This window comes from Heterodontus francisci, chromosome 5, assembly GCF_036365525.1.
Source record: "Heterodontus francisci isolate sHetFra1 chromosome 5, sHetFra1.hap1, whole genome shotgun sequence".
Lineage (NCBI taxonomy): Eukaryota > Metazoa > Chordata > Chondrichthyes > Heterodontiformes > Heterodontidae > Heterodontus > Heterodontus francisci.
The window spans coordinates 165,697,973-165,842,151 of NC_090375.1; the positions used below are offsets into that span (position 1 = coordinate 165,697,973).

Genomic DNA, 144,179 nt, shown 5'->3' on the forward strand with positions numbered 1-144,179 from the left:
GCTTCCTCTTAAGCCGCAACTGCCTCTTGGGGCTGCCTCTGGTGGAGTCACCTCTGGTGGAGTCACCTCAGCACAGCAAGGGGATCCAGGTAAACAGGGTGTATCATACCTATCTCTATCCTCCTTGGACCTTTAGCTTCTTTCAAAAGGTAAAGTACACCTATCTGGACAAAGATTTGTGTTAATTTTGGTTCTGCAGGTTTCCTGCATTAGTTCTATGTAATGGATTGTTGTTGGTATGACAACTTTTCAAAAAGTGCAAGCCATCATGACCATACCAACACCATTTAAGTAACCTATACTGGCCTCCTCACAAAAAATACCTACACACTTGCAAAGTTGCCCATCCGCTGTAAAGCCCACTTCCCCTAGATAACACCAGTAAAGTTACCTACCCTCTCAAGACACCTCAGTGGTGCCAGCTTTTCAAAGACGCGAAACTGAAGGCACATGAGTGCTGCACGTCAAGTACAAAATTGTGAATGCCTGGTAGAGTCGGATCATGTTGTTAGATCAGGGCGGAAGTGCTGCCATGGCACTTTGCTGCCTCCGACAAAATCAGAAACTAGCATTACAGCATCGGGTTCCATGGCAGATGGCTCTGCATGGATTCTCCGCCCACCCTGGCCAAAAATCCTGCCTTCCACAGGACCATAAAATTCAGCCTGTTGAGCTGGAGTCTGAAATTCGGACACTGCGATGCATCAGGAGGCAGTCACACCCCTTCGGCTAAGAACTTCAGATTTGGTCCGCACTTAGGGGCAGGAGGGTGTGACTATGAGTGGGGCAGGTATGGGGATCCAGCAGGTAGCAATGGAGGAACCTCTGTCCTTGCACTTGTCCAACAGGTTCGAGGTTCTTACAGCTTCTGTGGATGACAGCAGGGACTGCAGGGAGGATGAGCAAACTGACCACAACACCATGGTGTTGGGGGCCATTCAAGTGGGAGAAGTTAAAAGGACTGTAGAAGTAATAGGGGAGAGTGTAGTTAAGGGGATAGATACTGTTCTCTGCAGCCAAGAATGTGAGTCCCAAAGGCATAGTTGCCTGCCTGGTGCCAGGGGTAAGGACATTGCCTTGAGGCTTGGAGGGGAAGGATTTATTTGGCATGGTCCACATAGTCCTACCTATGTCATTGGTACCTAAGAAAGAGATTCTGCTGAGGGAGTATGAGCAGCTAGGGGTTAAATTAAAAACCAGAACCACAAAGGTAATAATCTCTGGATTACTACCTGAGCTACGAGCAAAATGGCATAGAGTAAATAAAAGATCAGAGAGTTGAATGTTTAGCTCAAAGTTTGGTGTGGGAGAAATGGGTTTTGATACATGGGGCACTGGCAGCAGTAAGGGGGAAAGAGGAAGCTGTACCACTGGGACGGCCTTCACCTGAACTGCGCTGGGACCAGTGTCCTGGCGAATCGAGTAACGAGGGCTGTAAAGAGGGCTTTAAACTAACTAGTTGGGGGGTTCAGGCGAAGGGAAATTTAGAAAATTAATAAAAAAAGGACAAATCAATAGTGCAGGGCACCCAATGAAAGGGTGTAGCAGGAAGGGACAGAGTGCACAAACGTAACAGTGCACCAGCAAATAAAGTCAGAGTAGGGGAAAAATGATAAAAAGGCAGAATTTAAGTCTCTTTATCTGAATGCACGCAGCATTCCTAACAAGATGATGAGTAGGTAGCACAAATAGAAATAAATGAGTATCTGATAGCCATTATAGAGACGTGGTTGTAAGGTGACCAAGGCTGGGAATTGAATATTCAAGGTATTCGACATTTTGGAAGGACAGGAAGAAAGGAAAAGAAGTGGGTCTTCTTCTTTGGCCTCCTTGTCTTGAGAGACAATGGAGGTGGTCAGTGATTTGTGAAGCAGCGCCTGGAGTGACTATAAAGGCCAATTCTAGAGTGACAGCCTCTTACACAGGTGCTGCAGATAAAATTGGTTGTCGGGGCTGTTACACAGTTGGCTCTCTCCATGCACTTCTGTCTTTTTTCCTGCCAACAGCTAAGTCTCTTCGACTCGCCCCTCTTTAGCCCTGCCTTTATGGCTGTCCACCAGCTCTGGCGATCACCGGCAACTGACACCCATGACTTGTGATTAATGTCACAAGACTTCATGTCGCATTTGCAGACATCTTTAAAGCGGAGACATGGACGGCTGGTGGGTCTGATACCAGTGAGGAGCTCACTGTACAATGTGTCCTCGGGGATCCTGCCATCTTCCATGCGGCTCACATGGCCAAGCCATCTCAAGTGCTGCTGGCTCAGTAGGGTGTATATGCTGGGGATGTTGGCCTCCTCGAGGACTTCTGCATTGGAGATACGGTCCTGCCACCTGATGCCAAGGATTCTCCAGAGGCAGCGAAGATGGAATGAATTGAGACGTCGCTCTTGGCTGACATACGTTGTCCAGGCCTCGCTGCCATAGAGTAAGGTACTGAGGACACAGGCTTGATACACACAGACTGTTGTGTTCCATGTCAGTGTGCCATTTTCCCACACCCTCTTGGCCAGTCTGGACATAGCAGCGGACGCCTTTCCCATGCGCTTGTTGATTTCTGCATCGAGAGACAGGTTGCTGGTAATAGTTGAGCCTAGGTAGGTGAACTCTTGAACCACTTCCAGAGCATGGTCGCCGATATTGATGGATGGAGCATTTCTGATGTCCTGTCCTATGATGTTCGTTTTCTTGAGGCTGATGGTTAGAACAAATTTGTTGCAGGTAGCCGCAATCCTGTCGATGAGTCTCTGCAGACACTCTTCAGTGTGGGATGTTAATGCAGCATCATCAGCAAAGAGGAGTTCCCTGATGAGGACCTTCTGTACTTTGGTCTTCGCTCTATGATGGGCAAGGTTGAACAACCTGCCATCTGATCTTGTGTGGAGGAAAATTCCTTCTTCTGAAGACTTGAACGCATGTGAGAGCAGCAGGGAGAAGATCCCAAACAGTGTAGGTGCGAGAACACAGCCCTGTTTCACGCCACTCAGGATAGGAAAGGGGTCTGATGAGGCACCGCTATGCTGAATTGTGCCTTTCATATTGTCATGGAATGAGGTGATGATACTTAGTAGCTTTGGCGGACATCTGATCTTTGCTAGTAGTCTGAAGAGACCACGTCTGCTGACGAGGTCAAAGGCTTTGGTGAGATCAATGAAAGCAACGTAGAGGGGCATCTGTTGTTCGCGGCATTTCTCCTGTAGCTGCGAAGGGAGAACAGCATGTCAATGGTGGATCTCTCTGTTTGAAAGCCACACTGTGCCTCAGGGTAGACGCGCTCAGCCAGCTTCTGGAGCCTGTTTAAAACAACTCGAGCAGACTTTCCCCACTATGCTGAGCAGGGAGATTCCATGGTAGTTGTTGCAGTCACCGCGGTCACCTTTGTTCTTATAGAGGGTGATGATATTGGCATCACGCATGTCCTGTGGTACTGCTCCTCATCCCAACACAGGCAAAGCAGTTCGTAGAGTGCTGAAAGTATAGCAGGCTTGGCACTCTTGATTATTTCAGGCGTAATGCTGTCCTTCCCAGGGGCTTTTCCACTGGCTAGAGAATCAATGGCACCACTGAGTTCCGATTTTGTTGGCTGTTCGTCCAGCTGATCCATGACTGGCAGAGACTCGGCTGCATTGAGGGCGGTCTCAGTGACAGCATTTTCCCTGGAGTACAGTTCGAGGTAGTGCTCCACCCAGTGGTCCATTTGCTTGCGTTGGTCACTGATCGTGTCCCCTGATTTAGATTTGAGGAGGGCGATCTTCTTGATGGTTGGCCATCATGCATTCCTCTGATGTTTCCGGTTTCGGAGGCCAGCTGAATACAACTGCATAGGTGTTGCCAGTAGTCATTTGCACAGCACCTGGCTGTTCTTTGTGCAGCGCTTCTGCTACTTTAAGTGCTACGGATGTTAACTCGCTGGGGGCTTTCTTGTAGTTCGACAGTGCAGTGCGCTTAGCGGCTATGACAGGTTCCAGCTCTTCAAAGTGAGATTGAAACCAGTCTGTATTCTGCTTCTCATGTTTGCCATAGATGGTCATTGCTGAGTCATAGATGGTGTCTCTGATGTGGGCCCACTTGGTATCTGCATCCCCTGTAGGAGTGTTTTGAAGGGCTTTTTCAAGTGAATTTAGAAACTTATGTAACAGCTGTGGATAAGAAATTCTGTTAGTGTGTAAGGTCTTCCGACAGGCCAGGACACATAGTTCTGAGGTTCCAGCTTGCAAAACGAAGGGCTGGTACCTTTTTCCTTTTTTTGTCGTGCTGTTTGGTGCGGTATTACAGTCCACTTGTCGGGCAATGACCCTGAGCTCCAAGCACCCATTGAAGCTGGTGGACTGTGGCGGGACAGAACTTTACTGACCAGGGGCTGTCCAGTTTGACGCGGGCGGTAGCTGTCCAGTGAGATGTGATGACCTCTCCCCCCGACAAAGGCAACGCGTGACACCCAATCTCTACGCCAAGTGAGCTGGACTTATAACCCGTAACTGCTGCCTTCCAAGTTGTTTTGGTTACTGTGAGGTGACTATGGAGTGACCTCTCCATGGCGCATGCCTGGGCGGACGTATGGAGGTTGTGAGTTGCCCAAGTGTCATAACCCCCCTCTCGGCCTTCCTAGTGGGGTCCAAAGGAGAGCAGAGCACTACACTTGGCACTGGTATGGCTGCAGGAACTGCCGGAAACATGCCAAAGCTGACACATGACCACCTTCGGGGTTCCGCTCCGGATATTTTGTTAGGGATTACTCCCTTAGCCTTGGTCTCTACTGAGACACCCACAAGGCAGTGGGGTTGTTAGCTCCTACCCCTGAGCAGGGGCCCTAACAAGTAAGCTGTGTGATTTCATGGAGGGAGAGGGAAGGGGGGGACGGGGTGCGGGGGGGGGGGCGGGGGAAGAGGCGCGAGGGGGAGCTGGGAAGGGGGGTGCAGTGGCGGAGGGGAGGGGGTGCAGGTGAAGGGGGGAAAGGAAGTGGGGTAGCTCTATTAATAAAGAATGAGATCAATACAGTAGTGAGAAATAATCTTGGCTCAGAAGATCAATATGTAGAATTAGTTTGGGTGGAAACAAGAAATAGCAAAGGAAAGAAGACACTGGTGGGAGTAGTTTATAGGCCCCCTAACAGTAGCTACACTGTAGGACAGAGTATAAATCAAGAAATAATGGGGGGGGTGTAGGAAAAGTATTGCAATAATCATGGGTGATTTTAATCTTCATATAGTTTGGACTAATCAAATTGGCAAAAGTAGCCTAGAGGATGAGTTCATAGAGTGTGTTAGGGATAGTTTCTTAAAATAATCTGATCAGGAACCAACCAGGGAGTAGGCTATTTTAGTCCTGGTAATGTGTAATGAGACAGGATTAATTAATGACCTCATAGTAAAGGATCCTCTAGATAAGAGTGAGCATAACATGACAGAATTTCACATTCAGTTTGAAGGTGAAAAATTTGGGTCTGAAACTAGTGTCTTAAATATAAATAAAGGCAATTACAAGGGTATGAAGACAGAGTTGGCTAAAGTGGACTGGGAAAATAACGTAAAAGATATGATAGAAAAGCAGTGACAGACATTTAAGGATATATTTCATAACTCTCAACAAAGATATATTCCATTGAGAATGAAAGACCCTATGAGAAGGCTGCACATCTCTGGTTAACTAAGGAAGTTAAGGATGGTATAAAATTGAAAGAAAAGGTGTGCAATGCTGCAAAGATTAGTGGTAAGCCAGAAGATTGGAAAATTTTAGAAACCAGCAGAGGATGGCTAAAAATAAATATGAGGGAGAAATTAGAGTATGAGAGTAAACTAGCACGAAATATAAAAACCGAAAATAAAAGCTTCTACAAGTATATAAAAAGGAAGAGAATAGCTAAGAAAGCGTTGGTCCCTTGGAGGATGAGACTGGAGAAGTAATAATGGAAAATAAGGAAATGGCAGAGACTTTGAACAAGTATTTTGTATCTGCCTTCACAGTAGAAGACACAAAAAGCATCCCAAGAATAGTAGAAAATCAAGAGGCAGAAGGGAGGGAGGAACTTAAAATAATCATAATCACTGGAGAAAAAATATTAGGAAAACTAATGGAACTAAAGGCTGACAAGTCCCCTGGACCTGATGGCCTGCATCCTAGGGTCTTAAAAGAAGTGGCTGCAGAGATAGTTGATGCATTGGTTGTAATCTTCCAAAATTCCCTAGATTCTGGAAAAGTCCCAGTGGATTGGAAAACAGCAAATGTTCATGAAAGGAGGAAGAGAGAAAGCAGGAAAAAATACGGCGGTTCGTCACCATCTGTCATTGGGAAAATGCTGGAATCCATTATTAAGGAAGTAGTAAAAGGATGTTTAGAAAATCATAATGCCATAAGGCAGAGTCAATATTGTTTTTTGAAAGGGAAATCATGTTTTACAAATTTATTGGAGTTCTTTGGGGATGTAACAAGCAGGGTGGATAAAGGGCAACCAGTAGATGTAGTGCATTTGGATATCCAAAAGACATTTGACAAGGTGCCACAGAAAAGGCTACTACACAAGAGCTCATGGTGTTAAGGGTAATATATTAGCATGGATAGAGGATTGACTAACTAACAAGAAACAGAGAGTCGGGATAAATGGAACATTTTCAGGTTGGCAAACTGTAACTAGTGGAGTGCCACAGGGATCAGTACCGGGGCCTCAATTATTTCCAATCTATATTAATGACTTGGATGAAGGGACCGAGTGTATTGTAGCCTAATTTGCAGATGATACAAAGATAGATAGGAAAGCAAGTTGTGAGGAGGATACAAAGTGTCTGTAAAGCGATATAGATAGTTTAAGTCAGTGGGCAAAAAATTGGCAGATGGAGTACAAAGTGGGAAAATGTGAACTTATCCATTTTGGCGGGAAGAATAAAAAGCAGATTATTATTTAAATGGAGAGAGACTGCAGAATGTTATGGTACAGAGGGATCTGGGTGTCCTTGTGCAAAAACAGTTAGCATGCAGGTAAAGCCATGAATTAGGAAGGCAAATGGAATGTTGGCATTTATTGCAAGGGGGATGGAGTATAAAAGTAGGGAAGTCTTGGTACAACTGTACAGGGCATTGGTGAGACCACACCTAGAGTAATGCGTACAGTTTTGGTCCCCTTACTTAAGGAGCGATATACTTACATTGGAAGCAGTTCAGAGAATGTCCGCTAGGCTGATTTCTGGGATGAAGGGGTTGTCTGATGAGGAAAGGTTGAGCAGGTTGGGTCTATACTCATTGGAGTTTATAAGAATGAGAGGTGATCTTATTGAAACATATAAGATTCTGAGGGGGCTCAACAGGGTAGATGCTGAGAGGATGTTTCCCCTCTTGTGGGAATCTAGAACAAGCGGGCACAGTTTCAAAATAAAGGGTCTCCCTTTTAAGACAGAAATGAGGAGGAATTTCTTCCCTCAGAGGGTCATTAATCTTTGGAATTCTCTACCCCAGAATGCACTGGAGGCTGGACCATTGAATATATTCAAGGCTGAGTTAAACAGATTTTTGATCTACAAGGGAGTAAAGAGTTATGGAGGGCCGACAGGAAAGTGGAGTTAAGGCCACAATCAGATCAGCAAAGCAGGCTCGAGGGGCCTAATGGCCTACTCCTGCTCCTATTTCTTATGATCTTAAGATAGTCACCAAGAAATCCAATAGGGAATTCAGAAGAAAATTCTTGACCCAGAGCGTGGTGAAAATGTGGAACTCGGTACCACAAGAAGTGGTTGAAGCAAATAGTATTGATGCATTTAAGGGGAGGCTAGATAAGCTTATATGGGAGAAGGGAATAAATGGTTATGCTGAGGAAAGATGGGAGGTAGTTCGAGTGGAGCATAAATGCATGAACTGGTTGGGCCGAATAGCCTGTTTCTGTGCTGTATATTCTCTGTAATATGTAATATTATTACCTGAGTAATCTCCTCAGAAAATTCAACTAACTTTGTTAGACATGATTTACCCATTAGAGCAATGAAAAGTGAAAGCTGAGAATGCCTCTAAGTAGCATTTGAAATCAACAATGACTTGTTGAGACACTGTTCAGAAAAGGCACTAGTTCAAGTGCCAGCCACCAAAATGCTGTGCAGCCTCTTTAAAGAGCACTAGCAGGCAATTAAATTAGCAAACAGCCCCTTAATGATCCTCTGAACAGTCATTCCGAGCGCACGCGTCAACTCCTTTACCAAGATGTCGCCTTGCACTAAACGCGGGCTAAACCAGCATTGTTGCTCCAGACTTTATCTTGGCCATCTTGGAGACTCTTTAGCATCTAAATTATCTGGGAAAAATCACTCCCAATAGGTGCCATACCATTACATTGAAGGTCAATTAGAATACTCAACAAATGCATTAGTTCCTCCTAATGTGCCTCCTATTTAAATCTCCAGTTGTAGGGCTAGATTTTATCAACACACAGCTCTAAAGGTGCCAACAAGTGAAATTTGTAGCGACTTAATGCAAAGTTTACATATCGTTTTTGGAAATGTAGTTGCACAAATTTCAGTCCACCTCCACTCCTCCAATGTGGCACTAATGTCAATATTCCCTGAAGATGGCTTGGAGCATCAGAGACGGGATTAACTACTAATGCTGGAATATGGATTTGTATCCGTAATTTTACACACAGTGGGGCAGATTCACAGTTTAGGCCACAATTGCGTGAAATAGTGAGCTGCAATTATCTGCTAAATGGAGAGGGTTGCTACACTGAATGACAATGAACATTTGGTGAGAGCTATAATTTGGTGCAGGGGGGCAAGAGGTGTTAAATGCTTTAAACCAAAGGTCAATAGTAAGTAAATAGCCAGAGCAATTTATCAGACCTAAAGGCGCAGCTGAGATCCATTGTCTGCAATTCCTGTGCCATATGGAAACTCCAGGACACTTCATGTGTTCTGAATAACCATATGTTCAGGAAGTGCCTTCCGTTGCTTCAATTCAAACTCAGAGTTTTCAAGCTTGATGGAGTCACTGCAGAGCTTACGAGAAGTTGTGAATTGAATTTCTCAGAGCACACATGCCAGTTGGTCATTCTGCAGGTACAGAGAGTTCAGGAGGATAATAAATGGGTAGGAAGAGACATGTAGTGCAGGAATCCTCTGGGTGTGTGGCTCTCTCAAACCAGTTTCAGCACTGAATACCAGAGAGGGTGAAATATCTTGGGAGATTGCAGTCTAGAACACATCCACAGCACTATGGGGCAAATAACTGCACAGGGAGACAGCGCAAAGTGTAGAAATGCAGTGGTCATTGAGATTTAATAGACAGGGGGATGGACAGGAATTTCTGCAACCGCCGATGTGAGTCGTGCATGGTGTGCTGTCTCTCTGGTGACAGCACTTAGAGGATGCAGAATATTTTGTGGGGGGGGGGGGGGGGCGGGGTGCAGAGGAGAGAAACAGTGAGAAATTATGCTCAATGTGGGAACCAATGACATAGAAAGGGAAAGGGTTGAGGTCCTGCAGTTACAGTTTCAGGAACTAGGAAGTTAAAAAGCAGGACCACAAAAGTAGTTATCTCCAGATTATTTCCAGCGCTATGCTCTGGTGAGTAAAGGAATAGTAGGATAAAACAAGTTAACGCATGGCTGCAGAAATGGTGCAGGAGGAAAGGCTTCAGATTCCTGGGGCATTGGGACTAGTTCTGGGGCAGGAGAGACCAGTTCGAGGTGGATGAGTAGCACCAGGACAGAGCTTGGAACAATGTCGTCATCCTTGCAGAAAGGCAAACTAGCACGATGAGGAAGGTTTAAACTAATTTGGTAGGGAGATTGGCACTGGGATGAAACATGAGAGAGGAGAACCAAGGTGTACAGTGGACTGAGACAGGCAAATAGCACTGAAGTAATATTGATTGGAGCCTCCTTAGTGCAAATAGTTTGGATGGAGCAGTTTTTGTCAGGTGTGTCCAGGAAGGTTTCCTGACTCAATATGTAGATAGGCCGACTAGAGGGGAGACTATGTTGGACTTGGTGCTTGGCAACGAACCAGGCCAGGTGGCAGATCTCTCGGTGGGAGAGCATTTCGGTGATAGTGATCACAACTCCCTGACCTTTACGACAGTCATGGAGAGAGACAGGAGCAGACGGGATGGGAAAATATTTAATTGGGGGAGGGGGAATTACAATGCTATTAGGCAGGAACTAGGGAGCATAAATTGGGAACAGATGTTCTCAGGGAAATGCACGACAGAAATGTGGAGGTTGTTTAGGGAGCACTTGCTGCGACTGCTGGATAGGTTTGTCCCGATGAGGCAGGGAAGGGATGGTAGGGTGAAGGAACCTTGGATGACAAGATGACTAGTAACAGCTAGTCAAGAGGAAGAAGGAAGCTTACTTAAGGTTGAGGAAACAAGGATCAGACAGGGCTCTAGAGGGTTACAAGGTAGCCAGGAAGGAACTGAAGAATGGACTTAGGAGAGCTAGAAGGGGACATGAAAAAGTCTTGGCGGGTAGGATTAAGGAAAATCCCAAGGCGTTCTACACTTATGTGAGGAACAAGAGGATGGCCAGAGTGAGGGTAGGGCCGATCAGGGATAGTGGAGGGAACTTGTGCCTGGAGTCGGAGGAGGTCCTAAATGAATACTTTGTTTCAGTATTCACTAGTGAGAGGGACCTGGTCGTTTGTGAGGACAGCGTGGAACAGGCTGATATGCTCGAACAGTTTGAGGTTAAAAGGGAGGATGTGCTGGAAATTTTGAATGATATGAGGACAGATAAGTCCCCGGGGCCAGACGGGATATACCCAAGAATATTACGGGAAGTGAGGGAAGAGATTGCTGCGCCTTTGGCGATAATCTTTGCGTCTTCACTGTCCACTGGAGTAGTACCGGATGATTGGAGGGTGGCAAATGTTGTTCCCTTGTTCAAGAAAGGGAATAGGGATAACCCTGGGAATTATAGACCAGTCAGTCTTAAGTTATTTTAGCAAGGTGTTTGATAAGGTTCCCCATGGTAGGCTCATTCAGAAAGTAAGGAGGCATGGGATTCAGGGAAAGTTGGCTGTCTGGATACAAAATTGGCTGGCCCATAGAAGACAGAGGGTGGTAGTAGATGGAAAGTATTCAGCATGGAGCTCGGTGACCAGTGGTGTTCCACAAGGATCTGTTCTGGGACGTCTGCTCTTTGTGATTTTTATAAATGACTTGGATGAGGAAGTGGAAGGCTGGGTTAGCAAGTTTGCCGATGACACGAAGGTTGCTGGAGTTGTGGATAGTATGGAAGGCTGTTGTAGGTTGCAACGGGACATTGACAGGATGCAGAGCTGGGCTGAGAAGCGGCAGATGGAGTTCAACCTGGAAAAGTGTGAAGTGATTCATTTTGGAAGGTCAAATTTGAATGCGGAATACAGGCTTAAAGACAGGATTCTTGGTAGTGTGGAGGAATAGAGGAATCTTGGGGTCCATGTCCATAGATCGCTCAAAGTTGCCACCCAAGTTGATAGGGTTGTTAAGAAGGCGTATGGTGTGTTGGCTTTCATTATCAGGGGGATTGAGTTTAAGAACCGCGAGGTTATGCTGCAGCTCTATAAGGCCCTGGTTCGACCACACTTGGAATATTGTGTTCAGTTCTGGTCGCCTCATTATAGGAAGGATGTGGAAGCTTTAGAGAGGGTGCAGAGGAGATTTACCAGGATGCTGCCTGGACTGGAGGGCATGTCCTACAAAGAAAGATTGAGGGAGCTAGGGCTTTTCTCATTGGAGCGAAGAAGGATGAGAGGTGACTTGATAGAGGGGTACAAGATGATGAGAGGCATAGATAGAGTGGACAGCCAGAGACTTTTTCCCAGGGTGGAAAGGGCTATCACCAGGGGGCATAATTTTAAGGTGATTGGAGGAAGGTTTCGTTAAGATGTCAGAGGTAGGTTCTTTACACAGAGAGTGGTGGGTGCATGGAATGCGCTGCCAGCGGTGGTAGTAGAAGCAGATACATTAGGGGCATTTAAGCGACTCTTGGATAGGTACATGGATGATAGTAGAATGAAGGGTATGTAGTTAGTTTGATCTTAGAGTAGGTTAAAGGTTTGGCACAACATCGTGGGCTGAAGGGCCTGTACTGTGCTGTACTGTTCTATGTTCTATGTTTATAGTTTAGAAATAAGAGGGATCAGACAGGGGGCAAATGTGAGGCAGTCTAGGCTAGGTTTGGAATGCATGTATGCAAACACACAGGTGTGATAAATAAGGTTGATGAATTTCAGACACATCGCCGCATGGAAATATGATATAGTGGCAACAAAGGATACTGACACAAATAAGGGGAGAATTGGGAACTGAATATTCAGGAGAGGTAAGGAAGGAAATAAAGAGCGGGAGGTATCAGCATTGATCAAAGAAACTATGTTAGTGCTGTAGAAGGACGATGTAGTTGAGGGGTCAAAGACAAGGGCCGGTATCTTGTGGTGGTGGCGGGGCTCCCAACACCAGGCTGAAATGGTGGGGGGAGCCCCGCCTCAGCATTTGCGTGCCCCCAGGCGTGATCCTCCGTTATTCCGGCGGTGAAGTTTCTGGCACCGGGATCTCCCTCCCTTTAAAGACAGGGATCTCGCCTCCAAGAGCTGCCAACCAATCACAGGGCCAGCAGCTCAGCAGCATCGGCAGGGTCACTGGGAGCGGTGGCCACTGCCAGCACTGCAGAGGCCTTGGACCCAGGATCAGCACTGGAACCCCAGACCTCAGGTAAGTGAGGCGGGGTCACTGGGGCCAGTCCGGAAGGCCCCAACGAGAGGAGGTGGGGGGTGTGCATGAGGTCCAGGGGGAGGTAGGTCCATGGAGGTGTAGGTTTTGATGACGGGGATCCTCCATGGACCACAGATCGCCCACAGAGGACGGACTCCCTCAAGCCCACAGGTTTTACAAGGCGCCCTCCTTGCGCTGCAGAAGCACCCCCTGCCGCTGGTTAGATCCCAGCAGCTGCAGGAAGAGGCCCTTAAGTGGCCATTAATAGGCCACTTAAGGGCCTCAATTGGCCTTTGGGCGGGAAGGCCATCGTTGGCCTATCACACCCCGGAAAATTTATTTATTTTTTTTTAAATCGCTTGGCAACAGGGCAGCGAGGGGCCCTCTACCCCTCACGGCGAGGGACCCCCCTGTGATTCTATGGGCCCCCTGCCTCCGACCCTGCTTCAGGGGGGCCCATAAAATTCAGCCCAAGATCTGTTTGGGTAGGATTAAGGAATGGATGAGATATTATGCTATTGGGTGTATACTATAGGCCACCAAACAGGAGTAAATTTTCAGGCAGATTCCAGGATGATGCAAGAATTACAGAGTAGTGATAATGAAGGATTTCAATTATCCTAGACTCAAATAGTAACAGCATAAAAGGAAAAGAGAAAACAAAACAGAAAATGCTGGAAATACTCATCTGTGGAGAGAAAAACAGTTAACGTTTCAGGTCGATGAGCTTTCATCAGAATTGGCAAAGATTAGAAATGTAATTGGTTTTGAGCAAGTTGGGGCGGGGCGGGGGGGGGCGGGGAGAGAAGAATACAGGGGAAGGTGTGTGATAGTGTGGAGGGCAGGAGACTTTAAATGACTAAAGGTTTCATGGTATAAAGCCAAGTGAAGAAACAAAAGATGTGTCTGGATGAGGTTTAAATGGCAGGAGAGCAGCTATCCGAATACAAAGTAAAGGGATTAAGAAAGAAACAGGTGGAACAAACCAGCAAAAAAAACCACAAGAAAAAAATGTGGGCAGACGCTATGATCTAAAATTGCAGAACTCAATGTTGAGTCCAGAAGGCTGTGAAGTGCCCAGTCGAAAGATGAGGTGCTGATCCTCAAGTTTGCATTCAGCTTCATTGGAACACTGTAGTAGGCTAACGACAGAAAGGTCAGAATGGGAGCAAGGTGGAGAATTCAAATGTCAAGCAACTGGAAGCTTGGGGTCACGCTTGCGGACTGTAAGGGGAGGTTTTCTGCAAGGCAGTCACCCAGTCTACCTTTACTCTCCCCAGTGTAAAGGAGACCACATTGTAAGCATCGAGTACGGTATACTAAATTCAAAGAAGGACAAGTAGATCCCTGTTTCACTTGGAAGGAGTGCTTGAGGCCCTGGGCGTTGAGAAAGGAGGAGGTAAAAGGGCAGGTGTTGCATCTCCTGCGCATGCATAGAAAGGTGCCGTAGGAAATGAGGGAGGTGTTGGGGGTGTAAACTGAGAAGTGGACCAGGGTGTTGCAGAGGGAACGGTCCCTTCAGAATGCTGAAGGTGGAAAGGAGGGGAGCATATGTTTCATGGTGACATGCAGGAGTTGGCAGAAATGGCGGAGGATGATCTGTTGAATATGGAGGTTGGTGGGGTGGAAGGTGAGGACAAGGGAAACCCTATCATGGTTCTGGGAGGGAGGGGAAGGGATGAAAGCAGACGTATGTGAAATAGATTGGACACGGTTGAGGACCCTGTCAACCATGGTGAGGGGGGGGTGGTGGGGTGGGGGTGTATCCTCAAGCTGAGGGAAAAGGAACAAAGACCAGAAGCACTAGTATGGAAGGTTGTATCATCTGAAGAGATGCAACAGAGATGAAGAAACTGGGAGCATGGAACTGAATCCTTTCAGGATGTGGAGTGTGAGCAAGTGTAGTCCATGCAGCTGTGAGAGTCTGGGGGCTTATAGTGAATATTGGTTGATAGAATATCCCCAGAAATGGAAACAGAGAAGTCGTGGAAGGGGAGGGAAGAGTCAAAGATGGACCATGTGAAGGTGAGAGAAGGGTGGAAATTGGAAACAAAGTCAATGAAATTTTCCAGTTCAGGGTGAGGCCAGGAAGTGGCACCGATATAGTCATCAATGTGCTGGAGGAAGAGATGAGGAATGGATCCTGAGTAAGACTGGAACAAGGAATGTTCCACATATCCCACAAAAAAGGCAGGTATAGCTCCGACCCATGTGGGTACCCACAGTAACAGCTTTTATTTGGAGGAAGTGAGTGGAGTTAAAGGAGAAATTGTTCAATGTGTGAACAAGTTCAGCCAAACGGAGGAGGGTGGTAGCGGTGGATGGGAACTGGTTGGGCCTCCATTCTAGGAAGAAACAGAGAGCCCTCAAACCATCCTGGTGGAGGATGGAGGTGGAGAGGGATTAGATGTACATGGTGAATAGGAGGCTCTGAACACAATCTTCCAATCCTCCTTGGATAGGGGGGTGGTGCCAGAGAACTCGAAGACTGCAGATGTTACACCCCTGTTTAAAACAGGGGAAAGTGATAAACCTGGCAACTACAGGCTAGTCAGCCTAACAGAGGTGGTGGAGAAACTATTAAAGACAATAATCTCAGACAACATTAATTGTCATTTGGAAAGGTATGGGCTAATACATGAAAGTCAGTGTGAATGTGTTAAAGTCAAATCATGTTTGATCAAGTTCTTTTATGAAGTAAAAGAACGTGTTGTTAAGGGTAATGCAGTTGATGTTAGAGATATGATTTTTCAAAAGGTGTTTGACAAAGTACCACATAACAGACTTGTTCGCAAAATTAAAGCCCATAGTGTTAAAGCATGGATTCAAAATTGGTTTTGGGGCAGAAAGCAAAGTGTAGTGTAAAGGGTTGTTTTTCTAACTGGAGGGAAGTGTACCGTGGTGTCCCGCAGGGATCAGCATTAGGACCACTGCTCTTTCTAATATATGTTAATGACCTGGACTTGGGTATACAAGGCATAATTTCAAAGTTTGCAGATGATACAAAACTTCAAAATGTAGTTAATAATGAGAAGAATAGTAACAGACATTATGAAGCCAAAGCAAGACTGAGGAGACACCTGGCAGATGAAATTTAACACATAGAAGTGTGAAGTAATACATTTTCATAGAAGATTCCAAGGGTTAAATTAGGAGTAGAGATTGCACAAACTAGGTTTGTATTCCCTAGAATTTAGAAAGTTAAGGGATATTTTGATCCAAGTTTTCAAGATATTAAGGGAAACAGATAGGGTAGATAAAGAGAAATTACTTCTGAAGGTTGATGAGTTTAGGAATAGGGGGCATAGTCAAAGAATTAGAGACAGACCTTTCACGGGGTGAAATTACAAAACACTTCTACAAAGGGTGGTCAAAGTTTGGAACCACCATATGCCAACAGCAATCGATTTTAGATCAATTGTTAATTTTAAATTGGTAGTAACTTTTGTGAACAAAAATCTAAGGGAAGTTGGGCAAAGGCAGGTATCATAGAATCATAGATTGGTTACAGGACAGAAGGCAGCAATGTGGTCTGTCAAATCCATGCCAGCTCCCTGCAAGAGCAATTTAGCTAGTCCCACTCACCGGCCCTTTCCCCATAGCCCTGCATTTTTTTTCCTTCAGGCGCTTATCCAATTCCCTCTTGAAAGATTGAATCTGCCTTCACCATCCTTTCAGGCAGTGCATTCCAGATCATAATCACTCACTGCATAAAAAGGTTTTTCCTCATATTGCCTCTGGTTCTTTTGCCATTCATGCTAAATCAGTGTCCTCCGGTTCTTAACGCTTCCGCCAATGGGAACAGTTTCTATCTACTCTGTTCATGTACCAGGACGCCCAGATCCCTTTGTACCTCAGAGTTCTGCAGTCTCTCTCCATGTAAATAATATGCTGCTTTACTATTCTTCCTGCCAAAGTGGATAAGTTCACATTCTCCCACATTATACTCCATTCGCCAAATTTTTGCCCACTTACTTAACCTATCTATATCCCTTTGTAAACTCCTTATGTCTCTTCACAACTTACTTTCCTACCTATCTTTGTGTCATCAGCAAATTTAGCAACCATACATTTGGTCTCTCCATCCAAGTCATTGATATTGATTGAAAATAGTTGAGGTTCCAGCACTGATCCCTGTGTCACTCCACTAGTCACATCTTACCAACCTGAAAATTACCCATTTATGCCTACCCTCTGTTCCCTGTTAACTAACCAATCCTCTATCCATGTTAATATGTTACCCTCAATGCCATGAGCTCTTATTTTGCTCAGTAATCTTTGATGTGGCACCTTGTCAAATGCCTTCTGGAAATCTAAGTATAGCACATCCACAGATTCCCCTTTATCCACATTGTTTGTAACTTCCTCAAAGAAGTCCAATAAGTTAGTCAAACATAATTTCCCTTTCACAAAACTATGTTGACTCTGCCTGATTACATTGAGATTTTCGAAGTGCCCTGCTATAACCTCCTTAATAATAGATTCCAGCATTTTCCCTATGACAGTGCATCATCATTCTATTGCTTTAATGGGCAGCTGGCGAGTGGAATGTATCTGCAACCTGTCCATTTTAACTGATGAGGTCTAAGCCATTTTTTGCTTCGGCATCATTTGTATGCAGCTGGTAAGTTGCGGGCACAAGCCTGACATTCCAAGGCAACTGGCTGATTGAGGAGTGGGGAATCAACCAACATAGGAAGGAAAATATCTCCTGACCCTACAAATGTCGGAGTCAAAAAAAAATTATGGACTGTTTTACTAGCAGTTTCCTTTAAAGGACTGCTGGGCAGGCCACTCAACAGCAGTATAAATAGGTGGAGTGTTCGCAGCACATACTCTGCTCATTTGTACCGCAGGAATCAGACTTGTATATTAGAAATGACCACTGACATGAATCAGGCAGGTGCTTTGGCTGCATTTCCCAGGACTCCACCCACCCGGGAGATGGTGGCATAGTGGTAATGTCACTGGACTAGCAATCCAGAGGCCCAGACTAATCCCATCATGGCAGCTGGTGGAATTTAAACAATTAATTAATTCAATTGATTAATTAAAATCTGGAATTGAAAGCTAGTCTCAGTAATGGTGTTTATGAAACGATCATTGATTGTTGTAAAAACAAATCCAATCTGTTTCACAAACGTCTGTTAGGGAAGGAAATCTGCTGTCCTTACCTGGTCTGGCCTACATGACACTCCACACCCACAGCAATGTGGTTGACTTTTAACTGCCATCTGAAATGGCCTAGCAAGCCACTCAGTTCAAGGGGAATTAGGGATGGGCAACAAATATTGGCCTTGACAGCGACACCCACATCCCATAAAAAGAATTTAAAGAAACTATGGTAGCAGACAGAGATTCTGCATAAATGGAACAGTCAGTACCCAACTCCATTTCTCTGAACATTCTGTCCTTTTTATGCTGGGTGGAAGTGGTTATCATCATTGGTGATCTGAACCTTAAAACAAATGTCAGGTTTCCAGTGACCCAGGAATTGTCTCACAGAAAATGTAAAGAAGTGAAACACCTGGCACCTCAACCATTCTTATGCTGCTCCTATCAGCTGGACGTATGACAGAAGCCTAGGGAAAGTCTTCTTGTGAGGGAGGTTTTGCGGTGGAAATAAATTACGAAAGGAGGAAAAACTACGGGAAGAAAAGTTGCTCTTGAATATTTTTCTTTCTCAGTTATACTTATAAAATATACTTTGACATTTCTTAGTGTTTCAAAAAATAAATCCAGTGAAAGTTTAAATCTAAAGAAAACAAGCCATGGTTTTTCAATTGCAATAAAGTGACATGAGCTGGGTTCATAAAAATAGTCCAGACAGTTTTTATATTCGTGGAAAGCACACAAAATAAAATGAAATACTCATATTCATTTACATCAGTTAAGACATTATACACTATTCTATCTACAGGTTAACCATATGAGATAATTCATCAGTAAATAAATCAAAGGCTACACTTCCTTGCTAGCTGGTTGTTATTTGTTTTTTCTGTCAATATGTCAAAGAACTATTTTCCATTTGTTCATTTAAATTGTAAACAGACGAACAGGTAACAGAACACAACAGGGGCTGGATTTTAAGGAAGCCTCGACGTTGGGAACCATGGAGGATCAGCCCAGCCCGATCCTCACAGCGGTGGCGAGGCGCCGTTTGAGCCACCCCGCCGCTGGGCGATGGGACCACAATTTCAATACTCAAATTAATGAAATGAATATATTTAAATATACTTAAGTCTCACCTTGATGGCCCACTGCGATCTTTGGCCCAGTGGTTGGCATACCCGCGGTGAGTCACACTGGTGGGGTGGGGGTGCGGGGTGGGGAGGTTTATCAATACAGTGGGACGGGGTCAAATAAATGTCATGGGTGTAGGGGATGATGGGAAGGGTTGTAGTTTAAACTTTGTGCAGTTTCGCGGGGGGGAGGGATGGTCAGATGGTAAGTGTTTTGGAGGGGAGGGGCAAATAATTAAATTAATTGTTATGGGGTGGGGGGTGAGAGAGGGACAAAATGAATGCGTTTATTTAATTTAATTCAATTTGTCTTTAAATTTTTAAATAAGCCGGTAGGACTGACAGCCCTTTAAAAATGTCGTCAGCGCCTGCACACAGGTAGCTGACGCCATTGCCGGGGATGGACAGTCCGACCTCTCCACATGATTGGGAGTGGGTGACCCGCACCAGCTATTTAAATGAGCCGGATGCTTGAGAGATCGTAGCAGCTCTTTGGCGTGCTTCCGAAGCTCGAAATCCAGCCCCTGATGTTTAGATCACCATAGTAACACAATTCCACTTTTAATTCCCAACTGTAGATGGCAATCTCATCAGGAACACTGTGAGGCACAGTGAAGGCCGATACTAACTTTAAACCAGTACATCTACAATAGCAGCTCTCCAGTTTTTCCCCCAATTTTAAGTTTTTCCAGAAAAACACATCTCACAGAAGTGAGATAGTGCTTTATCAACCACCTGAACCATCAGGACTAATCTGAAGGAAGACATATTATCTGCTCAAATCCCAGTATGGCACTTGAACCCACAACTTTCTGACCCAATGCAAAATAAACTGATATTGATGTAAACTGCATTTTAAGGCATATCTTTTTGAAATAATTGACAAGTTTGAGTCAAGCTTAAGGAAACTTCTTTTTCTTGCTTTTGTTTCATGCACCGTGTTGCTGTATTACAGTAATTAAATAACTCTTCAGGAATTACCTTGATATAAATAAACTCCAAACTATAATTATAAATGCCTAGCACACAATTTTGCATAGGAAGGGCATGCAACCATTTTCCTGTTCTCCTTTCTTCCTTTTATTCTTCCCATCCTATTTTATCTTAAAGAATTGATCTCAGAACATTTGAATCATTTTTTCATGACTTACTTTTGAAGTGTAGTCACTGTTAAAATAAAAGGAAAAGTGATGGCTAATTTATGAAAAGCAAGGTCCCGCAAACAGCAATGAGATAAATGACTATGTAATTTGGTTGAGGGATAAATGTTGATTGCGACACTGAGAGAACGCCCCTGCTCTTCTTTGAATAGTGCAGTGAGATTTTTATGGCCGAGAATGCAAATGAGGCCTCGATTTAACATCTCATCAAAAAGATGCCACCTCAGCACTTCACTGAAGTGGCAGCCTAGGTTATATGATCAAGTCCCTGGATTGGAGTGGGCTTGAACTTGTAACTTTCGGACTCCGAGGCAAGAGTGCTTGGCACTGACCTAAGGCTGATACTGCTCCTTTTATTCCTCTTCTTCCAACAAGCATTCTAACATCCCCTTCCCCCCCCCACCCCTTTATATCCTTCAGATTTTTAACCTAGTTTTATTCTTCTGTCTTTTTTCCCCCTATCATTCATTTTCAAAGTGGGAACAACATTAGAAAAAAAAGTCATTTGACTGGCTAGCAAGCTGGGCTATCAGCAAGTCAAATGCCAGACCCGAACCCCACACATGGCTCTGTCAATCATTGAGCAAACAAAAAGGGCCTGTCAAAGGAAAAAGGAATTCATCAGTGGGCAGACAATGACACAAGATAAATACATTTATCCACTCTGTGTTAAATGGCTAAACAAGCTTTCTTCTTGAGCACACAGAAGCCCTGAAATTCCGTATAATTCCCTTGATCTTGTACCACAACTCTGGAAACTCCAGAAAAAAAGTGTAAACTATTCGAAATGATAGTTTCTCTAGAGTTTCTGCCAGTCTCCCACCAGGACCCCTGTGAATTTCATGGCTAGAATGTTTAAATTTCTTCTTTTTAAGGTTTGCTTGCATCACTTATCACATCCCATTCCCTGCCTGATTAAGAAGGTATAGGCTCCCTAGTGCTGCCATTGCTACTGGGCAGACGATACTCTAGCTTTGCCATACTTTAAATTATAATTTGTTTTCCGATATGTTTATTTCACTTTCTGATCTGTTTAAAGGATTCAGCACCCTTGTCCCAATTTCCCTGTGCCAGGAAGCTGGAAATCTTTAGGGAGTGCCATTTTGCAATATGTAATCTTTTATTTCCGATTGGTCTGACTTTTCATAATAAAATATCTAAGTCAACATAAAAGAAGGATCACATTTCACTCAAGACATCTTCTGACATTCATCTTCTGCCCACTCTCTCAATGCATCATCCTTTGCCAGCCAAAGAAATCAAATTACTCCTGCCAAGCCTAAAAAAAAATGCGCAAATAACGATCATGGCATCCTAAGATAAGCTACCGTTTATATAAACAACAAAAAACTTAAAAGTCTAAAGAGAGCATTTAGATGAAAAAAAAAATAGGATTTTAAAAAAATATTAATTTAAAGCATTCCAACCCAGTTGTCAGTTTTCTACATGGCAATATCATTAGTATAATTTCATAGCTTAATTGTTTGACTGATGGCACAAGACATATTGCTGGAAAATCTTGATTCCATTAATGCTGGCATTTTGTTCATGGATACAAAGAGATTTACTTGTTAACTGCACACTATTACAATTTGGACAATATCAACCTTTGTTATTAAAATTAAGGTCTGAACGGTGCTCTGGGCAGTAAAATCAACTTTTACTTAAAATGATGAGGCGAGATATTTATTGCGGCGTGATTAATGCTCAGGGAAATGGCATTTTCTCTCCCACCAAAACTTTTTATGCAAAATTGTGATATTTGTGTAGTAAATCTCACTACACACAGCAAGTGTCAGAATTTGCAAGATTGTCGTATGGTGTTGTGCAGTGGCAAGTCACTTGCCCTAATGATTATAAGTATCTGGGGTTTGAATATCTTCCTCCGCTGGCGACAATGAATTACTGTCAGCGAGAACAAATATCAGAAACAGATTAGCATTGGGAGAATGATCAAGCTACCTCCTGATTTTCCTATTTTTAAAATAAATCAAGCCAAGGGTCAGCTTTGCACAAGAAATTTGCTTTTGTATTTTTTAAATGATCCACCTGGACACAGTGGCAAGTCCAGTCCTCAGCAGGTACAATAAAAGCAAAACACTGCAGAGGCTGGAAATCTGAAATAAAAACAGATAGTGCTGGAAAAGTCACAGACCTGAAACGTTAACTGCGCTTCTCTCTCCATAGATGCTGCCTGACTTGCTGAGTATTTCCAGCACTTTCTGTTTTTATCTCAGCAGGTACAACTCCAGCTAACATAAGAATAGAAAATAGAGAGTTGGACAATCTGAGTGGGAAAGATAGCTTAATGTTACAGGTGGGTCCCTTTATCTCAGTCAGGCTTGAGGAGCCCCTTTGTAGGATAGAGCAAAGCAAAATGGTGCTTTTGTGTCACTCCAGTGCTGTCAACATCAACAAGATAATGCAAACATGTCAGCTTCCACTCACCTGATGGCAGCAATGACCCACCATCATGGATCTCTCTATCTGCTACCACAGCAATAATCTTCCTCTCTGACCTGCTAAATGGGCCGAACTTGTTCACTGTGTTATCATGCTTGCGCCATTACACAAAATAATACCATAATGCAACGGGATTAGCTTTGTAACAGATCAAACTGGAACAGGATAAAATTCTCTGAAAGTACAAACAATACTGTCCTGTGCCACGACTCTCTGCACATCCATTGCAGGAGGCTAATCTGGAAAAGGTGCAACTGAGGGCTGATTCCCAAAACTATTATGCCCTTCATGCGCCAGTTGATTAGGTGTAAAGGGCCAGAGAAACCAGCAGAGTCTCTGTCCTTTTTACATCAGATTCACTGTTCTCTGGGGACTAGAAATAGGAACTTCATTTAAATATTGAAAACATGGCTTGGAATGGATGTCCCGCATGCAATTTTTCAGTATTTGTACATATAGGACAATCAGTGCAAGCGGCATTCACTGAACAAGTGTCTATGAGCACCAGGGCCTGAGAAGTTATCTGGAGGTTCCTTTATAGGGCCCGGTAATATAAAGATCATTAGAAGGTGCTAATGAGCTTTTGTGCTAATTGCGCAGTAAATTTTACACCCCTCACACATGCATCATTACTACCACTAATGGGTTTTCCAATAGGAATCACTCATTTCAGCCTTTTGCAGGAAGATGAATGGAAGAATACCAAGCAAGCCAGGCAGCACTAGAGGAGGTCTGTGCCGAACTGCCAGCATGTGCACGCTTGCAGGCTGCTTTGAGAAGCATATAGCTGACTTGACATATGATCACTGCAAGCACCGTATCCTATTCTCAAGAGAGCCTGTGATAAACAGACTCAAGGGCACAGATATAAATTAAGGTCTGATTACTCTGATGTTGAGGAAGTTGTCTGGAAGCATGCCAATCATGCTATGCTTTCAGTAACAGTGCACAGAAGGAGGTATGCCAATGTGATTAACCAGCCACTTAAATCTTCCAAATCAATGATAACAGCACCTAAAGGGTAGACATCAAGAGCAGAAATATGGTAATTACTTCATTACTAATGTAAAGTATTCTTTAAGAGGATTTAAAATTCAGTACAGAGTGTAAACTGCTATCTGCTACAGAGCAATGCAGTCAGGCATGTAAAAATACATATAATGCATATTGGAAGGGAAACAATGAACTGTTAGTAACAGGAGAAACCTGCAGGAAAACAGGAGACTCTGCTGTTGTCTGAAGTTGATTCCGTCAACGTTGATTGAAAATCTTAGTTCTTCTGTGTATTTCCTGTTTTATTTTCTGATTTCCAGTATTCATTATTTTATTTATTATTGCAACTTTTTATCGAAATGAATCGATTAGGTATGACAGCAATTGTTGTAATGCAAGTTTTGATCATTCTGGCATTACTTATAAACCGGATGAACATTTTTTGGCCTCATGTTCCCACAGTCACAAAACGGTACCCCTGCCACTACAGCACAAAGCAACATTCATAGATACTAGTCTAGCTACTATCACATGGGCTAAGTGTTCAGCAGAGATAAATAGGCAGATTTGCTGCTGCTAACAATCCATTATCAACCACCTGGAGCAAAATTTAGACCCAAATGTTCAAACGTTCTCAAACTTCAATTTATCTGATTGCCAGAATGGAGTTATTCTCTATTTAATTCATGAAATTATTTCACTGGATGAAATGGGGGAAAGTTATAATGGATAAAGTGAGGAGCCTGGCTGAGTATGAATGTACATCATCAGTACAGCATTGCAATGGATAGCAGGGGGAGTAGCACAAACATTTGAATTTTCGTAAGTAATGATTCCATAACTGTCTGAACTTTTTCTTGAAAACTTGTTTGCCTTTAATCAGTTAAAGCTGGGATTTCCTTGTATGACTTTATTTTTTGAAGAGAACCCTTTTTGTTTTGCTTGTATCCCTTTTCCAGAAAAATCTCAATTCTCCACGTTCTGATGGAGAGGGCGTTTGAAATGTCTCCAAGTAACTATGGCAACACGTGCTGCAAAGGCAGCACAGGCAGCGGCCAGCAGCACAGCTAGGGGAAAAAAAACTGTGTTAATATTTCCCAATTCAATTGCACAATGAATACAATGTATAGTGAGGAAAAAAATCATCAAAGTACAAGAACAGCATTATTTCAATTCTATCACTATTCATGTGGTCTCTGGAGACATGTTAACTCTTTGTTTCTTTGGAAAGTTTTCATTTCAGAATAAAGACAGGACAGGAAAGCAGAGTTGAGGTAGAAGATCAGGCATGATCTTAATGAATGGTGAAGAAGGCTCGTGGGGCTGTACAGCCTACTGCTGCTCCTATTGCCTATGCTCTTATTGGCACTGGACAAATCCTAAAAAAAACTAACAGTTCATCCCATCTGACTTCTTTAGAGGTTGATTTATGTGTATGGACCACACTCCTTCCTTATTTTGAGCCAGTTGTGGGGCAGATGAGTGACTGCACTAATTCACCTGCCTTCATGCAGCTGGGACTGGTGGTTTTACTGGAGTGTTATGTTCAAGTGCAAATAGGGCATACCATCCTTTAATGTAACTCCTGCTGCAGGGTGTCCACTTCGCCATTCTCTACCCCCACCCCACCCCCCACATTTCATTCTTTTTCTGATCTCCAAGACAAGAAATAACAGTCAGGTAGACATATAAGCCCAAATATTGCCATCTCATCTGGCCTAAATCGCAGATGCACCTGCATCCATAGCTCAGACAAGCAGCCTGTAGAAAATTTTGCAATTTGATACACCCCTACCCTCCCAATACCATTTGAACAGGAAGGCAAAGGCTTTTCCACAGAGCCTGACACTTGGCAAGGGAGTGCAAAATCTGATATGTGAGCATCTCTTAAAGGGGTTGCAATTTGCCAAAGGAGAAGCTGTATTAAAGACAAAAAGTGGACTAATTGCTTATAAGCTTGCTTATTGTACAAAAAAGATATTTAGATAACAGTGCTCTTATTGATAATTTTCTTTTATTTTTATTATTCTTTCATGGGATGTGGCCGTCGTAGACCAGGCCAGTATTTACTGCCCATTCCTAATTGCCCTTGAACTGAGTGGCTTACTAGGCCATTTCAAGGGCATTTAAGAGTCAACCACATTGCTGTGGATCTGGAGTCACATGTAGGCCAGACCAGGTAAGGACACCAGATTTCCTTCCCTAAAAGGCATTAGTGAACCAGATGGGTTTTTACAACAATCGACAATGGTTTCACGGCCATCATTAGACTAGCTTTAAATTCCAGATTTATTAATTGAATTCAAATTCCACCTTCTGCTGTGGTGGGATTTGAACCCATGGCTCCAGAGCAATACCTGGGTTACTAGTCCAGTGACAATACCAGTACGCCACCACCTCCCACTGGAGTCCTTCAGCAGAAGGTGTACTGAAGGATGTGCAACCTATTTGGGGCTAAAGGTAACACTCCAATAATGGCACTGTTGCCAACTCCACGGAGACAGTTTGCCTGGTGTGTCAATGCAGTCTCCCTCACACCTAGCTGTAAATAAGGAAGCAGTTTCCTGGTTAACTGTATCCCTCAATTTTGCTCACATGTCTTGTGGCACAAACCTAACTTGGGAATTCCTGCACCCTCTGGGAAGTACCATTTCGAACACTGGATACAATCAATTATTGTTCTTTTGCACGCAATGAACCCAATTTTAAGTCAGTCTGTCCAGCCTAAATGATGTGGTCGTGGCCCAAAATTGGCTTTGCATCACGTATTGCCCACTTTTCACTAGCACTCCAGCTGCCGCCATCTTGGAAGAGGCCTTTCAATGGGAAGCTGGAATGTGCACCTGTTTGTAGAAGGAGGCCCTTTGAATCTGCAAATCAAGGTGATTTCGCATACATAGGGCATGACCTCAATTTTGAGGGACAAATTGATCGAGTATGCCCTGCATACATTTCACCCATTTGTCCTCCATGGCTATTTCAAAAAGTGGCCCCACATCATCTTTGATTGTATCAGAATACTATGAGTTAGTGCTGACCGGTTTCCCCTCCCTCCCCCGAACCTTCCTACCTGCTGGCTGGATCCAGCCAGAGGGCATTTCCACCGCACCACCCACCCCCCTCCCCCCCCATTCCTCGGCTTTTGAGAGATATTCAGTGGGGTCAGCAGATATGGATTCAGAGAATCACCTGGTTCTCCTGCAAACCAGTCACCTACTGTCTTTCCTCTTTCAAATAATATGAGCACCATGAACTATCAGACAGTGGAGGCAGCATGGCTGCTTCTTGGATATTCACCACTGCCATGCACGATAAATGTTACTGTGGTTAACTCAGCACTAATTGAGTGCAGACCCCATCTCCTTGTGAAGCCCATAAATTTGAGATGATGAGACCCAATGCCTACTTGGTTACTATTTTCCTCTCTCCCACACAAGGGAACCCTGCTAGCCACCGATAACTGTGCAACTGCCGGCTTCTTCCACAGGAAAACTGAAAAAATTATTTTCCCTTGCAAAAGATAGCAGGCATCACTTTCTTGATGTACGTGTACAGCACTGCAGCCTGCCTGATGTGGCATATGCAATGATGTTTAAAAGGGTCCTGTGCCATAAAATCCCAATGCAGTCTGCCAGCTTCACAGCAACAGGACATACTGTCACAACCTTTGACATGATCTGCAAATCAGACTACAGCAGATGGAACAGCTCAGTCATCTGCAGTGAAGCCGAGGCACTGAACATTGGTTATGTCTGATATGTCAAAGCAGGAGTAGCATGGTCTTTACATCTATATCATGTGGTGTGGCAGATCAGCCTAAAGTGTCTTTAGACCTTCAGATATTCTACAATAAAATGACCTTCCTCACCCAGATTATGCATGAGAGTAGGAGCTGACAACACACATCCTCTCTCCCAATCTCACTAGGTGCAATTTGTCATTTTAAATACAAGGGATTCACAGCCAACAGAAAGATCATATACAAGGTGATCAGGGAGAAGGAAAGAAAACTGCACAGCAATCAATGCAGACTCCTGAAAATGATGGCATAACTCAACTCGAACAGCGAGCTTTACGGAGGTATCATGACCAGACCTCATCAATTCAGCTTATTTTTAGTGGCAAGGCTTGCACTGTTGATATTGCTTTACCCAGAATGATAAAATATAGCTGAGGTCTTTCGAAGCTTAACTCATCTATGTTTATGAGGCCCACACATAAGTTCAAGCCTCAAAATACCCTCTCCAGTTGAGCCATGCAAAAATTGAGTGGTGTAGGTGTCCAAGGCTGAATAATGTGACCAGTTTAGTTTAGAGATACAGCACTGAAACAGGCCCTTCGGCCCACCAAGTCTGTGCCGACCATCAACCACCCATTTATACTAATCCTACACTAATTCCATATTCCTACCACATCCCCACCTGTCCCTATATTTCCCTACCACGTACCTATACTAGGGGCAATTGCTAATGGCCAATTTACCAACCAACCTGCAAGTCTTTGGCATGTGGGAGGAAACCGGAGCACCCGGAGGAAACCCACGCAAACACAGGGAGAACTTGCAAACTCCACACAGGCAGTACCCAGAATTGAACCCGGGTCACTGGAGCTGTGAGGCTGCGGTGCTAACCACTGCGCCTGGATGTTTTTCCAATTTACACCTACCAAGAACATCAAAAGAGCGTCCCCTCATTGCCATGTTGCAAAGTTCAACCTTAGGGGCTGGATTTAGTGTTCTGACAGGGGTTGCGGTGGTGGACTCGGATGTGAGCGCCGTCGCCACCCATCACAAGTGACCAGCCCACCGCAATCACACTTATAATGATGGAGACGCGGGCCCCAGCCATTTATGTGACTGGGTTGGGATTCGAGGTGCTGAATGCAACATTGGATGACTCCGGAGCAGGTGCTGGCACCATATTTAAAGCCCTGCTGGCCCTGATTTCATTGCTACCTTTGAATCATTTACTGCTTACTGCAGTAACTGGTGCTGGAGTGACTCCTGGACACCCCATCCCCCAACAAAAGGATGCCACAGTACGGCAGAGGCAAGACCCATAGTTTAGCGATGCCTCCCTGGAGATTCTCCTCCAGACTGCAAGCGAAAGACTGTGGAGGTCCTTTTCCCCAGGGATGGCAAGAAGAGGTCCTCCCGCCTGACCAAGCAAGCCTGGATGGGGATTGTAGAGGTCAGCAGCTGTTAGGTCAACTCTGAACATGGGTGCAGTACAGTAAAAGGGTCAATAACTTCCTTCATTCTGCCAAGGTGAGTGTCCCACACTTCTCCTTTTTGGGGTTTGAATGTGGCTACGCAACAGGCAGCACGACATGGAGAGGGAGACACCACAAAGGCGCTGGCAAAAAGGGGGATAGGCATCACCACATTCTGCCAGATACATGGCTGCATCCAAACCATAGGTCATCTTCTTTTACAGCTTATCCCCATTACCTCACCTGAGAGCGGACGTGAGGATGAATCATAAAAGGAAACCCTAGCGGGGGACAAGGAGCTATCACTTGCATACCTGTCCCCTAGTTCTTCCCGAGAAGTATTACTATCTCCCGCCTTTCCATTTGGAGGGCAAGAGAACCCATAACAGGAAGACTTCAGGGACTGTCAGAGAAATTGCAGACATGTGGCCTCTCTCAGCAGCTGAGAATACAGGACGCACAGTCACCACCACAGAGACTTTCACCTCAGTAGGTTTACGTTCGGCTTTAAAATCAGGGTCACAAGATGGGGAGAGCACCGCACATGTGCCTGAGCAGCTGGCAGAGGCTGAGACAGCCGAAGCCTCTGACAGTTGGAGGACTGTGGATGGCCAGGCCCATGCTGAGCTCCAGGTTGATGAGGCTCTGGTTTTGATAGCACAGGGCATACTGGAGTTGCAAAGAGGTAAGGCAACATCTGGCGGAGATGCCAGAGGCCATGCACAACCATAAGCGGATGATGAAGGAGTCCATCCATGCCATGTCTGCTGCTATGTCTCAGGCATGCATGTGCATGGCTTCCTCCATCAAGAGGTTGGCGACCCTCATGGAGAGCCAGATCCCACAAATCCAAGCAGATCTGCATACCATCTCCTTGGCCATGAGCTCAACACAGCAGTGGCAAGGCGAGAGAAGGAGAAGGCACCTGGAGTCTTCTCCAGCTCCTCGTCCTTCTCTGGTCAGCAGGGAGGTTCAAGTGAGCCTTGAAAGGGAGGAGGAGAGGCTGATCTCCAGAGCTGGAGGCTCCCCTCAGGGCACTCCGTGTGGACACCAGCTCCTCGGCCCCACCACCAGTGAGACTAGCTCCAGTAGCCGCAATGCCAGAGGAGGGTCCGGCACTTATGCAGGAAACCCTCCGGCAGCTGGGGCCCTCCAGGTCTCAGACAGCTAGAGGACGATCGCCGGTATCATCCCAGGCCAAGGGGCAACCTGATCAGCAGCCTGCCTCCAGCCCAGCTGCTAGCGCAGGGGTCACATCTCGTAAAATACCTAGAAACACCCAGGAGTTTCATGATGTTTGACATTTGCCATTTGTTTTGCAATATAAAATTGTTATTGAAGTTAACATTCATTGTGGAAAATGCTTATTTTTTCATGCCTCAACTGTGAGATGCTGACTTCACCCTTCTCCCTTAGTGGGCTGCCAGTGTAGGCACAGCCGTCCTTTGGTAAGCGTCTCACATGGGCCATAGCGCGTGGTTACGCTGGGCGTACAGAACACAAATAGAAAAGGAAGTGACAGACTGGATGTTTTCAGGTCGAGTCTTTATTGCTTCCACTCTGGGAGGCCATCATAGTGGCTAGATGTGGGTAAGTAGGAGACGGTCTTCTGCCTCCTTGCTCATCGCTCAACGTGCCGGACCTCTGTTGCAAGGGCTTCAACATCCAGTGCTGCCTGCTCAGTAGCCTCCTCCACGTCCTAGTGAGTTGAGCACTGGCGATCAATCACGTTCTCTTCATGCAAGGCCTCCCCCCCTGCAGGGCTAGATTGTGCAGAGCACAGCAGACCACCACGATATGAGAGACCCTCGCTGGGCCATACTGCAGGGCTCCACTGGATCGATCCAGACATCAGAATCCCATCTTCAGCAGCCTAATGATCAGCTCAGTAGTTGCTCTGGGGGAGCCGTGGCAAGTGTTGTACCTCTTCTCTGTTGCATTGCGAGGTTCCTCACAGGTGTCAGTAGCCATGTCTTCAATGGGTAGCCCTTGTCCCTGAGAATCCATCCCTGAAGGCAAGCGGGGGGGCCTGAAAAGTTGTGTCACTTAGGATTGGTGAATTATGTGGGAGTAATGGCTGCTTCCCAGGAAGTGGGCACACAACTGTAGGAAACATTTTCGGTGGTCACATACCAGTTGAACATTGATAGAATGAAAGCCCTTCCTGTTGATGAAGGCGGCTGGCACCGCTGTTGGAGACTTGATTGACTGCACACGTGACACCTTGCACCTGGGGGAATCTAACAATGGCCTCCAATCCAATAGCCCTCTCAGCCTGACTGTCAGGCTCAGTCCGGTAGCGCACAGTCGCTGGCCCTCTAGAACAGGGTATTAGTTGATGCAGCAGTGGGCTGCTGCCTGGGAGACCCCACACATGTCCCTGTCGATCCCTGGAAAGATCCAGACATGGAAAAGTTAAGTGCCACTGTGATCTTCAGGGCCACTGGCATAGGGTGACCACCAAATCCCAGAGGTCACAACTTGTCCTGCAGCATGGCCCATAAGTCAGTGATGGCCTCCCTGGAGAGCTGCAGTCTTCGCTGACACTGCCACTAGGATATTTGGAGGTAGCTGAGGCATGTCTGGTACACTCACTGGCAGAGGTGGGTCCTTCTTGACATGGCCAGTTGCTGCCACTCTTCTCATGGAGCTTCACAGACAGGCAGAGCTGCCTTCTGGCCCTCCCTCTGTCAGACACACTGCACCACACCAGAGGTCCACAAAAACAGGGTGTACGAGACGCATGGCAGGTGATCAGTAGGCCTCCAGAGTGCTATCCTTGCAGAGACGAGGTTGCCTTGGCATCTTTGCTTTTGCTTCTCCTCTTTGCTTACACACTGATGGCCTTCAGTGCCCACCCTTGCCAAGAGCCAACCCTCTCACCCAATAGTATGGGCACCCATGCAGATGACTTGATAGTATGGCCACCAGCACCGACCACCCGAGACCAAGCCCACCTGTGCCAACCACACAAGAATGAGCCCAGCCGTGCAAAGTGCACAGCACTGCAGGCCGACAATGGTCTCCACACCGTCCTCTTCCTCTATGCAGTGCTGGTCATGGCTGCCTTCCTGTTGCAGCATTGAGGCCTTGCCTCGTGCTGCCACCTTTCAATGGCTGGGACTCTGAAGGCACGTGAGGACCACCCGTCGTCCACTTAATCGAAAGCCCCCCATTGAATCGCTTTCAACTGCATGCAAATGTATTATGACTAACTGTTCTACAATTTAAATGGCAGTCCCATCACGTGAGAGCAGCAACAGCTTTTCCACCACTGACTAAATCCAGAACCTACGTCATGAGGTCAGATTTCCGGATGGACACATCCAATGCTATTCTCCAGCCTCCCACACCTCCATTGCTGCTCCAAACAGGCTCACTAAATTCAGTCCTCAACAGTGCACCAACCCTTTCGCTTAAAAGAATTCTCATTCCCTCTATTCTAGTCTCCATTTGTGATGGGTCAATTCTTGCCAACTGCAATAAACTAAATGGCAAATCGGTGTTGCTGAAGGCATTACATTTAGAATGTCCCACATCAGACTCGGGAAATATCATGAATGGAACACAATCCAGTGATGGGCTATATTAACAAAAAGCTCTGAGGAACTATTTATTGGAATAGGTAGGGGTGACCAACTAATGTGAAAAATAAAACTGCAAAAATTTAAATACTTGACTAATAGCTGTAGTTTGCACTGACTAACGGAGAACTACAGAGGAAGAGGTCCTCCATGTGCTAAATGTAGAGCAATCATCACACAGTGCAACAGAAAATCTTCCCCCACAATGACTACTTTGAGTTTTTTTTCCCCCGGGGTTGTAGGAGAAGAATACGCACAAATGTTCCAGTTGAAGTTATGTCTTGTTGATGACAGGATAGTGCTGCAAAGTCAAAGCTCGAAGATGGTCACAAAATATTTCTATCTGCTGTGGTTAAAGATAAAGCTAGCTTCATACTTGTGCCCAACATTGGAAATAAAAAATCACCTGATCACTAACATCTAAGTTCATTTTCTCAATATCCTAGTGGTAACTCTTCTCAACTCCCCCTAGGGAAGAATATTAGACAGTTGTTCCATTTCAGCTATTGCCACTATGACATGACTCCCAGGTATGGTCAGCAACAAAATCTCTGGCTTCTTCTGTATGTTATTTTAAGGACACTTGGGTATACAGGGTTGGATAAATTATTGTGTGCTTTATTTAAAGTCATTAAACAAGTCAAAGCCATGCAATTGCGCAGGTAGGAATTTACACAAATGCATTAGCTGGTCCTCTGAAAATAGTACACAGAAGGAAATGAAAGCTACTGGTATATTATCAATAATTACTTTGTCCATTACACTCACCAGTATAGATGTTGTTTCTGGTTGGAGACATGGCATTGTAATTTTTGTCTAAAGATCCAGACAATGCCACAATGATGACTGGATAGACTGTAAGTGTGTAGCGTACATACTTATCAAGAACAACATTTTCTAAATAGAACCTGAGGGCAAAAATAAATATTACTAATTTATCTATGTCAATGCAGTAGTGTGGTAAAATATATTGCATTAATGCCGTAGTCAGTGCGACACATGTAACTACTGTATAGTTGCATGAACCAGCAGCATCCAATTATACTGCAGCTCAACAGCACCCTCCAATAAAGGGAATAAAGGGAAAGCACAGCACTGCTCATGTTACTTGCAAGCACAATGTTCTGCTAATTGTCATCCAATATCAGTGAAACTTTTAATGCAGTGAACAGCAATCTACCAATTTTCTTCCATCATCACCCCTCCCTCCTCTGCTAAAGGCACTGGCTTCTTGCTGGGGTTTGGTCTCAACTCACCATTCAGTACCAGCCTATTCTTCATATATAACCCTAGGCCGTATCGATAGACTAGATGAAAGCTTAGTCTAATTCCAACCACCACGTATGTAGATTACATGGAGTGTCATTGATCCCTGGTCAATTTTTCCCTCCTTCTTTTGGGGCAGTTCCAACTGATCCTTCAACCAAAATCAACCACGACAAAATTTGGCAGTGAATAAGAAACTAATTAAGGGTAGAAGACGATTGGTACTGGAGTAATGTTGAAAAAGGAAACATGCCGTCAAAGCTTTTCGTCTTGCACTCATCAAGACAGACACAAGAACGTCAAATTTCAAAGGGAGCAACAATTTATACTGCATGAGAAAAGGGTGCTGATTGGTTGGCAAATCGACTGATTTCTTCATGGCAACACCATGCACCAGGGAACTATTGTCCCCCACGCTTTTGTTTAATTTAAAAAAAACACATATTCCTTTTGCCTGCAGAGGACAGGTCCCTGCATATGAATATATGTAGCTTCTAGCAAACGTAAGTGAGTCACATTGCAAGCTCGACGGATAGATTAAATTGCTTGGTAGTGTAATTCTTAGCACACTTGGGATGTAAACAAGTGCAAAGTATTGCACATAACCTAAAAATTGGACAACGTAGATACTTCATGAATAGTGTTGAAGTAGCTAAGGATGAAGTTGAAAGAGACTTGGAAATCTTAGTAGACTCAATGCTCAACATGTCCAGTCAATGCAGAACAGCAATCAACAAACTGAATAGGATGATGAACTACAAAGCCAGAACAGCAGAATACAAGCCAGAGGAAGTCGTGATCAAGCTGTGCAGTGCTCTTGTCTGACCACATCCTGAATAGTGTGTCCTTATCTGATTGGCAAGAGACAGGGAAAGCAAAAGCAAAAAGTGTCATGAGGCTGCTCCGTAGTGTTAGGAATTTGTATTATGAGGAAATACTGGAGTTGGGCTTCGGCATGAGGAAATAAGAAGTAATCTTATAGATGTATATAAAATAGTAAATGGTATGGAAAAGGTTAAAATGGAATACCACTTTAAATCAAACTGTGGGAGTATCTCAAGGTTCAAAACGTGTAAAAGACAGTCTTAGAACAGATTGCAGGTGAGGTGCCTCTTCAAACAGAGAGTGACCAATGTGTGGAATGGACCTCTGAGCAGAGAGGTGGAGTCAAAAACCCTGGAATCATTTAAGAAACAGTTAAATGCAGCAATGGGGGTGGGGAAAAGAGGGTTGTAGGGTTCTTCTGGATAGATGCATTTAAATGGGCTTAATGGCTTTTATCATCTGTAAGTACCTTGTAATCTTGCAAATCTAGAGATTGCAAAATTTTAGTCAGAATAGTAGAGAACTGTTCTCAGTTCTGATCTAGTTGTCAGGCATAAATCAGCATTTCCATAACTAGCTAAACCATCAGTGAAGCTCTTTACTAACATTAAAGCCCAGTCTTTGAAATATCTTAAACCTCAACATTAAATTAGTAATGAAAAACCCTGACTAATTTTTCCTCTCCCCAGTCTGAGGGCACTAAAAGTAATTGTGGTATCCCAACTGAGATCAGTGAACTCAGCACAGACTGAAAAGTAAATCCCAGCTCCATCCCACCCGCATACAGCAGGTAGCCGATCAGGCTTGTTAAGAGCCTAATTGAGGCTAATTAAAGTAGGCCGACTGGAATTATCTAGTTGGCCTCCAGGTTCCCACACTGTTGCCAGTTTAGGTGCCTGGTAGCGGGCACCTGGCAGCAGCCCAAGGGTGGGGGAGGGGTGGGGGGGCAAGTAGGTTGGAGGCCCTGCCTGCCTGCATGTAGGATGCCCCCCTGTATAGGGGGTCTCCCCCCACACAGTAGTGGCCTGGCTCCAAATCCAATTCCTTTAGTCAAAGATTTGAAAAAGTTGGAGAGGGTACCTCCAAGTTGAAGCAACCTCTCTTACTTACTTTCCAGCGCAACCTACTACTCCTCTCAAGCTGGAAGCCCTCCGATTGGCCCTCCAGCTTCGTGAGCCCACCCACCATCCTTTATTGGACGGAGAACCGGTCTCCATGTCAATTAAAGGGGTGCCCAAAAAACCCAATGAGTGACCTTTTCCCTCCCCGGAGTGGGTTCAAGACCCAGAAACAGTCCTGAACTTTGTTTCCTGTCCCCAGAGGGAAAGTCCAACCCATGGAATTCTACTAATGAAAATGTTATCATTATGATGGTTGAAAATTCAGTGGAAAATTGTACCTGTACATACCATAAAACTACTTCGAAGGCCAGGATGGAAAGGGAAACTGTACCAGATGTCAAAGATGTAATATTGCCACTGTAAGTTAGTACAACAGCAAAGTTAAGTAGTGTTGCTATGGTTGTCCATGTTGCATAAATTGCCACTCCATTCTGTACCTATAAATATACAACACAAAAACAGTAAGGAGACTCTGTTTCTCATAACTAGACAGTAAATTACATTTTGCTGATGCTCCTGCAGAATATCAGCAGGAACAGAAAAGCAGATTCAATATCCTGAGAAGCTAAAATGCTCCGTAACACAAGAGAGATTGTCATTTAGGATGCAGTTACTTCTCATGTTTAACAAAGCACACACTAGCACAATAGCAGCCTAGAAATTAACTGTTGGCAATACTAGCAAGTGAACTCTTAACATGCTTGTAAACTATCCTTATGTCCTCTTTTTAGTGAGGACAATACGCTTTAAAAAGAACAGATTAATGTCCATGTTGAATAGTGGACAGCAGGATTTCAAACAAATGTGTTAGGCATTTGATTATTATTAGCAGCAATTTACAGAACCATAGAAAAATTATGGCACAGAAGGAGGCCATTCAGCCTATCATGTCCGTGCCAGCTGAACAAAAACTAGTTGCCCAATCTAATCCCGCCTTTCAGCACCTGGTCCATAGCCGTGCTGGTTACAGCACTTCAGGTGCATGTCCAGGTACCTTTTAAAAGAATGCAGGGTTTCTGCCTCCACCACCATTCCTGGCAGTGAATTCCAGACACCCACCACCCTCTGGGTGAAAAGATTTTCCTCATGTCCCCTCTAATCCTTCTACCAATCAACTTAAATCTGTGCGCCTTGGTAATTGACTTCTCCACGAGGTGAACAGGTCCTTCCTGTCTACTTTATCTAGGCCCTTCAAAATTTTATACACTTCTAAGTCACCCTTCAGTCTCCTCTGTTCTAAGGAAAACATCCCTAGCCTATCCATCTTTCCTCATAGCTGCAACTTTTGAGCCCTGGCAACATTCTTGTAAATTTCCTCTGTACTCTCTCCAGAGCAACTATGTCCTTCCTGTAATGTGGTGATCAGAACTGTACACAATACTCCAGCTGTGGCCTAACCAGCATTTTATAGAGTTCCAGCATTACATCCCTGCTTTTGTATTCTATACATAGGCCAATAAAGGAAAGTATTCCATATGCCTTCTTCACCACTCTATCTACCTGTTCCGCCACCTTCAGGGACCTGGGGACATGCACTCCAAGGTCTCTCACTTCTATCACTCTCACTATCCTCCCGTTTATTGTGTATTCCCTTGCTTTATTTACCCTCCCCAAATGCAAACCTCACACTTCTCTGGATTGAATTCCATTTGCCACTTTTCAACCAACTCAACCAAACCATTGATACCATTCCGGAGTCCATGGCTAGCCTCTTCGCTATCAACTACATGGCCAATTTTTGTGTCATCAGCAAATTTCCCAATTATGCCTCCCACATTTAAGTCCAAATCATTAATATATACCACAAACAGCAAGGGACCAAACACTGAGCCCTGTGGAATGCCACTGGAAACAGCTTTCCATTCACAAAAATATCCATCGACTACAACCCTTTGTTTCCTGTCCCCAAGTCAATTCAGGATCCAACCGGCCACATTCCCCTGTATACCATAGGCTTTCATTTTACTGCCCAGTCTGCCATGCGGGACCTTGTCAAATGCCTTACTAAAATCCAGATAGACCACCTCCACTGCACTACCCTCATCAATCCTCCTTGTTACTTCCTCAAAAAACTCAATTAAGTTAGTAAGACATGACCTTCCCTTGACAAATCCATGCAGACTATCCCTGATTAATCCGTGCCTTTCCAAGTGGAAGTTTATCCTGCCCCTCAGAATAGATTCTAATAATTTACCCACCACTGGTATACAATTATTTGGCCTATCCCTTGCACTCTTTTTAAACAATGGTATAACGTTCGCCAACCTCCAATTGTCTGGTACTTCTCCTGTATCTAGTGAGGATTTGAAGATGATCCTCAGCACATCTGCTATTTCCTCCCTGGCTTTCTTTAACTGGCTGGGATGCAATCCATCTGGTCTTGGCGATTTATTCACTTTCAAGGATGTCAGAACCTCTCATGCTTCCTCTCTCATTATACTTATTGTATCCAATATTTCACACTCCTCCTCTTTAACTACAATGTCTACATCAACCCACTCCTTTATGAGGACAGAGACAAAAACATCTCATTAAGAACCCTGCCCACATCTTCTGCATCAACACACAAGATCCCCTGGACATCTCTGATAGGCCCTATCCTTTCCTTAGTTATCCTCTTGCTCTTAATGTACTGATGAAACATTTTTGGGTTTTCCTTGATTTTACTTGCCAATAATTTTTCCATGTCCTCTCTTTGCTTTTCTAATTTCCTTTTTTACTTCACCCCCTGCACCTCCTATACTCCTCTAGGCTTTCTAAAGTATTAAGATTTTTGTGACTATCATAAGCTTTTTTCTGCTTTAACTTTCCCTGTAAGCTTCCAGATAACCAGGGGGCTCTAGATTTGGCAGTATCACCCTTTTTCTTTGTGGGGACATGCCTACACTGTGCCTGTAGAATCTTGCTTTTGAATGCCTCCCACTGGTTTGCCACTGATTTTCCTTCAAGTAGCTGTAACCAGTCCACTTTTGCCAGGTCATCTCTCAGTTTCTTAAAATTTGACTTCCCCCAATTTATAACTTTTACTCCTGTTTCATCTTTGTCCTTTTCCATGATGATGCTAAAACTAACTATTATGGTCTCTATCTCCAAAATGGTTACCCACTGTTACTTCCTCCACTTGCCCAGCTTCATTACTGAAGGCTAAATCTAGAATTGCACCCCCTCTCGTTGGGCTTGTTATGTGTTGGCTAAAAAAAGTTCTCTTGAATGTAGTACAAGAATTTTGTCCCCTCTGTGCCCTTCGCACTGTTTTTGTATCCCAGTTGATATTGGGGTAGTTGAAATCCCCAACTATTATTGCCCTATAGTTCTTGCACTCTGAAATTTGCTTACATATTTGTTCTTCTACCTCCCTCTCTCTATTTGGGGGTCTATAGTACACTCCTGGTAGTGTTTCTGCCCTTTTTTTATTTCTGATCTCCACCCATATGACCTCATTTGATGATTTGATTGAAACACTTTCTTTCTTCAAAGGACCAAGGTGTTGGCTTAATATTCTTTTCAATTACCTTTTTAAAATTGATCAATTCAAGCTGAAGTGCCAGGGCCTACAATGGAGTACACCACCAAGGTTGAAAAGCGTTATGACATATCTATATTTTCAGCAGGTTCCTTTTGGTTTTTATTGGCTTTGGGTGAAGAAGCAAAGTGAAACTGCTTTAGTGAGAGTAATGCTATTCATGGTTTTGAACCGAGTGCCTGCCACAAATCAGTAAAACCTTATAGGGTTTGGTTCTAAAGAGCCAGGTCAAATCTGAAACGTCTGCTCATCTTTAGTGACATGGGCTTGGTTTCCAAATGATCTCAATGAGTAAAGGCATTTATTTTGGCTACTCAATGTCTGTAGAAATATCAAATATACATTGTTACTATCTAGTAGAAAACAGCAGTACAAAGACCACCCTTAGCTGTTCTGTCAAGAAAGGAGCAGTTGTAGTGTTCTACTAATACAATTTTCAGCAGCTCACTAGAACCAAAGCAGAGGTGAAATGCAGGGGCTGGCAGAGTTACAGAAGACCATCAGTAACATCTTATCAACCAGTCAGAGTTAACGTAGTCATAAACTTTCAAGTCATCTTACATTAAAAAAGCCCCTCCCAGTGAGCTTATCCAGTCCTCCTATGCATCTGGAAACTTCTACCCATTTTCACTGCAAACCTGTGTCTTTTTTCAGCTGACAGTGGGATATTTAAAGTCCTCCATTATTATAATTTTATTACTTCTGAAACCTCTCTAAATTGCCAACAGATCTCATTTTCAAATTCTTTCCCACTATTCAGTCATGTATAATGCAATCTCAACATGGTAACAGATCCCTCATCATTTTCTAACTTAAGGCTGTCAAAGCTCGTCAATCAGGCTGCCTGTTGGCGGCAACCCCATAGAAAGAAATTTAAAGCAGCTCTGCAATTAAATTCTGCAGATATTCGGGAAACACGTTTTTCCATATTTCCTGACCTCAAAAGCAGCACCACCCTCCATGCACAGAACTCACCTCCAGACTAAAATCCAGGCCCAAGTTTCAGTCAAGGCCATCATGTCTCATTGTAGCTACTGTTTCTAATTTCCTGCCTTTATGCTTTGAATATTCACATATAAAAATGTTACTCATTGAAATCTCAGGGCCATTTTTACTTTTTTTAAAAAAGCATTTCCTTCACTATCTTTCCCCTACCTGCCCTAAGGCATGTCGCACAAATCCCCAGCTTGAGATTAATATTTTAGGTAGCTCTGCCCCTTCACTGTTCTATACCCCTTTCCAATATACTCTTAGATTTATCTCACCCCTGTCTCAATTGCTTAAATATTCCTCAAAACTCCTTGGTCCTAGTGTATTCCCACTGTAATCCTGGCAGGAATGTAGTGGAATGGCTAAAAAAGATGTTGGGAATTCCTGCAACCTCAGCCTCCTTGAGGTTCAGGCACCTCCAGAGGCCGCTACTCCCAGTGAATAAAAGCACATTGGCCTCTTCCCTTGGCTGGAGCTCTGAGAATTGTGGCAATTTTGCCATGACTTCACCATTTACAGCTTTCCAAGGATGGGGTGGGTGTATGTGGGGAACTCAACATACACTGAAGCAGGCACTCAACAGCAGATTTTGTGGCATGACAGGATATGTGGGCACCTATAATCCACCCCAGGTGCATTGGGCCTCTGCCAGTAATATGTAAAGCAGATGATTCCTCAGTGACCTCACATACATTGGCAGTCAGTGATGGGGGTCATCCAAAACTCTGCTGCCTGGGTCCTTACTCCCACATGCCAAAGACTTGCAGGTTGATAGGTAAATTGGCCATTACAAATTGCCCCTAGTATAGGTAGGTGGTAGGGAAATATAGGGACGGGTGGGGATGTGGTAGGAATATGGAATTAGTGTAGGATTAGTATAAATGGGTGGTTGATGGTCGGCACAGACTCGGTGGGCCGAAGGGCATGTTTCAGTGCTGTATGTCTAAAACTAAAAAAAAACTTACTCATACCAACTCCTGTACACTCATCACACCTGTGCTCACTGACCTACACTGGCGCTCAGTTAAGCAACATCGCGATTTTAAAATTCTCTTTAAAATCCTTTCATGGCCTCACCCCTCCCTATCTCTGTAATCTCCTCCAGCCCCATGACCCTCTGAGATCTGCACTCCAATTCTGGCCTCTTGAGCACCCCTGATTTTAATCGCTCCACCATTGGCAACCACACCTTCAGCTGCTTAGGCCCCAAGCTCTGGAATTCCCTTTCTAAACCTCCGTCTCTCACCTCGGTTTCCTCCTTCAAGACGCTTCTTAAAAAACTACCTCTTTGATCAAGCTTTTAGCCATTTGTCCCAATATCGCCTTATGTGGCTGGGTGACAAATGTTGCTTCATAACGTTCCTGTGGAGCTATACTCCACCTCCTATGCCCATTCTGCTGACTTTGTGGACCAAAACAAAACTTACCTGACTAAACACAGAAGCCTTGATATACCATCCTTATATATCCTCCAGATAACAGGGCTCTGCAATTCCTGCTCTACCCCACTACTCCTCATCGCTAACCACTGGAAGCCCCTAAACAATGCAAAAAGGCATAATGGGTCTTTGCGCAAGTTTTCACAGTTTTGCATCCAGGGATAAGTGGTCCCTGGGTGGAAACAGGTGAAAATTGACCCTGTTATTTCCCCGTGGATATAATAAAGCAATAAAAATATTTTTTCATTTGACCTTATGAAATATTGAGAGACAGTATTTTTTATATTCCATAAACACATACCAGTATTCTGACAAGCCACAAATCAACCTTTCTGTACTTTTGCATCCAGGGGCACTGAGTATGTAGGGCATGATAGGAAAAGAATAGAACCACATAATTTGTGAAAGCAATCAAAGCCAGGAAAATGAGTGCGGGGATAATGTATCTGAAATAAAAGAAAATTCAGATCAAACACAATATATAGAGCTCAGCTGACGATAGTGGAACTCAGTAGTGGGTTTGAAGGTCTAAATAATACACAATAATTTTGAGGAACAGATAAGATTATTTTGCCTAACATGTTCATCTTGCTTTGATAGCTCACTTACCTGGAAACATTCCTACATTTAATAGAAGGCCCCTTCGATACACAATTGGCTTCCAGCTTTCCTGTTTCATGTCTTATGAAAGAAAAGAAGAAATCCGGTTCTGATGAACGGTCACAAACCGGAAACGATAACTCCGTTTCTCTCTACACAGGTTCTGCCAGACCTGCTGAGTATTTCCAGCACTTTCTGTTCTCATTTTAGAGTTCCAGCATCTGCAGTATTTTGCTCTTAAGAAAACCGGTTTCTTTGTTTCATCAGTATGTTTAAATATTAACCTTCTGAAACTGAATGCTATTTATAGCATATGCGTAGAATTCAATTTCAGCTAAAGCCTTGATAATATTTGGTAGAGGAAAGAGTTAAAAGTGTATGTGAAAAACACAGCCAATGAAAAAAATAATGGTTACAGTGGAGTAATCAGCTTTTTTCCCCCTAAAACTGGATCTCGTGCATGCAAAATATACTAGCAATGCACTCTCAGTTATTCTACGATACGCTCTGAAGACTCTGCCCCGTCCTGATGCATAGTTCCACAAACTCTGTTTCTGTACCGAGTCCAATTCTGGGCACCACACTTTAGGAAGTATTCCGATATCTTGGAAACGGTGCAGAAGAGATTTACAAGAACGTTAAAAGGGATGAGAAACTAGTTACGTGGAGAGATGAAAGTTGGGATTGTCCTCTTTAAGGCAGAGAAGGTTAAAGAGAGATTAAATAGAGATGTTCAGAATTTTAAAGGGGTTTGATAGAGTAGACAAGGAGAAACTGTTTCCAATGGCAGGTGGGTTGGTAACCAAAGAACACAGTACCAGAGGGGAGATAAGGAGAGATTTGTTTAGTCATTGAGTTTTATGTTCTGGAATGCACTGCCCGAGAGGGTGGTGGTCGCAAATTCAAGAGTAACTTTCAAAAGGGAACTGGGTAAATGCTTAAAAAAAGGAAAAGTTTGCAAGGCTATGGGGAAAGAGCAGGAGAGTGGGATGAATCGGGTAGATCCTTCAAAGAGCCAGCACAGGCAAGATGGACTGAAAGGCCTCCTTCTGAACAATGTTATTCTATGATGCCAAGCAGCCATTCTCATCAATAAGCCTAGACTGTCAGTACCAGCAAGTTATTTGACTGTCAAGGGCTGAATTATCCAACATACAGCCCACAGGCCAGAATCCGGCATGCCAAAGATTTTGATCTGGCCTGCCAATCCCAGTGCCGTCTATCAGGATGAGAGCATCGGCGGGGGGGTTGGGGGTGTTGGTGGTGAACACAGAGAGACTATGTGTGGGGCGGGTGAACATGGAGAGACTGTGTGGGGTGGGGGGGGTGGGGGAGCAGACTGAGACTGGTGGAGGGAGGGTGGGGGGGGGGACGAAGATGGTGGCAGAACATTATGAGACAGAGGCGACACTGCTACCAACACAGCCACAGCTGGCACACAACTTGGACGAAATAAATCAAGTCAAAAAAGGAGTAGTGGAATAAAGGTACATGTACTGCCATGCTCAGAATGTGGGAATAAAGTGGGGGAATTCAAACCGATGATGTCATGGGAAGCTATAGATTTAATAGCACTGACAGAAACTTGACTGCATAACTTGAGCTGGACCTTGATGGAGTGGAGGATCTCATGCAGATGACGTTAGTCTTTTTCCAGCACCCTCCAGCTCAATTTTTATGCACTGTAACTTGCTGGAAGTGCGAGCTGATAACAGTGCAGCTAGAGCAACGGGGCAACTGGGACCTCAGTGAATGGTGGGACCAACAGTGTGCTTCCTTAATTAACAAGATTTAAGGATTGAGAAAGAAATAGGAAGAACAGAGAAGGAAACGGAATTAGAATCAGGTACAGAAAGAAAAATAGAGATAAAGAAAGACTGGATTAAGAAAGGAAAAAAAAGGGACAAAAAGAAAAAAAATTAAGAATTTAAAATTTGAAAGCTTTTAAAACCTCCAATGATTGACTACATGCAGGAATGAGATTGAACTGTTTAAACTGTTCCCACGCTAAGCTAGAGAAGTTGATCGGCATTGCATTAGCAATTATCATGTCATTAAAAGGATACTTACGCTCTTAATTATGAGCTCTAACTTTCTGCGATGCGTTTAATGAACAATTAATGTGCAAATTCAGCAAGTTCTTAAAAATAACAGGGAGGCTAAGGACGAGATGCTGATTGTTTTAGGCAAACTGCAGATCAGGAAGTTAAGGAGATTCGCAAATCATGGCATAACTCTTAATTTCCTGAGCTTGCAGGTTGAATTGTATATTAATAACAGTGTGCATCATTAACATGTCAATATTCATAGGGGGGGACAGAATAGGCAAGGAAGTGGCTATAATGGTGAAGGCAGTAATACTTGTCATAGAGGGGACTGATATAAAGAAAAAAGGCTCACAAAAAGAGTTCATATGGCTAGAGATCAACAATAAGAAAGGGGTTGGTACACTAGTCTGCTTGGACTTCAGAGAGGGGGCACCGGAAAAGGAAATCTGCAGACAGAGCCTTGGTCTGACACTATCTGAAATATTAAATACAATTCTGGGCACTGCACTTCAGGAGCATATATTGGTCATTCAATTAGATCATGACTAATCTCTACCTCAATTCCATTTACCTTCCTTAATCCAATGTCCCTTGATAGCCTTACATATCAAAAAGAACTATTGATCGCCATTTTAAAATCCCCAATTGTCTGAGCATCTACATCATTTTGGGGCAGAGAATTCCAGATTTCTAGAGTCAGATTTCACAGTTGTGTTGATCTGACACTCTCATGGCTTAACACATTGAGTTTTCAATCTGCCACATTAAAGGAAAGCTTATTAATTAGCATTGGCCTTACTCCTGTATATTAGCTCATTGGCCAGACTGTTCACCAGCAGTGAAATCTGATCGGGATTTGGTCGTCGAAGAGGTGATTGCACAGAGGTCAACATGTAATTTATTACAAAAACTTTTGAGGCAATTTTTTTTTGATGGGGGATGGAGAAATTAAAAACATAGGCCCAATCTTGGGTCTGACCCACTGCTCGGAGTTCCATAACTAATGGTAGGTCACATATGATTAAACTGAATTTTCTGCGGTTATATAACCCCTTTCCCCAGTGGGGGGCAGAGAGCAGCTTTTCCAGGGAGCACTGAAACCTTAAGCCAACCCTATTGAAAGCACAAAGAAAAAGTCCTTATTGGTTTACTGCATTTTGCTGTCAGGCTTTTTGTACGCATAACTTGTGAGCAATGGCATTGAGTATGCTTCTATTGCTAGGACCATGATATGACGCCATCAATATTCAATCTAACTAGGCTGTTGTTTTATTCTCCATTTGGGAGCACTCTTTTCTCCCAAGTGGAAGTCTTTTGAGTGACAGTAACTTTTAGCAGTACAAACTGGCCCACTAAAAGTGCAAGTACTATTTCATGAGAGCATCCATCCTGCTAAAATTGAAGAAAAAAGGAACTATACAAGTTCTAGCATTTTGAGAGAGTATTAACATACTATGCAATGTCCCAAGTAACAGCATTTTCTACAAGAACGATCAACATAATCTTATTGGATTCAGTTGAAGTGGCTTTCTGTTACTTACTCTCTATCCCAAAGGAAAACCCAACCTATATTCAAAAGGTTGTTTATAATCCAAACTATGTAAAATGCACAGGGCAGTACAGATGGCATCCATGTAAGGGCATTTCTGTGTGAACAAATATCAAAAAGAAATTAGAATATTAACAATGAATGGTGCTTTAATTTGTAGTGCAGGGAAAATCTACATATAGTAAGGAATAAGTTGCATTTAAACAGCATCTTAGGACATTAATCAGTGTTGCAATGTAGGCAAATATTTACTTTATTAACAAATTACGAGAACTTCATCACCCAAGAATCTGCAAAAGAAGTTCATTTGACTTCATAACCCCAGTGAATTAATGGTATAGATGAACTATCTAGAATTATGCTGGTATACCTCAAATCTCAACATTTCTGCAACAGTAAGCCATCAGTCACCTTTTTGAATTAATCTATAGCCCTTAAATCAATTTTATGCGGCATGGTGTCATTACACAAGTTCCTTTAGTAACTCCATTTTAATTTCCAGTTCCTTGCTTTTGAAGGCACCTTCCTTTATTATATGTTCCCAAAGAATTTATCAGGTTACTTTTGCTATTTTCTGTCATCATTTTAAAACTTGTATAACACATTACATGTTATGCAATGAAAAGGCAGAATTTGGGGTTTTTCTTATAGTTCCCACTGCATGGTGAGCTTCTGATATATTAAAAAAAAAACTTATGCTTTTAGGACATTTCTGGCCCTTTTTAAGAAAACAGTTTCCGTATTTTACATCACTCTTGATAGGTGAGCTCGTAACTACTTAAGGTCCTGAGAATATCTTCACTGGCTATGGTGTCTAGTTTTAGTAACGCACCAGGATAATGAACAGAAAAACTCTCGTTAAAATTTTCATTGGCTTCTGGATCTATCCTGTGTCTCCACCGAATCTTTACAACATCTTCAAGAAGTAGCAGAGCATCTCAACATCAGATCTAAATTTTGAACTTTTAACTATCAAGTGAATTTATTAAACAACAGATGAATAAGCAAATATAACAGTGACGTCTATAATACATTACAAACCTAATCTCTGCATGCCATTCCTGGCTACAACTATATAGTATATAAATAACGGAAACTGCTTATGCAAACTTGTCACATGGTAATTGCACCACTCCACCAGTGATGGTGCTATAGTGAGTCAGTTTTGCAGCTCCCAGTTCCTTCAACTGCAGAGAAACTCCTGTGCTCCAACCAACTCTTTCTCTTCTTCCCAAATTATCCTAAGTTTTGCATAAATTATTAGATAGCTAAAAATAAGAACAGAATGCATGACTTTAAGATGGGAAGCAAATCATGTCTGGTAACCCTGGTCCAAATATTCCATAACCACTAATTCCAATTTAAAAAAAATAACAGGATACAGTTGTCGCTGGTATGGTGAGCATTCATTAGCCATCCTTAGTTGCCCTTGATTCACCTGTAGGCTAGATTTGGTCTTGAATTCCTGTATGCAACATCACAGAAGACATTAATACATAGCTATTTACTTGGTCATTATATTAAGTAATTGAAAGGAAACTAAATGTTCACAATCTATAGGCTAAACTATTATTTTGTAGTTACACGTGATATATGCAGTTATTCTTTTCCTCTTATAGTCTTAACAACTGCAAGAGCTAACAGGCCGATCTACTCACTCTAAAAGTTCGAAACCAATTCCTAGTTTTGAGCTGCATATGCTCATAACTACTTCCTGCGCAACAGTTACTGATTTCAATAACTGCCAGTTATACGAATAACTGGAACAAATCACAGGATGTGTTTGTTTGGTTGTGGCTTGGCTCCTCATTCCAGCTTTTTGCTTTGGAGACAACTAAACAAATCCTCAAGATAGTTGTATTGGTTTAAGCTGGGGATGTAATTGCTGGTTATTAAACTCCTTGGGAACTAAATTGGATGCACCAAAAAACAGGCTCGGGGATCACGACGCACAACTAACCCATGTCCATTACTTGTGCTGCCTGCATCACAACAACTTTGTGCTAATTTGCATGATTACCCTGTACAGCCAACAGGAAATGCACTGTTGAGTGGTTGCATGCCTCAGCAGGGCCCCCCCCCCCCCCCCAAGTTCATGGCAGGCTAGTACCACTTAAAGCCAGGCTGCACCTCTTAAAGGCATTCTGACTGGAGCAGGTGCTGGAACCATTTGTGAAAGAGAGTTTGAACAGGAAAAAAAGCAAATTATGGCACAACAGGGGAGAGATTGTGCTCCAAGGTTCTCTGGATGTCTTGGTGGAGGAGGTGGAGAGGAGGAGAGATGTGACTTTTCCAAATGGGACCAGAAGGCCCCCCAGGCAAATTCTGTGACGGGATCAGACAGGCATGGTAGTCAATGCCATAACTGTAGTCCCAAGGACCTGAATGCAGTGCCTCAAGAAGTTCAATGACCGTAGACGAGTGGTCAAAGTCAGTAAATGCATCTTCCAAAACCATATCCCACCAACTGCACCACTAGCTTCACACTCAGCTCAATGTACCACTCACATACCAACAATCTCCATCAATCACGATTCATACCCAACACTCAGCTTCACCTCAACCAACATACACTTAAAACTGCTGTAAGCCACACCCACATTTCACAGCTTGCACACACTGCCATGACAGCCACATCAGTCAAACACCTTGTACCACACTCACTGACACTTCCTTCTCTCTTGTGGGACAAGTTGGCAATAACCAGAGGCATCAGGAGCTAACCGGTGGGGAACAGGCATGGCTGCAGGTCCTCACCCTGATGGAGGAAAGGGTGGTCATCATCATTGGAACAACCATCACTGAGGCTGTGGCCAGTATTGGGCTGAAATAATCAAAGATGATGCAATCCTCATAGCTAGTCCTTCTTCTTACATCCCACTTCCCCATCATCCCACAATCCTTTCCGATTTACAAGCTGCAGATGGTGTGAGCATGCACCTCTTGCTTCCCCTCACAACCCCCCTCCCCACCACCCCATCCCTCCCTTTACCACAACCCTACACTTGTGCCCTTCTTCTTTCAGGTACCCAAGAACAGCAACCTGACCAGGCATTGGTGGAATAGCAAAAGGTGGCAGAGTACGAAGACTTATCCAGTGATAAGGAAGCAACATCACTTGCTCTCACACCAGCTCAGATACCAAAACTGTGCATACTTTAGGGCATAGCATAGAGGTGGGATCTGCACATGGCAGGCTGAATTTAGTGGAGCTGGTGGGAGTTTCAATGCTGGGCCGAAAAGGCGAGTAAAATTCCGCCGCGGCCCCCAGCACAATTGAACAGCACTCGGGCACTTAACTGCCCGGCACCAGGGTCCCATCCCTTTAAAGACAGAGATCTCCCCTCCAAGGAGGTACCAGACAATCAAAAGGCTGGCAGCTCAGCAGTATTGGCAGTGCCACCAGGAGCAGTGACCACTGCCAATACTACCCCAGACCCACCGCTGGAGCCCTGGACCCCAGGTAAGTGTGGCAGGATTGCCGGTGCCAGTCCAGCAGGCCCTGGCTGGGGGAGGTGATCATTGAGGGTGAGGGGGGAGGGGGGGGGGGGTGGAATTGGGGGTTGGTGGGGGTGTTCGCAGAAGGACTGCCTTTGCCACTAGGGGCCCTCCGTAGGCCACAGATTGCCCACGGTAGATGAACTCCCTGTATGGCACAGGCTTCAAGAGCCGCCCACCACCCAACCCACCCCCTCTGCAACCACCGCTGGTATAATTCCAACAGGGGCAGTAAGAGGCCATTAAGTGACTAGTGATTGGCCACTTAAGGGCCTCAATTGGCCTCTGGACGCGACTGCCATCTTCGGCCTTTCCCGCCTGTGACTTAATTGCAGTGTGATGGGAAGGGAACAGGCCCTCTGCTGCCTTCCCCCCCCCATCCCCCAGCCCATCTCCCGGGGGCCCATTAAATTCCGCTGGAAAGACACTGGCAATGAGTGGCCTGCAGCCAGGGCAGGGGACCAGGGTAACGCAAGTGCCAGTTTGCTGGGGTGGGGGGTGGTGGTGAGGTTACAATGAGTTCTGCTGCAGAGGACTCAGATGAGCACTTCAATGGAGTGGATTAAAGAAGAAAGCTGATGGACATGCACAATGAAATGCATGGTGCATTATTAAACCTGCCAGAAAGCCTGTATGCAAGGTCAAGGAGCATGGAATTGTCCAGCACCAACTTGGCACAGCGATTTGTGCCAAGCTTGGAGCCCATCCTTTCAAGAGGAAGTGATAGTGTAAACCGTGGCATGGAGTCAACTCCCCCTTGGCCTCTTTATTCCCTTCACCCACTTGATCCTGGCCATCACGTGGGACTACGTCCTCTTAATTCAGGCTCAGGCTGGGTGTTTGGGATATCGGGGTTACAGGAGAGCCATCCTCCACCTAATCCACCGGCTACAGTTAATGGCTTAGTACAAAGGAGGAAACTCAGTCCTTTCTTTAACTATCAATTTACTTTATTCACGTTGTTGTACAATGTAAGAATAAGGCTTATACACTTGGTTAGACAAAAGCATGCAACTCAAACTGGGTTATACAGTTAATAACAAAGCTAGTTAGAATTGATAAGCACACCCACTAGGTTCCTCTGACCTTTCCCTGACCTAGTCACAGAAAACAAAGGATAATACCCGAAAAAGGGGAGAGCTGATGCTGGGCAGGCGTTCCGTTCTCTCTCTCTTTTCCGCCGTCACCGCGTTGCTCATGCCAGGTCTTCCACTTGCGCGATGGTTGGTCTCCGGAGTTTCTCACTGGCTCTATGCCTGAGATTCTCCATACTTATTCTCTTTCTCATCTCTTAAAACTTTACTGTCTCTTTCCTGTTGGCTTAGGTCTGCTCACCTCGTTCGTATCTTCTCCTTATTGGCCCAGGCCCAAACCCCGGTATCACTCAGTGTCCAAATAAGGCTCGATTCCGGTGATCTCTCCCTTGTCTTGTCACATAAATTAATTCGTTCAAACTGATTTTTACCAGCACAGGCCAGTGTCTGAGCTCATGTTACTTTAGTTCATGAACTATCCAGCAGTTTGTAACAGATTCTGTACTTCTTGCAGCCCCTGGCCAACAATAGCCAACTACATTAGCATACTTGCAGACCCAACTGTGATCCAGCATCAGATGGCTGATGTTTCAGCTTCCATTGCAGCACAAGCAGAAGCACCCCCCCCCCACCCCCAAAGTCTGGGTGCTGCAGTGAAAACTCAGATTGAAGTCATGCAAATCCAGCTTGCTGTCATGGAAGCTCAAACTTCTCTCACACAAGCTCAGACTGCTGCCATCATGCCTGTGAATACCAGTGTTGAAACGGGCTTCCAGGGTGACACAGCAGTCTAGCAATCTGTTCTCTGACTGGGGAGTGGTGGTGGCTCAGTGGAGATTGAACCCGCTGTTGTCTCAGGATGACAGTATTTGTCCTCCCATCAGAATCCTCCAACTTGTCTGCCAGCCAGCCAGCCAGCCCAGACTGCTGCCCTCCATGCTGTGATGGTGCAGGCCCAGAGCTGCTCGAGAGCATTGTACAAGATTATCTGTTGTCTTCCACTGAAAGGCAGCAGCCTTCCAACAGCCATGCTGCAGCCCCTGCATAGGTACACTAGGATAGGCAAAGGCACATGGAAGGCAGGCACTAAGGGAATGCACAAGGGTGATTAGTTGACATTTATATGCAAATGAAATTGTTTGATTTATAAATTTGGTTTCAAATGTTTATTTTGTGGTGGCTTTTATTTTAGCATTGTGGCCAAGCAGACACTGCGATAGTCAGTAGCAGAGAAAAGGTAAGGCCTGGGACTGCTGGTGAATGCGGAATTGGGTTTACGTTTACTGGTATCACAGGCAGATAAGGTTATCATAGACAGCCCAGCCTGAAAGGGGCTCTGTTGGTTGCCTACTCCTTTCTTCTTCTTCTTCTTCCTCCTCCACCACCTCGACTTTCTCCTCTTCCTGCTACTCCTCAGCTGGTCCCTGAAGACTTTAGCAATTTAAAAGAACTCTAGAAACAACAAACATTTCTACAATTGCAGCAATAGCCACTACAAATCAATCAAGAACTAACCTGAAAGTTTTAAATAGTGCTAGTGGACGGTCCTTTCTGCTGAAAATGTGTTCAGCTGTGCATGTTTAAGAATGACATTAGCTCCAAAATGACTGTGCTGGCATCTAAGCCAACTGACGTTATAATCTGCCTACTCTGCACATTCCCTGCATGTGGGCCCTCGTCAAAATAGCATCTGGCATGACTTGCACCAGAGAAGTGCGAGTGTGCTAGAGATGCCATTTTGGAGCCAAAACAACACTTGCAGTGCCAAAAAAAAAAAATAAATTGGCACTACAGAACCAAATTTTGTAGCCCTTATGTATTAAAACAGAATTAAGTAAAACTATAGAAAGGGGCTTCATTTTTGTCAGAGCCAGAATGTGAAAGATTTGCAATAAAAACAAGAAATGCTGGAACCACTCAGCAGGTCTGGCAGCATCTGTGGAAAGAGAAGCAGAGTTAACGTTTCGGGTCAGTGACCCTTCTTAGGTTCCAGCATTTCTTGTTTTTATTTCAGATTTCCAGCATCCGCAGTATTTTGCTTTTATTTTAGTGTGAAAGATTTGCATTGAACAGAGGAGTTTCATCTTCATGAAGGGAGGGACCAATCCTATTTGCTAATGAGCTTACTTATGGAGAAGCTCAGCTGCCTACCATTTTTGTGAGGAGGATGATTAATATGGAAGAGATTTAAAGAAGGGAAGAAAAATAAATGGAGATGCAACTTTATTTATTCATTCATTCATTCATGGGGTGTGGGTGACACTGACAATTTATTGCCTATGAGACAACTGAGTAGCTTGCTAGGGCACTTACAGGGCAGTTAAGAGTCAACCACATTGCTGTAGGTCTGGAGGCTCATATAGATCAGATCAGGTAAGAATGGCAGATCTCATTCCCTACAGAACATTAATGAATCACATGGTTTTTTATGACAATCCAGTAGTTTTATGCTCACCATTACTGATACCAGCTTTTTATTCCAGATTTATTTAATTCACAGAATTTAAATTTCTCAGCTACCTTGGCGGAATTTGAATTTATGGCAGGAATTTTACCGTAAATTGCTGGCTCCGGTACGGGTAGAACTCAAACAGATGCAGCCTCTGTTCCCACGCTGTGTCTCCTATCCACCGGCATCACGCGCGGGGCGGCCAATTAGCGGCCCCACGGCATAACGGAGACCCAAATCGGCTCGTGCGGGTGGGAAGATATACATCATTGGGGGCGGAGCCACATCTGGGATTGTCTGACGTAAACCCTTGAAAAATGTTTACCTCAATGAAATTGACCAGGTACTCATTCATTGTTTAAAAGTCAGCAGTAGTAGTTGTGGTTCACTGAGAGGCTACAGTTCTGTTAGTGCAGAAGGAGTTAGAGATTTAAACGCAGGTGGAGGAAGTCATGGAGGGGAGAAGCACTTGCTCAGCCCCCCGTTTTTCAGATGCTTCACTACAGGTCCTCCTTCAGGCGGTTGAGGAGAGGCGTGATATCCTCTTCAACCCAGATGGTAGAGGGCGACGGTCGACAGTGACAAAGAGGGCCTGGCTGGAGTTTGCGGAGGAGGTCAGCAGCCATGGCGTCATTCGGCGCACATGGATACAGTGCCGCAAGCGCCTCAATGACCTGCTTCGCTCTGCCCGGGTAAGGGGCATTCCTCATTCATCTAATCGTTATTTTGTCAAGGGAGGGTGTATTTGTATTCATGATGCAATGTGGAACCCCTGTGTGATCATTGCCTGGCTGCCTCCTTCCATTGGGATGCAAGATGGGCATATGTGAGATGAACGTTAAGGAGGGATTGATGAGGGCACGCTCAGCAATGGCACAGCAGTTAAATGCCACATCAACCCATTTGGGTGATTGCGTGAAATGTGCACACAAATGATTTCCTAATGAAAGAAAAAAATTAGGTCAAAGAGGGCACACAACGCCCGAGAGGGGTCCCAGACAGGTGTTGGCGTGGCCTGTCCAGCATTCCTCAGTAGAATGGAGGGGATAGCAGGGGAGGAAGGAAGTTGAGCCATAGCAGATGGCGAGGCCAGTGGACATGGCCATGAGAGTGAGTGATCCAGAAAGTGGTGTATTAGTGCATTTCGGGGAGAGGGGGCAGGGTGGGGGAGGTTGATGGGCCAATGTTGTTATGATTACTAATGAACATAATTAGGTCCTCAAAAGTCCCATCACACTGATGTGACCATAATGGACTCAAATACATGTTCTCCACTCTGGCTTTCTGATCAATATGATTTCCCAGCAGGTGACCGACTGCATGGATCAGGAAGCATCTCAGATGTACCACCATCCACCTCCGAGGTTGAGGAGGGCGCCTCAGAGGGGGCACAGTCACATCCTCGCGACGCACCAAGCACCAGCACAGATACAGAGACCTCGGTTGGGATTTGCTTGTCCGTGGATTCGATTTCACATCCAGGTGTCAGCACAGCACAGGTGCCAGGCCAGCCACTGGAGGCAGAATCGGCCGATGCCTCACACAGTCGGAGGAGTGTGGGAGGCCAGGCCAGTGCAGAGCAGCAAGCTGATGACATGCCTTTGAGAACATCCATTCGGCGGGAGATATTGCAGGTGCAGCAAATGGTCCTTGAAGATCTGGCTGAGCTGCCTGAGACAATACGCGGAATTAATCAAACTCTGGCTACATCCATCCAGAGTATGAGTTCTGCTCACTCTCAGGCAATTGAACATCTGGCTTCCCCCATTGACAGATTGGTGGCTGCAGTGGAAGGGCCAGTTCTGGATGCACTTCGTGACATCAGATCGATTGTGGCCTCCCTGGACCAGAGCATCAGAGAGCAGAATCTGATGCGCTGGCGCCAGGTCGAGGCCGCTCATCCCTCTGATGTCACCAATGAGGATCGTCCAAGCCTCACGAGGGCACAGGGGCAGCAGATCACATATGGGAGCTCCTCTCAGGGTGCCTCTGATACATCCTCCAGCTCCTTGCTCCCTCTGCCAGGGACATGTGATCTGCGAAATCCCAGGGTGTTACAGGATACTCATGAGATTTCTCAGGAGAACCCCAAGATGTCGGGGCCCTCACGGCCGCGAGCAAGCAGAGGACGTCCGCCAAAGTCATCACAAGCAGGGCAGCAAACAGTTCAGCCACCTCCCTCTGGTGTGTCTGGTGGCGAGGGATCATGCACCCGAAAGAGCACTCGGAAAAGATTTAAGAAATCACTTTAACATCACTAATGGTTCACAGGGTGAATTGAAAGGTTTTTTATTTGAAGGTGTTATAAAATACTGTAATAAAATCGGGTTCTCAGATTTTGTCATGGCTTTCCTGAAGTCAATTCCAACATCGTTGCTTAACAAAAGTAGTTCAACATGTGAGGTCTCACACCTGGGTGGCGTTCCTCATGATGTGAAGGATTGCATCGTCGCATTCTCTCTCCCCGTGAAGGTGAGTGAATTTGCCCTTTCAGAATTAGTCTCGTCATAAGGCAATCCCAATTGTGCGAAAATTTACAGAATCTCAATGGAAACGTCTGCCTCTTAAAGACACCCTTGTCTATCGAGCACTTAGATCCAAATTAAATTCAGCTTCCTCTCCATGACCATCAAGTCAGTGGTGTCCAACTTCATCATCAGAAACATCATCGTCATCTGATGACACATCGCGATGACATTGATCCTCCTCCAGTGCCTCTCCATTTTCAGTCGCCAGGTTATGCAAGGCACAGCAGACGACAATTATTCTTGAAATCCTTGAAGGTGCGTACTGCAGTGCTGCACCTGAGCGGTCAAGACACCTGAACCTCATCTTAAGCAGGCCTATAGTTTGTTCGATGGTCACTGTGGTGGCCGCATGGCTCTCATTGTATCGTTCCTCCGCATGACCCCTTGGATTCCTCACTGGTGTCATTAGCCATGTCTTCAGAGGATAACCCCCCGTCGCCAAGTATCCATCCCTCCATTCTGTCTGGAGACCTGAAAAGTGCAGGTATGTGGGAGTTTCGGAGAATGAAGGCATCATGACAACTCCCAGGGTAACGTGCACACACCTGCATGATTCTCTGACGATGATCACAGACGAGCTGAACGTTCATTGAATGGTATCCCTTGCGGTTAATCAATGCCCCCAACTGACCTGCTGGGGCTCTGAAGGCCACATAAGTACAGTCAATCACGCCCTGTTCCATTGGAAACCTAGATATAGTGCTGAAGCCTCTGGCTCTCAGCCTCACAAGTGTTGTCTGCCTTGAACGTGATGAATTGGTTACCACGTTGGAACAATGCATCAGTCACAACCTTGATGCAGTGGTGTACTGCTGCTTGAGAGACTCCACACAAGTCTGCTGCTGAGGCTTGGAATGAGCCAGACGCATAGAAGTTAAGAGATATTGTAACCTTTAGAGTGACTGGCATTGGATGGCCTCTGATACAGTTTGAGGAAACATCCACTGCCAACATCTCACAAAGATGTGACAGTCTCCCGTGACAGCCGCAGTCTTCTTCTGCACTGGCGATCTGGCAGCTGCAGGTAGCTCAGACGCAGCCGGTATGCCCCTCCTGGTGGGTAGGCACGTATCCTGACATGTGTTCACCAACGGGAGCCACCTGCTCTCCCTCCCACATCACGATGGTGCACTGGGTCAGCTTGTTGCACGTTCCCCTGCACATTTGTCCTCTGTCCCTCATAGGGGCAAGGTCCTCCTCATCTGATGATCCACCTCCACATTGAACAATTGCCATTGCTGTACTATTCACCAGATGCTCTGACCACAGGTATTACCTTCCAGCAGTTAGGACTGGCTCACGAGATCCCCTTCCTTTCACCACATAAATCAAAGTTGATGGGTCCCCATCAGCAGTGCAGAACATTCAGATGAATCCTTTAGCACTAGTTGCAAGTCACACACCTTGTCAGGATATACAAATAGCATTAGAATTATTTCAGAGTAAAACTGAAAATTGTACTTCCAACTCCCTCCTGAATCAATGCCTGCCACCCTTATGTAGCTGCTGGCTGGCCGACACGCCCCACGAGCTGATTTACGGACGTTAAATCAGACCTCAGACGTAAAATTGTAGTCAATTGCTTTGTAAACGACCTCAATTACCTTTCAATTACTTGTATTCGGGCGGAGAGCGCAGACTCGCTCACGCCAGACTTCCGACGTTGGTAAAATGACGTCTGCGCGTAATGACGCCGGGGACACGGCCCGCCGTCGTCGCGTTTCATTTTACCATCTGGACGCCTCCGAAGAGACACGTTTAATGCCGGTAACATTCCGGCCTATATCTCTGGATTATTAATCCAGGAACATAACCACTATGTTACCCTGCACTTTGACAAAGTATTTCACAATCTATTGTTATAGATGCAAAAGGAGAAAAGATCCAGATTTAAAATACATTGGTATCTAGTGTTTTGATGTAATGTTTGATTTTGAAAGGAACAATAGCATAGAGCTTACGCTTTGGGCGCAATCAACAGTTCCAGCACAAATTGCCCCCAAAATATGCTACACTACCCCACGAAATTGTGGGTTGTGCCCTGCTTGGAATTTCCCAGTTTTTTTGTAGGTGAAGCATTTTAAAGTGGTAAAACCCTTGCATGTCATGGGGACTACAATTAGGTCTCAAGCATGAAGATTTTACACCAACAAAAATTGAATATGTTAATGTTGAATCAGTTATGTGTCCTTCCTCTCTTCCATTTTATTTAATTCCTTATAAAAGAGGTAGCAGGTCAGGCTGTAGTGAGTAAAGTTGGCAACCTATATTTAGCTGAAGTAAAATAGTTATAATTCCCTTAACCTGACTTTATAGCTCAAATTGTTCCATATCCATCTATTGCATCACTGTTCTTTTGAATACATGTTGAACAAAATTAGATGACATTCAAAGAGTGTTTGTATGAGAGCATAATAGACAACACATATATGATTTAGAGCACAGCATTACCTTCTGCATAATCCACTGCATGCATAGACAAGCCATACAGCTTGCCATGTATAAATGACTCCCCAAATAGAAAAGGTCCATCCTGCAGGGGTGAATTCAGTGCTGTATTTGTTTGATACATTTCCAGTGGACTGAAGAAAAAGACCTAGTAAATTGACAAATATTACTGTTGTATGACTGGAAGTCTGTATTAGCACATCTTGTAATCTGAAGCAAAGCACTGACACTTTAGTTCTAAACAGAAACAAAATGCAGTGGTTACTAATACTTGAGATGCCTGGTACAGAATAACACTCGGGGCTTTTGAACTTTTAGTTAAGGTGCGAATTCAGAAAATTAATTCATGCTGTAGACTTGGGTCTTTTCAGAGCCAGAATGGCATTTCTGGCTTCAGCAGACCTTGTTATGGATTTGGAAGAATCTGAGACAAGGTTCTGACTGGAGAGCAAGAGACACCTAAAAATACTATGGGAGTTGGTACTTTCCAGAATCCAAAGCTTTGTAAAAGCTCTCTGTAGTACAGGCTTCGTACATTTTGAAAAGGGATTTCATTAGTACATAAATGCTTATTTCATAGCATTCTTTTACTTACACTGGTTTTCCAGCAAGGTGACTGCACTTGGGCCACTTTCAAACACAGCCAAGTAGACAATGAAGGCAAACTAGAAAATAAAAAGGATAAAAAGCCACAAAAAAAAGAGAAAAAAAAAATGAAGGTTACCTTTGCAAAGTGAGAGAAAATTTAGGGTAGCTAAAGAAAGCAGAGGTAATGAGAAAGAATAAAAAAGACAGAAAAGGTAAAGAACAAAAATAGACTAAAAAAAAAAGATACAATGGAGAGGGAAATTAAAAGAGGATAAGAGAAAAATTACAGGAAAGCAGAGTTCCATATGTTTATTCTACATTGGCATGAGGCAATGCAAGTGACTTGTGAATGAAAACATCACACTTAGATTTACCCAGTGTTGATGGGCCACACTTCAGATTTGCTAAGTGAGAATGGCCACTGGGCAAGTCTCTGCTTAAGACAGTGCCCCTTACCCAAAAATTAGCAACTATCCTAATATAAAACACAAACATGCATGGGGACATGATCAACAACAAATTGCATTTATATAGCAACTTTGATCAAGAAAAAAAAAGCAGCAACATGCTTCACAGATGCATGAGGAAAGTGGATCCTGAACCAAAAAAAGCAAATGATTCGGAAAGGTAACCAAAAACTTCCTCAAAGGGATGGGTTTTAAAGTAGGAGAAGGACATGTGGTTGTGGAGGAGTTTAAAAGAAGGAATTCCAGAGAGTGGGACTGAAGCAGCTGAAAGCACACTGCCAATGATGAGGGGAAAAAAGGGGGAGAATGCACAAGATTTTGGAATAGAGAGTTGAGGTTCATGTAAAACTAGAGGAGAATTGGAGGGGCATGATCAAAGAGGACTTTGTAGACAATGTTGTGTATTTTAAAGTTGAGATGTTTGAGGACTGGGTGAATGGATCTGAGTGAGGATGGTGGTGATAAGTAACCAGAACATGGTGCACAACAAGCACAGCCTTCCCAGTCTTCCTCACCAACATCTGAAGACCTATACTGATTGGAAGAACTGTCCCATACAATAGTCAAGCAACAGCCTGTCATAGTTACAGAATCATACCTTTCAACCAACATCTCAGACTCCTCCATCACCATCCCTAGATCTGTCATGTCCTACTGGCAGGACACACCAACCAGAGGTGGTGGCACAGTGCTCCACAGATGGAAGGAATGGCCCTAGGAGTCCTCAACATTGATTCCAGACCCCATCATGTCTCATGGCATCAAGTCAAACATGGCCTGTGGCAGCTGGTGAGAGAACTAGCATGTGTTAAAAAACCTACTTAACCGCATCCTCACCAAACTACCTGTGGCAGTTGCATCAGTTCATGACAGTATAGGCAGGACTGACCACCGCCTACCAAAGTCCTGTCTTCAGACTGATAATGCCCACCATCCTGTTGTGGGACACTACACCATGCAAAATGGGATTCAGAACAGATTGAGCAGCTCAAAACTGAGCATCCATCAGGCATTGTGGGTTACCAGCAGTAGGAGAATTATATTCAACCACAATCTGTAACCTCATGGCCCAGTATATGCCTCTCTATCATCAAGATAGGGACCAAACGTGGTTCAATGACAAGGGTAGGAGAGCATGCCAGGAGCAGCACCAGGCATACCTAAAAATGAGATGAAACCTGGTGAAGATAGATGACAGGGCTATGTGCATGCTAAACAGCAGAAGCAGCAGGCTACAGACAGAGCCAAGTGATCTGGCAACCAAAGGATCAGATCAAAGCTCTGCAGTCCTGCCACATTCAGTCATGAATGGCAGTGGATAATTAAATAACTCATGGAAGGAGCAGCCTCCTCAAACATCTCCATCCTCAAATGATGGCAAAACCCAGCACATCAGTACAAAAGATCAGGCTGAGGGTTTGCAGCCATCTTCATCCAGAAGTGGCTAGTGGATGATTTTCCTGAGGTCCTCAGCATCACAGATGCCAGTCTTCAGCCAATTTGATCACTCCACATAATAAAAAAAAACGAGAAACAGCTGAAGGCACTGGATACAGCAAAGACTGTAGGACCTGACAACATTCCAGCTGTTGTACTGAAGACATGCTCCAGAACTTGCTACACCTCGACCCAAACTGTTCCAGTACAGCTACAACACTGGCATCTACCTGACAATGTGGATGATGTCCTGTACACAAAAAAAAGAGGACAAATTCAATCCAGTCAATTCCCACCCCATCAGTCTATTCTCAGTCACCAAAGTGATGGAAGGTGTTGTCGACAGTGCTATTAAGCAGCACTTACTCAGCAATAACCTGCGCACCAACGCTCAGTTTGGATTCCGTGAGGACCACTCATTTCCAGATCTCATTACAGCCTTGGTATAAACATGGAAAAAAGAGTTGAATTCCAAAGGCTAGTCGAGAATGACTGCCCTTGACATGCAGGCAGCATTTAACCAACTGTGGCATCGAGGAGCCCTAATAAAATAGAAGTTAATGGGAGTAAGGGGGAAAATGCTCCACTGGCTGAAGTCATACCTAGCACAAATAAAGATGGTTGTGGTTTTTGGAGGCCAATCATCTCAACCCCAGGACATTGCTTCTGGAGTTCCTCAAGGTAGTAACCTAGACCCAGCAAACTTCAGCTGCTTCATCAATGACTTTCCTCCCATCATAACGTCAGAACTGGGGATGTTCAATGATTGCACAGTGTTCAGTCACAATTCCTCAGATATTGAAGCAGTCCATGTCCGCATGCAGTGAGACCTAGACAACATTCAGGCTTGGGCTGACAAATGGCAAATAACTTTTGCACCACACAAGGGCCAGGCAATAACCATTTCCAACAGAGGAAAATCTAACCATCTCTCCTTAATATTCAACAGCATTACCATTGACCAGAAACTTAATTGGACCATATAAATACTGTGGCTACAAGAGCAGATCAGAGGCTGGGAACTTTGCAGTGAGTAACTCACCTCCTGACCCCTCCAAAGCCTCTCCACTATCTACAAGGCACAAGTCAGGAGTGTGATGGAATACTCTCCACTTGCCTGGATGAGTGCAGCTATAAAAACACTAAAGAAACGAGATATCATCCAGGACAAAGCAGCCCACGTGACTGGCACCCTATCTACCTCCTTAAGCAAGCACTTCCTCCACCACAGGTGCATCTTGGCTGCAGAGTGTACCATCTACAAGATGCACTGCAGCAATTCGCCAAGGCTCCTTCAACAGCACCTTCCAAATCTGTGGCCTCAACCATCCAGAAGAGCAAAGCAGGTGCATAGGGGCACCACCATCTGCAAGTTCCTCTCCAAGTCACACTTTCCTGACTTGGAGCTACATTGCCGTTCCTTCACTGTTGCTGGGTCAAAATCCTGGAACAGCACTCTGGGTGTACCTACACCACATGATCTGCAGCAGTTCCAGAAGGTGGCTCGTCATCACCATCCTCAAGGGCAATTAGGAATGGCAATAAATGCTGGCCTAGCCAGCATCACTCACATCCAATGAATACTAAAAAACATGCCATTATAGGTGTTTATAATGGAAAGATATTGCAATAATTTATGATTTTAGTATTAGAAGCTCCCAATCTGGCTGTATTAAAGCAAACAGGGCCTGGTCTCTGGTAACTTGAGAAAGTTTGATTAATAAGCTGAAATTGATTTAAAATATTCATTTTTTGTGATAAACCTAAGTGTCAAACTGCCATCTGTGAGTAATATGATTTTGTTGCTGCAAATGGCTTAAAATATAAAAGTTTATTTTGTAGTTAAATTGGAGTACAATAGTGTTACCAAAGTTCCCTTTTTTGTTAAAACTTGGGAATCTATATTTTTTTAAAAATAAAACTTAAAAAGGATTTCACGGACATTTCAGACACCTTTTTTGGTTGCAGCAGCTTTTTCAGAAGCGGAGAGTGCGGAACGAGCTATCAGCTGGGAGGTCAGTTTCAGTTTAAAGTTAAAGTTAATTCCCTTTTGTTTCGGAGGACCAGGGGACTGCTGGGTAAGTCAAAACCTATGTATTTGGGCAGTGGCTGAACCCAAGACACTACACGTGTAGTGTCTCCCAACCACCCTCCTCCTCTAACCAAAAAAAAAAAAGGACTATGGTGTGTTGATAAGGTAAGCTTTTTATTTTATTTCTTCTGTATCGTGTGATTGGTAAAAATTTACTTTCTTCTTTTACTTTTTTGACTTATCTATTAATTGGTTATTTGAAAAAGACCACAGCAGAGAAGAATCAAAGTATTTAGCTCATAAATTTATATAAATTTATAAAGTAATTAACTAAGTAGAGATGGCTGGGCAGGTGATGTGCTGTAGCTGTATGATGTGGGAGCTGGCCGATCCCATTGTGAACGGCAGGGACCACATCTGTGGGAAGTGCACCCAACTCCAGCTCCTCGAGAACCGCGTTAGGGAACTGGAGCTGGATGAACTTCGGATCATTCAGGAGGCGGAGGGGGTTATTGAGAGGAGTTATAGGGAGGTAGTCACACCTCAGGTAAAAGAAGTAGGTAGATGGGTTACCGTCAGGGGAAGGAGAGGGAACCAGCAGGCAGTGCAGGGATCCCCTGTGGCCGTTTCCCTCAACAACAGGTATACCGCTTTGGATACTTTGGGGAGGGGGGGACTTACCAGGGGTAAGCAATGGGGTACAGGTATCTGGCACAGAGTCTGTCCCTGTTGCTCAGAAGGGAAGGGGGAAGAGGAGCAGAGCATTAGTCATTGGGGACACCATAGTTAGGGGAACAGATAGGAGGTTCTATGGGAACGAGAGAGACTCACGGTTGGTGTGTTGCCTCCCAAGTGCCAGGGTTCATGATGTCTCGGATCGTGTTTTTGGGATCCTTAAGGGGGAGGGGGAGCAGCCCCAAGTCGTGGTCCACATAGGCACCAACGACATAGGTAGGAAGAGAGATGGGGATTTAAGACAGAAATTCAGGGAGCTAGGGTGGAAGCTTAGAGCGAGAACAAACAGAGTTGTTATCTCTGGGTTGTTGCCCGTGCCACGTGCTAGCGAAGCGAGGAATAGGGAGAGAGAGGAGTTGAACACGTGGCTGCAGGGATGGTGTAGGAGGGAGGGTTTTGGTTTCCTGGATAATTGAGGCTCTTTCTGGGGTAGGTGGGACCTCAACAAACAGGATGGTCTTCACCTGAACCAGAGGGGTACCAATATCCTGGGGGGGGGGGAGGGGGAAAGGAGGAGATTTGCCAGTGCTCTTCGGGGGGGTTTAAACTAATTCAGCAGGGGGATGGGAACCTAAATTGTTGTTCCAGTGTACAGGATGTTGAGAGTAGTGAGGTCAGGGATAAGCTTACAAGGACATAAGAGGGCACTGGCAAGCAAGAACTTGGTTTAAAGTGTGTCTACTTCAACGCCAGGAGCATCCGGAATAAGGTGGGTGAGCTTGCAGCATGGGTTGGTACCTGGGATCTCGATGTTGTGGCCATTTCGGAGACATGGGTAGAGCAGGGACAGGAATGGATGTTGCAGGTTCCGGGATTTAGATGTTTCAGTAAGATCAGAGAAGATGGTAAAAGAGGGGGGGGTGTGGCATTGTTAATCAAGGAGAGTATTACGGCGGCAGAAAGGACGTTTGAGGACTCGTCTACTGAGGTAGTATGGGCCGAGGTTAGAAACAGGAGAGGAGAGGTCACCCTGTTGGGAGTTTTCTATAGACCTCCGAATAGTTCCAGAGATGTAGAGGAAAGGATAGCGAAGATGATTCTCGACAGGGGCGAGAGTAACAGGGTAGTTGTTATGGGGGACTTTAACTTTCCAAATATTGACTGGAAATACTATAGTTCGAATACTTTAGATGGGTCAGTTTTTGTCCAGTGTGTGCAGGAGGGTTTTCTGACACAGTATGTAGACAGGCCAACCAGGGGCGATGCCACATTGGATTTGGTACTGGGTAATGAACCCGGCCAGGTGTTAGATTTAGATGTAGGTGAGCACTTTGGTGATAGTGATCACAATTCGGTTAGGTTTACCTTAGCGATGGGCAGGGACAGGTATATACCGCAGGACAAGAATTATAGCTGGGGGAAAGGAAATTATGATGCGATTAGGCGAGATTTAGGATGCGTAGGATGGGGAAGGAAACTGCAGGGGATGGGCACAATCGAAATGTGGAGCTTATTCAGGGAGCAGCGACTGCGTGTCCTTGATAAGTATGTACCTGTGAGGCAGGGAGGAAGTTGTCAAGCGAGGGAGCCATGGTTTACTAAAGAAGTTGAAGCGCTTGTCAAGAGGAAGAAGGCGGCTTATGTTAGGATGAGACGTGAAGGCTCAGTTAGGGCGCTTGAGAGTTACAAGCTAGCCAGGAAGGATCTAAAAGGGAGAGCTAAGAAGAGTGAGGAGAGGACACGAGAAGTCATTGGCGGATAGGATCAAGGAAAATCCTAAGGCTTTCTATAGGTATATCAGGAATAAAAGAATGACGAGAGTTAGATTAGGGACAATCAAGGATAGTAGTGGGAAGTTGTGTGTGGAATCAGAGGAGATAGGGGAAGCGTTAAATGAATATTTTTCGTCAGTATTTACAGTAGAGAAAGAAAATGTTGTCGAGGAGAATACTGAGATACAGACTACTAGGCTAGATGGGATTGAGGTGGTGTTAGCAATTTTGGAAAGTGTGAAAATAGATAAGTCCCCGGGCCAGATGGGATTTATCCTAGGATTCTCTGGGAAGCCAGGGAGGCGATTGCAGAGCCTTTGACCTTGATCTTTATGTCGTCATTGTCGACAGGAATAGTGCCGGAAGACCGGAGGATAGCAAATGTTGTCCCCTTGTTCAAGAAGGGGAGTAGAGACAGCCCTGGTAATTATAGACCTGTGAGCCTTACTTCGGTTGTGGGTAAAATGTTGGAAAAGGTTATAAGAGATAGGATTTATAATCACCTTGAAAAGAATAAGTTCATTAGCGATAGTCAGCACGGTTTTGTGAAGAGTAGGTCCTGCCTCACAAACCTTAGAGTTTTTCGAGAAGGTGACCAAACAGGTGGATGGGGGTAAAGCCATGGATGTGGTGTATATGGATTTCAGTAAGGCGTTTGATAAGGTTCCCCACGGTAGGCTATTGCAGAAAATACGGAAGTATGGGATTGAAGGTGATTTAGTGCTTTGGATCAGAAATTGGCTAGCTGAAAGAAGACAGAGGGTGGTGGTTGATGGCAAATGTTTATCCTGGAGTTTAGTTACTAGTGATGTACCGCAAGGATCTGTTTTGGGGCCACTGCTGTTTGTCATTTTTATAAATGACCTGGATGAGGGTGTAGAAGGGTGGGTTAGTAAATTTGCGGATGACACGAAGGTCGGTGGAGTTGTGGATAGTGCCGAAGGATGTTGTAGGTTACAGAGGGACATAGATAGGCTGCAGAGCTGGGCTGAGAGATGGCAAATGGAGTTTAATGCGGAAAAGTGTGAGGTGATTCACTTTGGAAGGAGTAACAGGAATGCAGAGTACTGGGCTAATGGGAAGATTCTTGGTAGTGTAGATGAGCAGAGAGATCTTGGTGTCCAGGTACATAAATCCCTGAAAGTTGCCACCCAGGTTAATAGGGCTGTTAAGAAGGCATATGGTGTGTTAGCTTTTATTAGTAGGGGGATCGTGTTTCGGAGCCACGAGGTCATGCTGCAGCTGTACAAAAACTCTGTTGCGGCCGCACCTGGAGTATTGCGTGCAGTTCTGGTCACCGCATTATAGGAAGGATGTGGAAGCTTTGGAAAGGGTGCAGAGGAGATTTACTAGTATGGAGGGAAGATCTTACGAGGAATGGCTGAGGGACTTGAGGTTGTTTTCGTTAGAGAAAAGGAGGAGGAGAGGTGACTTAATAGAGACATATAAGATAATCAGAGGGTTAGATAGGGTGGATAGGGAGAGTCTTTTTCCTCGGATGGTGATGGCAAACACGAGGGGACATAGCTTTAAGTTGAGGGGTGATAGATATAGGACAAATGTCAGAGGTAGTTTCTTTACTCAGAGAGTAGTAGGGGCGTGGAACGCCCTGCCTGCAACAGTAGTAGACTCGCCAACTTTAAGGGCATTTAAGTGGTCATTGGATAGACATATGGATGAAAATGGAATAGTGTAGATCAGATGGTTTCACAGGTCGGCGCAACATCGAGGGCCGAAGGGCCTGTACTGCGCTGTAATGTTCTATGTTCTACCTCCAGATTAGTTTAGTTTAGTTTAGAGATACAGCACTGAAACAGGCCCTTCAGCCCACCGAGTCTGTGCCGACCATCAACCACCCATATATACTAATCCTACACTAATCCCATATTCCTGCCACATCCCCACCTGTCACTATATTTCCCTACCACCTACCTATACTAGTGGCAATTTATAATGGCCAATTTACCTACCAACCTGCAAGTCTTTTGGCTTGTGGGAGGAAACCGGAGCACCCGGAGAAAACCCACGCAGACACAGGGAGAACTTGCAAACTCCACACAGGCAGTACCCAGAATTGAACCCGGGTCGCTGGAGCTGTGAGGCTGCGGTGCTAACCACTGCGCCACTGTGCCGCTTTGTGTTTTTTTTAAATCAAGGTTTGGGACGGAGTTTGATCTGAGAGTGGAATGTGAACAGTTACTGGAAAACACCTGCTTGCAAAGAACCCAACAGGGGGTTGTTTTCTGACCTGAAGGGACAGACGTTTACAAGCAAGTGACAAAGGAGTGATTTATGGTGGCCATGTGACTTGTTTCTGGAACAGTTTAATTTAAATTTGAACTGTTGAAGCAGTCAGTTGTTTCTGCCTAGGGAGGAGAAAAACTGCCCACCTTTCTCTTTGAAAAGGAATCCTGCATCTCTGGAGAAGGAACCCTGTATTGCAATGCGGCAGATTCCTATTTCTTCCTGTCTCTGAAGAATCCCTGCATCAATCTGTACAGTTGCCTCATGTGTTTTAAGAAATCCTGAATGTTTGCAGAAACCTTGGATCTTTAAAAGGACTTCTACATCAAATGTGTATCAGAGAACTGACACCGAGAGAGAGATACAGCACTGAAACAGGCCCTTCGGCCCACCAAGTCTGCCGACCATCAACCACCCATTTATACTAATCCTACATTAATCCCATATTCCCTACCACATCCCCACCTTCCTTCAATTCTCCTACCACCTACCTACACTAGGGGAAATTTACAATGGCCAATTTACCCATCAACCTGCAAGTCTTTGGCTGTGGGAGAAAACCAGAACACCTGGCGAAACCCATGCAGTCACAGGGAGAACTTGCAAACTTTGCACAGGCAGTATCCAGAACTGAACCCGGGTCGCTGGAGCTATGAGGCTGCGGTGCTAACCACTGTGCCACCCACCTGATGGAAGACCTATGTGAAGCTTCTGCCGTTGAATTTCTTTACCTACCAAGACAGACTGTTCATCAACCTCGCCTGGAAAGACTCTGAGTGGCATCCAACTATTTGACTTTGGGACACCTCACCAAAAAAGGTCTTCCATATCTTTTCAGCAATTTTTTTTATTCCTTCTATTTCTTTGTAACAACTGTAAATAAAAATCCTTTCTCTTCCCAGTTAACAGGTTTTTGGATGTATGTGTGAAGGCTAGGATAATAATACAGGGCTTTAATATTTCAATTCATGTATATATTTACTTCATTATACTTTTCTTATAGTTGCGGAGGCTAGATCACGGAAAGTATTTAAAGAGAAGGTAGATAGATTTTTGAAATATTGGAGAGTTGAGGGTTTTGAGGAGCTGGCATGAAAGAGGAGTTGAGGTCTGGGGCAGATCAGCCATGATCTTATTGAATGGTGGGGCAGGCTTGAGGGGCCAAATGGCCTACACCTGCTCCTATTTCTTATGTTCTTATTATTGGTTAAGACTTGGTTTTATAATAAACGGATAATAACAGTGTGCATTATTCTGGGGACAAAGAGAATCTAATTGGCTGTTTCAGTAAGTGGGAAAAGTTATTGATATGCTGTGACTTGTGGAGATGTGGGACTGAATTAACAGTGCACTCCTCCTGCCTCGGTCATAACAATACAAAGTTCTTTTTTTTAAAAAAAACATTCAAAACCTTTGAAAATGTACTAATTGGTGTCCTTGCATCCATATGTTGCAGCTTAATTTTTGCAGCTGCATCAAAAACCTGCAAACAAGTGCAATTAGCAGAAAATCCCAATGGTGACTAATTCACCCTGGGGTGTACAGACAGTTTTGTGGGTGGGGGCCCACTTCCAGCAAGATTTTTTTTTAAACTAGCATAAAACGATCGCAGAAAAATCGAGTTGGGCTGAACACAATTTGCAATCTTTTGCGCAAATATCAGATGAATTACGTCAAAGAAACCAGCGCAATCGAGCGGAAACTCCTGACCAATATGCTTTAATTCTACTCTCGGGTTGTAATCTCTGGATTACTCCCAGTGCCACGTGCTAGCGAGTATAGAAATAGGAGAATAGCACAGATGAATGCGTGGCTTAAGAGTTGGTGCAGGAGGGAGGGTTTTAGATTCCTGGACCACTGGGATCGTTTCTGGGGAAGGTGGGACCTGTACAAGCAGGATGGTCTACATCTGAACCAGAGGGGGACTAACATCCTTGCTGGCGGGTTTGCTAGTGCTGTTGGGAGGAGTTTAAACTAATTTGGCAGGGGGAGGGGACGCAGACTCCTAGCAGAATAGGGACACAGTTAAACACAGGAAAGCAAACAAGTCAGAGGGAATACAGCGGAAGTAAGTTTCAAGGGAGTAAGACCAGGATGGAAGGCCTCTACTTTAATGCCAGGAGTATTGCAGGTAAAATGGATGAGTTAAGGGCAATGATTGACACATGGAATTGTGATATAGTAGCCATCACAGAGACATGGTTGAGGGAGGGGCAGGATTGGCAGCTCAATATCTAGGGTATTAGGTAGGAGCAACAAGCCAGAGAACCATGGATGACCAGAAACATTCAGGGTATGATGAGAAGGGAAAAAAAAAAGAGAGGCTTTTAGCAAATACAAGGAGAGCAAATCAATGGAAGCATTAGTGGAGTACAAAAAATGTAGGATGGAGCTTAAGAAAGCAATTAGGAGAGCAAAGAGAGGATATGAGAAAGCTCTGGCTGGTAAAAGTAGGTAAAATCCCAAGATATTCTATAAGTATATCAATGGGAAGAGGATAACCAGAGAAAGAGTAGGACCCATTAGGGACCAAGGGGGAAATTTGTGGGTGAAGCCAGAGGACATTGGTAGGGTGTTGAATGAATACTTCACATCTGTCTTCACCCAAGAGAATGAGGATGTAGATATGGAACTTTTAAAAAAAAATTTATTTAGAGATACAGCACTGAAACAGGCCCTTCGGCCCACCGAGTCTGTGCCGACCATCAACCACCCATTTATACTAATCTTACATTAATCCCATATTCCTACCACATCACCACATGTCCCTATATTTCCCTCCCACCTACCTAACCTAGGGGCAATTTATAATGGCCAATTTACCCATCAACCTGCAAGTCTTTGGCTGTGGGAGGAAACCGGAGCACCCGGCGAAAACCCATGCAGACACAGGGAGAACTTGCAAACTCCACACAGGCAGTACCCAGAATTGAACCCGGGTCGCTAGAGCTGTGAGGCTGCGGTGCTAACCACTGCGCCACTGTGTTAGCAAGATCAGTCCATCTACACTCTACAGATGGGTTACAGGAAGATATAGATGGGATGGTCAAATGGGCAGAAAAGTGGCAGATGGAATTTAACGTTGAAAAGTGTGAGGTGATACACTTTGGAAGGAGTAATGTGACACGGAAGTATTCAATGAATGGCCTGACACTGGGAAGTTCCGAGGAACAAAGGGACCTTGGCGTGTTTGTCCATAGATCTCTGATGGCAGAAGGGCAGGTTAATAGGGTGGTGAAAAAGGCATATGGGACACTTGCATTTATCAATCGAGGCATAGATTACAAAAGCAGGGAGGTCATGTTGAAGTTGTACAGAACTTTGGTCAGGCCACACCTGGAGTACTGTGTGCAGTTCTGGTCGCCACATTATCGGAAGGATGTGATTGCATTGGAGGGGGTGCAGAGGCGATTCACCAGGATGTTGCCTGTGATGGAACATTTAAGCTAGGTTGGATCGGCTTGGGTTGTTTTCGCTGGAGCAAAGAAGACTGAGGGGTGACCTGATCGGGGTGTACAAGATTATGAGGGGCATGGACAGGGTGGATAGGGAGCAGCTGTTCCCCTTAGTTGAAGGGTCAGTTGCGAGGGGTCACAAGTTTAAGGTGAGGGGTGGGAGGTTTAAGGGGGACTTGAGGAAGAACTTTTTTTACCCAGAGGGTGGTGACAGTCTGGAATACACTGCCTGAGAGGGTGGTTGAGGCGGGTTGCCTCACATCCTTTAAAAAGTACCTGGATGAGCACTTGGCACGTCATAACATTCAAGGCTATGGGCCAAGTGCTGGCAAATGGGATTAGGTAGACAGGTCAGATGTTTTAATGCATTGGTGCAGACTCGATGGGCCAAAGGGCCTCTTCTGCACTGTCTGATTCTGTGAAGTGACCTCAGATACATCTGGATCATTGGCTCAGGTGTTCTCTAGCTTCAAAAAAATAGAATCATGCAAGTTTTGGGTTTCCTTACCTGATTTTGATCCTTTCCCTGCAAGTGCATTCATAACCAAAGTGATGATGTAGACAACCAAGGCAAGGAGCAGAAGACAAATCCTCCATGGGCTCATCTTGGCCATTGGGGAATCCTAATTAAACATTTTCATTAAATGTGAACCAAAATACAGAAATGCACAAAAAAAATTGTGGTTTTTCTATTACCATGTTTGCCTGACTTCGTTAAGTGAACTTATAAAGCGCCAAATACAAATTAATTTTAAAGGCACAGATTACAATAGTGCAGTATACTGAGGTTCCAAGCCAATATATTAGTGATAGTTCATTCTCATACTTCCCTGCACATTCAGTTCCTGATTTTTGCCATACTATTATGTGGGCAGGGCCCTGGCACTGTACCACAGGGAGGTAATATAGGATCGAGAGTCACTGTCCTAGCAGAATTGGGAGCCTACAGTTATTCTCCATCCTTTATCAATAGATTGCCTGCCTACTCAATTAAACAGCAATTATCTGATGCCCTATGAAAGTATTGACTCCTAGCTGTGTAAGATTCCACAAGTTTTTTGAGGATGTTACTAACAGAATTGATAAAGGGGAGTCGATGGACGTGGCATACTTCGATTTTCAGAAGGCTTTTGAGGAGGTTAAAGCACATGGGATAAGAGGTAATATACTGGCATGGATTAAAGATTGGTTAACGGGCACAAAACAACAGTAGGAATAAAGGTCATTCTTGTGTTGGCAGGCTGTGTCTAGTGGGGTACTGCAAGGATCAGCTGTTCACAATATAGATCAATGATTTAGATGTGGGGACCAAATGTAATATTTCCAAGTTCACAGATGACACAAAACTAGGTGGGAATGGGTGTTTGAGGAAGATGCAAAGCAACTACAAGGAGATTTGGACAGACTTAGTGAGTGGGCAGTGGCATATAATGTGGAAAAATGTGAGGTTATCCATTTATGAACAGATGTGCAGAGTATTTCTTAAGTGGTAAGAGATTAGAAAGTGTTGATGTACAAAGGAAATTGGGTATCCAAGTCAATAAGTCACTGAAAGCTAACATGCAGGTGCAGCAAGCAATTAAGAAGGCTAATGGTATGTTAGCCTTTATCACAAGAGGATTTGAGTAGAGGAGTAGTGAAGTCTTGCTTCAATTGTATAGAACCTTGGTTAGACCACACCTGGAGTACTGTGTGCTGTTTTGGTACCTTTACCTTAGGAAGGATATTATTGCCACAGAGGGAGTGCAACGAAGGTTCACCAGACTTGATCCTGGTATGGTGGGACTGTCCTAAGAGAGATTAGGGAAACTGGGCCTGCATTCTCAACAGTTTCGAAGAATGAGAGGTGATTTCATTGAAGCCTACAAAATACTGAAAGGGATAGAAAGGGGAGATGCAGCTAAGATGTTTCCTCTGGTTGGAGAGTCTAGAACCAGGGGACACAATTTCAAAATAAGGGGGAAGCCGCTTAGGACAGAGATGAGGAGAAATTTCTTTACTCAGAGAGTTGTGAATCTTTGGAATTCTCGACCCCAGAGGGCTGTGGAAGCTCAGTCATTGAGTATGTTTGAAGTAGAGATTGGCAGATTTCTAAATACCAATGACATAAAAGGGATATGTGAATAGTCTAGGAAAAAGACATTGAAGTGGATGATCAGCCATGATCGTATTGAATGGTGGAGCAAGCTCGCTGGGCTTAATGGCCTACTCCTGCTCCGATGTTCCCAAGTTCAGTTTCCTTCGATTATTCATTATTCATGCGCAGGTTTTGTTGGTATGTATAACCCAACTAATTAAGCACAACGATTTCTGTTTTAACTTTACCTAATGTTCAGTCACATGCAATTCCAAGAGGAACTGCTGGATGGTGAAAGGACCACGACTGATTTTCTCCTCTGTAATCCAATAGTGCTGAATCCAATCATAGCTTTTCTAACTCTGACCTAGTTAAGATCAGCTAAAAGCAGACTGGTGATAGAACTTGGGATATTCCTGACCTGTACGGCCCGCCTACTCACTTGATAAACTCACTGTTATCCACTCAGTTAAGTAGGGGTGACGCAAAAAGGCAAGGTGAGAAAATTCTTCATAAATGTACTTCTAACACCTACAATGGTTCAGTGGTTAAGTACAAAATATATTGTGTTGAGCTATCAAGACAAGGTAGGATGCTGCTGTATCAGCTGATTTTGCTGGGTCAGTGCTGGGATACTAAAATTGATAGGCTAGGAAAGGGAACAATATTTTTTTTTAAAATCAGCCTCAGTCCCACGCTTGATTACTATCCAGTAACAGTGATGGAAAGTAAATGTAAATATGGAAGTCACACAATAACAGTTTTGACTGTGACATTTTCCTAGTTGAATAGACTATCAGCATGTAATATTTTGGATTTGCATATGCCATCATACTATTGTGTGAAACTATTCCTTGACACCATCATCTTCATGGAGGGAAGGAAAGTCCTTTGATTGAAATGAATAGGAAATTGCCACCCTTCTATTTTGTGTGGAAATTAAAGGTGAATTCTGGACTGTGGGTCAGAATGCTTAGCAGCAATGTTGTAGATCTATTTCCAGCCCATGATCTCTTGGATCAGGCTTCCTTACTGGGAACACTAGGCTAGATTTTGCTGAAACAATACCAATACACAAACAACGCACACCATTATTAGTGTGCAAATTGGCCAGTAACTTATAGCAAAGTGATACCTCATGAATTGCAAATCTCCACAAGTTACATCACTTTTGCAAAAATGGCACCTTGGGCTTCATCTCGCAGTGATTTTCATGAAGTTGCTATGTTTTCACATTAATTGCCCATTAAACTCACAACAAAGTGGAGACTCATAATTCATAGAACATGTATCCTTTGTTAATGATTACCAATTAACTTCTCTTGTCCAGAAAGTGAACAATTATAAGTATGCAGTCTCTTTCCTTTGGATTGTGAACTATTTTCAGAGATTTTAATATAGTTTTTTTTTTACATTTTTTCTTGCTTTTCCTTGGTGTCTCTTTTTTCTCATTCTTAATGCAATCTTTCTTTCTGTACCCGATTTGACATTGAATTCACATACTCTAATTTACCCTCCTTCTCAGTCCTTTCTCTGTTTAGTTCTCAATCCTTAAATCACACTGGTTATGAAGATACACTGTTTGTCCCATTGTTCACCAAGGTTCCAGATGTCCTGTTGCCCTCGCTACGCTGTTATCAGCTCGCACTTCCAGCAGCTTTCTGGGAAAAACATTTTAAAACCTATACCTACACAAACAAGTCTAACTAATGGAGCATACTGCAAGATGGTCTGTCCTGCAACATCTATAGTGATGTTATTTAAATAAATATTTACTCCAGTGCTAACACTCATGCGCATTTACTTATTACAGAAAACTATCACTCCCATCACTATGAGCAAAAAAAAAAAATTTATGTGGTAGCAATATCATTATCAGAATGGCATGGAATTTGTGATCAGTGGTGAAGGAATGGTGCTTGCCAATGACGACGTTTAAAGATGCCCACAGGCTTGGTGGGCTTTTCAGTGGCAATATATGGTGCTGAAAGGGAAAACTCAGTGAGAGCCTACGTCCCTGGGTGGTCTCGAACTACCAACCTTTCAGTTAACAGTCGAACGCACCAGCCAACTGCGGCAGCGTAATGGCAATGTCACTGGACTGGTAATCCAGAGGCTCAGGCTAGTGCTCTGGAGACACGGGTTTGAATCCCACCACAGCGGATGGTGAAATTTGAATTCAATTAATAAATCTTGAATTAGAAAGCTAGTCTAATGGTGACCATGAAACAATTGTCGATTGTTGTAATAACCCAACTGATTCATTAATGTCCTTCGGAGAAGGGAATCTGCTATCCTTACCTGGTCTGGCCTACATGTGACTCCAGACCCACAGCAATGTGCTTGACTCTTAAATGCCTTCTGAAATGGCCTAGTAAGCCACTCAGTTGAAGGACAAATAGGGTTGGGCAATAAATGCTGGCCTTGCCAGTGACACCCACATACCACGAACAAATAAAAATGGTATTTAGAGATCATTATCAGTGTGACACTTTCTTGAGGGAATCTAGGCACATGTGAGCAGGGCAAGCAACAGTGTGTCTCTTCAACCAGATTTAAGAATCCTCACTGAGATAAGCAGAGTCTAAACCGGAAAATATAAACTAGAATAGGTAATTCAATGTAAAATCATGTATTGAAAGTGAAAGGGACACAGAGAGAGAGAGAGAAAAAGTTCTTAAAAAAAAAACTTGAATTTAAAAAAAAAATCTCCAATAATTACATTGTGAAAGAATGAGAATCCACACTTGTGAAAATAAATTTTCAGGGCCAGAAAGCTATTTGGCAGGAATTGAGACTTATCACACCATTAAAAATTCACTTACACTTGAATGCACCAGCCCAAACACTTTCTGGAGTTTTTTTAGTTGGCAAGTACAGCAACTTCATACCCTTCATGCTGAATCTATCAGTGAGGTACTGCTGTAGCGAAGCAGGGCAAAATCGGTGAGCAACTTCATGATTTCCCCATTTAACTGTGTGGACACCAGATGATGCTGTCCAATTTAATTCCATAGTAATGGTGAGCGCTGCTGGCCTCAACATTATTCTTTTCACAAAATCCAGTAGATATTCTCTGAATGCCACTTCTAGGGAAATTATAATCATTAAGAATATAGGAAATCTTTATGTTTAGGATGTCACTAGTAATCAGGTGGAAATCCTCACCTCCCATATGCCTTCTATAGTACTTAAAAATAGAAACAGTGCCCTAGCTAACAATATTAAAAGCAGCTCTGATAAAAGGTCAGACAGACCCGAAACTTTAACTCGGTTATTCTCTCCTCAGATCCTGACTGACCAGGGTACTTTCAGCATTTTCTGTTTTTGTTTCAGATATCCAACATCTGCAGTATTTTGTTTTTGTGTTAAAAACAATCCCCATTTGCTTCAGGTACAATTTATTTCTAAACTGTTCATTAGGAAGAAAGTCTTGCAATTATCGAACACCTTTCATGACCACTTTACAACCAATGAAGTACTTTTTGAAATGGAATCACTGTTGTAATGCAAGAAGCACAGCAGCTAGTATGCACACAAACTCCCACAACAGCAAAGTCAACAAATTGTGTGATAATGACCAGATAATCTGTTTTTTTGTGATGTTGATTGATGGGATAAATATTGGCCAGGACACCGGGGATAACTCCCCTTCTCTGCCTCAAGATAGCACCATGGATATTTTACATTCACCCAAATCAAGAAAATGGGGTCTCAGTTTAACTTCTCATCCGAAAGACGGCACCTCCAACGGTGCAGAGCTCCCTTAGTACTGCACTAGAGTGTTAGTGTTGATCTTTTTTTTTAAGAGATACAGCACTGAAACAGGCCCTTCGGCCCACTGAGTCTGTGCCGACCATCAACCACCCATTTATACTAATCCTACACTAATTCCATCTTCCTACCACATCCCCACCTGTCCCTATATTTCCCTACCACCTACCTATACTAGGGGCAATTTATAATGGCCAATTAACCTATCAACCAGCAAGTCTTTGGCATGTGGGAGGAAACAGGAGAACCCGGAGGAAACCCACGCAGACACAGGGAGAACTTGCAAACTCCACACAGGCAGTACCCAGAATTGAACCCAGGTCGCTAGAGCTGTGAGGCTGCGGTGCTAACCACTGCGCCGCCCTCTGCGCCATTGTCCCTCTGGAGGGAGACCTTGTAATTCAGAAGCAAGAGTGCGACCAACTGAGCCACAGCTGACAACGTTAAAGAGGAACTGTGAAGGCATTACATCAACTGACTGTTAACACTTTGACTGCACTCAAGAATTATCTGTTCAGTTAATCTTATGGTAGGTTTAGTAACACAGTTAATTGTTGGGGAGTCATTTGCTGTGTCTAGATGTTGCTAGTTTACAAGATCATGAAATGAGTATAGATGAAGGCCATTTGGACTGTCTGAGCTAACCACCCAAAAGGAAAAACATAAAAGTCTATAAATAAATGTTGGCGATGTCAGCAGATGAAAACTTCACCCACTAGTATATCATTCCTCCATCCACTACTTTACAAAGATGTTAATCTGCTTAAAAATTGGTTAACAGTTGCATTAAAATAGAGAGAGAGGATCATATGAACAGATAAAGCATTAATTTGCTGGTATGGGCAACAGTAAATTCTAACCTATAATGCCCCAGCATAGCATCTGTCACTCTAGAATTATCTGTCACTCAGAATCTGTCACTCTAGAATTGGCCTTTATAGCCACTCCAGGCGCTGCTGCACAAACCACTGACCACCTCCTGGCACTTACCCATTGTCTCTCGAAACAAGGAGGCCAAAGAAGAAATGCCCCAGCATAGCATCTAACTGAACCTTGAACAATTCCAAGATTTTCATGCGTCTTGGAAGTGTATTCCAAGTGATCACTCAGTGTGAAGATATGCTCCCTGACGACAATATCAAATTTATCTTCTACTGGTTTGAGACAATTCCCATTTATCCTAGATATTTTCAATATTAAACCACAGCATTCACAATCTAGTTTGTTGATATTTAACTAGCGATTAGAGGACCTCCCTGACATTGTTCATGGAAATTGAGATAATATGCTGTTTTATAACGAGGAAAGCGTGTAGTACTTAAAAGGTCACAATGTTTATTTGTCATTGAATAAACACAGGTTAAGGGCACTCTGGGCTTAATTGGGAACCTTTGCAGTTTACAATGCGCCTGACAATTTCAAGCTGTAATCTAGAAGCAGCCTTTTAAAATTGTTTTACATCTTCCCTGTTGGTGTAATTTCTCTGCATGCTGCTTACCATTACTTGGATGTTTATGTGTGATGTTACAATGAGTGAGATGTGTTATAAGGAGTGTGTTGGGATACTCTGTTATTGTTAATTTAGTGTGAGGAGGGTTGTGAGAAAGTAGCATACAAAGAAGAAAGAAAGACTTGCTTTTATAGACTACCTTTCACAACATCTTAAAGAGCTTTGCAGCCAATTAAATACTTTTGAAGTGTGTTCATTTCTAGTATAGGAAATCGGGAGCCAATTTGTGAGCAGCAAAGTCCCATAGACAGCAATATGATAATGTGATAATGACCTCTACTCTTCTTCAAAATAGTGCCATGGGATCTTTTACAACCACCCTGAGATGGCAGATGTGGCCTTGGTTTAAGACAGCACCTCTGATTCGTGTAGTACTGAAGGAGCGTTGCACAAAAAGCTATCCAAATATGCCCATTGCCCTGTAAATTATTCCCCTTTTGCAAGTCATTACTCAATCTGCTTCCACCACGCTTTTAAGTAATGCATTCTAGGTCATTGCAACTTACAGCGTTAACTAATTCCTTCCCCTCTCAATAGACATTTGATTCCCATTATGTTATGCATTTTGGGAAGTCAGCAAGTGTCACTTCATTATTGTTCAAAGGAATCTAAATCACACGTAAACCCAAAATGTTGTTCCATTCTAATGCCAATTTTTCGAGTATATAATGATTGGTAGTTTTCTTTATAAAGCCATGACTTATGCCTAAAGTTTCTTTAGAAAAAAACCCATCAAGTTAAACATAAAATTAAACCTAATGGAGCGAAAAAGGTATTATTCCAAACTAGTGGGAAAAATCATTTTGCACCTTTTTGCTAAGGAAAACAAAATTCAGTCAGGGTGGAGAATCCAACAATCCCTACCCAAAATGCAATTTTCTGAATGCCCAAGGCTCTTACACAAAGGATAGTGACTCCAATGAGTTACAGCCAGTGTCCAAGGAACCATACCCTGATATACTCACTATCTACCAACAAAGGGTTCATAAGGGAAAATTAGGAGGAACAGAATCAGAAAAGAAAGCCAGCTTTCATAGCAGTATAACAAGAGCTTGCATTTATACAACAGCCCAAAGCATTACACAGAAGGGATTATCAAACAAAATTTCACACCCAGCCACATAAGAATATTATGGCAGGTCAAAGGCTTGATCAAAGAGTTCTAAGGAACATCTTAAAGGAGGAGGGGTTTACGGAGGGAATTACAATGCTTCATGCCCAGGGAACTGAAAGCATGGCTGCCAATAGCAGATTGAAGAAAATCAGAAATGTACAAAAGGCCTGAATTGGAGGTGCGTAGAGATTGGAGGGTTGTTGCCTGAAAGAGGTTAAAGAACAAAAAAAATAAAATAATGCGACCAGCTTATACTTATAACTGCCTTTCACAATCTCAGCATGTCCAAAGCACTTTACAGCCAAAAAGAGTACTTTTGAAGTGTAGTTACTACTGTAGTCAATTTGTACACAGCAAGCTCCCACAAACAGCAATGTGACAATGACGAGGTAATCTGTTGTTTTTAGTAATGTTTTACATCCACCTAAGAGACAGCTATGCTTCAAGGTCTCATCTGAAAGAATCTCTGACAGTGCAGTACTCCCTCAGTTACAGAGACAGGGAGGGGTGAAGCATGAAGGAATGTGAAAACAAGGATGAGAATTTTATAATTGAGGTGTTCTTGGACCAGGAGCCAATGTAAGCCTGCAAGCATAGTCTAATGGGGGAACAGGAGTCAGTGTGAGTTAGGATACGAGCAGCAGAGTATTGGAGACGCTCAAGTTGATAGAGGATGCAAGGTCAGAGGCTGCCAGGAGAGCATTGGAATAGTCAAACCTAGAAGTAACAAAAGGCACAGCTAGAACTTCAACAGCAGATGAGCTGAGGCTGAAGTAGAGATGAACAATGTTACAGAGCTGGAAGTAGGCTGTTTTGGTGATGGAGAGAATAAGGGGTTGGAACCTCATCTCAGGGTCAAGTATTACAAATGTAAAGTGTTTACATTGACCACTTTACTGAAAGTTTCTTTCAAATGAGCAAAAGCAAAATACTGTGGATACTGAAAATCTGAAATGAAAACAGAAAATGTTGGCAACACTCGATGTTTCCAGCAGGTTTCTGCTTTTATATAAACCAGTGAACAGAGCTTCCAGTTTTTGCCATTTCTGCACCCACCATATTTCATCTAAATTTACCTTTTCTCCATGGTAGATGGAGAGATGAGCCAATTCTTTTACTGAGGGTAGTAGAACTTGCATTTAAATAGCACATTTCACATCTTCAGAATGCCCCAACCAATGAAGTACTTTTGAAGTGTCATCACAGTTGCAACGTAGGTAACATGGCAGCTGTTTTTGCACAGCAAACTTCCACAATGACCACATAATCTGGTTTTTGTGATGTTGATTGAAGGATAAGTATTGGTCAGGACACCAGGGGGATAACTCCCCTGCTCTTGCCACAAATTCCTCTACATCCAGTGATTTAATGCTGCATCCACGAGGGTGTTTGTTTCATTTTTTGTGCTCAACTCTCTAGAAAAGGTCTTGAGCCCACAACCTTTTGACTCAAGAGCACATCAGTTGAGCCACGGATGACACATTGCTAGAAACAGCTAATATTTCCAGGGGTTAACTCAGATTTAAGATGTTGCCTTTTTTTTTTACAGTGGTGCAAAGGGCTAAAGAGCCCAGAAAGGACGTATTGGAAAAAGAGTCATAAAGAGAGAAAAATAAAGTGGGCAGTTTTGGGGTCATCATGGCACCTATGGCCTGGGCCAGTATCTGTTATATGAACGTAATAAGAAATTGCATAAAAGTCAAAGCTTAATTGAAGAACGACTCATGAACAGCGTAAGTGAAATTGTACATCTGCATTAGGCAACATAAGCACGTTTAGAGGCTGAGAACGAAAAGTAATACTCACTGGAGTAAACATTGTAACTTTTCAATGAAATATCCTTTGGCAAGAGACTTTACAGGAACTGCGAGCTGTTGGCGCTTTCCGCAATGATTTTACGGCAAAATAAGCGTGAAAAATCCCTATTGACGTTGCATAAGATTTTAAAAAAGAAATTACAAGTTATAAAACAGACAGGACACCGCCCCTAGCCGATTACACAAGCCTGAACGGGGCGGGGTCTGCAAACTGTAACATGATGCCGAACTTACATAAACTCAACTCAATCAGCTGTCAGCAAAGCAGAACTTCCTCCATGTACCACTGTGTTGCAACACAGAACAAAGCTTCATCAGTTCTCCTTACCACACCACTCCGGACCAGTCGCCCACACTTCCCCCGTTCTGGGCACAGCATGTTAGCACTGGGCACACCAGTACGGAGCAGAGTGAAAAATTCCCACTATTCAAAACCTCGCCGCTACTTCAACATTATAGCTCGTTGATTATGTAAGGATGGCAAACATTCACGTGGTCTTACATACGAATTAGGAGCAGGAGGAGGCCACTCGGCCCTTCGAGCCTGCTCCGACATTCAATAAGATCATGGCTGAGCTGATTACTTCATATTTCCACCTACCCCGTGCTTGTCCACTGAGATGCTGGTAAAACTGCAGTAGGGAAGACTTTTTTGTAGGAAAAAGGTAAAAAATCATCTTAAAAATGACAAATAGATAACTTTTTCACAATTTAAATGAAATCTCAAGCTCTTGCAATCAATCTGTTGGTACATTAACTACATGGTGTAGTATTCAACAAAAACAGACCAGGAAGGTGCACTGTGTCATGTATGTTTCTATACTGAGTTTGTTGGCCTGCAACGGAGGTGCTATAGTTTGTCTCAGTTTGGTTAGAGGAAAGCACAGCTAGGATTTCTGTTCTTGAACTCAACTTAGTAACCCCTGCAGCAAAGTGTTGCTGTGTGGATGCCATAAAGTACAGATGAAGGCCATTGGCTCATGCAGTGCATGAACACCAGCATGGACCTGTTGGGCCAAATGGCCTGTTTCTGTGCTGTAAATACTGTGTACTTTAATTCATCCTTCCATTAAAACCTATCCTAGATCCTCCATCCCATCTAACTGCCTCTGAAACGAGTTCAGAGATTTTGGCTCCACTGCCCTACCAAGAAGATTTTCCTCTTATTATTCACTCTGAGTCGTGTGCTTTCTGATATCAATTGTGAATTTGCCTTTAACTAGTTTTTCAAAAGCCTTTACAGTGTTGCCCAGCAGTCATAATTCAACTCAAAATTAAGCTCTGAATTAACCTTATCTATTAAGGTTCCCTCACAAGGCAGCCAATTTATGCACAGCAAGATCGCACAATAACAATGTGATAATGACCAAGATAATCTGTTGTTATGGCCAAGTGAGGAGGGATTCTCAGGTTCACCTTTTGTCCTTCCTCTTGTTTGACAACAACAGGGTTTATTCCTTTTTCTAATGTGTATGTGCCTACCACCTCAGTGAGTGTGTTATCCTTTTCCCTCTAATGTAATTGCAAAAGAACCAATCGGACAGGTTTTCTTGAGTTTAAACAAGAAAGAAGTAAGTTTATTATACTTAGCACTCTGACCCTATTTAAAAGTACTAGAAATACACTGCACATTTGTGCATACGTTCACACGAGAATCACACGCACACACAAATGTATTACAGAGGGAAACAGATTTGGTGGTTGGATTAAAGTCCAGAATAAATGGAACTTAAATACAGTCTGTAGGTCCAGTAGTCCTCAGATGAAGCTGTAGTCTTGAAGTCCTCGCTGGTCCAAGTGCACTGTGGTTGGCTTGCTTTGCTCAGGGCTCCTGAAGGCAGAATTTGTTGTTGATTCCCTTCTGGTTGCTGGCTGTAGCAGTCTGTAGGCTTGGGGGGGGGGGGAGGGGGGAGGGTCCTCCAGTCACAGCTGGTTCTTTTGATATTTTCTGGGGAGAGAGAGAGGAAGAGAGAGACATGGGGGAACAGCTGCCGTCTTCGCTGCCATACCCTCTGTTACTACCTGTCTGCTCTCTGTGTTACAAAACATTAGTTTCTTCAGAGAAGAGTTGGCAGTCACATGGGATGGATGTATCAATCCCCCTTGTTTCTAATGAGGTTTTTACTGGAACCTTGTAATGAAATTAAAGGTACTACATGCCCCAAGATGTCCATTTACATGGAGGGGGTTGGATCTTTCAAAGTCAATGGGTGGCAATGGCCTTGATGGCCATGCTAATAAAGCCATTCTAGGTAATTCAATCACTTAGAGCAAGTCACTGTCCTGGCTGAGCTTCTGTCAAGTTTGTTGTCTCTAGTCCAAACACCTGGTATTTCAAATGTAGATTGCAGTCGCCATCTTGGCTGCTAGTTTTTTTTATAAGTTAGCTTGTTGGATTTTTCCATTAAAAGTCTCCTGTAAGTTTCCAACCGATGAAATTACTATATCCCATTTGGCATATAGGGTTTTCCTGACACTGTCTTAATGGTTGAGAGATAAATAATGGGCAGGACACTGGCGGGAACTCATCTGCTGTTCTTCAAAATAGTGCTGTGTGTAGTGTATACCTATGTTATGAACATGCTGAGTACATAATGACATCATTAAACATATGATCTGGCCATCTTGGTGTCTGTCTTGCTTTTCAAGTTTGTACCAATATATAAGAGATTTTGTTGATGAAATGGGACTAAAGTGCAAAGATTTTTTGCAGCAAAAGGCAGTAGAGACCATGATAAACAAAATAAGCTATCTCCCAGTGACATACCTGCGAGGATGATGAAGATTTTTGACCAGATTGTGTTGAGCCTCATTGTTTTTGAAAACACGTGGCTGCACTCTGTTCCTAGTGTCCATCTGATCAACTACCATCTATAATAGCTTTGGTGTATTTGTTCCAATTAGGCTGACTTAGCTTCTGTATCAGTGTTACAGACAGCGACATTAAAGTGTTTACTGGGTCACTGTGACATTTGAAAATGGGCATTGGAACACTAGGAATGTATGATAGAGCTCGAGAACTATTCAGTTCATACATTGAAAGAATGACATGTTCTTCAGAGCTAATAATATATTGAGTATTGCTGAAAAAAGAGACATGGCGTGAAAGCTTTTCATCATGCATGCATCAGGACAGACGTAAAAATGCCAAATTTCAAAGGAAGCAACAATTTATACTACAAGAGAAAAAGGGTACTGATCAGTTGGCAAGTGAACTCTGATTGGTCGAGGCATTGCCATAGAGAATGCAGCGGGGAACTATTGACCCCTCACTTTGTTTAATTCAAAAATGACGCAAAGCCTGGACATGTTCTTTTTGCCTGTAGAGGACAGGTCCCTGCATATGAATATATGTAGCTTCGAGCAAGGTAAGTGAGTCACGTGAGCCTGACTGATAATCTTAAATTGATTGTTAGTGTAATTCTTAGCACACTCAGGATTGTTCAGTAATTGCTGTCCAATCGTGGAATCACATCTAATGTTAGACATTACGTTCTGAGTTTTGCAAGTATGGGCTGGTTGAGTATGGTCAGTGCTTTGCCTATTGTAAACAATATAGCAAGCTAATAAATCTTGCTTCCTAGAAAGCAAAAGTTGTGCCATTCAAAATAGTTATCACAAAGTTATGAACATACAAATTAGGAGCAGGAGTAGACCACTTGGCCCCTCGAGCCTGCTCCACCATTCAACAAAATCATGGCTGATCTGGTTGCAGCCTCAACTCCACATTTCCGGCTACCCTTGAGAACTTTTCAACCCCTTGTTTATCAAGAATCTATCTACCTCTGCCTTAAAATATTCAAAGACTCTGCTTCCACTGCCTTTTGAGGAGGAGAGTTCCAAAGACTCGACCGTCTGAGTAAAAATTTCTTCTCATCCCTGTCTTAAATGGGGGAACCCTTATTTTTAAACAGTGACCCCTTGTTCTAGATTCTTTCACAAGAGCAAACATCCTTTCCACATCCACCCTGTCAAGCCCCCTCAGGATCTTCTATGTTTCAATAAAGTTGCCTCATACTCTTCTAAACTCCAGCAGTTATAAGCCTATCCTGTCCAACCTTTCCACATAAGACAGCCTGCCCATTCTAGGTATTAGTCCAGTAAATCTTCTCTGAACTACTTCCAATGCATTTACATCCTTTCTTAAAAAAGGAGACCAATACTGTACTCAGTACTCCAGATGTGGTCTCACCAATGCCCTGTATAACTGCAGCAAACTTCCATACTTTTGTATTCAATTTCCCTCGCAATAAACAATAACATTCTATTAGCTTCCCTAATTACTTGCTGCACCTGCATACTAACCTTTTGCGATTCATGCACTAGGACACATAGAGCCCACTGCATCTCACAGCTCTGCAATCTCTCACCATTTAGATAATACGCTTTTTTATTCTTCCTGCCAAAGTGGACAATTTTATATTTTCCCAAATTATACTCCATTTGCCAGATCTATTCCCACTCACTTAACCTATTTATATCCCTTTGTAGCCTCCTTATGTCCTCTTCACAACTTACTTTCCTACCTATTTTTGTGTCATCAGCAAATTTACGAACCATACCTTCAGTCCCTTCATCCAAGTCATTTATATAAATTGTAAAAAGTTGATGCCTCAGCACTGATCCCTGTGGCACACCACTCATTACATCTCGCCAAGCAGAAAATGACCCATTTATGACCTACTTTTTGTTTGCTGTTAGCTAGCTAATCTTCTATCCATGCCAATATGTTACCCCCTACACCATGAGCTTTTATTTTCTGCAATAACCTTCGATATGGCACCTTATCAAATGCCTTCTGGAAATCTAAGTACAGTAGAGCCACTGGTTCCCCTTTATCCACAGCACATGTTACTTCTTCAAAGAACTCCAATAAATTGGTTAGACATGATTTTCTTTTCACAAAACCATGTTGACTCTGCCTGATTACCTTGAAATTTTCAAAGTGCAATGCTATAACATCTTTAATAATAGTTTCTAACATTTTCCCTAAGACAGATGTTCAGCTAACTGGTCTGTAGTTTCCTGCTTTCTGTCTCCCTTTTTGAATAAAGGAGTTGCATTGGCTATTTTCCAATTTAATGGTATCTTCCCCGAATCTAGGGAATTTTGGAAAATTAAAACCAATGCATTAACTATCTCATGAACCACTTCTTTTATGAACCTCAGATAAAGTCCATCAGGACCTGGGGACTTGTCAGCCTGCAGCTCTAACAATTTGCTCAGTACCACTTCCCTGGTGATTGTAATTTTCTTGAGTTCCTCCCTCCCTTCCATTTCCTGATTTACAGCTATTTCTGAGATGTGGCTTGTATCCTCGATAGTGAATACCGATGCAAAAAACCTGTTCAATTCATCTGTCATCTCCTTATTTCCCATTATTAATTCCCCAGGCTCATTTTCTATAAGAGCAACGCTCACACTGTTAACTCTTTTCTTCTTAAAATATCTACAGAAACTCTTACTATCTGCTTTATATTTCTAGCTAGCTTCCTCTTCTACTCTAATTTTGCCCTCCTTATTAATCTTTTAGTTATTCTTTGCCGTTTTTTTATATTCTGTCCAATCTTCTGATCTGCCACCCATCTTTGCACAATTCTATGCTCTTTCTTTAAGTTTGATACTATCTTTAACTTTTTTAGTTAACCACGAATGGTGGGTCCTCCCCTTGGAATTTTTCTTTCTCATGGAAGTTGGAGGAACATTTTAATCCTAAACCACTAAAGATAGTAGAAAGCTACAAATTTGCAACTAGAAACCAGAGAAGTTGCAAAATAGTTGGCGGGCACTGAAGAATTTATCATTACATTGCAACATTGGTACATTCTTAGACCGTGCATTACGAGACAGATTCATGTGTGGATTGGGGATGAAAGAATCCAGTTGAAGTTACTGAAGAGAAAATCTTATGTTTGAGTTAGTGTGTAAGATTGCTTCTACCGTGGAGGTGGCATCAAAGAAAGCTCGGGAATTTGATCCTATGCAAGTAATTGTGCAAGTGAGTACAGCTTCTGTCTAAAACATGGAGACCTGATCAGAAGAATACTGTTGATAAAGGTTTAGTGACTTGTTTTCACTGTAATGGCAACCACATGTACACAAATGCTTAATGCTTTAATTGCCAAAAGATAGGCTATATTGCAACTTCTTGCCAAGTGAAGGCCAAAGCAGGAAAGAGAACTCTTTTGAGTAGTAAAGGAAAGCAGGGGCATAACAAGGTGGGAGTTCACAATCTTGAAGTGCATCCAGAGTCCTTAAGCAAAGTGGAGCGAGGGCTGTACAGTATGCCACTGACATGATAATACCACTCAAATGACAGAGACTTTTGTACAAAGGGGTATTGGTAAATCAACAGTACATCAACATGTGCGTTGATACAGCTGCAGATTGCTCCATTATGAGTAGAGATATACATTAGAGCAAATTCAGCGACATACTTTTAAATAAATGCACAGTTCAATTGAAAACCTACTCTAGTGAGGTGTTAGAAACGTGTGGACAAATGGAGTGCAATGTCCAATATAAGGGCTAGTCCCTCAAGTTATCCATTGTTATAGTGAGCAACAAACCAATGTGAATAGGCAAAGACTGGCTTCGTAAACTGAAGTTAGACTAGGAGTATATTTTCCAAGTTGAAACAACCAAGAAGCTTGATCAGCTATTGAATAGTTACAGCAGTATTTAAGGATAGCTATGAAGATCTAATCAGTGTGGAAGCGCACATCCGAATCAGGTCTGATGCAAAATCAATCTTTTGCAAGGCTAGGCCGGTTCCTTATGCTCTCAAAACCCAGTTGAAGAGGAGCTAATGAAGCTACAGAGAAATGGAGTGCTAGTGAAAACTAAACACAGTGATTTGGCAACCCCAATTGTAGTAGTGCCCAAGACAGACAAAACTGTAAGACCAGGCAGTGAATGATGAGCAGTATCTACTGCTGACTTCTCAAGATTTGTATGCGGGATTAGTAAAATCCAAGCTATTCACTAAGTTGGATTTGTCCAATGCTTATGCACAGCTCAATGTGGATTGAGAGAGTCAACAGTATCTCACGATAAACACACACATGGGGTTATACTGCCACATGAAGCTGCTGTACAGTGTGAAGTCTTCTCCAAAAATCTTCCAAGCTACAATGGATAAGATTTTGCAAGGAGTGCCAAATTGCTTGTGTGATCAGGATAATGTGTTGATCACAACCACAACTGAAGAAGAGAATCTTCAAGTGTTGGACAATATGTTAAAAAGGTTCAATGATTACAATGTTAAATTGAAAAGGAGCAAGTGTGCTTTCGTGCAATTTGAGGCAGTGCACTGTAATGCAATGTAGTGGTGATCTCACCTTTAAGAAACCGTACCTTTAAAAAACAAGGCCACTGATGCAACTGATGACATCATCATACATATATATGGAGGATACACCATTTTGAGAGACACACTGAACACATGGCCTGCACACAGAACACACACACCAGTGTGGAAAAGAACTGGACCTTGAGCAATGTCTACAGCTCATGCAATGTAGATAAGTAAGACAATAAATGGTGTTTGTGTTGAATCTGAATATAAAGCCTGAGGTTATCATTTATGAAGATTTAAAAACACAGCACAATACATTTTTCTAGTGATGAGAAAAAAGAGAGAAAAAAAGATAAGATGAAGCACAGAAGGTTATAAGGTTAAGGAACACAAGGGAAAAAAAGGTCGAAAGAAAACGAGGACTGGAACAGAGAGAAAACCTGGGCTGGAACAGAAAAAACGTTTTGCAGGTACACAGAAATAAGGGAAATAAATGTGATGCAGTCCTAAGTTAATTATCAAAAGGAGTGCAAACCTGAACACACTAGCCATTTTAAAAGAAAAGGGCACATGAAAAGGCAAACCACACAGACAACCCAGAGACATACAGAAGACTTGCAATGACAGTTCCAGAATTAAGATAAAGCAATTACCATGTGTGCACAACAATTGCCAGACTTTCCAACCTTTACAGAGATGGACAGCAACCAGAGCCAGACTGGAGCAAATAGCTAGCAAGATTCAAATGCCTAATGGTGGCACTCGATATCAATACACCCCAAAGAAAGAGACCATTACTCCCACACTTTGCTGGACCAAAAGTTGACGATGTCTTTGATACACTTTGATACACTTTGATACGCAGGAACCGAAGATGATTATGACGCAGCAAAGAATGCTCTAACAAGATATTTTCAACTGAGGGAAAATCCTAACAATGACATTTTTGTCTTCAGGCAAGCAAAACAAGATAAGTATGAGACCCTTGACTACTACGTGATGAGACTCAAAAGTCAAGAGCCAGAATTGCAACTTCACAGATGTGAACAAAGAAATTATCTGCCAGATCATTATGACCTGCCATTCACCAAGACTGAGAAGGCAAGCTCTTCGAGAGGGCGAATTGTTAAACTTGCAAAGGTTGCTCAATATTGGCAGAATGCTGGAAGTAAGTGAAAGACAAGTCAAAGTCATAGAAGGGAAAGAGACAAATAACTTGAGTCAAGAATATTCTGAGGTCAGGTCAGGATCGTCAACAGAATCCGTGAAACATGTGGAAAATGGGACTTTTCGCAAGAGTCTGCCGATTGAAGCCTGCAGAAGATATTAATAGAGTTGAATGCCAGAAGGAAGATTACATATTCGCAGCACAAGAGAAGCTTTTTGTTGCTCGCAACTATAAGTACCAATGCCTGCCCATGTGCGATGTGCTCATAGGCACTTCGACAATCTCTGCAGTGATTGACTCAGGAGCAACAGTCAACATAATGGATACCCTGACATTCCATGAGTTACAGTGAAAACAGAAACTGCAATTGAACAAGCCAACATCTAAAATCTTCTCCTATGGATCAGATACCCCTCTACCAGTCCTAGGGATGATCCAAGTTACTCTCAAATCCTCCCATGGGTCCACATATCAGACTGAAGCCCATGTTGTAGACTCAAGCAAGGGAAATCTGCTATGATTCAAAACTGCCAGTGAATTAATGCTGATTACAATTAACATCACCAGAGAACAGAACTACTTGATGAAAGAAGACATCTTGAAGAAGTATCTACTGCTACAATTCACGGCTAGTCAACCCTACACGCATTCAACGGAAAGCTTGAAAGACAGAGTAAAGAGTCAAAAACAGAGGATAAAGACGCATGCAGATTGACAGATGCACGCAAAAGATAACAAGATAACAAAAGGAGACAAAGTCCTGGTTTGGCAAGAGAAAACATTGAAAATTAGCTCACCATTTGACCCAAGAGTGCTTATGGTAGCTCAGAGAAAAGGAAACATGATCATAGCGAAGAGAGAAAACTACATTGTGAAGAGAAATGTAACCTTCTTCAAAAGAGTCAATGCTAAAACACTTCCTGAAGACAGTGACGAAGATGACTTCAAAGACTTCATGCCTGTGACAACTCAAAAAGCAGCTCAGCCAAATCAAGCACAGCTGAGATTGATACTGCAAGATCCAGAGAAGATCATTGTGACCTGTCTGATTTAAAGACTATGTCATGCATTTATGATGAAAGGAGCCAGGCAGGAAGAAAGTCTGGTATTGAGGGTGATATGTTTGAAACCTCTTCCCTCCAAGTTTTCAAACTTCAGTACAACTGAGTTTTGTTCAGTATAACTTTGCATGTCTGAGTAGCTGCAGAGCAATTGTTAATCTTTAAAGAAAAGAGGAAAACTTTAAATTTAAAAGAAGTGGGTATTGTAATGTATTGTAGTGGTGATCTCACCTTTTGGAAACCATTCCTTTAAGAGACCAGGTCACTGATGCAACTGATGACATCATCATGCATATATAAAGAGGAGACACTATTTTGAGAGACATGCTGAATGCATGGCTTACGGTCAGAACACACACACCAGTGTGGAAAGGACCTGGACGTGAGCAATGTCTACAGTTCATGCAATGTAGATTCTTTCGCCACAAGAACATTAAAACTGAAAAATTGCACGTTCCTGACTGGAAAGACATTTGCATAGTACCAGTACAATGTGGAAACAAAGGGAGCCAGTCCCTGCCCCCCAATACACAGAAAGAGACCTGGTCAAACCAGTCGGTCAGGTGACCACCTGCTGGCCAACTAGGGGAATTTTAAACTGAAAAAAAAGTAGTTGAACAGACAAAGCCGTGTGCTCATGGAGTAAAGATCTCTCCTGGAACTGAAGCCTGCTTCCATCTCCTTCCCACGGAACTGAATCTTATGAAAACACGTGAAACTCAAAGAGAGAAAGGTTTCCCACATGAACAGTAACAAGATATTGCCTCAAACTGTTCTACTTCTCTTTTCTGTCCCTATTTGCATGTGTGTATCGTGTGTACATGCCAGTGTGGGCGCGTCATATATCCATAAGGTACGCCCTCCTTTATGGACACACCATGGCCCATGGAGGGGGCCCTTAATGGCAATGGCTGCTATCACGGTCACGGCACCACTCCACAACCCCCTCATCCCAATTGCCGGGCCCTGAGTGCTAGTCCCTGACTTCCCCCAACCTATCTCAACTCTCTTTGAGGGCGCCTCTCCATTGAGGCGATCTCTCCCTGGAGCTGCAGCCTCAGCAATGCCCATTGCTAGCATTGGCACTGCCGGTCTTCTGATTGGGCCAGTAGCTTTCAGGGGCAGGCCGCCTAATTAACCACCGCCAGCAATACACTGCGGGTCTTGCTGGTACACGGCAAGATTCATCCCCTGGTGTCCAGCATGGTAATGGGCCTGAAGATAGTGCGGCACCCTTGCTAACCCCACTGTATATATGTTAACAAAGCTCCAACCTCCTTCAGGATCACGACCAGATTTCTGGATCTTTGCTGTCTTGCTAGTGCCCCAGATCAGGGTGATAGCAAGAAAAAAATAACCACTTTGGTGACTCAATGCAGTTCTTAAGATGTGAAGTACAAAGTAAGCATCAACAGTGTCAGTATGATGACCTCACAATTGTCCTTCACTGATTTGGAAATATTTGGCAACAGTGCTGTTTTTTGTTTGCTGCATAATAACCAGACATGATGAGATATTAAATTCAATTTAGTGCGAGTACAAAATGTCGATAGTGAATCTGATTCGTTACATTCCAAGATGAATTTATACCCCAATATATCAAATCTCTTTCAGCCTTTCCCTGGTTGCGGTGCCCCTGATAGTTGAATAATCAGTCCATATTTAATCACAACATTCAGTCCACTGAAAATAGTCATTTAGGTTTGGGACAAAAAACAATTCTTTAAGTCTGAGTCTGGGCAGAGCTGCAAAGTTATTTTACCATGAGGACCATCATGACCATCACCACCCCACCCTGCACCCGTACCCCCACTTCCAGCATAAATCACCGATAATGTCACATATATTACAAATGAAACATTGAGCTATGAAATACAGTATATATCTTTTGGTCAGTTGTATTTCTTTTGTTTATGAGCTTTGAAACAGAGCAGAAAAGCTATAACTAATATAGCAGCAAATTCCAGAAGGACTTACTGTTATTAAAATTTGCCGAGAGGTTCTGAACAAAAGTCCCGAATTTGAAGATGTTTATTTAATAAGAACATGTTTATTTAACGAGAACATTTTTGTAACACTGCAAAAATAATTGGTGAAGATGAAAATGCAATTTTTCTTCAATTTTATATATTTCCTGGCCCCTGAAATAAAACACATACCCTAGATAGGTGGACAGAGAATCTTCTCCAAGGTTACATGTAAAGAATTATTTATATAACTATGACACATGAAGGGACCAAATTTATTTATGAATCTGTCTTTAGTTAATAAGGAGGACAATATTACTTGGAATTTGCATGGGGGTGGGGTTCTTCCAACACACTGTTGTAGCTCAGCTGAAAGGCTGAACCCCAGACGAATTTCATAAATAGTTAAAAACAACTGCTTTCACCATTTCTCCAGAGATTTCACCGATCCTCTGCTAAAGTTGCGGCAGGTGATCGGAGAACCTTACATAGGGATTTTCCCCCATTTATTTTCTAAGGGCTCAAAAAAATGCTTACTGTCTCCGAGGAGAGCTATCAAAAATTTCTTTCCAAATACTTTCAATAGTGTTGAACATGCCTTCCCCTTGCCAACATGCCGGTAGCTCTTTGCAACTGTAAAACGTTCAACACACCATGAGCAACACCACAGAACGTCTACTGTTATATTTTAATAACACATAAAATCCCTTGTCATTTATTGTAACAGCTTGAAAGTTAGATGCTATAAAGTTCTATTTATTATTATATAATGATTCAAGGCATATTTACATCTTGATAGCCTTCTTTTAATAGGTTTAAAAAGACTGCCTTGAGGAAAGTTGCCCACTGTTAAGATGGAGCGGTATTTAACATGGCCTGCTCCTTGAAGGCCACAGAGTCTAACTGGACCAGGGCAAAAATCTAATTTATTTACTTAATTACAATCTATGAGGAAATAGGCACAAACTGAGGTCAATTAGAGATTAATTGTTGTTGCCGAAATAAGTTGTCTGCAAAAGAGAAGTAAGGAGCACCAACTCCCACTTTTCTGTCAGAGAATGAGCAGAAGAAAATAGTTTAATAGCCTTTTGATGCTTCTGTGGATCTTATAAATGGAGAGGGCAATTTAGAAGAAACCAATAAGAAATGAGTGGCTTTCATTCATTTGTGAATTGGTAGGTGCCCTAACCATCCAGTTCTGATTTCTTGGTTGTTTTTTTTTTAATATGGTTATCAGTGCAAATTGGGCATGTGTGATAAACTCTCAATGTGTGGTGTGTTCAACTGTGATTATATGCAGAGATTTTTAAACAGATAAAGATAATGAAGCTATTGAGTTCAGTTTCAATTGGGCTGCTGTTTAAAGGAGTGTGATCTGAACCAAAGTGGAATTTGAACAATTTTAGGATAAGGTTGGTAAATATCAAACGTTGCACATCCCTTTTCAATGGATTAGTAACAAGAAATGGAAATGCAGCACAAGTTCATTGGTATTTTAAATGTGGAAAGGTATGTTAACATTTTAGATTAATATCCTCCATCAGATCTGAAAAGGGATGGTAGCTGAGCTCTTGAACAACTAAGAGGAAAGAAGTGAATTGATGAATATCTATTCATTTTGCATGTGTAGGAATTATTTATGACTTTCACACCTCCCACATTGGGTGTTAGAGTGAGGTTCACGTACATGAGTACATTTCAATACAAGCACACAGATTATCTTTATTTAACAACTAAGATATAGATTAATTAAGAAACATAACTAAATGTGTCCTGGAGACTTCAACAGCATGGTTGAATAAACCAATGCATTCGAAGTCTATTCAAATGTCTTCTTCATGTTAACCCCCAGTCGATATCTCAATGATTGGTTTGAGTTGTATATGTAGGCATGCCTATGTCCCCTATTGTTCAAAGTTTAATGGCGTTACTTCACCATGCGTGTCACTGTTACAATTTGATAGTGCTTTATCTCAGGACTGTATCACTCCATTCTGCTGATCCCATAGCAATCCAATATTTGTCCTTGGTTACCAGTTGTCCTTGTCCAACAGTTATGTCTGTTAACGCTCCTTTACATGCCTGTTTCTCAGTTGAAGTTAGATGTGGTATAGCCATCATTAAAATTTTTCTAAAATATGTTATTCATAGTTCTAGATTCTGCAGTATTTTTCTTTTGTATTAAAGTTCTTCTTGTTTAGGATGTTTAAAACCGATTTGTTTTCCTTTCACCTGACAGACCAATGAGAGGTCGAATCACCAGTTACCGATCTGCAGAAGTATTCCTTTTCTTTGGTAATAGACTGTTTCTAGTGTCTGGCATTAGATATTGTGGAGATTACACTGTATGTATAACTCTAAGGAGGCTGAATTATGGCATCCGTTCATGGATCATGTGCAGGGTTGAGTTGTTAGGTAATATTTTAGTCTCCCTGTGCAGATGGATAAGAGATAACTGCTTAAAAATGCAGGCACAATGTCCCAAGCCCAATCAGGTTGCATTGTTTGACAGACACTTGTTAGAGAAAATGTGGTAAAGTGAAATCTATTTTCTACTTCTCCTGAAACAAATTTTGCTTCCACATCAATGTTATTCCCTTCAATCTATTCCAGGGCAAGATTCAGCTCAGAACGTATCCACATTATTAATGCTTTTGTTGATACACTCGATGTTCTTTAGCAATAAAGTAGGGGTTTTTCTCTCTTTCTTACTTAGATGGTCCAATTACAGTTGATGGAACTGCCTCTCTCAAAGATTGAGTGCAGCTTTTGGTCAAAATTGAAATTCAGAATCAGTTTCTTATTTGGCATTGGCATTCTGATGCTTCAGTGTTATAATTCATGTTTAGTTGTGCTACTATTTTATTGACAGGTGTAGAAAAACATAGCAGCCCTCTTCTTATGTTGCACCATACGTGATCTGTCAGAGTAACACCATTTTACATGGAAAAGGCATGCTGTCCAGGGTAATGCATAATTGAAAATCACCAGAGGCAGTATAATTTTGCATTGAACAACACTCCATGTGTCTTGTTACAATCATTACGGATACTCAGAGCTACATCAGTAAATCAAGATTTTTGCAATGATTCGTTTTCAACTTCATCGGTTTCTCACTTCACCTGCTGAAAGCGGTGACTTATGCTGGCACGATGAGCCATTATTTTAAAAAAAAAACCTCAAGACCAAGTTATTGGATTATGATATCCACCCTGTCCAGTATTGGATGCCAGATAATCAGGCTGTGTGACAAATATGAGGTAGTGAAATGGTCAAGAGAAGTGGTGGTGAGTAGAGCTGGGTGTTGTCAGTGTACATGTGGAACCTGACATTGCATTTTCAGATGAAGTTGCCAAAGGGCAGCATGTACATGGGAAATAGAGTGCCAAGGATAGATTCTTTGGGGGACTCCGAAGGTAACTTGTGAGGGAACGGGAAGAGAAGCCATTGCAGGTGATTCTCTGGCTATAATTAGATAGAGAAGACTGGAACCAACATAAAAACTGATGAGTTTCCAAAATCGATCCATCAGGAATAGTTCAATTATCAAATAATTGGCCTGTATTACTTTTGAAAAGTTCTCAATCACATTGTGACTAAACTAATTCAGCTACTTCTCATTGTTATGATCATCTATCATGAAGTTGTATTTTTATCGATTAGTTTCATGATGCAGCATTTCACTTTGAATTGTATTGTGCTTGTGCCACTATTAAATAGCATCAACCATGCAACGATCTGAATATTAAATACCTGTTACGATCAGGTGAGGAAATGTTGAAGGTCTCCCCTCTTGTCCCTCTACTTGTTTTCCCGCAACAGGGTTTCTTTTTTTTAAAAAGTGAATGTGCTTTCCAATTCAGTGAGTGGTTCACTATTTACGTGCTATGATAATGGAAGGACAAATCGGACATGTTTTCTTGGGTTTAACAAAGAAAGAGGTTAGCTTTATTGTAATTAAACCAATCTAAGTAAAATAATAAACTACACTTCAACTTTCACACACACACACTCACTCGAGGTTCACACACAGGTTACAGAGGGGGGAAGGATAGATTGGTCAGATTAGAATCCGGAGCAATAAAAAGGGGTAAACAGTCTCTGGAGTTTGGTGACTTGGTTGGCTTCTGGCTGCACTTGGTGTTTTGGAGGTTTTCGGCTTCTAGATGTGGCCAGCAGGTTCGATGGTCCTCCTGGAAACGGCAATGTGGATGAGTTCCTTCACGGGGTCTCTGTCTGCCGCAGTGATAGGCTTATGTGGTTACAGCCAGCAGGTAGAGTTCAAAACTTGTCAGCTGGTCTGGGGGAAGAGAGAGTGACCCCACTTGGATCTCTTTTGATCAGTGCTTGTCTGCTGCAGAGAGAGAAAACCCAGCTTAAAACACACTGATGGTGGGCCTGTCACATGATGGCTCAGTGTGTATTTCCTCTTGCAACTTAATTAGTTCATGTTTAGGAATTCCCTTCTCTCAATCAGGGTCCCATTGTTCAAGTGATTGCCTTTGCCTTTGAGGAGTTCATCTCCACCAGTTTAATGTCCCAAGTGCTTGCCTTTAAATGTCTTGTTAATGGGGACTAGCCAGGTGATTCACTCCAAACCTCCCAAATCATTGGCCAGTCCCCTCCTGAACAGTCATTTTGACTCCCTCGCGATGCATTGGAATGTAGGGGATTTTGATGCTAATTTTGGTGGCCATTTTCAGCTGCTCGCAGTCACCTTTTTTTCAAAAAAAAGTAGTTCAGGCTTCCAGCCAATGGATTAGAAAATCATCATTCGGCATAGCACATGTTTGTGACAAATCATGGAACAATAGAATGGTTACAGCATAGGCCTTTCAGTCCATCCAGTGTGTGCTAGTGCTCAGCAAGAGCAACTCAGCTAGTCCTACTCCCCCACCTTTCCCCATAGCCCTGCAAATTTTTTTCTCTTCAGGTACTTATCCAATATGGGCCTAGCAACTAGTTGTCACCATATAAAATGAGCACCAAAGCATTCAATATAATGGGCCGCATACATGCACACTTTCTGTGCCAGCAGTCCATCACCTATCAGCCTACTGTCATCATTAGTAAAGTGATGGAAGGAATCATCTATAATACTATCAAGTAGCACGTATTCATGAATATAAAAGCAAAATACTGTGGATGCTGGAAATCTGAAATAAAAATAGAAAGTGCTGGAAATACACAGCAGGTTTGGCAGCATCTGTGGAGAGAGAAATATAGTGAATATTTTAGGCAGATAACTTTTCCGAGTTCTGATGGAAGGTAAATGATGTAGTTGGTTTTAAGCAAGTGAACCATCACTGGATCCTGCACTAACAACATCCTGGGGGTTGCCATTCACAAGAAATATAACTGAACCAGCCCCCATAAATTCCATGGCTACTACAGTAGGTCAGAGGTTGGGTATTCTGCAATGAGTATCTGACCACCTACAAGACACAAGTTAAGAGTGCAATGGAATACTCCCCACCTTCCCAGATAGGTGCTGCTACAACAACACTCAAAGCTCAAAACCATATACTATAAAGCAATCCACATAATCAACAGTCCATCCACCATCTCAAACCTCCACTCTGTGGCTGCAGTGTAGTAGCCACAGGGATGCACTGCAGCAACTCACCAATGCTTCTTCACAGCACCTCCCGAAAGTGTAAAAATAATTTTACTAAATTGATTAACTTGATTGTTTACTTCACATTTATCAGCTTGATTAAGCAAATGGTTGAGCAAATATAGTTAGTTTGCAAGAAAAGCTCTTTAGGCAGTACTTATTATGTCCAAGACTGATAGCTGGCTAACTGGCGGAAAAAGTGATCTTGATTAGATTGCACTGGACAGACGAATTCAAGGGTACCAAATCGCTGCTTTTTTCCCCCCTATATCTCACCACCTGCTCCAACACCACACACTGCATCAAATTGCCTGAGAATTTTCACATTTAAAGATTATTAATTTTAAAGCATGTGGCAAGTGAGAATTTGATCTTTTGTTTATGGTCAAGAGAAATTAAAATAATTTATGACAGTGATGTGATTTTATTTGAGACTTTTTGAGAGTTTGTTGTTGCAAATACATTCGAATTCAATTAATAAATCTGGAATTAAAAGCTAGCCTAATACTGACCATGAAACTATTGTTGACAGTTGTTAAAAACCCATCTGGTTCACTGATGTCCTTTGGGGAAGGAAATCTGCTGTCCTTACCTGGTCTGGCCTACATGTGACTCCAGACCCACAACAATGTGGTTGACTCTTACATGCCCTCTGAAATGGCCTGCAAGCCACTCAGTTCAAGGGCAATTAAGGATAGGCAATAAATGCTACATAGCCAGTTACACACATCACACAAACACATTTTTAAGAGATTTTCAAGGGATGGGTTTATTTGTTTAGTAGGAAAGGTCCCCCCTAGTGCAACCCTCACAGCTTTCCTCTGTGCCTGTTCAATCAAATATATATGCTTCTGAGTTCCAATAGCTCTTGTAGCACTCGTGGTTGGTAATTACCAGCCTCGCATTAAGGGCCAAAATTTAATCAGTAACCGCAGCTCCCAACATGGGGACTGAAAGCAGGTGCAGCTACCGTTTGGGCCATTAGTGGCCAGCCACACGCAATCAATCGGTGACCAGTCAATTAGGAGTAATGAGGCGCAGGGGCCATCCAATGAAATGGATGGCGGTGGGGGCAGAGGCAGAGATGGCGGCATCAGCTGACACCGTGGCAGCTGCTGGTGCTATATTTAAAGGGCTGCCAGCCCTGCATTCAATGTATGATTGGCAACTGCAAGGATTTCTTCAGGGGAGAGAGGCAACGCAATGATGGTGGAGGAAAACCCAGGTGGCCCCAGCTTTAGTGAGGCCTCCCTCCAGATTCTCCTCTGTGTTGCAAAGGAAAGGCAGCAGGTCCTCTTCCCAAGGGATGGGAGGAAGACACCTGCCTTCCTGACTAAGCAAGCTGGCTGCAGATAGCGGAGGAGGTCAGCAGACATGGGGTCACACCAAGGACCTGGATCCAGTGCCGTGAGCAGCTCAATGACCTCATCCAGGCCGCAAAAGTGAGTACCTCATAAACCCTTGACCTCTTGGGCCTTGCAAGTGTCAAAGTGGGAGACTGTTAGGTGGAGAGGGAGTGCCATGGGCAAAGGGTTAAGACATGCTGCCTGAGGGATGGCTAAATGACATTGAAAGGTGTCTGGTCTTCATTGAATATCCCACAAAGTCACTGGAAAGGGGCTGCATGTAAAAGGTATGTGCGTGCCCCCATCAATAACCACTGGATTGCCACCAACATAGGTCTTGGGCTTGTCCCCACTGGGAGATCAACAACATTCACCTTTGTGTCTGTGTGAGAAGATAGCACACAATCGCGGAGAGTGGGCCAAGACCGGCAGTGGACTGCCAAATCTCCATGTCCTCAGCCGGATGGAGGAGGAGGCCGTGGAGCTGGCACAGCTGCGGGGAGGACAGTGCATTGCGGACAGAGAGTCGGGGCACCTTTCCAAGACAGTGAGTAGGGGCACTTGGGTGCATCAGCAGTGATGGAACCATGCTGCTCACGAGACATCCTGTGCTTACAGGGATCTCCAATGTAGGGGTGGTGCTATGTCGGGAGGGGGAGGTCCTTGACACTTTAATGTCTCTGTTCTCTCATGTAGGTCATGCAGAACATCAACAAAGACCACAGAGAGTGTGGGAGAGCCTGCTACCTCTGAGGGGAGGACAGAGCCTCAGAAGGTACATCATCTCATACCCCTGCACCCTCCACCAGGGCAGATACTCTCTCTGGTGGGGTACGTGCTTGCGGTTAGATTCGGGCACACAATCTGGTGAACACAGCATGGATTCGCCTGAGCAGCTGACGGAGGCTGTGACAGATCAGGCCCATGCTGAGCCCCAGGCTCATGACATGGTATCCCCAGCATCATGGAAAATGCTGCAGTGAGAGGTCAGGCAACATCTGTCAGAGGCAATGTGTTCCTGAGTGTGGCCAATGGAGGAGTCCATCCTGGCTTTGTGTGCTGCACTATCTTTGACTGGTGCACGAGTGGCGTCCTCCATTGAGAGATTGGCAGCTCTGATGGAGAGTCACATCCAGTAGAGCTCAGTGTCTGCGGGACGTTTGTGCAGACCTGCATACCTTCATCTTGACCATGAGCTCAAGGTAGCAGTGACAAGGCAAGAGAAGGATGAGGCACCTGGAGTCACCACCTGGTCCTTCACCCTGTCAGAGTAGCAGGGAGGCACAAGTTTCCCTGACCCGGGAAGAGGAGTGGCTGTCTCCCACAGCTGGGGACTCTTCTCAGGGTGTTTCTGGTCCAGGCAGAAGTTCCTCTGCCCCTCTTCCAGTGATGCCAGATCCTCCTTCATCCGTGACAATAGAGGGTTGTATGGCTTCTGTGCAGGAGGCCCTCAGCGTTCCGGGGCCCTGCAGGCCTAAAGCATCCAGAAGACAACTGCCAAGGTCAACCCTAGCCAAGGGGTAGCAAGGTCAGCAGCCTGCCTCCAATTCAGCTAACAGTGCAAGGGGAGCACTGTGTAGGTATGCAGACAAAAGAATAAAGAAGAGCACCTGGAAGTACAAGATTTTCATGGGTTTACTTTTCATTTGTTTCATGGGATGTGGGTGTTGCTGGCAAGGCCAACATTTGTTGCCCATCCCTAATTGCCCTTGAAGGTGGTAGTGAGCTGCCTTCTTGAAATGCTGCAGTGCATGTGGGGTAGGTACACTCACAGTGCAATTAGGAAGGGAGTTCCAGGATTTTGACCCAGCAACTGTTATGGACAGGTAGGAAACCACTTGTCAACTGACCGCAGACGGTGTTTTATTAGAATTATGTTTTAACTGCTTGCGTGTTTTAATGGTCAATAAACAGACAAATGACAGGTTTTCTCATAGGTTTAAAGAAAGATTAATGTTTAATGAACAAAATCTGAAGATTTGCAAGTTTGCCCACACACACGAGAAGATAGAGATTAAAGGATAGCATGCATTTAGGTCTGGTGTTTTTAAAAAAGAGTTCATTGTGAAACCTTGTTTGTTTTCCCGGGAGGAAAATTTAAATGTTGCAGGCCTGTTTTTTCCTCTTTGTTTTTGGTTCCCTGGAATCAGGCTTTGGAGAGTTTCAGGTGAATGAATGTTTTGCTGCAGATTTCTTTGATTAAATTTCAGTTACAAACTGATGATGAAGATCCTGTTTCAATCTATAAGTTGGGGAGTTTTCAAAGGTCACCTTTTTGTCTCTGCCTCTAGGTAGATTGTAAAGATGATATACAACTGGGCCTTCTAAATCTCTCTCTCTCAGCCTTCCTGGCTGCTGGCTTTCTTGTCGCGCTCTGGCTTTTTGCACAGAAAAGTATTTTTTTTTTTAGGTTTGGTTTCTGTCAGGTGACCAAAGTTGCTCTCCCAATGCTCAAACGATGTATCTGGATATGTGGCCATTGTTAGACAATGGTATTTGAATGTTGCTTCTCTGGTTAAATTGGTGTTTTTGTCACACCTATTAGCCTGAGTTTGGATCTGGAGATTCTGGACTGCATTTGAAGAGTCCGCTGCCAAAGTAGGCGGCGAACGTAAACAACAATGCGTCCCGCCCGCATGAGCGTCAGTTTAAAGGGCCAGATAATGTTTTGCAAACAAAAATGCATTGCCTTTCTAAGCAATTAACCCCCCTCCCAATGGCATTTCAAAACATTCCTGCCCTTTCCCTCACCAGAATTCATATAATGAGCATTTAACCTCTTTTTATTCCTTCCCCCTACCCCACACAAAGTTCAACACCATTTGCCCTTTACCTCTTCCCATCACTGCCCCCACCCCCTGACAAATCTGCAGCACTGTCACCCCGTTCTCCCCCCGCACAGAGAAAAAATCCTCCATCCCCCTCCCCACAGGTGTCGTGCCACGTTTCCCCGAATGGGGATTTGAAGGCGAGGCATTGTCAGCCGCCCGAATGAAGTGCGGTGGTTAAGGAGGCGACAAAACCCTTATTAAATCAGATATGTAAATTAGTTTAAATATTGAAACGGGGGTCCCATCGCCGAGTTGCAGGATGGCTGCCGCAAGGCATTGCTGCCACCGCTGAGATCAGTACGGGGCCTGCCACTGTCGGCGTCGGTGGCGGGCCTCACTGTACAGATCTTCATTGCCCCCAGTACCCCCTCCACCATTGCTGAGCTGGAGCCTTTATGGCCACATCTGTGCGGTCGATGACGCCCTGCATGTGGGGGATTCCAGCGATGGCCCCAAACCCGATGGATCCCTCAACTTGAGAGTTGAGATCTATGCTGAAGTGCAGATAGTCACCCGTCTTCCTGAAAAGGGCATTGGTGACTTCCTTGATGCAATGGGCCGCTGACTCTGAGATCCCACATATGTCCCTTGTGGATCCCTGGAATGATCCAGAGGTGTAGATGTTCAGCACCACGGTGACCTTCAGGGCCACTGGCATCAGATTCCCACTAAGCCCACTGGGGCTCAGCAAGTCCTACATCATAGCACATAAGTCAGTGACAGCCACCCTGGAGAGGCAGAATCTTCATTGGCAATGCCCTTCAGACATCTGTAGATAGTTGAGTCTTGACCAGTAGACCCTCACTGGAAGGTAGCTTCTTCTATGCAGAGGAAGCTGCTGGCTTTCCCCTCTGCACTTTTTTTCACTGTCTGTCTGGAGGCCAATACTGACCCTCCTGTGGGCTCACAGGTCGCTGTGTTGCTGCCGCCGGTGCCTGGACCTCCCTCCTGCTCTCCTGCACTTCCTCCTCAATGGGCTCCTTGGAGCTTGGATGAATGAGGCCCATGATAGGTGGCTTCTCTGAGTGCAAGGTCATCACTGCCAATGTTCTTCCACCCCCCCGCCTTCCTGTCCCCCACTTGTCACCTCTGACAAGATAGCAATTGCCCATTGCCCCCTGGTATTGCTCCACCGCAGTGCTGGCCCTTTTTTTCCCCACTCCTCAGAAATGTCCAATGCCCTCCTTTCTCCACAATACCTGGAAATTGATGCTGCCTCTCCCAATGGCCTTCCTTTATAGCCAGCAATGAGCTCCCACCTCCATGTCGCCTCCTTCAACCAGACGAGTCTCTAAAGCCCCATGATTCCTCGTACAATTATTAATAATTAAAACTGACAGTAAACTCTGTCAATAGCCTGTTAACTATCTTAATTGCCCACTGCGTCGATGTCAGCTCTCTGCCCTCCATATTTGTTGCCATTAATAAAATCGGGATGGGATGTCACAACATTGGACTTGTGGTCCGACATTGACAGTCCCCATTTTATGCTCCCCACCCCTCCAACCTCTGTTCCCGTTTCCAAGGGCTGAATAAAATTTACCCATAAGTACCAGCCATAGATTTTGTGAAACTGCTTTATGATTCAGAAATCAGCTTCGTTTCAAATACAAAACAGCAACTGTTTGAGCAGGTGGGGGGAGATAAAGGGTTTCTGAAGGGGTCTTCTTCGGGGTGCCTGTTGGTGGTTGGCATTTCCAGTCAGAATTTTCTGTTAGTAAATTATTAAATGAAATCAAACAACAATATCCATTAATGGAGATGACTCAATCCAAAGCAGAGCACAGAGTCAATAACAATTGACAGACTTGTGAAAAGCTTGCTGTTACATTTGCACTCATTGGTAATTTTTATAAAGTGTGATTCTAACAGAAAGACTTGCAAGTTTATAAAACCATTTTATAACAGTTTCTGGGCTCTACTTCTCTTGCATTGCTGTTTTGTTTCATTTGCAACAGCCAAAAAATACTGTTATGCTGCAGAATAAACCCAAATGTGTTTTAAAATAGATAGGTTTATAGCCAATAATTGAGTTTATTTGCAGTGAGTTACCTTGGGATTTCTTTTTCTAATACCCTTTGATACAAAAATCTTTATGGCAGAAATTCACGAAGGAGATTACAAACCTCTCTCTCCTGATTTCCAAACCCAGTCGACATCAGTTCCATGATTGCTAAACCTCAAAGTTTACTGATTTTCAGATTAAAAGCAGAAAATGCTGGAAATACTCAGCAGGTCAGGCAGCATCTCTGGGGAGAGAAACTGAGTTAATATTTCAGCTCGATGACCTTTCATCAGAACTCTGAATAGTCACCATGGTAAAAAGGGCCCTCAACAGTGTCTGTCCCATTTCCAGTATTTCTGCTTTCACCCCTTCCCCTCCCTCCTGAACCATGATAGGGTTCCACTTCTCTTCACCTTTTCCCCACTAGCTTCCACATTCACTGGATGATCCTGTGCCATTTCTCCCACCTCTAGCATGATGACACCACTGAATACATCTTCCCTTCCCCTCCCCTTTTTCAGTATTTCAAAGGTACCAATCCCTACGCAACACCCTGGTCCATTCCTCATCACCCCCAACACCTCATCCCCTTCCCACGGCACCTTTTCCATGCAAGCATAGGAGATACAACACCAGCCCTTTTACCTCCTCTCTCCTCGCCTTCCAAGGCCCCAAACACTACTTCCAGGTGAAACAGCAATTTACGTGTACTTCTTTCAGTTCAGTATACTGTATTCACTGCTCACAATGCAGTCTGCTCTACACTAGGGACACCAAATGCAGACTGGATGACTGCTTTGCAGAGCACTTCCATTCACTCTGCAGGCGTGACCCTGAGCTTCCGTTCACCTGTCATTTTAATTATCGACCTTGCTTTCATGCTGACCTCTGTCCTCATCCTTCTGCAGTGTTCCAATGAAGCTCAACATCAGCTTGAAGAACAGCACTTCATCTTTTGAGTAGGCACTTTACAACCTTCCGGATGACATTGAGTTCAACAATTTCAGACTGCAATCTCAGCCCCATTTTGTTTCATCTTTCTTTGCAGGTTTTGGTTGTACTCTCTCTAGTTTTTGCTTTCAGATGGCAGCTGTTCACTGTTCTGCCATTCACACCTCTTCTAAACACATTTTATTTTTATTTAGAGATACAGCACTGAAACAGGCCCTTCGGCCCACCGAGTCTGTGCCGACCATCAATCACCCATTTATACTAATCCTACACTAATTCCATATTCCTACCACATCCCCACCTGTCCCTATCACCTATCTATACTAGAGGCAATTTATAATGGCCAATTTACCTATCAACCTGCAAGTCTTTGGAGGTGGGAGGAAACTGGAGCACCCGGAGAAAACCCACGCAGACACAGGGAGAACTTGCAAACTCCACACAGGCAGTACCCAGAATCGAACCCAGGTTGCTGGAGCTGTGAGGCTGCGGTGCTAACCACTGCGCCACTGTGCCACCCTCTTTTGTTTCTTATCCCATTACTACTCCCTTTGGCCTTGCAACATCAACTTTTTTGTCATTTAATCAGACCTCTTTTTTTGTTCTTTTTCCACCCTCCCCTCTTTTTCTCTTGCTTAAAACCTGTTACATCTCTGACTTTTCCCAGTCTGATGGCAGGTCATTGACCTGAAACATTGGGCTGAATCTTCTGTGCCCACTGCTAATAACGTGGAGAGGGCGGGCTGTCTGTCCCCGGCAATGGCGTCCGTTTTAAAGGGGTATCAGCCTCACCAAGAAGTTTAAATATTTGAAGGTAAAGCGCATAAAATAAAATACAAACGTTTCTTCTGCCCCTCTCCCACCCACCCAGTAACAATAAAATTTATTTACCTTTGCCCTCCCCGAACACTTATCTCGTCCATCTGAACTTCCCCCACAAACTTTAAACTCCAACCCTTCCCATCATCCCCTACACCCATGACTTTACTTTGACCCCATTTTCCCACCCGCCCCACCCCCCAGCTGCACTGATAAATTTAACTCCTCCCCCTCCCCACCAATGTGGCACCTTGTTTCCCCGGACGGGGATCCAAAGGCTCGGGAGTGCCGGCCACCAGGCCAAAGATCGCAGCAGAACATCAGGTGGCGATTTAAATTTATTTAAATATTCAAATGGCAGTCTTGTCACTGAGTGGCGGAGGGCCACCATGAGGCCTCGCCACCACTGATAATATCGGGTTGGGCACTCCCAACGTCAGGGTACGTGACTGCCTTATCCCGGAGGCATCTTCAGGCCCCCATCACCATGGAACCTGATGCCTGGGGGAGAACAAAATCCAGCCTATCAACTTTGTCTCTCTCTCCACAGATGCTGCCTGACCTGTTGAATATTTCCAGCATTTTCTGCTTTTATTTCAGATTTTCAGTATCCACAGTATTTTGCTTTTTTATGACTGAATTTGAGTCCTTACTATAGCAGCAATTCACTTCATTGTTTTATATTAGATTTTTTTTTTATGTAGAGTAATAGTCACTCTAGTTCCAAGTGAGAGAAGATATCTTTACTTCAGGTCATAGACCAGATGCATATTTGTGGTGTGTAATCTCTTTCTATTCATTCGGGCTAAGGTTCATCAGTCCATGTCTGTAATACACTATATATTTTGAAAGCGTTTCATCTTATATCACATCTTTCATCACCACCGGATGTCTCAAAATGCTTCACTGCCAATGAAGTACTTCTGAAGTGTAACCGCTATTGTAATGTAGGAAACATGGCAGCCAATCTGCCACAGTAAGCTCCTACAACAAGCAATGTGGTAAAGACAAGATCATCTGATTTTGTGATGTTGGTTGAGGAATAAATATTGGCAAGGACATGAGGGCTAAATCCCCTGCTCTTCTTTGAAATAATGCCATGGGATTTTTACATCCACCCGAGCAAGCAGATAGGGCCTTGGTGTAATCTTTCATTTGAAAGCCGCACCTCCGACAGTGCAGCACTCCCTCGGTACTGGACTGAAGTGTTGGCCTTGATTTTTGTGCTCAAGTCCTGGTGTAGGACTTGAAGCCAAAACCTTCTAACAGAGGCATGAGTGCTACCAATTGAGCCACAGCTGACACTACACTACATTGGAAAATCCACACAGACTGTGACATTTCAAGGTATTTTCATATTTTGGCTCATTTTCACATGGAAATTAATGAAATCCCTTTGACTGGACAAACAATTCATCTGTTGCCTGCAAAATACATTTGATTGCTTTCCAGAGAGGAGTAGGAGGTGGAGTTTGAGCAAGAGTAGAGTTAGAGTTTTTCAGCACAGAAACAGGCCCTTTGGCTCAACGCGTCTGCGCCGACCATCAAGCACCTATCCAATCTAATGGGTGGCATATTGGCGCAGTGATTAGCACCGCAGCCTCACAGCTCCAGCGACCCAGGGTCAGTTCTGGGTACTGCCTGTGCTGAGTTTGCAAGTTCTCCCTGTGACCGCGTGGGTTTCCGCCGGGTGCCCCGGTTTCCTCCCACAGCCAAAGACTTGCTGGTTGACAGGTAAATTGGCCATTGTAAATTGCCCCTAGTGTAGGTAGGAGAATGGTGGGGATATGGTACGGAACATGGGATTAATGTAGGATTAGGATAAATGGGTGGTTGTTGGTCGGCACAGACTCGGTGGGCCGAAGGGCCTGTTTCAGTGCTGTATCTCTAAATAAATAAAATAAATAAAAATAATCCCATTTTCCCGCACTTGGCCTGTAGACTTGTATGCTATGGCGTTTCAAGTGCTCATCTAAATACTTCTTAAATGTTGTGAGGGTTCCTGCCTCTACCACCTCTTCAGGCTGTGCATTCCAGATTCCAAGCCCCCTCTGGGTGAAAACATTTTTCCTCAACTCACCTCTAAACCTCCTGCACCTTTCCTTAAATCTATTCCCCCTGGTTATTGACCCCTCCGCTAAGGGAAAAAGTTTCTTCCTATCTAACCTATCAATGCCCCTCATAATTTTGTATACCTCAATCATATCTCCCCTCAGCCTTCTCCGCTCCAAGGAAAACAACCCCAGTCTATCTAGTCGGTCTTCATAACTGAAATACTCCAGCCCAGGCAACATCCTGGTGAATCTCCTCTGCACCCTCTTCAATGCAATCACATCCTTCCTATAGTGTGGCAACCAAAACTGTACACTATACGCCAGCTGTGGCCTAAGCAGTATTTTATACAACTCTAACATAACCTCCCTGCTCTTGTATTCTATGCCTCGGCGAATAAAGGCAAGTATCCCGTATGCCTTCCTAACCACCTTAATCTACCTGTGCTGCTGCCTTCAGTGATCTATGGACAAGCACCCCAAGGTCCCTCTGACCCTCTGTACTCCCTAGGGTCCTACCATCTATTGTATATTCCCTTGCCTTGTTAGTCATCCCAAAATGCATCACCTCACACTTCTCAGGATTAAATTCCATCTGCCACTGCTCTGCCCATCTTACCAGCCCAACTATATCGTCCTGTAACTAAGGCTTTCCTCCTCATTATTTACGACACCACCAATTTTCATGTCATCTGCGAACTTACTGATCATACCTCCTATATTCACATCTAAATCATTAATGTACACTACAAACAGTAAGGATCCCAGCACTGATCCCTGCGGTACACCACTGATCACAGGCTTCCATTCACAAAAACAACCCTCGACCATCAGCCTCTGCCTCCTTCCACGAATCCAATTTTGGATCTAATTTGCCAAATTACCCTGGATCCCAAGGGCTCTTACCTTCTTAACCAATCTTGCATGCGGGACCTTATCAAAAGCCTTACTAAAGTCCATGCAGACTACATCAACTGCTTGACCCTCATCTACACATCTAGTCACCCCCTTGAAAAATTCAATCAAATTGATTAGACACGATCTCCGCCTTGACAAAGCCATGCTGACTATCCCTGATTAACCCCTGCCTCTCCAAGTGGAGATTAATCCTGTCCCTCAGAATTTTTTCCAATAATTTCCCTACCACTGATGTTAGACTCACAGGCCTACAATTTCCTTGTTTATCCCTGCTACCCTTCTTGAATAATGGTACCACATTCACTGTCCTCCAGTCCTCTGGTACCTCTCATGTGGCCAGAGAGGATTTGAAAATTTGTGTTGGAGCCCCTGCTATCTCCTCCCTTGCCTCGCATAGCAGCCTGGGATACATCTCATCTGGGCCTGGGGATTTATCCACCTTTATGCCCGCTAAAACAGCTAATATTTCCTCCCTTTCAATGCTAATATGTTCAAGTATATCACAATCCCCCTCCCTGATCACTACACCTACATCATCCCTCTCCCTAGTGAACACAGATGAAAAGTAATCATTCAAAACCTCACCTATGTCCTCCGGCTCCACACACAAATTGCCTCTTTGATCCCTAACGGGCCCCACTGTTTCCCTGGTTATCCTCTAAATATACTTATAAAACGCCTTGGGATTTTCCTTTATCTTGTCTGCCAGTGTTTTTTCATGTCCCCTCTTTGCTCTCCTAATTAGTTTTTTTCGTACCCCCCTACACTTTCTATACTCCTCTAGGGTCGCCACTATTTTCAGCACTCTGAATCTGCCATGAGCCTCCTTTTTTTTAAAATCTAATCGTCTATATCCCTTGACATCCAGGGTTCCCTGGACTTGTTGGTACTACTCTTTACCTTTACGGGAACATGTTGGACCTGAACCCTCACTATTTCCTTTCTGAAGTAGACTTTCCTACAAGAAGCTGCTCCCAGTCCACTTCGACCAGATCCTGTTTTATCATATTGAAATCTGCCTTCCCCCAATTCAGTACTTTTATTTCTGGCCCCTCTCTGTCCTTTTTCCATAACTACCTTAAATCTTAGCGATATGGTCACCTATCCCCGAAATGCTGTCCCACTGCCATTTCTACCACTTGTTCGGCTTCATTCCCGAGGATTAAGTCCAGTACCACTCCTCCTCTTGTAGGACTCTCTACGTTCTGGCTCAAAAAGCTCTCCTGTATGCATTTTAAGAATTCTGCTCCCTTTAAGCCTTTTGCACTAAGACTATCCCCTCTAATATTGGGGAAGTTGAAATCCCCTACTATTATTACCCAATTATTTTTGCACCTCTGAGATTTGCCTACATATCTGCTCCTCTATCTCTCCCTGACTGTTTGTTTGTTTGTTTGGAGGCCTGTAGTACACTCCCAGCCAAGTGATTTTCCCCGTTTTTATTTTTAAATTCTACCCATATGGCCTAATTAGAGGAACCTTCTAAGATATCATCCCTCCTTACTGCTGTAATTGACTCCTTTAATCAACAATGCAATGCCACCTCCTCTTTTACCCCTTCCCTTATCACGTCTGAAGATTCTATACCCTGGGATATTAAGCTGCCATTCCTGCCCTTCCCTCAACCATGTCTGAGTGATAGCAATAATATCATATTCCCATGTGTTAATCAACATCCTCAATTCATCTGCCTTACTAGTAAGACTCCTTGCATTAAAATAGATACAACTCAGGCTTGTATTATTTGCTTAAGCCTTAACAGGTCTATATTTACTCTGTCCTCCAGACTGACTTAACTTCTCTTCTACATTTGATTGTACATCACCCCCTACTGTGCTTCCACTCTGTATCCCATCGCCCTGCCAAATAGTTTAATCCACCCCACCACCATCACCCCCCCACACCCCACAAACAGCCCAAGCAAACATACCAGCAAGGATATTGGTCCGGTTCAGGTGCAACCCATCCAAATTGTCGAGATCCTACCTTCGCCAGAAACGGGCCCAGTGATCCAGGAAACTAAAGCCCTCCCTCCTGCATCATCTCTTCAGCCATGCATTCATCTGCTCTAACCTCCTATTCCAATCCTCACTTGCCCATGGTACCAGGAGAAACCCAGAGATTACAATCTTTGACGTCCTACTTTTTAATCTGCTACCTAGCTCCATAAATTCTTCTTGCAGGAACTCTTCCCTCTTTCTACCTATGTCTTTGGTACCAATGTGGACCACGACCTCTGGCTGTGCACCCTCACCCTCCAGAATACTCTAACTACTCGGTGATATCCATGACCCTTGCACCAGGGAGGCAACATACCATCCTGCAATCACGTCTGTGATCACAGAAACACCTATCTGTTCCTCTAACCATAGAATCCCCTACCACTATTGCCCTTTTGTCCCTTTTTCTCCATCCCAGCACTGCTGAGTCACCCATGATGTTCCGGTTATGACTCTCAGTGAATTCTCCAGAGGAATCCTCTTTCCCATCGGTATTCAGAACTGAATACTGGTTAGAAAGTGGAATGTCCTCTGGGAACACCTGCACTAGCTGCCCTGACTTCTTTGTCTGTCTGGCAGCCACCTAGTTTCCACCCGCCTCCCCCACCCCCCCCCTCCACTGCTTGCCTAGGCACTGGCTTGACTGCCCCCTGAAATGTGCCATCCACGTAGTCCTCCACCTCACGGATGCACCACAGTGACTCCAGCCGCCGCTCAAGTTTCTGCAACCGGAGACACTTTCTGCAGACATGTTCACCAAGGTCACATGGCATGTCCATGGCTTCCCACATTGCACAGGAGGCACATTCCACTTGGCGAAGCTGCCCTGCCATTACTTAACTTTACACTGAAAACTTGCTAGTGTAATAACTTAACAGCTATTTATAGTCAGCTTTTATCCCCTGTACCTTTTGAGGCTGAAAAGGCAGAAAAGAAAGAGACCAAAAGCACCTTCCACCGCTCCCAGCCAGCAAAAATACCCACACTCAACCCACAGCCTCACTCTGTGCAAACAGCACTAGCACAGCTCGTAATTACTAATAATTTACAGGTAGCTATCCTAGGGTTTTATTTTAAAAGGAACCTTTTTTTTAAACTCCAATCTATTTCAGCTATCCCCAGGCAATAACAGTTGCTCCCCAATCAGCCCACAGAATTTCAGTGATGTCACTATTAGTTTTTTTTCACTTAATCCAAACCGAGCATGTGCAGAAACAGTCAGAGAGCCTGCCGCTCTCTGCCAGTAGGAGAAGGAAGAACAGCGGGAAAAGAATGAAAAGCATGAGCAGCATTGACTACTAGTGCTACTGACTGTCCGAGCCCTTAGATAACAGCTCATCCAAGAGAGCCTCATGTGAGCCATCCCTTCAATCTGAAAAACACGAACAGTCATGCAATCCTTATCACTACCAACATCGAAGTTGGTACATTGCCAACATTCAACACTGTCTTGCTTCAATGTCAGTATCTGAGTCCTCTGCAGCTGAGCTAGTATGCAATTTTGCCTTCTGTTGAGCCGGCATCTGTGGTGTCCTATACCTCTGCTCTAATTCCTGCACATTTGTGGCCTGTGATTCACCAGGTGAAGACCCCTCCTCTAGACTGACCTCTAAAGTACACAGGCTGTCAAGCTCTGAGTTCATGCTTGCCAGGATTAGATCAAGTGATGGCGCATCTCCAGGAAAACTGGCCTCCTCTTCCTCAAAGGAACCACATTTCCAGAACCTGAAGTAAAAGAGAAGGCCAAGGATTGGCTTTTGATGTGAAGGCAGAGAAGAGAGATGTTGCAGGTAAAAGCTGCTGAAGGTGGAGCGTTTAGGGTAAAATAGAAATATGAAGGGAAAAGGAGGTTGAGTAGAGAAGAAACCTTGAGTGATATCTCTTTCTTTCAGTGTGGCCACATGCCACAGCCATGACTATCCCCTGCCTGTGATGCCCAGCATGTTTTCGTCAGTGTGTAGGGAAGCTCAGCATCCTCCAGTGGCAGCCTCCTACCTCACATTGTGCATGAGCCTCTGCAAGAAAGAAGGCAGTGCGCCTCATGCTTTGGATACACTAAAGTATGTACTAATGACGAATACTCTTGCATAGAATCACAGAATCGTACAGCAAAGAAGGAGACCATTCAGCTGATTGTGCCTGTGCCAACTCTGAGAGACATAACCATTTAGTTCCACACCCCTACTCTTTCCCATAGCTTTGCACATTTTTCCCTTTCAAGTAATTATCTAAATCTCTTGGAGGTTACTATTGATTCTGCTTCCATCACCCTTTCAGGCAGTGCATTGCAGATTATAAGTTGCTGTGTAAAAACAAAAAAAAACTCCTCATCCCGCCTCTTTTTTTTGCCAATTACTTTAAAGCTGTATCCTTTGGGTTGCCAACACTTTGCCAATTTGGAGAAGTTTCTCCCTATTTACTCGATCTCTAATTTTGAATGTATCTATTAAATCTCCTCAACTTTTTTTTTCCCTAAGGAGAACAGTCCCAGCTTCTCTAGACTCTCCACATAACTGAGCCCTTCATCCCTGGCACCATTCTAACAAACCACCTCTGCACCCTCCCTAAGGCCTAAATCTCATCTGTACCCTCTCCAAGGCCTTTTTCATCACAGCCATGGTTATTGGTTTTATGAAGTATTCCTTTGCACAACAAGAGCACGTATCAGGAACTTCAAAGCAATGGTCATTGTACAATTTTCCTAACCAACAGAAAACCCTGTTGGACAAACCGTCACCTGCAGCTGAATCCCTGACATGCAATCATGTCATGCAAAGTGCTGTGCTGAGAATACTAATTTGTAAACCCTACAGATTGGATGGTTTCTATAACAAGAGGCCCGTCCACAGCATCAGTTTTACACAAGAGTTGAAAGTCTATCCCATTGTTTCTTTTTGGTTTTGCAGGAAATTCCAAGCTTTGGGACCTTTTATGTAATATATTAGAATAAATGCAAGTTGCTCTTGGTATTGTTTTGAGCAGCATCCCTCATGAGACAAGTCTCCATCAATTTGCTCAATCTTGTTCTATCAGTCACTTTATTCACTCATTCCATTTTCTTCCATCCCTTTTCCGATTCCATTCCTTCTGCCTCTCATCCTTTTGTTGTTAGTATGTAGGGGGGAAAAAAACCTTATCTTCAGACCATAGAGCATATTCATGATTGTTATTTGTCATTTTGAAATACATCCTCAAAATAAACCTATCAAATCCAATATTTGTGCAGGTGTTTTAAAACACATTTCAAAGGGAAATCCTGTATATGAGGTAACCTATAACAGACAGATCATCAACAGAAGGCTTGAGGGGGGAACGTTATGCTCTCCACTGCATTCGATTTGGAGACAGGAGAGCATTTAATTGGGCAAGCTGGGTGGCAGGGTCCCTCCCCCGCCACCTTCCTGCCTCCACCCAAATTAGGTCTGGCAAGGTCTGTGAATGGTCTTTCTGCCCCACCACCAATTTAGGTCCTTAAGTGGACAATTAATGCCCAATTAAGGGCCTTCTCCTGCCGTCACTAGTATTAGCCCAATGTTGTCAGGCCTGTTGCTGCATGGGAAGCATGCCAAGCAAATCCATGCGGGTTGCTTGGCGACTCCGGGGGGGGGACAAGGGTCCTTCATTAAAAGGCACTGAGTACCTGATCAAGAGACCTGGAATGAAAGCCTGGCTACCTGACCTGAATCCGACTACATGTATCAGGTTTGGGTGGTGTCTGTATTCTGTGTCCAGCATTTGGGCTAGGGTCTGGTTGGGCAGGACTGTATTGTTTTTTGTTATGTATTGTTTTCGTTTTAATCTAATTTTTTTTTTCTGTTTCAATAATATGTTTGTTATCGTCGGGCATGAAAAAAAAATTAAAGGACTTGGGCCCGGGTCGGGTTTGGGTTGGCTGTTGTTGGGTCGGGGTCGGGCTCGGGTCGGGTTTTAACTTTATAACCGAGCCAGGCTTTACCTGGCATCGGGAAGGGGGGCCCACTGAGAGCCAACCCCCTGCCCTTGCTACCGACCCTGCAATACCCCACTGTGACCCACCCCGCGAAACTCCTCCCATCCGACATACCTGTCACATGGGTCCCTCAGAAATCCACGGCTACCAATGGGTCCATTACCAGCAGCAGCCACCGTCTCCGTTTTGGCGCTGCTTAGTTAAAGAGCTGCCAGCCTCTGGTCGACAGCTCTCTGCAGCAGGGACTTCCGTCGTCGGGTTCCTTGATCCAGGGGAAGGCTTGCTGCTGTCCACTAAGTGTCTAATTGGCACTTGATCTAGCAGACCTTCCACAGTGGAGGCAAAGTGGGGCTCTCGCCAGCGCTTTTGCTGATGGTCGAGGCCCCTGTCGCCCGCATGAAATCCCAGCCATGGGATTTTCCATTTACACTGAATTATTTTTATCTAAATAACTTTCAATGGCATGGTTGTGCACATTAACGGAAACTACAAGATTAAATATAATCCAGATAGGCCAGAATAGGAAGCTGTAGAGATCGACTTCACACCTCCAATTAAAAGAATACAAACAATGCAGGATCTTCAGCAAGTTCTAGAGGTCAAACATCCAACTCCAAAAACCTTGGAATTAGTGGGCGTATGGTATTGCAACTGTTATGGGCTAGGTCTAGATTAGTCTGGCACTATAAAACAAAAAAACAAGAAGATACTTATGGACGAATAAACAATGTGGATCATCACCAAAGATCATAGGATCAGAAATTACGCAGTCCAGTATATCTAGTAGAAAGGAACTCAGACCCTGAAAAAGCCTGAAGGTGGATTCCAATCTCCATAGTCATTTAGACCTCAATCGCTTTAATGGAGATTCTGATTTGTGTTCCTCCATGCAGATGGGGGAAGGGAAGTTTCCTTTAAAAAGTACGATATTTCTCAGCTATAATGATCAAAAGTGCATCTTGCTTGTGGTATTCATAAATGTAGTGGGCAGTTAGTCACAGTAGGCGACACATCCAGCAGTGCGCTGACACTGATGCCTGCATTTGTATTCCACTCCAGCTACTAGCATAGGATTGCTTATTTTTCTTAGTACAGAGGCCCAGCAGCTTTTTTGATAAATTGTGTGCCAGAAAAGGAGTAGATTGTTCTCACCAAAGACCACAGCAAGACTACTTGATAATGTGCACACATATATATTCAGTCCATGAATGTAAGAAAATAAAAATCATCAGTCATTTTAAGGTAGTTTGTTCCAGGGGAAACAGGATAAATCTCTGATTGCCACATTCCTTTCTTCCCAGTTAATGTAGAAAATAAAATAATTATTTTTAAGCAATTTATTTGAAGCTGAGTACACTCTTTCCAAGCTAAGAGAACTAGTCACAAATTTGCAGCAGACCCCATTTTTTAATCTGCCTGAGAGCTTTTTTTTTTAAAGAAAACTGAATTTAAACACATTCCATAGTGAAATTATGTATAGTCAAACTACAGCAAGATGTTTTCCTGAAAATTGTATAGGGAAAACAAATTAATCCCATTTTGGCCTTACATTTAACATGGAAGTATTACCTGGCTCCCATTTAGGTGCATATAGGAACATAGGAACAGGAGTAGGCCATTCAGCCCCTCAAGCCTGTCCTGCCATTCAATGAGATCATGGCTGATCTGCGGCCTAACTCCATATGCCTGCCTTTGGCCCAAATCCTTTAATATCTTTGCTTAACAAAAATCTATCTCATTTAAAAGTAACAACTGTTCTAGCTTCAACTGCTGTTTGTGGGAGAGAGTTCCAAACCTCTACCACCCTTTGCGTGAAGAAGTGCTTCCTAACATCTCTCCTGAATGGTCTGCTCCTAATTTTTAGACTATGCCCCCTAGTTTTAGAATTTCCAACCAGTGGAAATAGTTTATCTTTATCTAGCCTGTCTTTTCCTGTTAATATCTTGAAGACTTCAATCAAATCACCCCTTAACCTTCTAAATTCTAGCGAAAACAGGCCTAATTTGTGTAATCTCTCCTCGTAAATTAACCCTTATAGTCCAGGTATCATTCTTGTAAACCTACATTGCACTCCCTCCAAGGCCAATATATCCTTCCTAAGGTGTGGTGCCCAGAACTGCTCACAGTACTCCAAGTGGGGTCTAACCAGGGTTTTGTACAGCTGCAGCATAACCTCTGTGTCTTTATACTCCAATCCTCTAGATATAAAGGCTAGCATTCCATTAGCTTTTTTGATTATTTTCTGCACTTGCTTGTGGCATTTTAAAGATCTGTGCACCTGAACCCCCAAGTCTCTTTGGACATCCACTGTACTTAACCTTTTCCCATTTAGGAAGTACCCTGCACTATTCTTTTTTGGTCCAAAATGGATAACCTCCCACTTTCCCGCATTGAAATCCATCTGCCACAGTTTTGCCCACTCTCCTAGTCTGTCAATATCTCTTTGCGATTTTATGCTATCATCTAGACTGTCTACAATGCCGCCTAACTTTGTATCATCAGCAAATTTGGATATATAACTTACTATGCCATCATCCAAGTCGTTAATGATTAATGTGAATAATTGAGGCCCCAACACAGATCCCTGCGGGACACCACTAGTTACATCCTGCCAATCAGAATACTTACCCATTAACCCCACTCTGCATTTCAATAGTTTTCAAATTATTCTATGTGAAGATCCTCTCCAAATACTGAAACAATTCCAAAGACTTTCATACTAACATGCAAAAGCAATCCAAAGGAGAACACTACCATATACTGGTATATAACAAATGTCATACAAAGCGGTGGTAGCCCAAGGAAGACCGAATGCTTACTTGTCAGGTCCGGAGGAGCCTCTCCTGGTCCACAAAGAAGACTGGAAAATTAAATAAACGTAAAACTTACCTTCTGTGCCTCTTCTGGGTCTGCTCCCGGCCTGATGGGGAAGCTGACCCTACCCACCCGCCCCATCCCGCTCCATCCCGCTCAGGCCTCAGCTTGAAATTTCAGATTGGGACCTGCTGACATCATCAGACCAGATTGACTAATTTAAAATAAGGCTCTTCTTTCTACCTGTGGGTGCCCTGCTTGCCTGTTCAAAACAGCAGGTTAATTTGGGGACATGGCGGAAAGGAAGCAGAGTACAGCCTTAAATAAGGAGATTGGGTCTGATGATGTCAACAAGTGGCTCTCATTATTTTAACTGCCTGCCCTCATTACTCTCCATGGCCCAGGCCTGGTTTCTGACAAGTGAGCGCAGTTAAAATTGGGGCCAGTGTGTTAATGAGTCAACAAGTATAGAAAAATACAGCAATCTGGTTTTGTGTGTCTTTGGGGCCTCTTCATGTGCCCTTTCAGCTCGTAAGTTACCACTGAAAAGTTAATCAGAAGTCCATGCTATAGCTGCATAAGCTGCTGAGATGCTGCAGTGAAGACTGACAGCAGGCAAAATCCAAACAAGCTCTGCAAAGTCCAAGCTAGGTGCAATGACTTCCAAAAAGTTGGAAATCACCTTTTAAATCAGGCTTTCAGAGCAAGTGCTGTGAGCACAAGCCTTTCACACTGGCAGACCAGCTGCGATGTAATTTAACTGTTTAATGGCTTTTAATTAAACAATGGCTCCCTGCTGTGTTCTCTCCTTGTTGACCGTGGTGAGTTCCACACAGTTCAGGAAACCTGTGTGCTGGCTGGTAAAACCAGAATCATGGGTTAAATCCAAAATTAATTGACTATTAAGTAAGTTATTTACCTGACAGCTCCAAGGGGGTATCCCCTTCGCTTCCAAATGCACCCCAGTTAAACCCAAAAGTGGGCCTGAGCATGCCAGGTTTCTGACCCACTGGCACTTTTCAGGGCTTTAAACCCCTGCCAACAACCAAACATGTCCCATTCCTCAACCTGGCAGTTAAAATTTGTGTCTTTGTGTCTGTTTTCACAGTAGAAGACACAATAAAACAGGAATAGTCGGAAACCAATGCTCCAATATGAGTGAGGAACTTAAAGTAATTAATACTGGTAAAGAAAAAGTACTGGAGGAATTAATGGGACTAAAAGCTGCCAAATCCTCTGGACCTCATGGTCTACATCCTAGAATTCTAAAATCAGTGGTTTCAGAGATAAAGGATGCACTGCTTGTGATCTTCTAGAATTCCCTGGATTATAAAACAATCCCTGTGTATTGGAAGATGACAAATTGTAATCACACTATTCCGTAAAGGAGGAATAGAGAAAACGGGGAACTACAGGCCCGTTAGCCTGACATCAGTAATAAGGAAAATGCTGGAATCCATTATGAAAAAAGTGGTAAGAAGGCACTTAGAAAATCATAATATCATTAGGCAGAGTTAACATGGTTTATAAAAGTGAAATCATATTTAACAAATCTATTAAAGCTTTTTGAGAATGTAACTAGCTGGGTAGATCAAGGGGAACCTAGCAGATGTAGCACATTTGGATTTTCAAAAGGCATTTGATAAGGTGCTGCATAAAAGGTTGTTACACAAGTTAAGAGTTCATGGGGTTGGAGGTAATATATTAGCATGGATAGAGGATTGGTTAAAGAACAAAACAGAGAGCAGGAATAAATGGATCATTTTCAGTTTGGCAGTCTGTTACTAGTGGGTTACCGCAAAGATGGGTACAGGGACGTCAGCGATTTACAATCTATATTAATGGCTTAGGTCAACTGTAATGTATCCGCGTTTGCTAATGATACAAAGCTAGGTGGGAAAGTAAGCTATGAGGAGGACACAAATAGGCTGCAAAGGGATATAAACTGTCTTACGTGAGTGGGGAATAAAGGTGGCAGATGAAGCATAATGTGAGGAAATGTGAAGTTATTCACTTTGGTACAAAGAATAGTGAAAAAATATTTTTTAAATGGTGAGGAACTATTTATCCTTTGTGTTCAGAGGGTGTCCCTGTACACTAAACACAGAAAGTTAACATACAGGTACAGCAAGAAATTAAGAAGGCAAATGGCATGTTGGCTTTGATTGCAAGGAGATTGGAGTACAATAGGAAGGAAGTCCTGCTGCAATTGGGCTTTTTGTGAGGCCACACCTGGAATACTGTATACAGTTTTGGTCTCTGTACCGAAGGAAGGATATACTTGCCATAGAGTGGGTACAACAGAGGTTCACTTGATTGATTTCTGGAATGAGAGGATTGCCCTATGAGGAGACGTTGTGTAGAATGGGCCTATATTGTCTCAAGTTTAGAAGAGTGAGAGGTGATCGCACTGAAACATATAAGAACTGAGGATGCTTGACAGAGTAGATATTGAGAGGCTGTTTTTGATGGCTGGAGAATCTAGAACGGGGGAATAGTCTCACAATCAGGGGTCATAGAAACATAGAAACATAGAAAATAGGAGCAGGAGCAGGCTATTTGGCCCTTCGAACCTGCTCCGCCATTCATTATGATCATGGCTGATCATCCAACTCAGTAACCTGTTCCCGCTTTCGCCTCATACCCTTTGATCCCTCTAGACCCAAGAGCTACATCTAACTCCTTGAAAACATACAAATGTTGGTAGCAAATTCCACAGGCTCACCACTCTCTGGGTGAAGAAATTTCTCCTCATCTCAGTCCTGAAAGGTTTACCCCTTATCCTTAGACTATGACCCCTGGTTCTAGACTCCCCCCACCTCCACCACTGGGAACATTCTTCCTGCATCTACCCTGTCAAGTCCTGTTAGAATTTTATAGGTTTCTATGAGATCCCCCCTCACTCTTCTGAACTCCAGCGAATATAATCCCAACCGACTCAATCTCTCCTCATACGTCAGTCCCGCCATCCCAGGAATCAGTCTGGTAAACCTTCGCTGCACTCCCTCAATAGCAAGAACATCCTTCCTCTGATAAGGAGACCAAAATTGCACACAATATTCCAGGTGTGGCCTCACCAAGGCCCTGTATAATTGCAGCAAGACATCCCTGCTCCAGTATTCGAATCCTCTTGCTATGAAGGCCAACATAACATACCATTTGCCTTTTTTACCACCTGTTGGACCTGCATGCTTACCTTCAGTGACTGGTGTACGAGAATACCCAGGTCTCGCTGCATATTCCCCTTTCTCCGTTTATAGCCGTTCGGTCGGTTATTAAGGACTGAGATGAGGAGAAGTTTCTTACCCCAGAGGGTTGTTCAGTCTTTGAGTATATTTAACACTGAGTTTGATAGATTTTTGGATTCTAAGGGAAACGAGGGATAGAGGTATTGGGCAGGAAAGTGAGTTGAGGTAGATCAGCCATGATCTTACTGACAGGTGGAGCAGGCTCAAGGGGCTGTATGACCTACCCCTGCTCCTATTTCTTATGTTCTGAAGTTCTTAAAATAATTATTTAATATTTCTGTAATTTCATTTTTGCTGCCTTTGATTTCATCTTGACCATCCCTTTGTGGCTGATGACTTTCCTACCCCCTCAGATGCTGGGGCAAACCTGTTCAAGTATCACATACACAATACTTTTCTTTTCAAGCAAAAGTCCTTATCAACCTAGGCACTGGAAATGACAACAGCTCATCCAGCCCTGTCGACTCTGCGAAGTCCTCCTTACTAACATCTGGGGGCTTGTGCCAAAGTTGGGACTACTGTTCCACAGACTAGTCAAGCAACAGCCTGACATAGTCATACTCACAGAATCATACCTTGCAGACAATGTCCCAGACACCGCCATCACCATCCCCGGGTATGGCCTGTCCCACCGGCAGGACAGACCCAGGAGAGGTGGCAGCACAGTGGTATACAGTCAGGAGGGAGAAGCCCTGGGAATCCTCAACATCGACTGTGAAAGCCAGGTAGTCTCATGGCATCAGGTCAATCATGGGCTAGGAAACCTCCTGCTGATTACCACCTACTGCCCACCCTCAGCTGATGAGTCAGTATTCCTCCATGTTGAACACCACCTGGAGGCAGCACTGAGGGTGGCAAGGGCACAGAATGTACTCTGGGTGGGAGACGTCAATGTCCATCACCAAGAGTGGCTTGGTAGCACCACTATTGACTGAGCTGGCCGAGTCCTAAAGGACATAGCTACTAGACTAGGTATGCGGCAAGTGGTGAGGGAACCAACAAGAGGGGAAAAACGTACTTGACCGCGTCCTCACAAATCTGCCTGCCGCAGATGCATCTATCCATGACAGTATTGATAGGAGTGACCACCGCACAGTCCTTGTGGAGACGAAGTACTGCCTTCACATTGAGGATACCCTCCTTCGTGTTGTGTGGCACTACCACCATGCTAAATGTGATAGATTTTGAACAGATCTAGCAATGCAAAACTGGGCATCCATAAGGAGCTGTGGGCCATCAGCAGCAGCAGAATTGTACTCAACCACAATCTGTAACCTCATGGCCCGGCATATCCCCAACTCTACCATTACCATCAAGCCAGGAGACCAACCCTGGCTCAATAAAGAGTGCAGGAGGGCATGCCAGGGCAGCACCAGGCATATCTCAAAATGAGGTATCAACCTGGTGAAGCAACAACACAGGACTATCTGCGTGCCAAACTGAGTAAGCAACATGCGATAGACAGAGCTAAGCCATTCCATCACCAACGGATCAGATCTAAGCTCTGCAGTCCTGCCACATCCAGCCGTGAATGGTGGTGGACAATTAAACATCTAATTGGGGGAGGTGGCTCTACAAATATCCCCATCCTCAATGATGGGGGAATCCAGCACATCAGTGCGAAAGATAAGGCCAAAGCATTTGCAACAATCTTCAGCCAGAAGTGCCAAGTTGATGATCCATCTTGGCCTCCTCCTGAAGTTCCCAGCATCATAGAAGCCAGATTTCAGCCAATTCGATTTACTCAATTTGACATCAAGAAACGACTGAAGGCACGGGATATTGCAAAGGCTATGGGCCCTGATAATATTCCGGCAATAGTACTGAAGATCTGTGCTCCAGAACCTGCCGTGCCCCTAGCCAAGCTGTTCCAGTACAGCTACAACACTGGCATCTACCCTGCAATGTGGAAAATTGCCCAGCTATGTCCTCTACACAAAAAGCAGGACAATTCCAACCCAGCCAATTATCGCTCCATCAGTCTACTCTCAATCATCAGTGAAGTGATGAAAGGTGTCCTCAACAGTGCCATCAAATGGCACATGCTTAGCAATAACCTGTTCAGTGATGCTCAGTTTTGGTTCCACCAGGGCCACTCAACTCCTGACCTCATTACAGACTTGGTTCAAACATGGACAAAAGAGCTGAACTGGTGAGGTGAGAGTGACTGCCCTTGACATCAAGGAAGCATTTGACCAAGTATGGCATCAAGGAGCCCTAGCAAAACTGAAGTCAATGGGAGTCGGGGGGAAAACTCTCCACTGGTTGGCGCAAAGGAAGATGGTTATGGTTGTTGGAGGTCAATCATCTGAGCACCAGGACATCACTGCAGGAGTTCCTTAGGGTAGTGTCCTAGGCCCAGCTATCTTCAGCTGCTTCATCAATGACCTTCTTCCAATCATAAGGTCAGAAGTGGGGATGTTTGCTGATGACCCTGCAAAGTCCTCCTAACTAACATCTGGGGGCTTGTGCCAAAGTTGGGACCGCTGTTCCACAGACTAGTCAAGCAACAGCCTGACATTGTCTGCAAGGTATGATTCTGTGAGTGTGACTATGTCCAGCAGCATTCGCAACTCCTCAGATACTGAAGCAGTCAGTGTAGAAATGCAGCAAGACCTGGACAATATTCGGGCTTGGGCTGATGTGTGGCACGAATGTTGCTTGCCACTTAAATGCCAGGCAATGACCATCTCCAACAAGAGATAATCTAAACATCTCCCCTTGACATTCAATGGCATTACCATCGCTGAATCCCCTACTAAGAACATCCTAGGGGCTACCATTGACCAGAAAATGAACTGGACTAGCCAAAGAAATACCGTGGCTACAAGAGCAGATTAGAGGCTAGGGATCCTGCAGTGAGTAGCTCATCTCCTGACTTCCCAAAGCCTGTCCACCATATACAAGGCACAAGTCAGGAGTGTAATGCAAAACTCTCCACTTGCCTGGATGGGTGCAGCTCCAACAACACTCAAGAAGCTCGATACCATCCAGGACAAAGCAGCTCGCTTGTTTGGCACCCCATTCACAAACATTCACTCCCTCCACCACCGACATACAGTGTGTATCATCTACAAGATGCAGTGCAGCAAAGCACAAGGCTTCTTAGACAGCACCTTCCAAACCCGCGACATCTACCAACTAGAAGGACAAGGGCAGAAAATGCATGGGAAGACCACCACCTGCAAGTTCCTGTCCAAGTCACACACCATCCTGACTTGAAACTATATCGCTGTTCCTTCACTGTCGCTGTGTTAAAATCCTGGAACTCCCTTCCTAACAGCACTGTGGCTGTACCTAGCTCATAGGACTGCAACGGTTCAAGAAGGCAGCTCACCACCACCTTCTCAAGGGCAATTAGGGATGGGCAATTAATGCTGGCCTGGCCAGCAATGCCCACATCCCATGAATGAATTTTTAAAAAATCTATACCTCTGGTTCCAGCCCCTGCAGTTTTTTTGAGTTGTTTCTCACAGATGACCACGTCCATCACAAACGTTGCATAAAGGTTCCCTCTAGTCAGATTCTGATTTTGATTACTTCAAGTTAATAAATCACGAGGACCAGTTGGGATGCATCTGAGGATGCTGAGGAATGTTAGGGTGGAAATTGCAGAGGTACTGGCCATAATCTTCCAGTCCACCTTGAGAAATGGGGATTGTGCCAGAGGACTGGAGAATTGTAAGTGTTATACCCTTGTTCAAAAAGGGTATAAGGATAAACCCAACAACTACAGACCAGTCAGTTTAACCTCAGTGGTGGGGAAGCTTTTAGAAACAATAATCTGGGACAAAATTAATCATCACTTGGACAAAAATAGATTAATTAAGGAAAGCCAGCATGATTTGTTCAAGAAAAATCAAGCTTAAGTAACTTGATTGAGTTTTTTGATGAGGGTAATATGGTTGATGTGATGTCTATGGACTTCCAAAATGCATTTGATAAAGTGCCACAGATCAAGCTTTCCAGCAAAGTTGAAGCCATAGAATAAAAGGGACAGTGGCAGCCTGGATAAGAAATTGGCTAAGTGACAGGAAACAGAGTAGTGGTGAATGGTTGTTCATCAGACTGGGGGAAGGTATATGTGGTGTTCCCCAGGGGTCAGTATTAAGATCACTGCTTTTCTTGGTATATATTAATGACTTGGACATGTTGTTCTTCACTCACTTTGGGCTCTTCCAATTGTAAAAGGGGTGCCGGAGCAGAGAGACATTGGAGTGTATGTGCACAAATCATTGAAAATGGCAGGGCAGGTTGAGGAAATGGTTAAAAAGGCATACGGGATCCTGGGCATTATAAATGGTGGGATAGATTACAAAAGCAAGGACATTGTGGTGAAACTTTATAAAACAGTGCTTCGACTTCAGCTGAAGTATTGCGTCCAATTCTGGGCACCACATTTTAGGAAGGATATGAAGGCATTAGAGAGGGTGCAGAAAAGATTTATGAGAATGGTTCCAGGGATGAGAGACTTCAGTTGCATGAATAGATTGGAGAAGTTGGTGTTGCTCTCCTTGGAGAAGAGAAGGTTGAGGGGAGATTTGACATCATGAAGGGTCTGGGCAGTGTAGATAGTGTGGAACTGTTCCCATTGGCTGAAGGGTCGAAAATAAAAGGACACCAATTTAAGGTGAAAGGCAAAAAAAAAACAAAGGCAACATGAGGAAACTCCTTTTTTTCTAAAGCGAGTGGTTAGGATCTGGAATGCTTTACTAGAGAGTTTGGTGGAGGCAGATTCAATTATGGCTTTCAAAAGGGAATTGGTTAATTATCTGAAGAGAAAAATTTTGCAAGGCTATGGGGAAAGGGCAGGGGAGCGGTACTAGCGGAGTTGCTCTTGCAGAGACAAAAGGCCTAATGGCCTCCTTCTGTGCTGTAACCATTCTATGATTCTATCTCAGCCACACATAACACAGTGGTGGCACAGTGGCGCAGTGGTTAGCACCGCAGCCTCACAGATCCAGCGACCCGGGTTCAATTCTGGGTACTGCCTGTGCGGAGTTTGCAAGTTCTCCCTGTGTCTGCGTGGGTTTTCTCCGGGTGCTCCGGTTTCCTCCCACCACCAAAGACTTGCAGGTTGATAGGTAAATTGGCCATTATAAATTGCCCCTAGTATAGGTAGGTGGTAGGGAAGTATAGGGACAGGTGGGGATATGGTACGAATATGGGATTAGTGTAGGATTAGTATAAATGGGTGGTCGATGGTCGGCACAGACTCGGTGGGCCGAAGGGCCTGTTTCAGTGCTGTATCTCTAAAATAAAAATTAAAAAACAAGTTTAATATCTTGAATCTGTATTGGTAAGGGTTCAGTCATTTCTCCACCCATCCCTGTAAGTCAAATTGTTTGTCCATTTGAGGGAAAGGTAAGTACCATGAGGAAAGAGGCCCTTGTGTCCAGCTTGTCTCTTCATACTCTGCCTTGTCATGCTGCTCCCTGCCACTCATGTACTTAGCCTATGTCACTTTCCTTACCTTCAATTTTTCCGTTATACCTTTTAATCATTCATGGTATCTCATTAATGTTTTGTTTGTTCTTGTTTTTTAGTGGAATATATTTTTTCTGGGATCTGTTGAGAACCGATTTCAGGTGTTTCCCATTGCTGTTCGACATCATTTTTTGCATTTAACATAAAATGTTGAACATTTTATTTTCCCAAGTTCTATTCTCAATCCCTCAATCTATTACTTGGTCTTTATCATGTTTATGCTCTTCTCAATTATTATCTTAAACCACATATTATGGTCACTATTTCCCAGATATTCCCCTAATTTTACTTATCTGCTCTGTTTCATTCCCTATTACCAGATGCAGTAGCTATTCCTCCCTGTTGGGCTTCTTACTTACTGGGTTAAAAAGGAGTCCTGTACACATTGTAGGAACTCCATTCCCTTATCCCCTTTTCCTACCTCTTCTGGCCAATTAATTTTGGGGTAGTTGAAATCCCCCCTGATGATTATTCTATTTTTGTAAAGCATTTCCCTAATTTGTTTGTATATCTCTTCCTCCGTCTTCCTATTAGGAGATCTCTAAGCTATCCCTGTTACTATGATTGTTCCTTTTTTATCTCTTATCTCTATCCACATAGATTCTCTTTCTGTCTTACTGATGACTGTACTTTTTTTTTTCTACTGCCAGAATGTTATTTTTAATAAGTACAACTACTCCACCTTCCCTTTTTTCCACTCTATCTTTTCTAAATACATTATACTCTGCAATGTTTAATTCCCAGTGCTAATATTTCTGTAGCCATGTCTCCATAAACCTACCTGTATCTGGTTCTTCACAATGCATTATTGCCTCCAGTTCCTGTGTTGTATTACAGACACTGGCTGGAAACTTACTCTGCCCCCCCCACGACACACCTCCCCGAAACCCTCCCCCGCCCACCAAGAATGGGTTGAGAAGTTTGGGGGGGGGGGGGGGGGGATGTAAAATTGGGATGGCAGAGGGTGCTGTGCCCATTGCCTATCTGCTTTAACTGGTATTTTAGCAGTAGTGGGGGAGATGGCAGGTGGCCTGCCCACCCTTGCGTCAGTGTAGGCGCTTACGCGATAATTAACCTCTTCACGCCACCGCTGGACTTTTACCAGTGGTGGAGTGGTCTCAGTGGGAGGAGTTCCCCCCTCTTGGTCGGGCACCATGTGCCCCATGGAGGGGGGCCCCCAGCAGCAAGTGCTGCCCTGCTGGAAGACCTCCCTGCTGCCCTTGCGATTGACCCCCCTGCCTGATTGGCACCAGTGATCTGCACCCCCACTTATCTGCACTCTGGGCCTCCTCAATGGCAGCTGTTTTGGGGACTGCTGCAGTTCCAGCAGTGGCCATCGCTCCCAGTAGCACTGCTGGGACTGAAGAGCTGCTAGCCTTCTAGTTGGCTGGCAGCTCTTGGAGGCAGCACATCCTGCCTTAGAGGGGGTGGAAGCTACAACTGCAGGCAGTTAATAGCCTGAGGACAAGAAAATCCAGTCATGGCTTCCAGGACCAGCAGATGCAGGCTGATCCCCCACTTCCCAGCTCTTGATCAGGGCCACTGCCGTTGTGTTAAATCCCAGGCACTCTGTGCATTGCTATATCATTTAGCTGATTTTTAATAGCCTTTTTTTTATTGGTTCATGGGATGTGGGCATCACTGGCCGGGTCAGCAATAATTGCCCATCCCTAATTGCCCATGAGAAGATGGTGGTGAGCTGCTTTCTTGAACCGCTGCAGTCCATGTGGGGTAGGTACACCAAGGTGCTGTTGGGAACAGAGTTCCAGGATTTTGACCCAGCGACAGTGAAGAAACGGCGATATAGTTCTGAGTTGGGTGGTATGTGACTTGGAGGGGAACGTGCAAGTGGTGGTGTGCCCAGGCATCTGCCTGCGCCCTCCTAGGTGGTAGAGGTCACCGGTTTGGAAGGTGCTGTCTAAGGAGCCTTGATGCATTGCTGCAGTGCCTCTTGTTGATGGTACACACTGCTGCCACTGTGCATTGGTGATGGAGGGAGTGAATATTTGTAGATAGGGTGCCAATCAAGCAGGTTGTTTTGTCCTGGATGGTGTCAAGCTTATGAGTGTTGTTAGAGCTGCACCCATCCAGGCAAGTGGAGAGTATTCCATCACACTCCTGACTTGTGCCTTGTAGATGGTGGACAGGCTTTGAGGAGTCAGGAGGTGAGTTACTCGCCGCAGGATTCCTATCTTCTGACCTGCTCTTGCAGCCACGGTATTTATATGGCTACTCCAGTCTAGTTTCTGGTCAATGGTAGCCCCTAGGATGTTGATAGTGGGGGATTCAGCGATGGTAATGCCGTTGAATGTCAGGGGCGATGCTTAGATTCTCTCTTGTTGGAGATGGTCATTGCCTGGCACTTGTGTGGCATGAATGTTACTTGCCACTTATCAGCCCAAGCCTGGATATTATCCAGGTCTTGCTGCATTTCTACACAAACTGGTTCAGTATCTGAGGAGTCGCAAATGGTGCTGAACATTGTGCAATCATCAGCGAACACCCCCACGTCTGACCTTGTGATTGAAGGAAGGTCATTGATGAAGCAGCTAAAGATGGTTGGGCCAATGACACCACCGTGACAAACTCCTGCAGTGATGTCCTGGACTGAGATGATTGACCTCCAACAACCACAACCATCTTCCTTTTGCGTTAGTCAAGATTCCAACCAGAGGAGAGTTTACCCCCCGATCCCATTGACTGCAGTTTTTCTCGGGCTCCGTGATGCCGTACTCGGTCACATGCTGCCTTGATGTCAAGAGCAGTCACCTCACCTCTTGAGTTCATATTTGAACCAAGGCTGTTGTCATGCTAGACCCCCAAGAATGAGGCATATTAATTTTGACATATGGACATTAAATTTCAAACTGTTGCTGAAGTGAAGAAAGGACTTGTTTAAAATATCACCAGGCCCTTGCCTGGAAAAACATTTTTGCATACTAACAGCCAGTGCTTGGAAGGACAAAGGGGCTATTCCCTGCTCCAATTTAACCCACAATGGACTTTGAGCACTAAGTGTTGTGTGTAAGAAGAGACATTCCAGGGTCGGCTAAGACCAGAGAATCCACAAACAGACGTAGTCAGACCAGCTAGTCACATGACTAACCTGAAACGTTAACTCTGTTTCTCTCTCCACAGATGCTGCCAGACCTGCTGAGTATTTCCAGCATTTCTTGTTGTTATTACATGACTAATCTACTTGGTAACCTGGGTTTTTCTGAATTGTACAAACAGTTTGAACTCAGACTGCAGAATGCTCCGGGACTGAAACAGATCTCTCCTGTCTGGCTCTCCAGTAGATTTGGAGTTCCGTGAGAGAGAGATGAAGACACATGAACCCCAAGAGAGAAAAGTCTCCGAAAATGAACAAGGTTTAAGAATACTGGGCACCAACGAGAAACAAGATCTACCTGCAATCAAGGAGTCTACAGTGAGCTTGAAGAACCATAACAAAAACCCTCTTCTGAGATTGCCTCAAACTTTGTCACTTTATTTTTCTTCTCTTTTCTGTCTCTATCCGCATGTGTGTATCGCGTATACATGCTAGCGTGGGCACATCGTGTATCCGTAGGCATTAACCGAATTAGAGTTTAAGTTTAATAAATTTCAACCTTCTTTAAACTGAAGAAAATGTGTTTGTGCTAGGATCTTTGCCTTATAATAGGAAATTGGTGAATAAGTATTCACCAAAGGGGAGTGAAAAACATGGTGTTTTAAAAATTAAACCCTGTTACGGTATGACCAGGTGAAGGCTGAGAGGGAACCCTACACACCTTTCTCACCTGGTTGTAACACTGTAGTGAGGTCAGGAGTTGAATGTTCCTGGTGGAATTCAAACTGAGCGTCACTGAGCAGGTTATTACTAAGTAAGCGCCACTTGACAGCACTGTCGACAACCTCTTCATCACTTTACTGATGTTTGAGAGTAGACTGATGGGGCAGTAATTGGCTGGGTTAGACTTGTTCTGCTTTTTGTCTGCAGGACAAACCTGGGCAATTTTCCACATTGCCGGTAGATGCCAGTGTTGTAGCTGTATTGGAACTGTTTGGCTAGGGGCGTGGACAGTTCTGGAGCACAGGTCTTCAGTACTATTGCTGGAATGTTGTCAGGGCCCATAGCCTCTGCAGTAACCAGTGCCTTCAGTCGTTTCTTGATATCATATGGAGTGGTTCGAATTGGCTGAAGTCTGGCACCTGTGATGCTGGGACCTCAGGAGGAGGCCGAGATGGATCATCAACTCAGCACTTCTGGCTGAAGATTGTTGCAAATGCTTCAGCCTTATCTTTTGCACTGATGTGCTGGGCTTCCCCATCATTGAGGATGGGGATATTTGTAGAGCCACCTCCTTTAGTTAGTTGTTTAATTTTCCACCACCTTTCACGGCTGGATGTGGCAGGACTGCAGAGCTTAGACCTGATCTGTTGGTTGAGATCGCTTAGCTCTGTCTATCACATGATGCTTAAGCTGTTTGGCATGCAAGTAGTCCTGTGTTGTAGCTTCCTCAGGTTGACCCCTCATTTTGAGGTATGCCTGGTGCTGCTCCTGGCATGCCCTCCTGCACTCTTCATTGGCCCCCTGGCTTGATGGTGATGGTAGACTGGGGGGATATGCCGGGCCATGAGGTTACAGATTGTGGTTGAGTATAATTCTGCTGCTGCTGGATGCCCAGTTTTGCATTGCTAGATCTGTTCAAAATCTATCCCATTTAGCACGGTGGTAGTGCCACACAACACGATGGTGGGTATCCTCAATGTGAGATGAGACTTTGTCTCCACAAGGACCATGCAGTGGTCACTCCTACCAATGCTGTCATGGACAGATGCATCTGCAGCAGGCATATTGCTGAGGATGAGGTCAAGTATATTTTTCCTTCTTGTTGGTTCCCTCACCAACTGCTGCAGCCCAGTCTAGTAGCTATGACCTTTAGGACTCTGCCAGCTTGGTCAGTAGTGATGCTACTGAGCCACTCTTGGTGATGGACATTGAAGTCCCCCACCCAGAGTACATTCTGCAGCCTTGCCACCCTCAGTGCTTCCCCCAAGTGCTGTTCAACTTGGAGTTCTGATTCATCTCACTTTATTTTAACCATCTTTTTACACTTCTACTCTACAGCACTATTTATTCCCTGGTCATTTATGTCCCTCCTTAGTTTAGTCTGTCCTATGTTCTCCTGTTTCATTTATATTTAAACGTCTTCATTTCTTGTATATCCCTCCACCAGCTTACTTGTTTAAAGATAACTAGTAATCTAATGACTGTGTGTTATGTTGCGGAATTTTTAAAAATCTTTCTTCAATTGGTTGACGAATTATCGGAAGTGAGCTGTATTAACCCTACATTCATATATGATCAGGTGCCCTCGGGCTAAATGGTATGTCTTTTTAATTACTGTACAACCCAAGGAAACAGTGGTGAGAAATGACATATCTCTGTCAAGCTAATTGATTTTCTGTAGTGTTGCACACAGCAAGCCAAAAGCAAGTGTGATGTTTAAGTGATGTGCGACAGGGGAGGAGATGGGGGAGGGTTGGAAGGCAGTGTATAATTGGAATAGGGCCAATGGAAGAGTGCAAACCTGGAATCTGAAAGAGGCCCAAGGTGGAAAGTAGATTGAGGGGAAAGGGAAGGAGGACCAGCATTAGAGGTTCTGGGCTGGAAGGTAGTGGCAGGTCTAAGGGACAGAGAGGAGCAAGGAAACTGAGCGGATTGCTGACAAAGTGTGGATTTTTATTTTAGTTTCTGTAAAATGGTGTACAGTCAGTCTATATGGTTCAATACTTAATATATATTTTATCTGTGTATATTAAATATATATATTAGAAAAATTACATTAAGTTTTACATTAAATATCATTTTTACACTTTATTATAACAGGTAATGATCTATATGATTCAAAGGAACATCATTGACCAGTTTCAGTCGCAAAGGCGGCAGTACAGTAACAAAGCACTAGAACTGGGAGGCCCCAAGGTTGGCCTGAAATCGGGCCTGGTGCCTCACCAATATAATATGTGTGAGCTGTCAGTGCTTGTTGGCTTTCACAAGTATCTTGCCCATTTTAAGTAAATGAATTGCAGGCCGCTTGCCTCCCTCAGATAAGTCCTGGGAGCAGGGGTGAAGCGGCAACAGGGAAAGGGTGTGGGGTGGACCATCTTGAATACTGTGGAGTTGGGGGAGCACTTGTGCTTTTCTTGGCTTTACAGAAACAAATTATTAAAAATAGAATTATGTTTGGTGGCAGTCACTGCTTAGGTTACAGTGACCGCCAAAGAATCCATTGGAGTTCAGTTTCACCAAGTGGCCTAAAACAGTCATTAGGCCCTTCATTTAGATGTATAAGGAGCATAATACCTGTTTAGGTGGCTGTCAGGCATGCCTGAAAAATAAAAGCAAAATTCTGAGCATGACTGGCCTTTTTTAAATTAATTTTGTAACCAAATACCTGCTTTTCATGTAGTCAGAGCTACTCATTATTCGACTATTAACAGTTTCTCTGGACTAATGCTTTATCTTTCAACACAAGCATTAACACATGCTTTGCCTTTGTCCCAGGACTGCTTTGTTATTTAAACTCCCTCTGCCCTATCAAACACCTTCCCATTTGTTCTCTTCCCCCACCCCCTCCCCTTTACTTGCTTAAAACCTAATTCTTTTCTAACCTTTGCCAGTTCTGATGAAAGGCCACAGGCCTAAAATGTTAACTCTGCTTCTCGCTGCACAGATGCTGCCAGACCTGCTGAATATTTCCAGCACTTTTTGTTTTTATGCCTGAAAAATAGCCCGACTCAGTATCAGGTCAGACATCCACAGGACATTGGCCTCTGAAATTAGACCTTGTACCTTTTTATGCCTGTAAAAATTCATTTGCTCCTGTTTCTCGGACATAGGGTTTGCAATTCTCAATTAGCCTCCACCTAATCCATTTGAGGCAGGCAGCACGCAAACTTTGTGCTACCTTGATCTTTCATGAATTTCAGAGTGCAGCCTAGTATTGAATGCACAGCTGGCTGGCTGCATGCTCAGCAGAGGATCAAGCAGCATATGTAACTAGTATGTGTTTCAGCTAGCTTTCACCTCTTGAAGGCAGCCTGCCCTTATTAAAGGGGAGCTGCATTCATTACACAGAAGCTGCTGCTGGCTGTTCCTGCTGGAATTATGGGGAAAGAAAAGCACCCTAGAGCAACAGGGAAGAGAGAGGGCTCCTAGGTTTTTTAATGCAGCGTTGGAAAGGAGGAGAGAAGCAATGTTTCCACAGTGGGGCAGGCAGCCCTCAAGACACACCCTGAGAAGGAAATGGGACAGGTGGCCAGGGAAGTCAGTTCCCAGAGTCTGGCCCCCAGTAGCTGTCAGCAGTGCCACTAGTAATTCAATGACCTCACATGGATGGTTAATGTCAGTGAATGCATCTTCAAAGGGCATCTCCTACCCACTGCACCACTAACTTCTCACATTGCTCAATGCACCACAGCCCCATCATTCACCCTTCAGCACTCTCAAGCAATCAGGATCCAGGCCTAATATACTGTCTTGTAGGACAAGGTGGCCCATAACAGGAGGGAGCAGACCAAAACCGGAGCTGGACAGGCATGCCTGCATCACCTGAGTCCTCTGGAGAAGATGACCACATCTTGGGGCCAGCAGTAACTGAGACCATTGCATTCAACGTTGCAGAGAACATTCAGGATGATGCCTTATGCCTCACCCACCTCACCCTCATCCTGCTATGAAGTACAGCTGCAGCTGTTGTGATCATGGTCCTCTCGTTATCCATCCCACCCCCTTCCCTCATCCCAACCTTCCCATTCTGAATTTACAGATATCAGAAAATTGTCATCTGGCCAGCCACTGCAGCCTCATGAGGAAGGTCAAGAGCTGCTACAGACATCTCGGGAAGAAGCAACGTCACTTGATCTGACAATCGCAGCCACCAACCCAGATAATGGCATGGCACGTACCTGAGAGGGTAGTTATAGAGTCGGGATCCACACGTGGTGTTTCACTGGGCATGAGCGGGCTGCAGCCAGCCAGGGGTAAAGGATAGCACATGTGTCAGCATCGCAGAGTGCAAGGTTACAGATGAGTTCTGCTGCAGGGGACTGCAATGAGGACATTGATGGGGCAGCATGCAGGAGAACACTGATAAGCACGCACACTGAGATGCTTGGTGCATTGGCAGGCCTGCCAGACAGCCTATTGCCACGGTCAAGGAGCATGGAGGAGTCTGGCTCTGACACAGGCTATTACACAGATCTTGGAGCCAACCTTTTCAGTGTAGAAGTGGTGGCCATGAGAGCACTTGTGGATCCAGCTGTGATGCAGCATCTGATAGCCGAAGCCTCAGCTTCCACTGCAGCACAGACAGAAACCACCCAATGTCTCAGTGCTGCAGTGGAAGCTCGGACGGAGGTCATGAGATCCATGCTTGCTGCCATGCAGGCAGATTTCTGCCATCATGGCTGTGGATCTCAGTGCTCAAAGGGGCATGTAGGGTCACTCAGCAGTCCCGCAATCTAACGTATTACTAGAATTGCCGAGGCATCTATTCCCAGTGGCTCTGTTGTGCATGAACCTGCTGTCCCCTCTCAGGATGACAGCATCTGTGCTCCCACCACTGCTACTCCACCAGTTCCCATGCTGTTGTCTGTCAGCCAGCCAACCCAGACTGCTGCCATTCATGCTGAGATGGTGCAGTCCAAAGCTGGGCCCTCATGGCGTAGAGCTGCTTGAGGTCATCCTGCAAGGCCATCTACAGTCTCCCCCAGTAAATGTCAGCAGCCTTCCACCAGTGGGTAGCACTGCATAGGAGCACTAGGGCAGGCAAAGGCACCTGAAGATGGGCACTAAAGAAAAGCACAAGGGTGAATATTTCAGTTTTGTATGTATTATTGGATGTATTGTCAGATAAAGTTGTTATGGAAAGGTTTTTGTTGGTGGCTTTTATTTCAGAATTTTGACCGAGATGATGGGATGTAGTAGATGGAGTGAAAGGTGGGGAATTGAGGAGCAATGATGATGGGATGAGGTCTTAAGGGAAACGGAGCCTCAGTTGGGCAGTCACAGACAACCTGTTCAAACCAAAGGGATCCCAAATGCCTCTTCCCTACTTCCCCATCTTTCTTGTTCTCTTCCTCTTTCTCCTCCTCTTCCCCCTCCTTCTCTTCCTCCTCTTCCTCCTAAGGTGGCCTCTGGATGTCTAATGGCAAGGGTTGCGTCCTCATGATAGTGAGGTTGTGGAGGATACAGCAGACCACCAGAAACTTGACACCTGCTCTGGTGAGTACTGGAGGCCCTCTCTTGAGTGGTGCAGGTGGTGGAACTGTTCCTAAGGATGCCAATGGTCTGCTCCATGATGTTTCTTGTGGCTACATGTCTCTCATTATATGCACATTGTCTTTACGTGGTCGTGTGGCAGAAGGAAGTCATTCACCATGTGTGTTGAGGGTGTCTCCAAGCAGCCAGATTCTGGTTCGTTGTGGTGGCCCAAAGATGGCAGGAACGGTTGACTGCCTAAGGATGAAGGCATTGTGGCTGCTGCCAGTATAATGGGCATTTGTTGACTTGATGTTCTGGGCATGGTTGCACACCGACTGCATGTTGATGAATTTGTAACCCTTGTGGTTCCTGGACACCTCCCCATTTAAATGTTGGGCCCATAATATCATGTGCATGCAGCCAGTGACTCCCATCACCATTGGGAATCCTGCTACCCTAGCAAAGCCACGTACCCACTCCACCTGTTTCTCTCTGGTAATAGAGGGGACAATGGAGGCCCCTCTCCTGGCATACAGGGCTGTCATCTCCCTGCATGTTCAGCTGGGAGTGATTATAAGAGGGCGTTAATTGGACCTGCATGGTCCAAATTGGCAGAACATATATCAAATCAGCCTGAACGCCACTATCTGCCCACTGTGAAATCTTCTGGCACACCCATGCAAGCGCCCTTACAAGCATGGCATGCTGCACAGACTCCACCAGAAGTGCCTGGAAGCAGTGTACCTACCATTTTCAGCAACTCTGGCTCCATAGCACTGGCTCCAGTGGTGCTATGGAGCCAAATCTGTTTTGTTGTTATATAAAATATCATAGAAAAAGCTTATTTGACAGAGCTTGATGTAGATAGCAGCTGAGTGAGCCACAAGATGATTGGGGGCAGTGGGTAGTAGAGTGGGGCTAATACAGAAGACTAGGAAGAGGCCAGGTAACATTTGAGTGGCTAGAGACTGTAACTGAATGCTGACAGAAAGCTTTTTTTTTACACTAGATACTCAATATAAATGGGAGGCTGTGGCGTAGTGGTATTGTCACTGGACTAGTAACCCAGAGACCCCAGGGTATTGCTCTGGGGACATGGGTTCAAATTCCACCACAGCAGAAGGTGGAATTGGAATTCAATTAATAAATCTGGAATTAAAAAGCTAGTCTAATGATGGCCATGAAACCATTGTCGATTGTTGTAAAAACCCATTTGGTTCACTCATATCCTTTTAGGGAAGGAAATCTGCTGTCCTTACCTGGTCTGGCCTACATGTGACTCCAGACTCACAGCAATGTGGTTAACTCTTACATACCCTCTGAAATGGCCTAGCAAGCCACTTAGTTGTATCAAACTGCTACGAAGTCAATAAAAAGGAATGAAACCGGACGGACCACCCGGCATCGACCTGGGCACCAGAAACGACAACTGCAAACCCAGCCCTGTCGACCCCGCAAAGTCCTCCTGATTAACATTTTGGAGCTTGTGTCAAAGTTGGGAGAGCTGTCCCACAGACGAGTCTGTGCCTGACATGGTCATACTCACGGAATCATACCTGACAGACAATGTCCCAGACTATGCCATCACCATCCCTGGGTATGTCCTGTCCCACCGGCAGGACAGACCCAGCAGAGGTGGCGGGACAGTGATATACAGTAGGGTGGGAGTTGCCCTGGGAGTCCTCAATGTCGACTCTGGACGCCATGAAGTCACATAACATCAGGTCAAACATGGGCAAGGAAACCTCCTGCTGATTACCACCTACTGCCCTCCCTCAGCTGATGAGTCAGTAGTCCTCCATGTTGAACACCACTTGGAGGAAGCACTGAAGGTGGAAAGGGCACAGAATGTACTCTGGGTGGGGGACTTCAATGTCTATCACCAAGAGTGGCTCGGTAGCACCACTACTGACTGAGCTGGCCGAGTCCTAAAGGACATAGCTGCCAGACTGGGTATGCGGCAGGTGGTGAGGGAACCAACAAGAGGGGAAAACATACTTGACCTCGTCCTCAACAATCTGCCTGCCGCAGATGCTTCTGTCCATGATAGTATTGGTAGGAGTGACCACCGCACAGTCATTGTGGAGACGAAGCCCCGCCTTCACATTGAGGATACCCTCCTTCATGTTGTGTGGCACTATCACCGTGCTAAATGGGATAGATTTTGAACAGATCTAGCAATGCAAAACTGTGCATCCATGAGGCGCTGTGGGCCATCAGCAGCAGCAGAATTGTACTCAACCACAATCTGTAACCTCATGGCCCGGCATATCCCCCACTCTACCATCACCATCAAACCAGGAGACCAACCCTGCTTCAATGAATAGTGCAGGAGGGCATGCCAGGACCAGCACCAGGCATACCTCAAAATGAGGTGTCAACCTGGTGAAGCTACAACACAGGACTACTTGTGTGCCAAACTGCGTAAGCAGCATGCAATAGACAGACCTAAGCAATCCCATAACCAATGGATCAGATCTAAGCTCTGCAGTCCTGCCACATCCAGCCATGAATGGTGGTGGACAATTAAACAACTAACTGGAGGAGGTGGCTCCACAAATATCCCCATCCTCAATGATGGGGGAGCCCAGCACATCAGTGCGAAAGATAAGGCTGAAGCATTTGCAACAATCTTCAGCCAGAAGTGCCGAGTTGATGATCCATTTCGGCCTCCTCCTGAGGTCCCAGCATCACAGATGCCAGTCTTCAGCCAATTTGATTCTCTCCATGTGATATCAAACAACTGAAGGCATTGGATGCTGCAAAGGCTATGGGCCCTGACAATATTCCGGCAATAGTACTGAAGACCTGTGTTCCAGAACTTGCCGTGCCCCTAGCCAAGCTGTTCCAGTACAGCTCCAACACTGGCATCTACCCTGCAATGTGGAAAATTGCCCAGATATGTCCTGTACACACAAAGCAGGACAATTCCAACCCAGCCAATTACCGCCCCATCAGTCTCCTCTCAATCATCAGTAAAGTGATGGAAAGTGTCATCAACAGTGCCATCAAGCGGCACTTGCTTAGCAATAACCTGCTCAGTGACGCTCAGTTTGGTTCCACCAGGGCCACTCGGCTCCTGACCTCATTACAGCCTTGGTTCAAACATGGACAAAAGAGCTGAACTGGTGAGGTGAGAGTGACTGCCCTTGACATCAAGGCAGCATTTGACCGAGTATGGCATCAAGGAGCCCTAGCAAAACTGAGGTCAATGGGAATCAGGGGGAAAACCCTCCGCTGGTTGGAATCATACCTAGCGCAAAGGAAGATGGTTGTGGTTGTTGGAGGTCAATCATCTGAGCTCCAGGACATCACTGCAGGAGTTCCTCAGGGTAGTGTCCTAGGCCCAAAGAGCTTCAGCTGCTTCATCAATGACTTTCCTTCAATCATAACGTCAGAAGTGGGGATGTTCGCTGATGATTGCACAATGTTCAGCACCGTTCGTGACTCCTCAGATACTGAAGCAGTCCATGTAGAAATGCAGCAAGACTTGGACAATATCCAGGCTTGAGCTGATTAGTGGCAAGTAACATTTGCGCCACACAAGTTCCAGGCAATGACTATCTCCAACAAGAGAGAATCTAACCATCTCCCCTTGACATTCAACAGCATTACCATCGCTGAATCCCCCACTATCAACATCCTAGGGGCTACCATTGACCAGAAACTGAACTGGAGTAGCCATATAAATACCGTGGCTACAAGAGCAGGTCAGAGGCTAGGAATCATGCGGCGAGTAACTCACCTCCTGACTCCCCAAAGCCTGTCCACCATCTACAAAGTACTAGGCAGGAATGTGATGAAATACTCTCCACTTGTCTGGATGGGTGCAGCTCCAACAACACTCAAGAAGCTCGACACCATCCAGGATAAAGCAGCCCGCTTGATTGGCATCCCATCTACAGACATTCACTCCCTCCACCATCGACGCACGGTGGCAGCAGTGTGTACCATCTACAAGATGCACTGCAGCAACGCACCAAAGCTCTTGAGACAGCACCTTCCAAACCCGCGATCTCTACCAACTAGAAGGACAAGGGCAGCAAATGCATGGGAACACCACCACCTCCAAGTTCCCGTCCAAGTCACACACCATCCTGACTTGGAACTATATCGCCGTTCCTTCACTGTCGCTGGGTCAAAATCCTGGAACTTCCTAACAGCACTGTGGGTGTACCTACCCCACGTGGACTGCAGCAGTTCAAGAAGGCAGCTCACCACCATCTTCTCCAGGGCAATTAGGGATGGGCAATAAATGCTTGCCTTGCCAGCGATGCCCACATCCCATGAACGAATAAAAAAAAGTGAAAAAAATTGTTTGACACCAGGCATATGTGATTCTGTAACAGCCATTCAACATTTAAAAGACACAATACTGCATCACTTACAGGCATACCAGGTACTGCAGTACTTATAAGGGTTTTTTCCATAGGACCAATGTTGAATATGAGCTTTCAATGAAATGTATATTCTAGGATTCAAACTTAATAGATAATAGATTGTCATTTTGCATGAAAAGCATAACTTTGGGAGACTGGGCTGTGTAGAGGTTAACGGCAGGATTTTCCTTCTGGGGGTTGGAAACAGACGTCAGGACTGTTTCCGGGTCCTGAAACCACCCCCAAGGGGAAGCAATCACAGCTCCCGATTTTCACAGGGTGGACTGTTAATTGGAGGATGGGTTCGGCAGCAATTAGCGGCTGTGGGGGTGGCAACAGAGGCAGGACTGCAAGGGAGTGGGCCCGATTTAAAACCACCTGGCAGCCATTAACTTGCTGGAATAAACATGGAGCCTGAGACACAAAGGCCTAGAACCCAGGGCAGAGAAGTTCCTCATTTTGTGGATGCCCGCCTGCAGGTCATCCTCAAGGTAGTAAGAGAATGGAGGGAGGTCCTCTTCCTGGAGGGTGGCAGGAGAAGGACACCCTCTCAGACCAAGCAGCCCTGGATTGAGTTCATCACAGTGAGCAGACAGTGTGGTCCACAGGAACTGTGTCCAGTGCAGGAAAAGTTTCAATGACCTTATTCGCTCTGGCAAGGTGAGTGCACCACAAACCCTCAGGACCGGTCTCTGGGTATTCAACCTCTAGCAGACACACCAGCTGAGGAACCTGAGGGTGCATGCTGCTTCTGAACATGGGAGGAGTGCATGCCCAGGGCACTTACTGACCCTTAAGCAAGGCACAAACATAGTTTTTTTAAAATTCATTAGTGGGATGTGGACATCACTGGCTAGGCCAGCATTTATTGCCCATCTCTAATTTCCCTTGCGAAGGTGGTGGTGAGCCTCCTTCATGAACCACTGCAGTCCATGTGGGGTAGGTACACCCACAGTGCTGTAGGGAAGAGAGAAGGATTTTGACCCAGCGACAGTGCAGGAACAGCAATATAGTTCCAAGTCAGGATGGTGTGTGGCTTGGAGGGGAACTTGCAGGTGGTGGTCCCATGCATCGGATGCCCTTGTCCTTCTAGGTGGAAGGTGGTGCCGAAGGAGCCTTGGTGAGTTGCTGCAGTGCATCTTGTAGATGGTACACACTGCTGCCGCTGTGAACAGTGGTGGAGGGAGTGAATGTTTGTAGATGGTGTGCCAATCAAGCGGGCTGCTTTGTCCTGGATGGTGTCGAGCATCTTGAGTGTTGGAGCTGCACTCATCCAGGCAAGTGAAGAATATTCCATCACACTCTTGACTTGTGCCTTGTAGATGGTGGACAGGCTTTGGGGAGTCAGGAGATGAGTTACTTGCCGTAGGATTCCTAACCTCTGACCTGCTCTTGTAGCCACGGTATTTATATGGCTACATCAGTTCAGTTTCTGGTCAATGGTAATCCCCAGGATGTTGATAGTGGGGGATTCAGCGATAGCAATGCCATTGAATGTCAAGGGGAGATGGTTATATTATCTCTTGTTGGAGATGGTCATTGCCTGGCACTTGTATGGCACGAATGTTACTTGCCACTTATCAGCCCAATCCTGAATATTGTCCAGGTCTTGCTGCATTTCTACATGGACTGCTTCAGTATCTGAGGAGTCGCAAATGATGCTGAACATTGTGCAATCATCAGCGAACATCCCTACCTCTGACCTTCTGATGGAGGGAATGTCATTGATGAAGCAGCTGAAGATCTTTGGGCCTAGGACACTACCCTGAGGAACTCCTGCAGTGATGTCCTGGAGTTGAAAGATTGACTTCCAACAACCACAACCATCTTCCTTTTGCGCTAGGTATGACTCCAACCAGCGGAGTTTTCCCTCTGATTCCCATTGACTTTAGTTATGCTAGGGCTCCTTGATGCCATACTCGGTCAAATTCTTCCTTGGTGTCAAGGGCAGTCACTCTCAACTCACCTCTTGAGATCAGCTCTTTTGTCCATGTTTGAACCAAGGCTGTAATGAGGTCAAGAACTGAGCGGCCCTGGCAGAACCCAAACTGAGCGTCACTGAGCAGGTTATTGCTAAGCATGTGCTGCCTAATAGTTCTGTTGATGACACCTTCCATCACTTTACTGACTGAGAGTAGACTGATGGGGCAATAATTGGCTGGTTTGGACTTGTCCTTCTTTGTGTGTAAGGACATACCTGGGCAATTTTCCACATTGCCGGGTAGATGCCTGTGTTGTAGCTGTAGTGGAACCGCTTGGCTAGGGGCACGGCAAGTTCTGGAGCACAGGTCTTCAGTACTATTACCGGAATTTTGTCGGGCCATAGCCTTTGCAGTATCCCGTGCCTTCAGTCATTTCTTGATATCACGCGGAGTGAATCGAATTGGCTGAAGATTGGCATCTGTGATGCTGGGGACTTCAGGAGGAGGCCAAGATGGATAATCAACTCGGCACTTCTGGCTGAAGATTGTTGCAGATGCTTCGGCCTTATCTTTTGCACTGATGTGCTGTGCTTTCCCATAATTAGGCATGGGAATGTTTGCGAAGCCACCTCCTCCTGTTTGTTTAATTGCCCACCACCATTCACTACTGGATGTGGCAGGACTGTAGAGCTTAAACCTAATCCATTTGTTGTGGGATCGCTTAGCTCTGTCTATTGCATGCTGTTTGGCTGGCAAGTTGTTCTGGGTTTTAGCTTCACCTGGTGCTGCTCCTGGCATGCCCTCCTGCACACTTCTTTGAATCAGGGATGATCCCCGGCTTGATGGTACTGGTAGAATGGGGGATATGCCAGGCCATGAGGTTATAAATTGTGGTTAAATACAAATTCTGCTGCTGCTAATGCCCCACAGCGCCTCATGAATGCCCAGTTTTGAGTTGCTAGATCTGTTTGAAGTCTATCCCATTTAGCATGGTGGTAATGCCACACAACACGATGGAGGGTATCCTCAATGTGAAGATGGGTCTTCGTTTCCACAAGGACTGTGCGGTGGTCACTCCTACCAATACTATCATGGATGTATGCATCTGTGATAGGCAGTTTGGTGAGGACAAGGTCAAGTATATTTTTCCCTCTTGGTTCCTTCACCACCTGCCGCAGACCCAGTCTAGCATTTATGTCCTTAAGCCTTGCCACCTTCAGTGTTTCCTCCAAGTGGTGTTCAACATGGAGGAGTAAAGACTCATCAGCTGAGGGAGGGCAGTAGGTGGTAATCAGCAGGAGGTTTCCTTGCCCATGTTTGACCTGATGCCATGAGACATCATGGGGTCTGGAGTTGATGTTGAGGACTCCCAGGGCAACTCCTTCCTGACTGTATACCACTGTGCCACCACCTCTGCTGGGTCTGTCCTGCCTGTGGGACAGGACACACCTGGGAATGGTGATGGCAGTGTCTGGGCCATTGACTGTAAGATATGATTCCATGAGTATGACTATGTTAGGCTACTGCTTGACTAGGCTGTGGGACAGCTCTCCCAATTTTGGCACAAGCCCCTGATCCAGGAGGACTTTGCAGGGTCGATAAGGCCGGGTTTGCCATTGTCGTTTCTGGTGCCTAGGTCGATGCCGGGTGGTCTGCCCATTTTCATTCTTTTATTGACTTCGTAGCGGTTTGATACAACTGAGTGGCTTTCTAGGCCATTTCAGAGGGCATTAAGAGTCAACCAGATTGCAGTGAGTCTGATGTTATATGTTGGCCAGACCAGGTAAGGACAGCAGATTTCCTTCCCTAAAAGGCATTAGTGAACCAGATGCTGCTGAGGACCTGCCAGCACTGACGCATGCAGTTTCTTTCGTCTGTGAGCCATTAGCATTGGCCATAGATGCCAGTAGTGCCTTATACCTCCCTTTTTTTGGCTTTCCAGGAAAAACCGGAACATAATGTCCTCGAGAGGGCCCAGACAGGAGGAGCAATTCTATTCCTGTGTGTTATGACAATGGAAGAAGGAGCCATAGACATCACCAAAGTCACTGACTAAGACATGTCAGGGAAGATGAGATGGGCATCTCTGATGGAGAGAGTGAATAGAGACTTTAATGTGTACATTAAGGGGGTGCATTGAACTCCAGCCTGTCCGACAGCATACCAACAACTCAGCTGCCTTAGGAGGCCTCAGCACTGTAGAGGCTTCTGCTCTCCAAGGCTAGTTCTCATGATCTCTTCTTGTGTCTCCCACTGGTGCAGATGTCGAAGTGATGAGACCGATTCCTGCACCATCACCTGGGTCAAATGTAGCCAGAGCTGAGCTCAGAGCAAGCACCTTACAAGGGTACCCTCCATCAGCACAGATACAGTCTCTTTGATGGTCCTTGTTCACAATGATGTAGGATAGCACTGGGTGATGAGCGCATCATGAATGTGTAGATGAGGTGACCGAAGTAGAGGCAACTATGGGCAGTCCTCCTTGGAGGATA

The 144,179-nt window shown here is 44.3% G+C and overlaps 1 protein-coding gene across 1 annotated transcript; it reads right to left on the minus strand.

The window, feature by feature from the left end:
• Positions 1–20,535: 20,535 nt before the first annotated feature.
• On the minus strand, positions 20,536–80,759 carry LOC137369643 (uncharacterized). Its single transcript, XM_068030976.1, has 8 exons — positions 80,594–80,759; positions 70,821–70,935; positions 57,646–57,790; positions 45,678–45,782; positions 41,790–41,934; positions 35,825–35,973; positions 33,093–33,232; positions 20,536–24,596 (listed from the first exon to the last, which is right to left on the minus strand). The coding sequence occupies exons 1-8, from the start codon at positions 80,603–80,605 to the stop codon at positions 24,496–24,498; spliced, it is 912 nt and encodes a 303-aa protein (XP_067887077.1). The 5' UTR covers positions 80,606–80,759; the 3' UTR covers positions 20,536–24,495.
• Positions 80,760–144,179: the final 63,420 nt, after the last annotated feature.

What these genes read in the sequence shown, in the direction of transcription:
- LOC137369643 (XM_068030976.1), bottom strand. An exon ending in TGCAGTGGATTATGCAGAAG is followed by an intron (nt 45,783 to 57,645) that starts GTAATGCTGTGC and finishes TTGTTCACACAG; the next exon opens with AAATGCCCTTACATGGATGC. An exon ending in CAGAAACAACATCTATACTG is followed by an intron (nt 24,597 to 33,092) that starts GTGAGTGTAATG and finishes TTTTTCCCCTAG; the next exon opens with CTGTGCTGCTGGCCGCTGCC.